This window comes from Nycticebus coucang, chromosome 10 (assembly GCF_027406575.1).
Source record: "Nycticebus coucang isolate mNycCou1 chromosome 10, mNycCou1.pri, whole genome shotgun sequence".
In the NCBI taxonomy this organism is placed as follows: Eukaryota; Metazoa; Chordata; class Mammalia; order Primates; family Lorisidae; genus Nycticebus; species Nycticebus coucang.
The window spans coordinates 96,623,379-96,767,557 of NC_069789.1; the positions used below are offsets into that span (position 1 = coordinate 96,623,379).

Below are 144,179 nucleotides of genomic sequence, written 5' to 3' on the forward strand. Positions count from 1 at the left end.
ACCACAAATGATATCTTATCTTAAATTCTAAAATTTTCCATCATCTTTGATATCTTCCTTTCTTTAGGCTTCTTAATACATTTAGATTCCAATTCTTGCCCACTTCACCTCCACAATATCTCACACCTGGCTTCGTTCCAGTCTGCTCTACCATCTTATTCCTGGCTCCTCGTGTTCACTCCTTCTTGGACTATTACCATAGCTCCCCTCCTGTCTGGGGCCATTAAACTGATTCTCTAGCCTCGCTTCCTACTTATCTGTTATTTCATCTTTCAGTGCATTTTATACACCACCAATTAAACTCTCCACATTTGCACTTATTATTCTCATGCTATGCCGAAACTCTGCTCTTTTAAGGCTAACACAAATAGTCTGTGTTTTAGTTTTAGCTTTTGATCATCTATTTTTGTGAAATTTATTATTCAAACACTATCATCACACCATTTTTCTTCAATGCTAATCTTATAAAAAATTCTGATTCTTTTATTAGAGAGGGTGATGTATCTGGAAATGAAGTTACATACAGACCAGTTTTCTACTTTTAGAAACTACATTTTTCATAGACAAACACTTTTAAATTGAGTAGACCTGGTAGATGATTCCTTTGGGAAGGTCATTAGCCAAACATTTGTCATCTGAGGATCTAGTGTTTTTTTTCATCATGTAGAAACAGCCCTTGTCTTCTTATTTAGCTTTAACCACCTGCTAAGTTTGAGATGCATTTCACAGATGCATCTGTTATATTTCTTTGTAACACCGATAAACCCATAATCAATAAATTCAGGAATACCTGTCAATGTATCTTCTTCTAATAATCTGCTGTTTCTCAGTTACGTCACTTAAACATCTGAGTTTTGATTTTCAAGCCCACTTACTGGTCTCCTCTTTGGCCCAGAGCTTAGTGCCCTAGAAGTAATTTAGGTGGAGTTAAAATCCAATTAACTTGGAATTTCCATGAACTGTAGCATCATTGTAACAGAGGATTTGAGTTTTAGAAAACTCAGATCATTGCTTGCTTTCTGCAATAGCAAAGAGAAATCAAACACACACACACACACACACACACACACACACACACAAAAGTGGAGGGAGAAAAGGTAGTGATTTCAAGCATCTATTTGGCTAGGTATTAGACAGAATATTGGATAAGACAGCTGGGGACTGACATAGTCTTTAAGACATCATATGATTTCTATCCATTTGTTTTCCCGTCTCCAAAAGTGGAGAACAATAATAGATAACATGCCTATGTGTCCTTGGTGAGTTTTAATGAGATCTCATTCTTCAAAATGAAGACAACATTGACTTTTTATTATGCCATTGTCTAATATTATGATGCATTTTAGAATAAAATTTATTTTTCTATTATTTTATTTACTTGGATAATTGTATCAACCATATCTTGAACCAGTAAATCATTTAGAAATATATCTTGATACATCTGAGTCCAGTTCCTTATTTATATATTTGTTCTTTGTGTGTTTGTGTGTATAAATACAGGCATGTGTGTGATGTTGCATAAATAAATACGTGTGTGTGTGTATCTTGCAATAGTTTTTCTAGGAGGGCTAGATTTTCCAAACAATTTTATAAACAATTGCATTGTGTTCATGTGGTATAATGTGAAATGTGCTTGGTCTTTGTCCCTTTTTTGGTCACAGAGCTTAAAGTCTTGGAGTTTCCTGAGTGATAGGGGTGTCTTCTGTTACTTATAGTGATTGTCTTTGATAACACCTGAGTTCCTGATAATGAGGTGACTTAGGGTAGTGCTGCTAGACAGCTTTAGGACAGGACCAATCACCAGGAAGACCAATAAGGGTTAAAGGGTTAAAAGTTTGGCACTTTCAGCCCCACCCATCAACCTCCAGGAAAGTGGTTGTGGGGGAAACATTGGAAATCAAGTTCTGTAACCACGTTCTTTGTTGATGAACTTCTGGATTGCTGAGTATATATCTGGAGGTGCTGGGAGAGCGGCCTACCTGGAGGGGTCATGGAAGTTCTGTACCCTCTTCCCCACACAAACACCTTGCCCTATGCCCCCTGTGCCCTCCGTGTCTCTTCCTCTGGCTGTTTCTCTGTATTCTTTGTAATATCCTTTATAAGAAATGGGTAAACATGATTCCCTGAGTTCTGTGAGACACTCTAGCAAATTAATTGAACATAAGGTGGGAGGAGTGGGGCTCCCAACTTATAGCCATTTGAATTATAGTTCTCAAACATTGTTTTTGAAGTGGGGCGCAGTCTTGTGGGATGGAGTCTGTAACCTGTGGGATCTGGTGCTATCTCCAGGTAGGGAGTGGCAGAATTGAATTGAATTGTAGGATACTCAGTGTCCACTGGAGATTTGCTTGGTGTGTAAGGGGGAAACCTCCATGCATCTGGTCCTAGAAATGTTCTACGTATATAGAAGGAGAAAAACTGTTTTTTTCCTATCAGTGTATGGCTCTCATTAGACTCAAAACAATTCTAAGATTTCACTCCTAAACAGTGCAAACAACAACAACAACAAAATTAGTCTGATATCAATGGTAGTTCTAAAACATAACCCCCGGCAATACTTTTTGGCAGGACTTTAAAAAAATCTGCCAAAATAATTTATTTGGGAATAAAATACTTTTAAATTAAGTGATTTCCTTGGCCTTGTATCATTTGATTTTTAGCTACAATGGGCTATTTAAGTTTTTAAAGTCTAGATACCTAGTTTCCTTTTCCACATGAAACTCTGAGCTCATTGAACCTACCTTATTTTATTTTTTTAACAGTATGATTATGGCAGAATTTCAGCATAATATAGCGATATCAAGATACTTAAAGAGAAAGGATTCCAAATAACATTTTAATTAAAAAAAACTTAAGACTGGCTCAGCATCTGTAGCTCAGCCGCTATGGTGCCAGCAATATACACCAGAGCTGGTGGGTTTGAACCAAACCTGGGCCTGCCAGCTTGCCAAATAACAATGACAACTACAATAACAACAACAACAACAACAACAAAAATAGCCAGGTGTTGTGGCAGGCGCCTGTAGTCCCAGCTACTCAGGTGGCTGAGGCAAGAGAATTGCTTAAGTCCGGGTGGCGCCTGTGGCTCAAGGAGTAGGGCGCTGGTCCCATATGCCGGAGGTGGTGGGTTCAAACCCAGCCCTGCCAAAAAAAAAAAAAAAAAAAAAAAAAAAAGAATTGCTTAAGTCCCAGAGTTTGAGGTTGCTGTGAGCTGTGACACCCCAGCACTCTACCAAGGGTGACATAGTGAGACTCTGTCTCAAACAAAAAAAAAAATCTTAAGAAAAAGAATTTATTTATTTATTTTTTGAGACAGTTTCACTCTGTCACACTCAGTAGAGTGCTGTGGTGTCCTGGTTCTCAGCAACCTCAAACTTTTGGGCTTAAGAGATCCTCCTGCCTCAGCCTCCTCAGTAGTTGGGTCTACAGACACCTGCTACCACGCCCAGCTAGTCTTTCTATTTTTAAGTAAGAGATGGAGCCTCATTCTTGCTCAGGCTGGTCTTAAAGTCCTGAGCTCAAGCAATCCACCTGCCTTGGCCTCCCAGAGTGCTAGGAATATAGCTGTAAGCCACTGCACCCAGCCTAAGAGAAAGAATTTAATTTTGTGATAAATTATACAGTGAGAGAGAACTAACACTTGGAAATGAGATAGGGATGTTTTTCACTTAAAGCCAAAGAGAGGGACAGCACTGGGAATGACACAGTAGGTGCCAGCAGGAAGGTCATGTGTGACCCTGATACATTACTTTTCAGAATGTTGCATCATATAACAAGTTTGTGATTTGGGCAGAATCGTATAAAGTGAATTTTTCTTTAATAGGAACTACCAATGCTCACTTAATATAAATAATGTGGAAATAGTCACTGTATGTTTTTCAGATCTGCAGCGCATATTTAGATGGCTAAGATTAAATCATATTTAGTGAGTCTGCATATGTAGATGTCAGCCACCTTGTTTTTCTTCTCATTATTATTATTATTATTATTATTATTGAGATATAGTCTTGCTCTGTTGCCCTGGCTGGAGTACAGTGGCACCATCATAGCTCACTGCAGTCTCAAATTTCTGGGCTTAAGAGATCCTCCTGCCTCAGCTTCCTGAGTAGCTGGGACTATAGGCTCGTGCCACCATGACCAGCTAATTTTTTTCTATTTTTTTTTAAAGATGGGGTCTTACTATATTGCCCAAGCTGCTCTTGATGTCCTGGCCTTGAGCAATCCTCCCATCTTGACCTCTCAAAGTACAAGGATTATAGGCGAGAAGCACAGTGCCTGGCCTCTTATCACACTCAATTCTCAAGACTATTCTATGAAATGGACATGCTAGCTCATTCTCCCTGCTGGTTGCTGCCTTGACTCTGCACTTTTTCCTCTCTCCTCCACTAGTACTGCCTGACTTCCCTTCAGCAGCCCTAGATTGCCAGGTGAATCCTGATCTCATGCACAGGAGCATTAAGGTGCTCTCGTCCTGTTCAGCATGGGCCTATAGCATATGTGTGTGTGTGTGTGTGTGTGTGTATATGTGTATATATATATATATATTTTATTTATTTTTTTTTTTGAGACAGAATCTCAAGCTGTCACCCTGGGTAGAGTGCTGTGGCATCACAGCTCACGGCAACCTCCAACTCTTGGGTTTAAGTGATTCTCTTGCCTCAGCCTCCTAAGTACCTGGGATTACAGGCACCTGCCACAGTGCCCAGCTATTTTTTGGTTGTAGTTGTTGTTTGGTGGGCCCTGGCTAGATTCGAACCTGCCAGCTCTGGTGTATGTGGCTGGCACCTTAGCTGCTTGAGCTACAGGCGCTGAGCCATCATCTAGCATATTTTTTTATACGCCTTAGTCCAGCTTCCCAAACTCCAAATTCCCACCTGGCCTGTATGAAAACCAGCTCTGCTGCTCGTACCAAAGAATGGCTCCTTCCTACCGAGTCTTAACCCCACTTCCTCTGGACCTTGCTCCACATTCCTAGTAAGGAGTAAACAAAGACTTCTGCATTTCTCAGTCGAAACATGCGATGGGTGTTTCTAAAGAAATACATTAAAAGGCAAACTCGTAAGTAAGTGAGGCAATGGTTATATTAATCAGTTTTACTTAAGCATTTCATATTGCATGTCAAATCATCACATTGTACCCCATAAATAGATAGTTATGATTTAATAAAAGAAATTTTAAAAAAGACAAACTCATTATTTTTTCTAGGCTCTCTTAACTCCCCAAAATTACCTATAGAAATTGCTTTTCCTTTTTGGATTCCTTAATCTCTGATGCTGTTACCCCTTACCCAGAGATCCAAGCTAGCTATACAAGCATTCTCTTGGACCACCTTCTCTTCATAGCTATGTGTAACTAGAATCAACACATTTTATTTCTGAAATGTCTCGTTGAGAATATTGACATAACCCCTGACTCTAATTCCACCCCCTAAATTCACCCATTCTTCATAGTGCAGCTAGGATGATCTTTCTATACATGCGTTATAATATAATTCTTACACTATTCCCTTGGAGAAAAGTCTTTTTTATTGGTTTTAGAACAGAGTAAGATAAGATGAATCTTCATACTCCACTGATAACGTTTTTTCCTTGTTGCTTAGGGCTATTTGCTGCATCTTCTGTGCTTTGACCATGGGCCTTGTTCTTTCAAACTCCCCACCTTTGGACCCTTTTGCCAAAAGCAAAGGATGCTGGTCCATCCTTCTGGATTCAAATGCCACTTCCTCTGTGAAGCATCCATGAGTTCTATGTTCTTTCTCTAAAGCAAAATGAATTTCTGCCTCCTTTGTTTCCAGAGCAGATTTGAAATCACTATTGCTATATTTGTGAAGCTTCACAGAAATTAGATGGGTCTTGCCTATGGATTGGGAGCTCCTTGAGTTCAGGGACTATGCTTTATTAACCTTTGCAGTATCTCATTCAGGGCCTGGTAGTTTGTTGTTTGATATACAAATAAATGGTTACAGACTCAAAACAGGGATTTTATTCCATCATAAAAAACAAGACAGAGGCGGTGAGGATGACATTGTAGGTGTTCCTTAAACTCACTCCAAAAGCAAATGACACTGAAACTCTGTTGCAAGGCACAACAGTGATGTTCTTTTCCTTCACACTGAACAAATAGATACTTTAGGAGATAATTGTCCTTATTATTCTTCTGCAAGGATTAATTTTGTTTATTTTACTTTATTAGAAGATGGGACACGGGGTTTATTTAATCAAGTGGTTTTCCCTCTGCATCTAAAACCAAGTATAATTTTCTCTTTAAGGTCAAATGAACCACAGTACTCTAGACAAACGTATAAAGCACTGGTGCCATCTGAGGCATAGAGTGGGTGTTGAACAATGAGGTTTCGAGCCATGAAAGGAGGAGAGGGAGAGAGACACACAGCCCCACCCAGCAAGAACACTAAATGTTGCTACCTAGTGAAGATTAGTCAGAACCTGAGACAACTGGGAAACGTGGATTTATTTTAGAAATAACTTGCCAGGGATTCTATTCTAAAAAGTGGAGTATGTCCTGCAAATGTGTGTAGGTCTTTATGACCAAGTTTCATTATTTTTACAGAAACACAGAGTGTCAGCACTGGCCTACAGTCTTGTCTGGTCCGGTAATGTTGTGGGCGGTGCTCAGAGGAACCCACGAGCTCCCTGGCAGGAGTGGCCTGTGGAGTGTTTGTGGAGCAGGCTGTCAGGCACACGGCCCTCTCTGTCCTCTGCCAAAGAACCTCTAGGTTTCCTGTTTTGTAAAGGAGGTTTCTGTGTCCAAGTTTGTTTGAAGAGTTTTCTGACTTTAGAAAGTTATTAAATCCCCCAAGCTAGTGTTTCTGTCTTTTTTGAGGAAAATGAGGCCTAGAAACCTCAAGTGAGTTGTCCCAGGCCAAACAACCATCAGTGCACTAGTTGACAAATTAGCTGGATCCCCATTTTTGTTGCTGCTGTTATTGATTTGGTTTGGACTCGGAATTTTTTATTTTATTTATTTTTTGAGACAGAGTCCCATTTTGTCATCTTCAGTAGAGTGCCATAGTGTCATAGCTCATGGTAACCTCAAACTCTTAGGCTCAATAGATCCTCTTGGCTCTATCCTTGAGTAGCTGGGACTGCAGGCGCTCGCCACAACGCCTGTTTTAGAGGTGGGATCTCACTCTTGCTCGGGCTGTCTCCAACCCCTGAGCTCAAGACATCCACCTGCTTTGACCTCCCAGAGTGCTGTGATTACAGGCATGAGGCACCAAGAGAGCCCTGGACTCAGATTTAGAAAGTGATGAGCAGTAGGGGAACCGAAAGAGGCGAGAGTGATAGGTTAAGAACTAAATGATGGAAATGTGACAAGGGATTGTGCTTTTTGTGCAAAACAAAAAAACAAACTGGAGCTTTCCCTCCCCCCACTTCTATCTTAGAATGCTTCTCATATGCAAATGACTACAATAGCTTTTGCTTTCTAGAATGTTCACAAGGACTCAAATTGAAGTAACTGCTTATTATATATTTTATATGTCTGATATATCTTACAAACATATGTATTATATACAGATATATTATGTGCATTATATAGGGATACATGTATATTGATAGGGATATATATATATATGGTATATATATACCATTTTGATGGTAAACTTGGATGGCATGCAAAATGTGATTATAGAATTCAGAGAAGACTCTTTGTTTGCAGAGAAGCTTCAAAGATTCATGGAACATTTGCTTTAAAATAGATTGGATTTGCCAGAGGAAAAGAGCTCTTTACAAGTCAATTAGCTGGAGGACAGGGTGTGGTCAATAGCACAATAGCTGGAGAGAGTGTGTAGAGAAAAGAACGAAAGATCATTAAATCACTTGATTACGAAGTGAAAATGAGGAAATTAGTTTCAGGTGCACGTAACAGATGCTGAGGGACACTGCAGTGATAATGCCCAAGTGGGAAGAGAGGGTGACACTTTAGAAGCAGGGTCAGAGACTCCGGGACATCTTCAGTAATGGGAAGAGGAGATGAGTCCATGAACAAAGAGACAATGGACAAAGAGGTGCAAAATAACTAATCTGACATTTGGGAATTAAAAATAAATTACAAAATGAACGTGTAGGATTCAGGCAAAAGAGAGAACATTAAAGAAGGAAGACTAAATACTACAATGAGAAAAAGAAGATGACTGATAGACCAAACAAGGGTAAGGGGACACAATCTGTGCTGAAGGAACTTCCAAAAATGTTAAGAGGAAAAAATTATTCCAAAGGAATTGGTATTGAAAAAACAAAAGGATAAAACTCATTGATACCGTGTTGAAAATTAACACACAGGAATAGAATCGGCAGAAGAGATACCCGAAGACGTTCTAGGCAGCTCACCAGGTAATAGCAGAGGAGTAAATAATGCAGTCATTAATATTGCAAGATTAAGCTTCTTTCTTGTTTTGGGGAGAATTAGAACGAGTTCATGCAGAATAAAGCAATTACCACACATGAGCTACAGCGAAGGTTTCCTGCCTCCCCATGGCATGCACGGCTTGGTGCCATGAAATCAGGGTAGACAAGACTCAGACGTGTCATTGGAATTCAGCAAGTCTGGAACTATGCATTTCAGGGTAGAATCATGGTTTCTCAACTTCAGGAATGAATTCAGGAAGGCTTGGATTTAGCATAATGGAGAGTTTTACATTAAAAAAGACCAAATTGGAAATTACTAGCACAGATGAAAAATGGACAATTTGTATGTGTGTGTGTGTGTGTGTGTGTGTGTGCATGTGCCACGGTGAAATAAAAATGGACTGGGGCATGGAAAGTAATTTAACCGTTTAAAGACACAATTGTTTCATTAATATTTACTTATATCTGATTAAATATTCATGACGCCTTGCCTTCCACCCCCCCGACCCCCGTGTCTAACAGTGTTGCATTCATGGCCATCTGCACCAGCTCAGCACACGGGAGGTCTCAATTAGCCATTCAGGCTGACAGTGGACACTCAGCCAAGGGGCCCTTACCCTGCAATGGGCTGAAAAGAAATGATGAGTTTGTCTCTAGGCACAAGCAACACTGAAACAGACTTGCTCTGGGCTGAGATTATCACCGGGCAGAAGCTTCAGGATCACAGTCCTCTCCAGACACAGAGAAGATGGTTTCAGGAATGTTTAAGTAAATTTGGGCAAGTGAAAAATGTTTGTGGAAGGTACATGGTGTCCTATAGGGAGCAGTACTCAAGGTGGGAACAAAACTAGAATTGGAGTCCTTGACACCTACTACCATGTTCCTATCTGCCAAGAGGCTAGGTAGCAGATGCTCTGGTTTATAATCTTATTTAGTAACGCATAAAACAGGACTGAAAGTAGCTTCCTCTAAAAGAGGTGCCGGGGAAGTTGGCTCCACTCTCCAGCACTGCTACTTGCTGAAGTCTCTGGCTCTTTTAATCAAACTACAATGGCACCAGGGGTTCCCTGTCTATTGGAATTACCTGCCCCATGTTTATTTCTTTTTTAAATTGAACTTCTGAAGAACCCAGATGATGCTTTGCTCACGGGAATATTCTCAGAGTCTAGCTAGCACAAGAGCTAGTAAAAATAATAACTTATCCATTAGGGAGGCTAAGATTTGATATTAGAATATGGTATGAAAAGTGGTTGGACAGTATTATTCATTGTGCGAACATACTTTCATTATGGATGTGCTCACGCACAATGCAAGAATAACGTTGCTGCTCATTATTAAAAATCAAATGCTAGTATGTTTGTTTGTTTAGTTTCTGCTAAACTCTCCTGAAACTCAGTTGAAAGTAGCATAGAAATGTGACATCTGTGGTAGGCAGAAAAATGCCTTCCCCTGCACCAAGCATGCCTGCATCCTAATCCCTAGAAACTGGGATTATGCTACCTTACACAGCAAAAGGGACTTTTTGGACCTGGTTAAAGTTAAGGTTGACATAGACGCTACATGCTAGCTTTGAAAATGGAGAAAGAGGTACAAACCAAGGAATGAGTAGCTTCCCAAAGCTGAGATCACAGTCCTACAACCACAAGGAACTGAATTATGCTAATAATCTGCATGAGCAGGGAATAGATTCCCCTCTAGAACATCCAGAAAGGAACAAAGATTGCTGATACCTTAAATTTAGTCCAGTGAGACTCACACTGGCCTTCTGAATTGCCAAGCTATAAAATAAATTTGTGTTGCTTTTATATCACTAAGCTTGTGACTTTTTTTTTTTTTAGGGAAACACAAGAGAACTAATATAGCATCTCTGACTAGCAGACTACACTTCTCATTAAGCTTTCAGATCCTCTAAGGATTTCAACAACATTGGGGCTGTACTTAGACACTCACCAGTGGTTAGAATGAAATCAAAGTGCAAAAAACTGTCCTTTCCTCTCCCCACAAAAAGGCACCATGCTTTTCTTTGGTTGCCCTCTTAATGGGAAGATCTTTGGACTCCTATTTGGTTTAAGTGGGAGAGCAAGAAATAAAATCCAATTTTTAATTTGTATTATTTAGTTTGTTTCAGAAAATGTCTCCAGACCTGTGTCATGTGCAAAGTGAAATCACCTATATGCTGTGTCTTTAAAAGCCGGGAAAGTGCAGGGAGCAGCAGCAGCAGTCAATACCAATTTCCACATCTGGATCAATACCATCAGATGGCTCTGTAGCTGCAAAGATTGTTTCACACACATACTCAAGGAGAGGGAGGGCTGGGGAGAGAAAGGGAATTGGTTTTAATGATTTCATGGCTGTGAGTATTCCCTCTCTCCCTTTTTTCCTTTAAAAGAAATAAATACATAAAATTAGAAACCAAATTTATGAACCTGCCAGGCCACATCAAGCCCAGCTTCTTTCCCTGACCTGTCACCAAAAGTGGCATCCAATCTAGCAGATAGCCTCTTTCTGTGTAGGGGGTTATATGTATTGAAGAAAAGAAGTGATAATACTGACTATAGTGATGCAATAATAAAAATGCTTTTTATTTACAATAAGCTTCTCCTCAAGGACTTTATAGGGAATTGCCTTACTCTAAAAGTAGAAAAACAAGGACCAGCAACTAGTTTACCATCATCCACAGAGCAAAAGCAGGTGTATTAACATCTGTGCATCTATTTGGGCAACCTGGAAGGAAAATTTTCTCTTAGGTTTTTTCCATAGTAGCCTGACTTGGAAGTTCTGAGTGACAGTACCCCCCTCAGGGGGACTGGGTAGTTGACTTTGTTTTTTGGTAGACCAGCAAGTAAAGGATAGAGGTAGCTGTTTTGAAGAGGCATAGTTGGACCTGTCAAGGGAAGGCAGCTGTGATTAAATCAGCAAGGGGAAGGCAGAGACTTGCTGCCATTAGCTTTGCTGGAAGCTTTCCCAGTAGGTCAGGGTCCTAACCGTTCCTCCTCCTGTGAGTGGGCACAGCTCTGATAGTCTTCAGCGCCTCTGTGAGGCCCCAGCAAACACGGGCTGCTGCTACACAGCCCATTAGCTCACCTCCAAAGAAGGCTGCTCCTCGCTCAGCACAGGCAAACTCATCGTCAGGATGAGCCAAACAAAGGAATAAATATGTCCCCTCTGGGACCTGACATAATGGGGAAGCTTAATCCTCAGCTTGGTAAATGCCACGGCCACAACCGTGACCAGTTCAACCTTCAAGGCAGATCAAATGACTTTCAGGAATGCTTATGTACAACCCCCAGCTGGAGGGCCAAAGGTTTCCTGAAAGGCTGACTTTTCTGGATAGCAATTATAAAAATTCCCTTCCTCATCATCGCTCTTACATTTTATTCTACTTTTTGGTTTTCTAAAGCATTGTGTAGATGTGATCTCGTGCATATACCACTCACAGCAAGTCTGTGCATTGGACCACTTTTCCCCAGCCAAGGAAAAAGAAAAAGCCTTGTGATTAGGGAAGGTAATTGCTAAAGTGGCTTTGGAGAACTGTGAAGCTGGGACAGAATATTCCAGATGGCTCCTTGACTCAGAGGTGGGACAAGACCAGGGCAGCAAAGTCTCATATACTCTTTCACTCCGATGAAGTATATTTCCACAAATAGAATTCAAATCATGGACTCTTCAGATCCTAGCTGCCTGATTAAAAATAGGCTGGCTGTGTACATGGACTTCAGCCATCTGTGCCTGGGTTCACTTTGTTCTTATCTGGGATCCCAACCTTTATTGTCCCGGAAAACAGGCTCGAAGAACTTACTCAGCAGGGAGAGTCCTGGAAGGCAACACATTTCTGAAATTATTATGGCTTTCCGTTAAGAGCCAGTAAATCCCCACTAAATTAATCTTCCCTGAGCAAGATTTGAAAAGAGCACAAAACGCTAAACAACCATTGAAAACACCACTGTTATTTTGCAAAGTCTCCCTGCTTCATTCACGTTCTCCAATTGCCCACACTGTATTTAATTCTTCCTGATGCTTGCTTTATGTTCACCCCAATACATCCTAAATCAATTAACATTAATTAGTTTGATTATAAAACTATAAAACCAGATATAAAAAGCCCCCATAAATCTTCCAATAAAGCATTCAACAAAACAAAATCTTCTGGCTAACAGCAAATTAAATGGGTGATTTTTTATTTATTTTAATTATTATTATGTGGCTTCCACTTAAGCCTGATGAGAAGTATTTGTTATAAAATGGTCACCAGAACACAGGTGATTAGCAGGTAGATCTCAAACATTTCTGGACAGGGAAGAACAAGCCAAATGCTTTTCTCCCCGTGAATTTTCACTGAACTTTCTTTAGTTTTCCAGACGGCTCTATACCTTCTTTCATTGTAGGTAATGATGATCACCCTCTCACAGTGTAAGGTAATTTTCTCTTCAGGAGGAATTATTTTTGGTCAACCACTCCAGGTCTGGTTGAGAAAATTATCATGGTTTTATGTTACAAGGTAGAAGTTACAAGGGACTGCTTTTTCTGTAAACAAAGAACCAAAAAAAAAAAAAAACAACAAAAAACCCAAAATGAAGGTGGCTCATATCCTACCGGTTAAATGTTCAAAGGGGGGTTTCCAAAATGTTCGCTTAGAGAATGTCATTGGATGGTCGTCAAATTTAATGCTATAGCCAAGGGGTATTTATGGGCATCTGGCATATATCAACACCGAAGACCCCCAGGAGAGGTCCGCATGGGATATATTGTTATCAGTCTGTCCCTCAAGGAACTTAGGATTTTTTATTTTATATAACTGATAATAATGGCTAATATAATTTAAGGCAGCCAGTAAAACACCAAACACTAAACTGACCATTAAAAAGTGTAAGACATGGTATGTTTATAATACTGGAGTTAAGAATGACTGTTTCCTGGTGGTCTCTGGTCTTCCTCCTGCTCCCCTAAAGTTTCAGGAGAAAGAGGTAGCCAAGCCCTAACATAAAAAAGCTCACTCCTGGAAGTTTGCTTAATAACTGGAAGAAGAGGAATCTGCTTGGATTGATGGGCGATCTGATCCTGCCCCAGGAAAGGAAACAGAGCTGACAGGAGATATAGATCATAGCCCTCTAGGTTTTTTCTGTGTATGCCAGTTCTAACACTCTTTCTTTGAGGCCTCAGCCTGGCACACTTGGCTGGGATCATAGTGTAACTTATTATTTTGTTTGTTTGTTTTCACTTATTCCATGAAATTTATTGAGCGCCTACTAAACACTCAGTACCATGTGCATAGGCGTTTATTTAATTACATCTCGCATCATTTGGCAGATTGATTTCATAACCACAGATCAGTTGGCTGGGATTCTGATTCTAATTTTGCCCACAATTTGCTGTGTGGCTGTGAGATAGGAACCCTACCTCTGTAAGATACCTCCATTTCTTTCTCTGAAGAGTGGAAATAATAGTAACTGACAGCTGCTTCGAGATGTGCTGGGCTGATTCATGTCCAAGTTCAAGGTAAGGCTTGTGAAGTGCAATTATTTCATCCTCAGAAATGCACCTTTGAGATTGGTGGAAATGAAGATTTGTTTTTAATTTATATTGCAATAGTTACAAGTTCCTCTGGATATTTTCTTTTTTTCTTTGTTACTGTTTTCTGATTTAATGACTTCTAGCTGGATTCTAGGGTTTCAATATCAAAGTCATTAACTTGGATTGATTGGCCAAACTTGAGTTTGTTCCTAAAAGATTTTCAGTAGCAAAGCAGAAGTAAAAAAGTTAATATATGGCCAAAAAGTGCATGAGAACAAATTTGTGCAAGATTTTTAAGGAAACTATATGTGGGTCTAAGCTCGAATCGGGCTTCCTGAACTTGTTATATAGTACAAGGACAGTTTCATTTCCTTTTATTTGTGTGGGAGTTAACTTGGTCTGTTCTAATGGTCATTGACTGCCTGTTAGCCTCAGACATCACTCTTTTTCCTTGTACTCTGAATTGGCAAGAAATGCACAGATATGTTTGCCATCAAATCGGCAGGATCGCCACCACAGCTTTCTATACTGTCATGATTTCAAAATAGCCAGTTTATTTTTAAAAAGTTATTAGGTGTGATAGATGCCTAGCTCTCAACACCTCTGGGGCTGAACATGGATGGGGTAGGTCTGAGGGACTGAGGCCTGCTGGTAAAACCTAAGGTAGCTTGTGAGAACAAACCAGAGAAGACCCTAAAGTCTGATCTTGATGGCAGCTATTTTGAAGTCATGAAGGTCCCAGATTAAATGGGAAGCAAGATAGTGATCTTGAAAATGGTAACTTGTGAAGGCTAAAAACCCTAGGCACTTCTGCAATTACCTTCCCTAACCACAAGACTTTCTCTGTCCAAGCATCAGCTGTGGAAAAGTCCAATGCACAGACTTGCTGTGAGTGGTATATGCACAAGATCACATCTACACAATGCTTTACAAAACCATCAAGTAGAATAAAATGTAAGAGCTGATGGTGAGGAAGGGAATTTTTATAATTGCTATCCAGAAAAGTCAGTCTTTCAGGAAACCTCTTGGCCCTCCAGCTGGGGGTTGTACATAAGTATCCCCGAAAGTCATTTGATCTGCCTTGAAGATTGAGCTGATCACGGTTGTGGCCGTGGCACTTACCAAGCTGAGGATTAAGCTTCCCCATTATGTCGAGACCCCCAGGGGACATATTTATTCCTGTGTTTTGTTTATTCCTGGTGATGAGTTTGTCTGTGCTGAGTGAGGAGTAGCCTTCTTTGGAGGTGAGCTAATGGGCTGTGTGGCAGCAGAGCATGTTTGCTGGGCTGTCACAAGTTCAGAGTGAAGGAGAAGAGGAAAAGTTTAAGCCCAAGAGAGGACTTTGTAGGTCATCACAAGGATTTTCAATGTTTTTCTCCTTTTGATTTGGAACCCACTGGAAGGTTTTGATTATTGTGAGAGAGAAGGGGCAGATGTGGAAGACAGAACAGTTTGGAAAGTGTTGCACTAATCCAAGGTAGGGCTGTTATCAAGGAAGGTGGTGAGAAGTCGCTGTATCTTAGATATATTTTGAAGTTCAAATAAGAAATATTTACAGATGGAATGGATGTAGGAGAGAGTAGGGAGAGAGAGAGGAAATTAAGAATGACTCTGAGGATTTTGGCTTTAGCCACTCGATGCCATCTACAAATGAGTGAAGAATTGTATTTGGGGGAGGGGTGTGATCAAGAGTTTAGTTTTGGACCTATTAAGTTACAGAAGTCATATACATATTCAAATAGAGATGTCAAGTGGGCAAGTAGATATGTAAGTCTATTGATTGAAGAAGAGTTTGGAGCTGGAGGTATAAATTTGTCCGGTATAAACATACAGAAGATTCATGCCTGTGGTACTAGGTGAGACTACATTGGGGGTGATTGTAGCTAGAAAAGAACAAGAAGGCTGAGGGGAGAGTCTTGGAGCATTCCTGCAGTTAGGATTCCTGAGGAGGAGCCAGGAAAGGAGACTGACAAGAATGGTATGTGAGGTAAGAAGCAAAGCAAAAATGTGGGATTGCAGAGACTAAGTGAAATGTTTTTTTTTCATAAAACATGATATGCTGAAATACCTCCAATGCTACTTATAGGTAAAATAAAGTGAGACTGAGAAATGACCAATGGAATTGAAGCCTGAAGGCCATCGGTTACTATGATAATTAACTGTCAACTCAACTTGATTAAAGGATGCCCAGATATCTGGTAAACCATTATTTCTGGTTGTGTCTATGTGGGCATTTCTGGAAGAGTCTGGCATTTGACTCTTGAGTGAACTGAGTGAGGAAGACCTATTCTTGCTCCATGTGGCTGGCGGGTACCATGTAATTGGCTGTGGGCACAGATAGAACAAAAAGGCAGAGGAAAGGTGCATTTTTTTCCCTCTCTCTGGAACTGGGACAACTTTCTCCTACCTCTGAACGTCAGAACTCCAGGTTCATCAGTCTGTGGAGTCCGGGCCTTTCACTTGTGGTCCCCCAAATTCTCGGGGCTTTAGCCTCAGACTGAGAGTTACACTTTCCTGGTTCTCAGGCCTTTGGACAAGGACTAAAGGACTGAACCATGATACTGGCTTCCCTGGGTCTCCAGCCTGCAGACAGCCTATCATGGGACTTCTCAGCTCCCACAGTTACGTGAGCCATTCCCCTAATAAACACCCTCATCTCTCTCACTTTCTCTTTCTCTCATCTTTCTCCCTCTCTACCTCTACCTCTCTATTTCTATCTCTATCCTATTGGTTCTGCTTTTCTGTAAAACCCCGACTAAGATTTTGGTACCAGAACTGGTTCTAGAGGAACCAAATTTTAAGGACAAGTCTCCCCAACTGGTCTTGGGGTTTCAAGAATTTGATTGGTCATCTGATTTGACTTAAAAATGTTGAGGATTCTATTTCCAATGGTGGCGAGAGCACTGACAGTCCATCCTACCAGCTGTTCACAGATCCATATTCTGCACTGGATACTCTTATCAACCACTTAGAAGAGGAACTTAGTGACTCTGTGTGTAACACTTTTGAACATTTGTAGAGGAAAACTAAGGCTGTAATGACACCGATGGGTTGCCCTTTATGTAGCTGGACAAAATGGTGAAAGAAAAAGTGTGCTGGGTTTCACATTCCCAGCTTTATCTTCACTTAAAAAAACTAAGAGCTTCTATTGTGCCCTGAAGGAGAATCTTCTTTCCTGTAGCCAATGGCTGAAAATCAAACACAGGCCCTCATCGGGCAATTGGCTGAATTACAACAAATTTGAACTCTCAGCCGTGTAGTGTGTTTACTGTTAGAGTGAGGGCATTGATTGGGATTTTGTAAGTGGGGATGAAGTGGTGTGAGAAGGTACTAATGAAGCTGAGGCCAGGGAGCTCTTACATTTGAGTGAATTCTTGTCAGTGGAAGTGCCCTTCTCACACTCAGTGGTCTCTTGGCCTTTTTACCTCCGTTTGAGGGCATTAACACTGTGTTGCCTGAGAAAACAATACTGGTCTCCCCCAGACAGTTGTCATATTGCTGATATGCTGATTCTCCTCAAAACCCGCCCTGCCAACCCCCTTGGCTTCTAGACCTATAACTGGACTCAAGTCCCAGAAGGCCTCTAAAGGTGAGGTACAGAGTGTGAACCACGAGGAGGTGCACTACACTCCCAAGAACTATTAGTTTTCTAACTTACACAAGAAAAATTAGTGGAATATGTGTGGCGATAGATATTGAAGGTGTGGGAAAGAGGAATATGAAGTTGGATTAGGCTAAAGTCACTGATATGGGACCCCTAAGCAAAGATACTGCATTTCATGTTGCAGCTCGGGGGTTAGGAAGGGCCATGGCAGGGGTTTCTTTGGCTGAACCATGAACCCAAAGATAGCCCACCTGGAATTCACTTTCTTTGGAGAATCCTGCCCATTACAGTAATTTTGATGAGAGCAGTTTCTGCGGAGTGGATTTGAGAGGGAATGGAGGATGAGGAAGTAAGGCAGAATCATGGGCAATTCTTTTGAAGAGTTTTGTTGTGAAAGGAAGAAGAGAAGAGAGATGAGATCAAAGGAAGATTCCTTTTTCATTTTAAAAGATGTTTATATGTTGATGGAACAATTCTGTTAATGGCAGGGACAGAGACCCTGCATGGCAGGGAGGGGACCTGACCCAGGTAGCAGGTGGAGGGCTTGGTATAGTCACACAGGCAGTAAGTGGTAAGAGTGAGATTTGAACCCATCCCGCCTGGCAGTAGAGCAACAACTATAACCACTGTGCATACGATACAGGTCCATGGTCTAAAAGGTTTTTTAAATGTAGAAATCATTTTTTACTATTTTTATTATAAAAATAGTTTTATAATTCATGAATAAGGGACAAACCATCATGGTTCTAGCTATTATAACAAAATGCCATAAACTAGGTAGATTAAAAATAACAGAAATTTCCTTCTCATAATTCTAGAGGCTGGAAGTCTGAGATGAGGGCACCATGGGGGTGATCTGTCGAGGGCCCCTCGGGGATGTAGACTGCCTGGTCTTCCCGTCTTCACCCGGCGATACCCTCATGATCTGATTACCTCCCACAGGCCCCACCTCTTTTCAAAAACCATCCCATCGAAGGTTAGATTTCAACATAAGGATTACTTTGAGAGAGACGCATTCTATCTATACCACCCACCCTCCCCAAACCCCCTTAAGCAACTTCTCAGAACTCTGAAGACCCCAGGGAAGATAGTCTGAAAAGCTGTGGATGAGATAATCTTTATACGAATCCATAATTGTGCAACTGACAGTCCTTACATTGCCTCCCTGTTTAGGACACTGGCTGTGTCCATGTACTCCAGCTCTGTAACAACAGTGAAAATGGACCGGAAGAAATGACTACAAATATTTGCCTCATTTGGACTCTGACTCTACTCCCTTCATCCCCCCTAAAAACAAAAACCTAGGAAATCATTTACAAAACAAGGCCTCCTCAGGCAATCTTATTAACAGTTTAGGCTTGTCTGCAAGAACATCTGTTTTAATGGTACATCTGTATGGGTGTAGTACTTAGCAGGGTGACCTAGGTTTTGTCTTAGATAGTTTAATGGATTTTCCCTTTTTTTGTTTTAAAGCCCTTTTCCCGCACAATTAGTCAGTTGAAAGTGAAATTGTTCTGCTGGGTCCTGAAACAGAAGATCAATACTGTCGGGCGATGCAGTGTGTGGAATCCAGGTAGCAGTCATAGCGAATGAAACAGCAGATAAGTGATTTCACTCGTGTCTGAGCTCTGACGCCAAAAGGAAGCTCAGGAATGCTGCCCACAGGGCCACTCTGACATGGAGGAATAATGAGGGTGGGTCTGGGCTGAGACAGAGGTGGATGTAAAGCTCGGTGTGGGGGAGGAGGGCACAGCCACTCTGGAAAGGAAGAGGACATCCGGAGAGCAGGGGGTAGAGGATCAGAGGATCATACAGTCCTGGCATCTGGGAACCAGCAGGGGCACACAGACAATGGCTCTGTCTCCAGCAAAACATTCCTTGTGGCCACTTGCTCATTCATTTATTCAATGAACACTTATTGAGCACCTATTATGTGTCAAGCAACTGGTTATGTCCTGGGAAGGTAAACAGGATATAATTCTTGTCCTGAAAAAGCAAATAGTCTAGTGGGTCAGATGGAAATAAAATTGAACTTGGTTATTATAAAAAATTGGGGCACATCTGGTGGTAGAGAGATGTACGTGGGCTATTTATATATCTATATTGTAATATTTTAATCTCATCTTTTCTTAGATTAAATCCCTAAGGGGAGAGATACCGTTGGCTCAGTAGAAATTCTTTTCATGCCCTTGGCATACAGCAGGTATCCCATAAGTGTTGCAATAGAAATTAGATAGCACTTTTCACTTAATTGTTTTCATAAACATTATTTCATATTTTCCTCAGAATAACCCATCAAAATAGATAGGACTGATTATTGTCATCCTTATGTTCTAAGTTGAGATAATGCCACATCAGAAATGATGTTTATCAATTAATTCATATTGTGTATCAATAACTAGTAAGGGCATAGTGGGTAGCCAATCTCAACATCTATGTATATATATATATATATATATATTTTGAGACAGAGTCTCATTCTGTTGCTCCAGGCTAGAGTACTATGGCATCATAGCTCACAGCAACTTCAAAATCCTGGCTCACACAATCCTCCTACCTCAGCCTTCCAAGTAGCTGGGATTATAGGTGCTCACCACAATGCCTGGCTAATTTTTCTATTTTTAGTGAGACGCCAACATCTCTGCATTTTGATGTGGGTCAGTCTCCTTACTCAGAGAACTGACTCAGATCTGAATTTCAGATGAGGCATCAATCCCAACCTAACATTTGTGAGTGTTGGGGGATTGTGTGGCATTTCTCACACTGTACAACAAAGCCCGATTGCCATGGACAGTACAGGCGTGTGTGTACCACACAACGGTGTTTTGGTTTGCAGCAAACCACACATCTAACAGTGATCCTATGAAATTACAAGGGAGCTGAAAAATTCCTACAGTTTAGCAACACTGTAGCCATTATAACATTGTAGTGCAATGCACTAGTCACAAGTTGGTGGTGATGCTTGTGCAAACAAACCTACTGAGTGGCCAGTCCCAAAAAAGTATAGCGCATCCAATATCATATAGTTCATAACACTGGATAATGATAAATAATGACTCCATTACTGGTTTATGTATTTATTATACTACACCTTTTATTATTATTTTAGAGTATAATTCTAATTTTATAGAAAGTTAACTGTAAAACAGCTTTAGGCAAGTCCTTCAGGAGGTATTCCAGAAGACAGCATTGTTATTACAGGAGATGACAGCTCCACGTGTGTTACTGACCCCAAAGATCTTCCATTGTGACAAGATATGGAGGTAGAAGACAGTGATATGATGCCCCTGACCCTGTGTAAGTCTAGGCTACTGTGAATGCTCTTGTCTTAGTTATTTATTTATTTATTTTAAGATAGAGTCTCACTTTGTCCCCCTTGGTACAGTGCAGTGGCATAAGGCTCACAGAAACCTCAAACTCTTGGGCTCAAGCAATTCTCTTGTCTCAGCCTCCCGAGTAGCTGGGACTACAGGCACCTGCCACAATGCCCAGTTATTTTTAGAGGTGGGGTCTCACTCTTGCTCAGGCTGGTCTCAAACCTGTGAGCTCAGGCAATCCACCCACCTCAGCCTCCTAGAATGCTAGGATTATAGGCATGAGCCCCACACTTGGCCATGTCTTAGTTCTTAACAAAAAAACGTTAAATAGTAAAAAATAATTAAAATTTTAAAAATAGAAAAAAGTTCATAGACGAAGGACAGAAAGGAAATATTTTTGTATAGCTGTACAATGCTGTTTGTGTTTTAAGCTAAATGTTATTTAAAAAGAGTCAACGACTTAAAGAAAATTGAAAAGTTTATAAAGTAAACGCATTACAGTATGTTAAGATTAATTTATTATGCAAAAAGAATACATTTCATGTAGCCTAAAAGCACAATGTTTATAAAGTCTGCAGTAGAGTATGGTAACGTCCTAGGTCTCGTGTTCACCCATCACTCACCTAAATTCTAGTCCTACAAGTGGAATCATGGCAAGTGTCTCACACAGCTGTATCACTTTTATACCACATGTTTACTGTACTTTTTCTATGACTTGATACATTTATACTCACAAATACTTACCATTTTGTTACAGTGGCCTACAGTATTCAGTACAGTACATGCTGTACAGGTTTGTAGCCTGGGAGCAATAGCCTGCACCATGTAGCCCAGGTGTGTAGGAGGCTGTAATAGGTTTGTGTAAGTGCACTCTGTGATGGTAGCACAATGAAGAAATTGCCTAACAATGCATTTCCTAGAACATATCCCCTTTGTTACGGGATATGTGACTGTGCTTAATAAGCTTAAAGAAATTTTCACAAGGCTATGTGAGAACCAGAATCTCTCTTTGCTTTAAAGACATCATCATCTTGATGAGGAACAAGAAGTCTAACCCCAGGAATGATGCTTGCTCTCTAACCTGGATGGAATGTAAAAAAAGCTAATTAGATCCCCTCTGGGGATTAGATTGTGTGGGCCTTCTGGGTCTGACTACCTCATGGTGGAAAACCCTTTGATGGCTCAGGTATGACTGAGAAGGCAAAATCAAAGTCACCCATGAGAATCCAGCTCCTCTGGTGATGCTGGGCCCCAAGCTCTGGTGTCAGGATGTGGCATTACTTCTAGAGCCAGGGGATCCAAGTGCAAATCTCAGTTCTGGTTCCCAACAGCTGACAACCTTGGGAGAGTTACCTTATGTCTGTGTGCTCCTTAATTCCAAATAAGAATAGCACACCTGCCTCCACAAAGAGTTATTTGGAGTAGTAAATGATTTCATACAGAAAATGTTTAGAGAAGTGTTTTATACAGAGTAGATGTTATGTAAGGGTTATTATTATCATTATCTTTCTGTACAATTTCCCTTTTTCTCTCATCTAGAACCTACACAAATATTCTCAGGGACTGCTTAGACATAAATATTTACATAAATATTTAAAATGACCAGGAGTTACAGCTAGAGATCCAGATGCAGAGCTGTCCTCTCTGTCTGTGTCTCCAAAACCAGCCAGCAATGGGCAGAACTTCAGGAGGCAAACCCACCTACCTGCCTCTCTGCAAACACCTTCATGTTGTACAGCCAGAAGCATGCTAGGCTAGCCAGTGCCTTTGAGTGGCTGCCACTACCCAGTTTCCCTTAGGCAATGATCTTATCACTTTTAGTCTCCCTGGTAGTTCCAGGATTCCATGACGTAAATCATCTAGCATTTTATTTTATCTCCTAAAATCTATTTTATCTCCTAGAACCTCTTCTAGCTATAGGGAGATTCTCCTGCTCTCCTGTCACTTCTCCCTGTTGGCCATTAATGGCTCAAATTCTTTACAGAGAAAGGCAGATAAGCCGTGAAACATTGTCCATGGGTAAGGCACTGTTCCAGCCACCTAATGTACCTGATCTCATTATGTGTTTACCATAACCCTATGGAATGGATATTCTTATCACTGATTTACTGTAAGGAAATTGCAGCTCAAGTTATATAATGTTCTCAGTCACCACAGTCACAAGGCAAGTAAGTAGGTGAGCTGGGATAAGAAATGACATTGATCTAACTCTATGTATAAGGTGCTCACTCTACTTTTATGGACAGAATTTTATTTTATTACACAATTAGGCCTAAACTGAAAATGCAAATGTCACTGGGAGAGATAACATTGATATGTTGTCATATTAAGGGACAAGATTGCTATCAGACCTTTCTTTGGTAACAGGCTTTGATAGGAGAGAGTGCTGAGGAGAGAATATGCATGACAATAGGTGACAGAAGAAAAGTGAATGGGGAAGGGAAGGAGGAGCAAAGCATGGAGAGCTGTATTAGCTTCCCCTTGCTGCTGTAACAAATTACCCCAAATTGGGCGGCGCCTGTGGCTCAAGGAGTAGGGCGCTGGTCCCATATGCCGGAGGTGGTGGGTTCAAACCCAGCCCCGGCCAAAAACCACACACACACACACACACACACAAAAAAAAAACAAATTACCCCAAACCTAGTGGCTGAGCCAAGACTTGTTACCTTACAGTTCTGCAGGCCGGAAGTACAACATGAGGCCCACTGGAGAGGTTCTCCAATTTTCGGGGCTCATGTGATCAGATTGGACCCATCCAAATAACCCAGGATAATCTCCCCATCTCAAAGTGCTGCAAAGTCTCTTTTTCTAGGTAAGGTAATGTATTCCACGTTCTGAATATTAAGGTGCAGAAATCTTTGTGGGAGAAGTTATACTGCTGCTATAAGTGGAGAACCTAGGGGTCAACCCCGAACTATGGCTGCCTCAGAGCATTGTCCTGGGTTTTCTGGTCATGGGTGATGGAGCTTTGCTAATTACCCTATATTGTTTTTTGAATGCATCGGATAGGTCAGGATGAAGACAAGGGTGAAGGAAGTTCTGAACTGCTAATAGGCAGATCCTGACCTACCTTCAAAGGGTTTTTGGCCTACCAGCCTTCCCAGTGTCCCTTTAAAGCAATTTGTAGTCTGTTATTCTGTATCATTAACCTAATTAGTGTAATTGTACACAATTACGTAATCAGTGTAAATACATGAAAAAATCCCATAATTCGACTATGTAATTAGGTAATTAATAGATGACGTGGGAAAAATCCATAGAAAACCTTCTGAAATGGACATGGTGCTTGCAATTTGCTAACTCCAGGATCTCAGCCAACTCCCTCTATTTGGGAAGAGAAATCCACAAATTAAGTAGAACCCAGACATAAAACTCTGATTCTAAGAACTCGTGCTATTTTGTATCATGTCTTTTAACCCCAAATTTTATAAATAGATGGCCAGATTCTCTCTCTACACTTCTCCTGGGGAGAGGAGAAACTTCTCCCAAGGAGCTGAGTAGAACGAAAAAATGTGGTCCAGTGTAAACCAGATTTGACACTGTGTCTATGTATAGAAAGAGACACTTATTAAGGCCATGCCTGACTGACTAAAATAACCAGACTGTGCCCCAGACAGAGTTGAGCTGCTTAGTTGACAGTCTTACTGACTGATCTGCATAGACACAGAGTCAGTCTGAACCTAGACTCATATTCTTTGAAGGGAACTTGCAAATCTGGGAGTCCATGGAGAAAGAGGGCCATGTGTTTTGCTAATGCCATCTCTAAACAGATCTTCAGTTTACTTTCACACGCTTACTTCTGCTTCTATGGCCACCCCTCTATGTCCAGCCTGGTAGATCTTACGCCAGCATTGCCCTGATGGAACTCCTGGCGTCAAGCCTACTCTTTCTCCAAGCTACTCTCCTCAATCAGCCAGAGAGAGCCTAAGATCACTTCAATTGTTACATAAAACTTTTCAGTGAGAAAACCCACCTCTTTAACATGGCCTACAAAGTCCCATGTGATTGAATGTCTGCCCACGTCTTAAGCTTTTCACCTTCCTTTCATATCTGTGTCCTTCCATGTTGTCAAATTACTGAGACCTACCTACCCTACCTTAGCCCCCTCCCACTAGCTCTTTCCTTAACTTGGAGAACTTACCCCTTGTCTTTTACCCGGTTTCCCCAAAAATAAGACAGTGTCCTATTTTAAGGTGTTTTCAAAGATGCGCTAGGTCTTATTTTCAGGGGACGTCTTATCTTTCCTGTAAGTAGGTCTTATTTTTGGAGGATGTCTTATTTTCGGGGAAACAGGGTACTTCCCAAACCCATTCATTGCCTAGGCCTTTTACTGCTTTTAGAGAAGTTTTCTATCACCCCTTCATTTAAACCTTTTCCTCATTACAACCTTCCATAACACATTATAACTTTTCTTCCTGGCATTCATCATAACTGTAATTCTGCATTTATTATCTGAAATATTATTTTATGATCTATGCCATTCACTAGATTGTAAAATTCATGAAAGCAACAGCCATATTTGTTTTACTTACCATTGAGTCTCCAGTAACTTGAACATAGTAGAAACTCAATAAATATTTGCAGAATGAATAGTGTGTTGAAAGTGGGAGCTCTGAGAAACAAGAAGCTGTTCTGAGATCAGTGGTGGGACTGATCCAGACCAGCAAGGGGGAAGCCAAACAGGCCGCTTGGGGCTGCACAGACACACATAGGCAGTGACTGCACGGGAGGCTGATCCATGGGGCAATGACTACCGTATCCTTCTCACAAATGCAGTCACCATGATTGGCTGTTCACAGGTATTCCTTAAAGAACGGCGCTTTGGAGAGAGGTCAGCTCCCTCATCCTCCTCTTAATTTGGTGATGGAGTAATGACTTGATGATGACTGAAATTTATATATTGGCCATAATAAGTGGTTAACATGGATTAGCTTAGTAAATGCTACCTATGGCTATCTCTGAAAGAGCAATTAACACAGAGCTGGTCAACAGCTTTTAGAGTACCTGTTGTCTGGGCTCTGAGCCTATTAAAGGGCCTACTGAAATCAGAAAAAGAGATCAAACTTTTCCTCATTTACATTTGTAATCACATTTTGTCTTTTTCTTCTTTTATTTTTTATTTTTTTGAGATAGAATTTCACTTGATTGTCCTGGGTAGAATGCTGTGGCCTTATAGCTTACAGCAATCTGAAACTCTTGGGCTCAAGTGATTTTTTTGCCTCAGCTTCCCAAGTAGCTAGGACTACAGGTACCCACCACAACACCCAGACAGTTTTTCTATTGTTAGTAGAGATGGGGGGTGGGGAGGTCTTCACCTTGCTCAGGCTAGTTTCGAACTCCTGGGCTCTGGTGGGGGATTCACCCGCCTCACCCTCCCAGAGTGCTAGGATTTCAGGTGTGAGCCACTGCACCCTGCTCTCTCCTTCTTTTAATTTTAGCCTTCCTTAAGGAGAAACTTGTACAGCTTTTGCTGTTGACCAAATGCAGATACCTTGTGGTAAACTGGTTTTCACTTTCTGCCTTACGTTGTCCATCCTAGAGAAAGTTAGTGGGGGAGGTTGAGGCAGCACACTCATTTGGTGAGACACACTCAGTGTCCAGCCTGTGGCCTGCAGACCTTCCTGCTGATTTTGTGAGGACTTATTTTTTGCTTATTTGTGGTGTCGGATATCACAAAAAGTACGTATGGACTTTTTTTGCTAATAAGCTTTTGTTAGTATTTGTGTATTTAATGTGTGGCCCAAGACAACTCATTTTCTTCCCACATGTGGCAGAGGAAAAAAGGTTGGACACCTCTGAGCCATTATGAGCAAATGGCAAGTTGAAAAAAAAAGATGGATGATCTTTGAGACAAGACTGTTCAATTGACAAAACGTAGACAACTGCTATGTTTCTAAGCACTGAATCAATGTGATGAAGAGCAACCTCAGGTTGGATTTTCTGTTTTTATTAGTTGGGTGCTGTTGCATTGATAGTCACTTCTCTGATAAGTGCTTGATTATTCTGCTGTAATATCATTCATTCATTCACTGGCTTATTCTTTAGTAAATATTAAATATCTCCTATGTCCTCGAGACTCTACTAGTAAGTTGAAAGGCATAAAATTCTCATCGTAGCAACCTGTCTTCTCCCAACAAAAGCGGGGCTGTGGGGCAGCCCTCCAAGGCCATTACGAATAAAGACCACTTTCAGGAAGATAGACGATTGCATCTGAATTTACGACCCATGCCAGAGGACCCAGATGGTAAGTCTGCTGGGTTGGTATGAACATGACAGACACAGTGCCCTCTCTCACAGGACTTACAGTCTAGTCCACAAAACAGGTGACAAGCACTTCTAGCCGAATGTGGTGAGTATTCTGCTAGGGGAAGGAGGAGGTGCATGGTCATGCATTTTAGGGACATAAGTCCTAGTCTGAGGCTCCAAAGAGGTATCCTGAATGAACCACTTTAGCTGAAATTTATAAGAATCATAGGACTGCAAGGTAAGGGGCTGCCTGGTATAATAGTAAAATTTTGTAAACTATTTACAAAATATTCTCTATGCATTGGCCACCTCTTTGTAGAATTTTGTAACAAATAGTTTGTAAATAAAGGTCCGTTCATTTTCAGTTTCCCATTTTCCCTGTGTTTGGCAACTGTAGGGGAAACTTTTGGGACATGCTGCATATGGAGTGATAGTGGCTGCAGACATTGGGAAGGTTGTTCAAAGACCTGAAGGTGAGAGGATACAGGACATATTTATTGGATTGAGTCAAAGAAGATAAATATGACTAAATTGTGAAATTTTAGGGAAAGAGTGTCTTTCTCCTGCCCCCACCAGGAAGGAGCTCCTGGAAGACAGGGAAGTTTCTATTTTACATTTGATATATAAAATATGAGAGATAAGTTTAGAATACCTTTTAGTGAGTGTTCAAATGACCCAGAGGTATTCTGTATGGTTCTTTAAAGAGAGTGAATTACGTAAGTATGAGGTCGTAAGAAATTTCAAATGAGAATTATCGAGGGAAGCTTGTTATAGTCTGCTTTCTTCTACCAACTGCCTTCTTCCCGCAAATCCATACCTCTGGGTCAGCCCCTCAAGGGCTGAAGTAACCAGCCCCAATTCAGGGAGATAGATAGCTACATCTGGGTTTATTGCCTACACCAACAGGTTACAGATAGTATGTTTGTTGGATTGGGCTGACCAACCTCCACAGTGTGAGTCAGCGTCAATGGCTCCAGTGGGATACCAGAAGGCACATATATCGATCGTAAATAATATCTTAATGTCCTACAGTAGGTAATACATCAAAGAGGTTTCAAAATATCTTTCTCTCTGCTTTGTTCCAATGGACTGCATTCTGGCTCAGAACTTTCCTTTTTAGGGTTAGAGCATGACCTGGGTCCTCTTGCACACTGAAGTTCAAATCCTTTTCTTAACCTTTGCTTCCATAGGGCCCAGAGAGCTTATTATGACCATCTCTGTCTCTGCACACATATCACTGGAATAACCAAAGAGTTACAGAGCTTCCGTGCTCTGCCCTCTATCAATAGTCAGTAAATACTCTGGTGACTCTTTGATGAACTGGGCTATTGTTTGACCGTAAAGTATTCCCCTCAGTTTTAACATTTAGTATTACATAGATTTACAGAGTTAGAAAGAACCTTATAGTTTACTAAGTTCAAGCTTTTCTTTGACCAACGGAAGCTGGAGAGAGAAAATGATTTGCTCAAGCACATCCAGGCCTTTGAGACAGAGGAGTGACCCACCTGCTTGGAATTTGGGAGAAGGAAATAGTTATTCTTGGTTCACTTCCTACTGGGTGGGTGGATTCTGGTTGACTTTCTTATCATAGAGTGGATTTTCTGGGGCAAGTTTTGCTTCTGCAGGATATGGAAAGGGGCCTGAAGTTGCTCATCTACCTGTGATTCAGCAGGGAGGTTTAATTCTGGTATAAAATATTATACAGCCTATTCTTGCCCTGTGGACCAACATGTGCCCTCTAATCCAGCCTTCCATACAATTTCCATCTCCATCTGTCTAAATCCTGGCTGTATCTCTCCTTGGTTCCAAACTCAGAAGGGAAGGGGGGATGTTATTTTCTGGATATTCCTAAAACTCCCCAAAGTGTTTATCTTAACACTGATGATCACAATATCATGCTGATCTCTACAACTTACCTTGCCCTGGCTTCAGCCACTTTCCTTTCTTTGCCTCTGACCCGGGCCCAAACATCATGCTATCGGAGTCAGAGCTGCAATAGAGACAGTTCCCCTTCTGCAAAGTTTGATGACTTTCCAAAGGCTCTAGAGCAGTGGTTCTCAACCTTCCTAATGCCGTGGCCGTTTAATACAGTTCCTGTGGGTCGCGACCCATAGGTTGAGAACTGCTGCTCTAGGGTGTATGGCATCCCTGATCCTCCAGAAGTCCTGAAATTCTGCTATTGGTGATTTATCATCTAAATCTAACATTTATTTTGGGAAGGAGTCTTGCTTAATGCATATATCTTACCTGGCAACCTTATGTGAAGTAGTATAGAGGAAGATACATGAGTTTTGGATTCAGATAGAAAGAATTTCAAATTTGAATCTCGGGTTCCTCAACTAAAAAACAGAGGTGTGTCAACCAAAATAGGCAAGGCTATGCTACAGTCAAAAGCAACCCCAGCATCTCTGTGGCATGTTCATTTCTAATTCACACATAGTCTGTGCTTGGACTAGTCAAAAATTCTCTATGCTGCATCATTTTATAGCAATGTCATTTGGAAGAATGGCCCTTAGGTCACTGTAACAAGGGAAGAAGGCATTGAACACTGAAAGTTCAGTATAGATGTGAGAGACATCACTGTTGCTCACATTTCTTTGTCCATAATTAGTAACAAGCCTATGCAAGGGAATGAGGAATTTTAGGCCTTTGTGTGCAAGAACTAAAGAGAGTTGCTCAATTTCTTTGATCCTCATCGACTCTGTAACTCTATGCATTTGTATATTGCACCTCCATTTTACAGAGGAAATTAAGGAGCAGATGATTTTAAGGAGTTTACAAAGGTTTCAAAGCCAGGGAAGTCAGGACTGGGCCCAAATGCAGGCCACTAGGCCATCAACTGTTATGTTTTTAGGAGGGGAAACAAATATTGGAGAAAATTGAGAATGCCATAAGAAAACAATTTGACTTAGCCTACAAGATTGTCATGAGAGTTAAATGGGATAATACTGTGTATATGTACATCTGGTGGGCACCCTTTGAGTGTTACCTGAAGTTTAGGTGGCAGGAAAGAGCAGAAGCAGAACTTCCAACACCTTGGAAGTTCTGAGAATCCAGAAAGGGTAGCACAAGCCTTGTGAGGGGGGCGTGTTGGAAAGAGAGAGGTAGGTAATCTTCACGTTGTTCATCTTGTCAATCCCAATGTCCTCTACAGGTGACACATCGCATTGTGTCACGTGATGTCTCCACCCTCTGTAGATGGAGGGGGCAGTGGAGGGCAAAACAATCTGCTCATACGCTCTCTGTACCCAGCACCCTTCTCACTGCATCAGTCATTTTCTTATCGAATCCTTCTAATGACACTGAAAGAAAAAAGTTATGTTTACCTTCATTTTGCAGGTGAGGGAGTTGCCTCACACAGCTAAGCTGCCTTCCCATGTTCTGACTCTGGACAGCATAGGTGTCAGAGCTGGGTTTCAGCTCAGGCATGTATGACTCCAAAGCTTTTTATCTTCCTACTTCCCCAGGCTGGGCTGTCTCCTTCCTGTGCCATCCTTAGCCTGGTATCTGCCACATACCAGTCAACACTTATCAAAGGGAGGTGGCACACTCAAACTCTGCCCACCTGAATTCCGCAAGGAGTGAACTTCTTAGCTCTTCCCACCCCAAAAGGAGACACTCATGGATGTGTTTAGTTTGGTCACAAAACCTGACTGGGTCATGGGGTTCGTTAGCCAGAGGTTTGCATGTATTTTAATAATTATTTTTCTCAGATCAGAAAACAGGAGCTCCAGGAAGAAGTGTGCAAAAGTCCAGAATAAAACCCAGAATCCTAGTCTGATATCTGAAGCTACTTTTACTAAACCATTTTGTTCCACAGCATCCCTCATGGAGCTCAGAGTCAGTGCTTACTAATTGCCACCCCTGTCCCCAATAAGTAACTTATTTTATCATTGGCACCAGAGATATCTGTGGCTTCCTCTTTCTCAGTCTTCAGGTCTCGGTCTAAACATTGTTTTGACAGTGAGGCCTTTCCTTTGTTTTATTTATCACTATGTCCTCAGTAACTGGTGAAACACTTCACCTAGTATGTGTTGAGTAAATGTTTGTTGAATGAATAAATGAATAACATATGCAAGAAGCCAATGAAGGGCAGTTGTAAAGAAGATTTAGACCTTGTCCTTGCTCTTTAGAAATGCACAGTTTCGTGAGGAAGTCAGATAAGAGAGACTGGACTTCTCACTTAGAAAGATTACAAATAGGGTGCGTCGTGTAGCTGTGATCAAGCATGTCCAGGAGAAACACAGTTCCACTTTACTCTGGATAAGGAGAGCCCGTCTCTACACTCACAGGTTAGCTGCTTTGATTCTTACCACAGTTGGAATCCATTTTTCTTGTCCACAGTCTGATGTCCTTGGGACTGTCTACTTCCTTTATGTCCTGCAGCTCTTGGGCCCATTTTTATCTGAATGTTTACTTTATCCTCCAAAATTATGAATAAGGTAGACATTTAGAACCATACATCTGTTTTTGGGAAAACAAACAAACAAAACTAGCTTCATTTTCTGAGGTTCCTTGGCTGGTTGTTTTCCGAAACATAGGGCTTCATGTATGACTAATCCCAAATCTCCAGAATGATTAAAAATAACAGATATTTTTAAAGGCTGCTAGACTTGAGAAACTCTTAGGGGACTCTAAATTCTTTGTAGGTCTATAAAGAGTCCCCAGGTGTACAGAACGATGGGTCTGTGACTTTCACTGTATCCTGCTGTCTGCATCCGGGACCAGAGCTGGGATGGTTGCTAGACAAGAGAGGGCACAGTTGGCAGGTAAAGGTGGGGACACCCAGTGAGGCTGATGCTGTTTGGTTTTTGGTCCTTTCTTTACTCTGTTGCCTTGACAACTGCCATGGAAAGTGAAATTTGGAACATGTAAAGCTTAGAAACCTCTCATCGAGACTGCTCATGGTTTTCTGGCTAAGCCTCTTCTTTTAAAATATTGGCTTCATTTTTCTTTGCGATAGTGTGGAGATGTCCTAAGTCTGTCCCAGTGCAAAAATCATCTTTTTTTCCCGCAGCAGGTGGGGCAGAATTTCCATCCTGCTAAGAGTTCTCTAGAGGGAGCGCATACCCCAGGGAGTCTCTGAAATCACAAGCATTTAGAGGAAAATTGAAGCTCTGTGGAATTTCAATCTGCCTTCCCTAAAAAGGCCCATAGTTTTAAATCATTGCTCCATTAAGTCTTTTGTATTCCCCAGTTAGTACTTTCTGTGTTTACCTTTTCTTTTCTTCTTTTTTTTCTTTAGCTTCTCTGCTATTCTGCTACAACGCTGTTCTCATGTGTTTCTATGACTGATGAGGAGCCTACAGAGTTTCTTTCTTTGACTGTGCAGAGAATAACTCCCACCTACCAGCAGGTGTGGCCTGCCTCTCTCAAGGAGATCTGCTGAAGGGAATAGGGGAACCTTTGCTACTTAGGACTCTTGGCTGGAAGATGCTTCCTTCCTAGAGCAAGTCCCTACTATCATAGAGCAGCTACTCAGCATTCTGAGCCCCTAACTTCTATACCTGTGCAATTTATATGAAAGTGGCATGAAAGCATTTCCTACGAAAGTGAAATGCTGGGATGAAAAGGGATAGCAGAACTCTGGAGGAAGAGCCAAGGCTCCAGGGTCACGTTCTTCCAGGATTTCAGGTAAAGGCAGGTGACTTACACAGACCTTTGAATTTGAGTTGAATGTCTGGTGTTGGTAGACAGCATTGCTAAGCATACAGAAGGCATTCTAGGTGATATTTAGTACAATTATTTCACATATATAGAAACTAAGTGCTGGAGCAAGGAAAAACACCCAAAGCCACGTAGCCAAATGGCATATCCAAGAATAACCTCAATTTCCCCAAATTCCAGCCAGTGTTGATCATTCTGAACATGAATGTATTTCTCTGAAAAGAAGATCACTGTGTTAATGAAACAATTTAAATGGACATTATAGAAGTGTTTTGGTAGGATCGGCATCATTAAACATTCTTGATTAAAGAAAAAGAGCTTACAAAGTCTTTGGAAAAGGACAATGTATTGAGTAACAATTCTTGTGAACCTCATTCTTTATGGAAAAACATTCATTCATTCATTTTTTTCCCTCCTAATGTTCAATAAATACCATAAGTGTGCAAGGCCCCGGGAAATTGAAGAACAGGATAATGGCTTCAGTATTCCAGATGCTTATAAGAATTTTGTATAGGGAGATAACTAACACCTGACTTGGATATTGAAAAAGGGGTTCTGAGGAGAGATAGTCTCAGTAAATATTGGGAAGAAGAAAAGGCACAAGGACTGGTTTTTTTTTTGGAGACAGAATCTCATTTATAGTCCTGAGTAGAGTCCTATTGTGTTATAGCTCACAGAAACCTCAGTCTTTTGGGCTCAAGCAATCCTCTTGTCTCAGCCTTCCATGTACCTGGACTATAGGCACGCCCCATACTGCCTAGCTATTTTTAGATGGGGTCTTGCTCTAGCTCAGGCTGGTCTCCAACTCCTGAGCTCAGGCAATCCACCCACGGCAGTCTCCCAGAGTGCTAGGATTACAGGCATCAGCTACCACTCCCGGCCTTCAAGGACTATCTGGGGATAGCATGTATCTAGTCTTTTTGGGACACAAGCTTCTTACAGGGAAGCATATAAAGCTGGATTTTGGTGGTTTCATGTTCTTCTATTAGGAAGTTCGTGGGCCTGGTTAATTAAGCAAGCATAATAGATATAACTTAACCTAACTTTTACAAGACCTTTTAAATCATCCTTTAGATATTTCTTAGCCATAAATTGCAAAACAAATTCTAGGCCAAGTGACTACTAGGTGAGCAAGGAATAAACTATAGGATTAAGTTGATCACTCACTGCTTATCAATGTAAGTTTAATAAGCATTAACTTCTGGAGAATAAAAAAAGAGAAGATTAGCAAACTTTACCCTGAGGGCCAAATCTAGCCCATCCCCATTTTTTTTGTAGGTAATGTTTTATAGAGCCTGATGATTAAGTTTACAGTGCAGTCTGGCTTACTGCCTGGTTGCCACAATAAAAAGTCTTGGTAAACTGGAAAAATACCCCCAGCAAATAAATGAAATTCAATAAAGACAAGAGAAGGGTATTATATCTAGGGGGAAAAAGAGTAACCGTACAAGCGAACATCAAAAGGACTAATTTTTTATCTAAGTGATGCAGAAAAAGTTGAAGTCATTGCTGAAGTTAGCCAGCTGACCATGTGTCCGCACTGTAAAGCAAGGCTGTCTTACACATAAGCAAGAACTATCAAATTGTAATAACAATTACAATAACATTAGTTAACATTTATTAACAACTTACTTGGACCTGGTATTACTTGAAATACTTCAAGTGGGTTACCTGTAAATTCTGACAAAAATGTGACTATTTAGCATAGTGTAGATGTGAAGATAGTGAGACTGAGATGATGTCTGAGGTCACGTAGCAACAAGGTGATAGCTCCAAGTCTTGAACTTGGCCAGGATAAGCATGTCCAGAGGACATGCTTTAAACCAATATGCAGTGTTGCTGCTCTGTCCTAAGCCCCTACTGTTTATCAAGCAAGGCATGGCCTTATGAGAAGAATTATAAGTATATAATACAAGCAAGGAGAGTAATTAATCTGCCAGTAGAGGCAAACTGCGTAGGATAACCTGCATGTCTTTAGATAACTTACTAAATTCTTAAAAATAAGAAGCTTAGCATTTTGAATTTTGGGGATTGGTGGAGGGGAAGAGAAAACTCTAACTACAGTAGTTATGAAAATCCCCCACTTACTCAACAAGGTGATAGCCTGATGGAGGATGCAGAAAGGAACTCAATCTATTTTCCGCAAAACTTCAGGGCCACAGAGAATACTTACTGCTGAAGCATTCCTTAACCATGCCTTCCACTCTTTCCTCAAGAAGAAAATGGTGTGGGATTCATCTGGAGATTGTTCAAGTGGGGGTAAATGGGTCTCTCTTTCTGTCTTGGGTTGGCTTCCCTGGGAAGCAGAGTCCTCAGAGAGGAAGATTTGCTTGAAGTAGATTTACTGGGAGTGCTGTCAAGTTCAACAGCTGTAAGAGAGGGAGGGAGGAAGGGGTGGGCAAATGGAGAAGCTTCAACCCATCTTGCAGGGAACCGGCACTGAGAGGACCCTTCAGAGTAGTCCTGAATCAAGGCAAGGAGGCTGGACCTCTGTACTCCCACTCTGATCCGACTGTAGATACACTCTGTTCCCAGGGAGAGGAGTAACATTGGCCAAGGAGAATTCCCAGAGTGGGGCTGGCTGTCAGTTATACACAGCTGGCTCTCCTTGCGCCTGGGGGAATGAGTACCTTGCCTGAGGAGAATTGAAGAGACCTGTCACAGTATCCACCACAGCATCGTACCCATTTTATTTTCCCCCGCAAACCCTAGGTTGAAAACTTCAGTGAAGAGTTAATTTACCTTATCAATACTCTGTTTCACAGTTCCATTTAAATCAAAGACCATAAAAGTTTGTGATTCTACATCCTCAAGAGCTGCCTGTGGCCTCGCCTGGTTTTCCATCTTTCAGCGTGTTCTTCTGGCTTTTGTTCTTGGGGTGTGAACATAGCATGTCAAAGGAGTGGTTGAGGGATAAAAAGAGGTGAGAGGATTTAATGGTGTTACGTGTTCCAAGGTTCCTGTGTTGGGTGTGAAACTGAAGTCAATCTCCAAAGTCCCTTTACCCTTCTTAGATTTGGATTTGAAGTTTCCCCAGAAATGCATTTTACACTGAAATGGGCTAATTGCCATCTCTGCCTGGGAGGATTCCGTGTGGGTGTATAAGAGGCTGCTGTTGGTGGAACTGAACTTAGTGGATTTTCAAAATTTCTGGATTTTTATCATTCTCAAAATTTTTCTTAAGTCTAACTCTTGGACGTAATTTTAAAAAATCAACTTTCTTCCCTGTACTTTTCCCTTCACGATTTCCTCCCTCAGTTTGGCCTGTGCTGAGTCTGACTCACTGGAATATACAGCTTGTTTTACTTGGGTAGCCCATCAAATCTGCAGAGTTAATGTGTGTCACCTGCGTGGTGCACGTGCTGGGAAGGGCATTCACCTGCACCAAGTTCACGACAGAAGAACGCCGTGTCTTATAGACTTTGGACAATGAAAGAGCAGTATCTGTGAGTACGATCAAGTGGTGCTAATGCCGGGTATACATTCTGAGAAACGTGTCATTAGGAAATTTTGCCGTCGTGGAAATGTCATAGTGGGCACTTACATACACCTAGATGGTATAGCCTGCTGCACACCTGGGCTACACGGTATAGTTTATTACTCCAAGGCTACAAAACTGCACAGAGTGTGATTGTATCAAATATTACAGGTAATTGTAACACAATGGTATTTTTTTGGGATCTATTACAGGTTAATTGTAACATAATGGTAATTTTTTTTTGATCTAAGCACGTCTTCACATAGAAAAAGCACGGTAAAAGTATGTGATCAAAGATAAAAAGTGTGGCTCAGTGAGTAGGGCGCCGGCCCCATATACCGAGGGTGGCGGCTTCAAACCCAGCCCCGGCCGAACTGCAACAAAAAAATAGCTGGGCGTTGTGGCGGGTCCCTGTAGTCCCAGCTGCTCGGGAGGCTGAGGCAGGAGAATGGTGGAAGCCCAAGAGCTGGAGGTTGCTGTGAGTCCTGTGACATCATGGCACTCTACTGAGGGCGGTAAAATGAGACTCTGTCTCTACAAAAAAAAAAAAAAGATAAAAAGTGTTACACCTGTACAGGGCACTTACCATATATGGGACCTGCTGGACTAGAGGTTGCTCTGGGTAAGTCAGTGAGTGAGTTGTGAATAAATGTAAAAGCCTAGGATGTTATTATTCACTATTATTATTCATTTTACACTTTATAAACACTACACAGAGGCTATACTAAATTTATACATTTTGTCTTTAATAAACGAACTTAGCTCATTGTAACATTTTTTACCTTATAATTTTTCCTCTTTAATACTTTTTCAATAACCCTTATCTTAAAATGCAAACCGATTGTTCAGCTGCACAAAAATATTTTCTTTCTATCCTTATTCTATAAGCTTTTCTCTGTTTTTCAAATTTTTATTTTTTTACTTTTCAAAGTTGTTTTTTGTTGTTGAGAGCTAACACACACCTACAGGATTGGGATCATCATATCACTGTCTTCTGCCTCCACAGCTTGTCCCCCTGGAAGGCCTTCAGGGGCAGTAACAGGCATGGAGCTGTCATATCCTAGGATAACAATGCCTTCTTCTGGACTACCTCCTGAAGGAGCTGCCTGAGGCCGTTTTATAGTAAACTTTTTTTTTTTTTTTAAATAGTCAGGAGTATACTTTAAAATAATAATAAAAAGTATAATACGTAGTAAATACAGAAACCAATAATATAGTATTGTGACCTACACCTAATTTTATGTGTTGTGCTTTTATAGCATGGGCTTGTTTACACCCGCATCACCACAAACATGTAATGCTCTGTGCTGTGATGTTAGGACCTCTACAACATGATGAGGCAATGGGAATTTTTCGGCTCCATTATCATCTTATGGGACCACCGTGGTACACAACAGCCCTGTGTTGACTGCAATGATGTGTTATGCGGCACATGACTGGACTCAGATTCTCTCAAGGGAGGGTTTGGGGAGTTATTTAAAAGGATTCACAGATAAGGCAAACAGATTAGGGACAGGACATATCGAATCCAACTGTAATGTAGCTAGAAAAGAGAATTAGGCAGAGGATATTGGCTAGAATTTTGGAGCCAACCTTTCATTTTCTCAGGAAAAAGACTTCAGGTTAGCTGTGCAACATCCTATTTAGAATCAACCATTTTTGTTGTTGCTATGCTAGACGATTTCGTGTGCATGAACTCAGTTAACTATCAGCAAATTTTCAAGTTTTAGATACTGTGTACCTTATTCATATATGAGGAAACTGAGACTCACAAAGGTTTTGAGTGATTTGTCCAGAAAAAGCCTGGATTTTGGGTAAGTCCAGGCTCTGCATAGTCACTGAGTAAGGATTATATTGATCTCAGTTCCACAGAAGGCCACAGAAGAAACCAGAGATTTACAAAAAGCAAGTACATGCTTAAGGTATTTATTCACGATTAACATGGCATTCCTTGCCCATTAAAGTCTTGATCATTTACTGTCTAGATCATGGTAGAAATTTCACTTCATGAGTTACCTTACTTTAAAGATTGTTTTAAATTTACACGCAGGTCTTTGGAAAAGACTAGGTCCAAGTAAAAAGTATAATTTAAACATAAATGGTGATGAATAGAATTATTTTTTTCATGGTTGTAGTAATGGAAATGATTAGATTTTGGGGGCAGAAGACTGATTTAGAACCCTTTCAATATATGATAGAAGGTAACAGGACGAGTGGTGGCCTAAATCTCCATGAATTCCACTGTCTTCAATAGTTTTGAAGAGTAGATTTTTGGGGGCAGAAGACTCTAATTTAGAACCCTTTCAATATATGATAGAAGGTAATAGAAGGAGTAGTGGCCTAAGTCTGCACTAATTCCACTGTCTTCGATCTCTTTAAAGTTCTAGGTTCCATTTGTCTTAGCTTGATAATTTCTTTTTTTTTTTTAATGACAGAAAGGTCACTATATCTGAAGTGGAGAGTAATGTCTTCTAGCCCAGTTCTCAACTTTATTACATTGGTGAATGTTGGCAAGGTATATAACTTCCACAGGTTTTGGTTTTCTCATCTTATTATATTGACCTTGCCTACATCCCTGGTAATTGAAAGCCCCAAGTGACATAGATAAAAAAAAAATTTCATTGAAAGCTTAAACTACTATGCAAATATAAATGTATTGTTAAAGTGTCTTCAACCTAATGGAACGTATGATGCTACTTCATTCATAATGACACCCTGGAAATATTATATTCACTTTTGCTCAGCGATTAGCTCTAATTCTTGGCAAGTTTCATAAGATAAAACCTGTAAAATTGCCAGTGTCCAGAAATAAATCAGTCTTAGAGGAGGCGTCAGTTATTCATGTGATAGATATTTCACATCTCGTGGGGCTATGAGTCATCTTTCTATGATCTCACGGTAAACAGGAACCATGTAGCCCAGCCTCTGTGCAGTCATGTGACACAGAGGCACAACTCCTCCTTCTGAAGCTTTAAAGAATGATGCCAATTTTTATTAAATACTGTAATCCTAGCACTGTGGGAGGCTGAGGTGGGTGGATTGCTTGAGCTCATGAGTTCGAGACTAACGTTAGCAAGAGTGATACTCCCATCTCTAAAAATAGCTGCACATTGTGGCACATGCCTGTAGTCCCAGCTACTTGGGAGGCTGAGGCAAGAGGATCACTTGACCCCAAGAACTTAAGGTTCCTGTGAGCTATGATGCCATGGCACTTTACCAAGAGTGACAAAGTAAGACTCTTCCTCAAAAATAAAATTTTATTGAACATTTTCCTGAAAGTGCTTAACCCAAGATTTTATTCAAGCCAAACAGGAAGTACCTCAGAAAGCCTCTCTAGGCTTGTACATGCTTAAGATATTTATTCATAAAAAAGATATTTATTCATGATTGAAAATAATACTAGGTATTATTGTCTCCCCAATGTCCCACACTCAAGACAGTCACTGAAAACCCCTCTTGGTGTCTTTTGTCAATCTGGCATCTTCTTAGCAAAAAAGTACCACTCTGATTTCCCCATCTACTATAAACCTGTCTCATGTAGCTCCTTCTATTCACGAGGGGAGCTTCAGACTTCTGCCCTTGCCCACTGGACAAGTCGCACTACTCTTTGCCAGCACTGTGCTTGACAGTTCTCTATTGCTTGAAAAAGAAATGTACATCTTCTGTCATCCTACTTTTCTTGTGAAAAATTCTCATGCAAATTCCTAGAGGATAAAATTTGTCACCACAGTACATGTGTAACCAGTAGTTCCTTGGTGGGTTGACATCAGAGCCATATGTAAATTTTGTGGACTTGAATGGAGTCAGAAGCATTCTACCTCTTGCTTCCATCTTTCTTCCTCCTCAATACCTCATTTTGGTCTCTAAAGGATGACACATTTCCATAGTTTATTTACTTAAAGCCCAGGATATATGTAACTGATTTAAAAGTTAGCCACTATGAATACCAAGGGTCTATGGAAAATTAGCGGCCAAGGTCCAAACATAAAGAGTTACAAATATCATTTTGGAACATGACTCATGCATAAGCTGTTATATGCTTAAACAAATTGGGGCATCCAATCTCACTTTTTCCCCTGTAACTACGAGCAGTGGTTGTCCTTATTTGCTTAAGCCTCTGACAGCAGCTACACAGGTGACAACAGGCCCAGGTTACATGTTTTCCACCCTCAAGTTCCCGTATTTAACTCCGCTCCTTTCTTCCTATTTAAATATAACATAACAGGAGGAAACTGGGTAAGAACAAGAACTTTGTATCCACATTATTTTTTTTAAGTAAATGATTTGCAAATGCTTATGCCTTATTTTGAATAACAGACTATATTGAGTAAACTTCATAATAATCATGGTTACCCCAATTCTGTGACATTGTGGTGGGAGTGTCAATTTATAATGTTTTTCTGAACCTCCTTTTCCTCTTCCCCATACTCATGCTGGCTATGGAACTGAGAGCAATTACAAACTTCCCAGTGTTTGTAGGGATTGCAGCCATCTATATTTCCCTGCGAAGGGTATATGGAATAAAAGTGTGCGTTGCAGAGGCAGTTAAGTGAGCCAGATATAGCAAACTAAGGCAGATAACGACATGGCCTCAGGCCTAGCATGGCTGAAGTCATTCCTCCCTGACATGAGTAATGGCTCTTTTGCCCTTAAGGCCGTTGGTTCCATGGGGCTCGGGGCTGTCATCCTCCTCTCCACAGAATACGTGAGGTCATTAACAGAAATGCTGATGCCATGCTAGAGGCCATGATCTTCCCTGCCACCAGGTTGCAGTTGACACATGGATGACATTTCTTTGGTGTCAAACCCAGGCAGAGAGTTGTCTTACCTGTCCCAATATCTGTTGGAAATCAGTTCTTGGAAGGAATTTAATTGGTTCTACCTCAATTCAGATAACACTGAGAGGCAAGGATAAAGTTGCCACACAAGGCCAATCCTGGGCACCAAATAACTCTGGGAGACCCTGTGTACAAAGAACGCGGCAGGGAAGTCAGCACGAACTGCGCATGTCTCTGGTTAAATCATGGTATAAAGGCTTATGATACACCATATTCATGTGGATTTCATATGTATGTTTGCATCTCTGGGTACGTTAGTGACCTTGCCAGTGATGAGGATATGGTCATATTTGGTCATTAGAAATTTAATTTTCAAGCTTAGAAATAATGTAATGGGCCAAATAATGTATTGTTTCAGGACACACATATTTTTTTCATGCTTTGATGAAGTATTTCCTCTCTCTATCCTTTCTGACTCATCACAGGGCAGCATATGAGTCATTGTACACCTTTGGTGCATTTATTCCTCCCTTTCTCCAGATGATTCTTCCCCTGGAAGTGGATATGAAAAACAGAGGAAGACCAGGGAGGACTAGTTCCTCACACTGCCTGTGTAACGCTGCACTGAGAAAGTGCTTTCCTGAGCCTGCATGTTCATAAATCAGCAGAGGCCAGTACCCAGATAGGTGCTATTCACCACCACCGCCTCCACCTTCCCACAACTACCACTGCCATCCCACTGCCACCATCCCTGGGAACATCACTACCACAACCGCTATTCCCGCTGGAGCAATTCCCAAGATCTCCTAGCGGAAATTTGTTGAAAGGCACTTTTTTCTTTGGAAATCAAAGTAGGTAGAATGCTTTTTTAGGTTTCAAGGCATAGAGACACACTCAGTTAACCTCCGTTGACAGCAACTTCCTGTAAGAATGCACAGGGAAATAAAATGAACAACAAAAAAAATGTCGCCACAATTTTGACAATTGATTGACCAGCACAGTTAAACTTCCCGGAATTGGAATGTGGTTCATCCATTACATAATAATGGATGGATCTAAGGTTTAAGATCCAAGGTTATCACTGGTATTTGTCCCCTCCTGGTCAGGTCTTTGATTCTTGGCACTGCGTCATCCCAAGGACTTAGCTTCCACCTGTCCCTGCTTAGACACACATATTTCTACTTTTACTTTGAGCTGACTGCTTCCCTATCTCTCCTCTGATTTCTGTCATTCAGCTTATGCTTATTGGTGTCTTCTGTACCTCTGTGCCTTCTGTTGTCTATCATGTTTGTATTTCCCTGCTCACCATGTGATTGTATGTTTTGCAAATTCTTTGAAAGGGATAGCAATGTTACTGATTCGTTTACAGTATAAAGTCCAATTGTTGGCAGAGGTCTCACACTAGACCACCTCATAGACATTGAATAGGTTATAAATGACTCTCTCTGGCATAGTCACCAATGGTCCAGTGGTGTGTACCAGGTAATGGTAATATGGATGCAAAGCTTGTGTTCTATAAGCAAGGAACTGCTTGGCCTATTTATCCTGAATGTGCCTCGAGGAGTGGAAGACTCTTCCCATAGAAGCCATCATTGAAGTCTCTGTGTGTGTACACCAGTGTTGCCAAATGTAGCAAATCAAAGTATAGGCCTCCCAGTCGAGTTTAAATTTCAAATGAGCAATAAATACTTTTTTGGTATAAGTATGTCCCAAATACTGCACAGGGCCAGTACCTAAATCAGGGATGTGACACTATCCCCACTACCACCACCCCACATAAAATATGGGGTTTCTCAAAAATATCAGCAGAAACAAAAACAACAAACAAACAACTCAAACAAGCAACCCAATCAAGAAATGAACAAAAGAAATGAATAAGATTTTTAAAATAAGATAGACCAATGGCAAACAAACATACGGAAAAAAGTTCAATGGCAGATCAGGGAATTGTAAATTAAAAACACAGTGGGATACCGCCTTATCCCTGTCAGAATGGCCATTACAAAAAAGTAAAACAAGCAACAAAACTAAACAAAGCCCAGATGCTGGTGTGAATGCAGAGAAAAGGAACACTTATACATTGTTAGTGGGGTTGCAAACAAGTACAACCCCTGTGGGAAACAGAATGGGTATTCCTTAAAGAACTAAACGTAGACCTACCATTTGATCCAGTAATCCCACTACTGGGCGTATATCTGAAAGAAAAGAAGTCATATCGAAAATTCACTCAACTATTTATTGTAGCACAACTCACAATTGCAAAGACATGGTTAAAGAAAATGCTAAAAACACAAGACACACACACACTATGGAATAATACTCAGCCATAAAAAGGAAGGAAAGAATGTCTTTTGCAGCATCTTGGGTGGAACTGGAAATCATTATCTCAGGAATGGCAAAACAAACACCAAATGTTCTCTCTAACGGGGAGGAGCCAAACAATGGATGCACACAGGGATAAAGAGATGTCAAGAACATTAGACGGGGGGGGGGGGGAATAAGAAGTGGGGGGTGACTGAAAACTTATCCATCAAGTACAATGAACATGCCTGGGTGATGGGCACATGGAAAGCCCCGACTTTAGCAATATACAATGTATCCATGTAACAAAAGCATTTGCATCTCCTTAATGTACTGATACAAAACAAATTTTCAAATGCATGAGAATTTTTCTAGACTTAAGTCTAGGCTTGATTGCATCATAGTCAGATAACATATACTGTTATCATGATTTGTTTTACTTATGGCCTACTGTATAGCCCATTTTTGTAAATGTTCCCTGTGAGCCTGAAAGAATATGTATCTGCAATTACTTGGTACAAGGTTCTGTACAACTCTATTAGGCCAAGTTTGCCAGTTGTGTGTTTTAGATTATCTTTCTTCTTACCAATCTATAAAACATTTTTTTCTAATTGTATCAATGAATAATAGTTACAAATTAAAATTTAAAAAATACTGGGTTCTTTCTCATAACACACTATACTGAAGATAAAAATAAGCGAGGCAAGGATGCTTTTTCCCCCTACTTCAAGGTCCTAAAGCCAAGCATTGTCCTAACCTTCTAATTAGCTTCTCTGAGTCTTACCACACCCTACATTAACTATTCACAAATATCTTCAATCAAAGGAAGAGTCATTATCAAGTCTACAGAAGGAAAAGGTACAAACCCAGGTGAAGGGAAGCGATACTCAAGATACATATTATAAGTTTAGCTCTGGCCATTGTATAAGTGCCCTAGATAGGGAGTTTATGAGTGATGGACCTGGGATGTGAGCAGGTGTATTAAATTAAATCATTCTTTCCTATACAGTTATGTGGCACCATGCTAGACACAAGTAAATATGAGTAAATAACTTGCACAGAAATACTAATATCTCACATGTATGTTATTTATGAGGTCCTATCTCAGGTTTTGTCTGAGGTAATGCTTCCCTCAAAAAAACCAAACAGGCTTGACGCCTGTAGCTCCGTGACTAGGGCACCGGCCACATACACCAAAGCTGGCGAGTTCGAGCCCGACCCAGGCCTGCTAAACAACAATGACAACAACAACAACAACAACAACAACAAAATAATAGCCAGGCCTTGTGGTGGGTGCCTGTAGTCCCAGCTACTTAGGAGGCTGAGGCAAGAGAATTGTTTAAGCCTAAGAGTTGGAGGTTGCTGTGAGCTGTGACACCATAGCACTCTACTAAGGGTGACATAGCGAGACTCTGTCTTAAAAAAAAAAAAGAACAAACTTTTCAGATGTTATAATGTCAATTTTATAGATGGAGGAAAAACAAATTCAGAGATGTTAAATAAATTGTCCACTGTTAAACACTAATATTGCAAAGATATATAACATATAAGTAGACTCTTTTAATCCAAATTCTTTTTTTCCCCACTGGCGCCTGTGGCTCAGTGAGTAGGGCGCCGGCCCCATATGCCAAGGGTGGCAGGTTCAAACCCAGCCCCGGCCAATCTGCAACCAAAAAATAGCCGGGCGTTGTGGCGGGCGTCTGTAGTCCCAGCTGCTCTGGAGGCTGAGGCAAGAGAATCGCGTAAGCCCAAGAGTTAAGAGGTTGCTGTGAGCCGTGTGAGGCCACGGCACTCTACCCGAGGGCGGTACAGTGAGACTCTGTCTCTACAAAAAAAAAAAAAAAAAAAGGTTACTGAAGTTCCTTCACAAACAAATCGTAACTATTATCATTTACTGAATATTTATACCATGGGTCAGAGGCATCTCTTAATTCCTACGAAGTCCCTATGAGGTAAGTACAGTATCATTATTTCCACTTTGCATATGTAAATGAGACTCAGAACAGCTGTAGGGCATTATGATTAAGAGGAATCACTAGGCAGCCTCCCTGGGTTCAAATTCCAAGCTCACCTGTTACCTGCTCCTAGACCTCAGTTACCTCATTTGTAAAATGCAGATAACAAGACTAGCTACCTCTTAGGGTTGTTGTGAATATTCTATTAGTAAATATGTGTAAAGTTTAGAAAGCAGATCCAGGCACATAGGAGACCCTTAACAAATGTTAACTATTTTGATTACTGTTATTGCATAAAATTCAAAAGAAAGTAATTTGGAAGATACTAGAATAAAATTTTATGACTGAAAAGTCTGTGTTTTTATCAGCTATACAATTCTGCCCCTTCAAAAGTCCTGTCTGATTTTGGTGCCTGTAGCTCAGCGTCTAGGGTGCCAGCCACATACACCAGGGCTGGCAGGTTTGAACCCAGCCAGGGTTTGCCAAACAACAATGGCAACTACAACAAAAAAATAGCGGGCTTTGTGGTGGGCACCTGCAGTCCCAGCTACTTGGGAGGCTTAAGAGAATTGCTTAAGCCCAAGAATTTGAGGTTGCCGTGAGCTGTGATGCAACTGCACTCTACCAAGGGTGACATAGTGAGACTCTGTCTCAAAAAAAAAAAAAAGTCCTGTCTGAATAAATTTATAATCTTAATTCTTTTATGTATATCTCTATATCTCTTAGTCTTTGGATTTAGGGACTATCAACCCAAACCTAGATCTCCCTTACAAGGCTTCTCTGAACCTTCCAGCCTTCACTGAGTCTAAATTCATATATTCGACTTCTTACAATTTAGTAAATGTTATGGCTTTTTAAAGGGTTGTTTCCTGTGTAAGGATATTTCTCTAATTAGACTGTTCTTGAAAGATGAGAATATTTCTGCCCCTCTCATAATAACTTCAGAGATAAGTAGAAAGTTGAAATCTAATAATTATACTAATGTTGGGGGCCGTTATCTTCCATGTTCTCATCCCTCTTTGGTGAACTCCTCTTTGTATATTCTTAGTCTATGTGGTTCATCCAGGGGTGGACTCCATCTTCTGTCTCAATCTCATTTCCATCAGGGGATGGGCATGTGACCCAGGCCAGGCCTCTCAAGTATCAAGCACTTCGTTTCTCTGGCCACTATGACTGGTTCAGGTGCAGGTGGTCAAAGCTCAGCCCATCTGATGCCTTCTTGAGATTTGCTGGAACTATCCGAAGAGACACATACTTTCTTCTTTGAAAAAGAGTACCAAGGACAATATAATTCTTCTTTGCCGCTAGGTAGAAAGATTGGGCCTCAAAAGCAAACCCATGCAGAGGAAGGCAGGTGGCAGGGGGCGGGGGAGGAAAGATTGCTGAGTTCCATAATTCAATTATGCCTGACACCAGTATCCTTTGATTTCTCTTCTTAAATTTCAGAGTATGAATTTTATCACTTGTAATCCAAACAATTATGAAGAATATACTAGTATATTAACACACAGATTCTTTAGAAACAGATTCTTTCTTCTTATTAGAGATTGAGTCTCACTTTGTATCTCTAGGCTAGTTGCAGTGGTATGACCATAGTTCATGGCAGCCTCCAACTCCAGGGCTCAAGCAATCCTCCTGCCTCAGCCTCCAGAGTAGATGGAGCTGCAGTGTGTGCCACTGTGTCTGGCTAATTCAAAGTTATTTTTGTAGAGTTGAGAGACTTGCTATGATGCCCAGGCTGGTTTCAAACTCCTGAGCTCAAGTGATTCTTCCACTTTGACCTCACAAAATGCTGGAATCACAGGCATGCGCCTCTGTGCCCAGCCAGTAACTGGATTTTAAATACGGACTCTTTATGGTGTCTATTGCCTCATAGGAGTGAGGTTGCCATCTTCTGCTCACTCCTTCACTGCACAAACTGACTCTGAGCTTCCTCCAATGGATTTTAGTTTAAGGAGGTCATTAACACCTGGTTAATATCAGGGTTGCCTGATGTTATTGTGGAGTAAGGCATGATTTTTCCTTCTCTGAGAATGAGAAGTGCCCACAAAGGCCAGCACCTTGCGAACCTGGGATGTAGAATAGTGATGGAACAGACATTAATTTTCAGTGGAAGCAGAATAAATGTAAAATAAATCTTCTTGGTGTGATTGCCTTTTGGTCTCTATTTGAGGGAAACCAGTAAAGATTCACTGAGTAAAGAAAAGTGGTTGGGGGACTGCTATGCCTGTATTTAAATTTTAGAAGCAGGACTGTGCCTGGGGAAGACTGCTGATGATGGCCTGTAGTAGACACAGTTTCTGCTCCTGACATGGCACTGACAGGTGTGGTGACTAGAAGGATAGGGCTGTGTTGAGTACCCCTTGACATTTCCCCCGATGACCAAACCAGACAGCTCTGGTGGACAGCCCTCTGATGTCATCCTGCAGTGCTAATTGTCTACATGGTCCTGGCAGCTGTACTCCCCACAACATTCCCTCTGGCTTGGCTAAATGGCCCAGAGCTTTGACAAAATGCTCAGAGGCACTTGGATGAACTCTGTCATTTTATTCTTTTATATAAATCCAGCACTGGCTTTTTAAATGTCATGTGTGCATGAGTTAGGTATATAACTTACAGTAGTGTAATGTTTTATAAAATGATCTCTCAAGTAAAAACAATTGGTTGCAGTTCTATGAGTATTTTAATGGTACTGCAATGGATTTACAGGAAAGAGAGGTACAGCCTCATGGCAGCCTTGGAAATGCCCTCCTCAGGCCTCCCTTTAAAATAACTGACTGCAGGGATTATAGTTGACTGACTTGCTTCAAGGTGCTGCTCCTTGGGACCCACTGGAGGTTCACTCTGAAGCTGTGCTTCCCCGCAGTGGCTGAGCAAGGTGGTGGAGCTTGAACCAGGCAATTCCTTCCTGACACAGGCTTCCTCTTGGGGACAGCTTTGGTCAGTGACTGCCTTTCATGACCCCCTGAGACCTTCTTTACCATATGAGGTCCTTCTTACCTAATTCCTCCTCTCTCTCTGCATTCACAGGTGTCAGTCTTGTGTCAGATATATGTGTCCCGTCCCCCTTTACCCTTCATTGAAATTTCCCCTGATACATAGTTTACATGTCTGATTTCGTTTTGGCTTCTGCCTCTTAGAGGACCCATATGATGAAAGCAGTGCTGAGTGCTCTAGCATATGGCAGTAGGATGGGGTTAAGGAGGGGCCTACTCACTGCCGACTGGCAAGGAGGATCCCATCCTGAGTAGTATGTGGGAAAAAGATAGTCCTAGGCCAAGGTGGCAGCCTAATTTGTAAATATTTCTCCTGTGTTTATTTAAGAAAAAAACCCCAATAGAGAGAAATGCCTTGTAAGCTGTGTCTTCAAAGGACAGTGGAGCTGGCTGGTTGTTGTGCTGATGACTTGAAAAGGGATAATGAAATAGTGTGGGCTATTTGCAGAGGTTCTTATCTCATAGTAAGAGGGGGGAACTCAGGATCTAATAGTTGAGGACATAGAACTCCAGAGGTATTTATAGGTTTAGCAAAGATAGGTCTGTTATGTTGAAGTCAGGACCTTGGAGGGAAATCCTGGGGCACCAAAACATAGGATGAGGAAGCCTTGGTTGATGTGTGTTGATTTTGCTCTCGCAGAGAGGGGTACCCTGATCCCCTGGAGTAAGAAGTAACATATCCCCTCACCCCATGAGAAGTTACTGCACAGATAGTTCCCTTAAAAGACAATCCTATTTCTTCTCTTGGCTGCTGTGCTGATAACTGGATTAACGGCCAGTGTGAACTAGCTGCACCTAATAAATGAGGAAAGAGATTGCAACCCAAAGGATCTGTGATAATTGTCCGGCATGTACTGGCAGGAGACAGGGGAATGTCTTAGAACTAAATTTTGAGGGATTTTGATCAACGTGACTGGAACATCAGATTGCATAGATAGAAATCTGTTGGGTTGGGTGTGCTGTCCCATGACGTGGGATTTAACACCTGACAAAGATCCCAGGGAAGGGCAAACTTGATACTGGAGGGGCTCTGTGTAAGCCTGGAGAAGACAGTGGGACACGCAAAGCAAAGTGGAAATGCCTGTGTTGCCCTGGTGAACAGCAGAGGAAGGAATAAGATGCTGAGGACATAGGGGTACTGAATGGATGTATTATGTAAAGGCAGGAGACCCAACAGAGGATTATGCTCTGTGGCAATGCCGCCTCACTCTTCAAGTTCATTGGGACTGGGCTGATAAGCAGGGCACCAGCGTCACTAAGATCAGTGTTGGTTCTCTTCTGTGATCAGAGTTGACGGTAGAAAATGCAGGCACAGATCCAGACTTATTAATGATCCTGAGATATTCTGGTAATAGAGGTAAGGTGAAGGTGCTTCACTGCTAGAAAACCACAATGATGTGGACGATTGGAGGGGCAGCCAAGGGGGCTTAATCTGCATGGGCTTGTGGAGATGGTTAATAAAGCATAGCCTCCCTATGGACAAAAACTGATGGGAAGTCAGTAAGTTTACTGCTCAACAACATCCACAGTGAGAAGAGAGCAAGAATGGAGGGACAGGAAAATGAGAGTGGTTGACTCAATAAAAACTCACAATCTCTTGTTCAGATCCGGCCTATGGTGTAAGTGTCATGCTGCAGGGAAGCAGCAGCAGAAGCTATGGTGCTGGGAGTATAGAGCTTCTAGTCAGTCTCGGCGGAAGAACCATTGTCCTGGGGTTCTGGGGCAAAATCATGCCATCTGCACTGGGGAATTTTATACCTTTGGAGAAACATCTCCATGTATGTCACTGAGTCTTCGTATAGATAGAAGACTTGACCATGGAGCATCAGGTAACCATATGTCTGCAATTCCTCCTTGTGAAATGGATTATATTAGACTTGCCAAGTCATTGAGATATATCTAGCAGTATTCCATCATCAAATGGAAATGATGAAGTTAGAATTGAGCCCAAGCTGGATCAAAGCTGCATGAACAGGTGTTCCAGACTGCCACATCACTGCCATGTTTATACCAATAAAAATATGCCTCCCAAGCACACCTTATGGCCATGTGTAATGCCCCATATGACCAGCAAAGGGAGGAGGAAAGAGGCTAAGCTTAGGTTATAGGTAGGCCAGCTCAGTGTGTGAGTATGAGCCATGAACAGACAGACAGTAGATACATTATAGCCGCAATCAAGGATGGTTTTGAAAGTCGTGGAGAGAGGAAAAGTCTTCCCAGTGACGGGATTTCCGGTGATGCACCTGGTTATACACTTTCTTTGTATGAACAAATAGATTGAAGTGAGAATATATACAGAATCCTGGGTAGCGGTCAACAGGCTGGGAGTCATAGCAATAAGAATCTGGAAGTATGAGGATCACACTTCAAAAAGGGGAAGGATGGATCCTCTTCATGCCTGGTATTACAGGGCACCTACACCACTTTTTTCTGAGGTAACCAGCTAAAGCAGCGGTTCTCAACCTGTGGGTCGCAACCCCTTTTAACTGTATTAAAGGTTTGCAGTATTAGGAAGGTTGAGAACCACTGAGCTAAAGGATCACTGCAGCTAAATACAGACAGAGAACCAACATGGGTAGAGGTCTGAAATGAAAAGGACTGGAAGGTCAAAGGTGAGGAGGCCGAAATGTGAGTGTGAAGTGTGAAGCTTTTTGTCTTACATATTAACACACACTAAAAAGTGTCCACCAGAGAAGAGGCACTGAATCACCAAAGGAGTAAAACGGGTCACCTGGTGTATACTTGGCAGCCTTCGTCTATGACAGACACACACACAGCACACAGTGGCAGAGACGGAGACTGGATGTGGACTCAACAGCAGGACTCCAACTTAACAAGGCCAATGTCCAAGGTCAGACAATTAAGTTTGTGAACTCATTCATACCTCATTGCTGAATATCACTACGGTCACCTTTGAGGTACTCTCCTCAGGAAGCGCTATGCACCGATGCCAATACTTAGTCCACTCTTCAAAATGGTTTTTCTAGAATGAGCTTGCAAACTTGTCAGACCTCATAGCTATGGCTGTCTCTGAATGCTGAAGCCACCACCAGCAGAGACCATCACTGAGTCCCTGATATGGTCCTATTCCTTGAGAAGACAAAGAAGCCACATGGAGGAAAGCTTTTTACATTGGGTCCTTTCTGATCTGAATCCCATGACTCGTTTCCAAAGGAGTTACAAACTGGCGGGGACACAGTGAGTGTCCTAAGATATGCTGCCTTCTAGGCATTTGGGACTCTATGTCGGAAAACAGCAGGAAGTGAGTCACCATCTTTGTAGGGGGTAATTGACCCTAATTAACAGGAGGAGGTAGGGGTGCCTTTACACAATGGGACAGGGAAAAATAGGTATGAACCCCAGATGACCCACTTGTGTGCATCTTGATTCTCTCTTGTAAGTTAATTTCCTTGATTTTCATTTGTACTTGCCAATAGACACAATGACTTTGGGAAGAGAAAAGTATAATTACCAAGGACTCAGACCTCTGAGGAGTAAAGTCTTGGGTCACGTCTGTAGATGAGTCAGGACCTGCAGAGATGTGGTTAAAGATGAAGATTTTAGAGTAAAAGAGGAGGGAGAAAACCATAACAGCTGTGGCCCCAAGACTGACCACAGAGAGCAAGATGATGATTTCCAACATTTCAAAAAGAAACCCTATAATTCTAGCTATCACTCCCTATTCTTCCATCTTCCCTTCTACTCCCAACCCCCCATGCAGTCACCAGGCTACTTTCTGTCTGTCCATTTTTGCCTAATCTGGATACCTAATATAAATGGAATCACATAGTATATGCCTGACTCCCTTCACATAGCACAATGTTATCATGGTTCATTCTCATTGTAGCAAATATTAGTGCTTCATTTGTTTTTTATGGCTAAATAATATTCTATTGTATGGATTAGCATATTTCTTTATCCATTTATCAATTTAGGGACATTTTGATTGTTTCCATCTATTGGCAATTATGAATAATACTGCTATAAACATTTGTGTATTTTTTTTTTTTTTGTGGCTTGTGAGGATTCTGCTGAGAAGTCTGTTGTCCTGAAGGGTTTTTTCTGGTAGGTCATTTGTTGCTTTTATGTAGCTGCTTGTAGAATTTGCTCTTTCAATTTGATTTTGGCCAGGTTGACCACTATGTACCTTGGAGATATCTTCCCTGTGTTTGATGACTATCTTAATCTGGATAGTCAGAATCTTAGTGATAATGGGAAAGTTTTCCACAGTAATTCCTTCAAATAGATTTTTCATGCTGTTTAGCTCTTTTCTTCTTCAGAGATACCTAGCATTCATATGCTTGTTTACTTCACACAGGACCACACATCACTAAGCAATTGCTCTACCCTTGTTCTCGTCTCTGCCTCTGTAAGTGATGGGGTTAGCTTGAGAGCCTTGTCTTCCAACTCTGAGATTCTTTCTTCTTGGTTTAGTCTGTTGCTGAAACTTTCTGCTGTGTTTTGGAAATCCCTGAATGACTCTTTCATTTCCTTAAGTTCTATTATATCTTTACTAAATTGGTCAAGTTCATTAGTCTATTGGTCAAGTTCATTAGTCTATTATATCTTTACTAAATTGGTCAAATTCATGACTTTTTCATGAATTTCCTGAAATATTTTTTGGGCTTTGTTTTATTGGTCTTCAACTTTCTCTTCATTCCATTCATCTAATTTGCCATCCATATTCTGAGTTTTATTTCTGTCATTTAAGCAATGTCCTTGTAGTTGGAATCAGCTGCTGTAGGTCCATGTGATCCCTTTGAGATGTTAATATTTTTTCTTATTTTTAAATATTTTAAAATATGTTTTGATTTTTCAAGTTGCCAGAGTACTTTTGCTTATTTCTTCTCTTCTGAAATCTCTTTTCTTAATTCCTGGTTAATAGGTTTGCGGATTCCTTCTCCTTGCTGGGAACTCTTTTTGGGAGCTGGATGATACTCTTTTCACTGAGACTTGTGTTGGGGGGATTGCTCTCCCCGGAGTCTCCCCACAGAGGTAACTGCAATATCTGGGTAAGGGTTCATAGGTTCCTGGATTGTGAGCATTTGCTTAAACCAGGTTGCAGTGTGCTGGCTGCTTGAGGCTGGGAGCTTTGGAGCAGTTCTTCCAGCTCTGCTTTGGTGGTGGAGGCTCTGGAGTGGGGGTCTTGGGGATCTGGGTGCACTTCTGGAGACGTGGCCTAGTGTCTCAGGCCTGCCAGTAATTCTGGAGGCACAGAGGCAGAGCCTCAGAGCTGGGACTGTGGAGGAACCATAAGCAGACTTCTGAGCAAGGGCTCTGACTCTAAAGCAGGGCTGTGCAGATGGCCAGCTGATTCAATCTGGAGGATGGGGTCAGGGCCAAGCAGGCAGGAGACAGTCATGGCTTGGAGCATGGAGTCAGGGTGAACCAGCACTAGGTTGCTCCTCAGACACTCGGATCTCACAAAACCCAGGTCAGGCATGCAGGGGTCACAGCTTTCCACCCCCATTCCCCCACCCAGGAGCCATCTATGTGGTTGCCTGAGGCATCTCAGGTTGGTGTCTGCTGCACCAGTGTATAAGCTTCCCAGCCAGTTCTGGGATAGAGCCACAAGCAAGGCCTCTGAACAGGGCCTCTGAGCCAGAAGTGGAGCCATGCAGAGGGCCGGCAGATCCAACCTAGAGGGCAGGGTCAGGGCCAAATAGGCAGGAGGTGGAGGATAGAATTGGGGTGAGCAAATAGCAGGCTGCTTTGAAGGCTCTGAGATCCTGTGAAAATAAGTCAGGTGGGCTGATGCTGGCTCCTTCAGACATCTCAATAGCAGCATTGAGTAGTGGCTGTGAAGGTTTGGTAAGTTCAAAATCTGTGGAGTAGGCCAACAAGCTGGAAACCCAGGGATGAGCTGCCGTTTGGGTTCAAAGAGCCTGCTGGCAGAATTCCCCAGGCCTCAGAATTCTGTTACATTAACAAGTCTGTTATTGTTATCTTAGTACCATGCTTGTGATGATTGTTGCCTTCTGGTAAGTTTAAGAATTGTGAATCCTCCAGTTTTGTTCTTCTTTTTTAAGATTGTTTTGTCTATTTTGAATCCCTCTCAATTCCAAAGGAGTTCTGGAATCAGCTTGTTAATGTCTACAAGGCAGCCAGCTAGGATTCTGGTAGAGATTGCATTTGTCTGTGGATAAAATGAGAGAGTATCGCCGTTTTAAAAATAACACCTTATAAACCATTAACACGAAATGCTTTTTATTTAGTTTTTAATTTCTTTCAACTGTGTTTTATAGTTTTCAGAGTATAAGCTTTACACTTTGCTAATTATTTCAAAGCACTTTACTATTTTTTTGATGTTATTGTAAACAGAATTATTCTCCTAGCTTCATTTTTGAGTTGCTTATTGCAATATATAGAAATAAAATGGATTTTTAGATATTGATTTTTGTATTCTGCAACCTTGCTGAATTCATTTATCAGTTGTAATAGTTACTTTGTGACTGCCTTAGAATTTTCTGTATGTAAAATCATATTTTCTTTTCTTTTCTTTTTTTTTTCTTTTGAGACAGAGTCTTAAGCTGTTACCTTGGGTAGAGTGCCATGAAGTCATAGCTCATAGCAATCTCCAACTCTTGGGTTGAAGTGATCCTCTTGGCTCAGTTTCTCTATTTTTTAGTAGAGATTAGGTCTTGCTTTTACTCAAGCTGGTTTTGAACTTGTGAGCACAAGCAATCCAACTGCGTCAGCCTCCCAGAATGCTAGAATTACAGGCATGAGCCACTGTGCCTGACCTCAAGATCATATTTTCTGTAGATAGGATTTTACTTCTTTATTTTCAGTATGAATGCCTTTATTTCTCTTTCTTGCCTAATTTCCCTGGTTAAAACTTCTAGTACAAGCGCCTGTGGCTTAAGGAGTAGGGCACTGGCCCCATATACCGGGGGTGGTGGGTTCAAACCCAGCCCTGGCCAAAAAAAAAAAATAAAAATAAAAATAACTTCTAGTACAATGTAGATGAGAGTGGAGATCTTTGACTTTTTTCTGACCTTAGGGAAAAGCAATCAGTCTTCATTAAGTATGATGTCAGCTGTGGGTTTTTATGGAGTCCCTTTCTTAGGTTCAGGAAGTCCACCTTTGTTTTTATTTTATTGACTGTTTTTCTTATGAAAGAATGTTCGATTTGTCTAACAGTTTTTCTGTGTCTATTGAGATGATCATTTTTTTTTTTTTTTTTTGTAGAGATGGAGTCTCACCTTATTGCCCTTGGTAGAGTGCCGTGGCATCACACAGCTCACAGCAACCTCCAAATCCTTGGACTTAGGCAATTCTCTTGACTCAGCCTCCCAAGTAGCTGGGACTACAGGCGCCCGCCACAACGCCTGGCTATTTTTTTGTTGCAGTTTGGCCGGGGCTGGGTTTGAACCCACCACCCTCGGCATATGGGGCCGGCACCCTACCCGCTGAGCCACAGGTGCCACCCAATCATTTTTTAATTTTAGTGATGTGTTATATTTATTGATTTTCAGATGTTAGACCAAATACGCATTCCTGGAATGAATCCCACTGGGTCATGATGTATACCTCTTTTCATATTTTGCTTGATTTGGTTTGCTTATGTTTTGTTGAAAATTTTCCTGACAATTTTCATTAGATACGGTTTATAATTTTCTTGTGATACTTTGACTGATTTTGGTGTCAGGCAATATTGGCCTCACAGAACGAGGTGGGTACTGTTCTCTCTCCTAATTTTTTTTAAGAGTTGGTAAATAATTAGTATCATTTATTTTTAAATACAAATTTGATAGAAATTGTGAAATCTTCTAAATCTGGGCATTCTTTTATAGTTTTTTGATTATTCATTCAATCTTTCTACTTCTTATAGATTTATGTTTACTATTTTTGAGTTAGTTTTGGTAGTTTGTATCTTTTTAAGGAATTTATCAGTAAACCATCGTATATAGTATGACTTTATAATCCTTTTTATTTCTATATGTTAGTATTATGTTTTGTCTTTCATTTGATTCTAGTAATTTGAGTCTTTTCTTTTTTTTCAATGTCAGTCTAGCTAAAGATTTGTCAATTTCTTTGATCTGTTCAAACAACCAGCTTTTGTTTATTGATTTTTTTCACTCCTGTTTTTCTTCTTTTTCTTTGTGTTTACCCTCCTTTGAGTGTGCTGAGCTTCCTGCACATGCAGATTCATATTTTCCATTAAATTTGGGAACATTGTAGTCATTATTTCTTTGAACATTTTTTCTGGCTCCTTTCTCTGTCTCTTCTCCTTCTGGTAATCTAATTTATGCATATATTAGCATGTTTAACTGTGTCTAACTTTTCTCTGGGGCTCTATTTTCTTTTCTTCTTTCTTCTCTATTTAAATTGCATAGTTTCTAGCCATCTATCATCCAGTTCAAAAATTCCTTCTATTGCAGTTCTAACCTACTGTTGAGCTCCTCTAGTGAACTTTTAATATTTATTATATTTTTCAACTCCAGAATTTTCTTTGTATTTCCTTTCATAATTTATATCTTTTTATTAATACTGTCTACTTGATGTGACATTGTCATCATGTTTCATTTAATTCTTTGAACATATTTATTATGGCTACTTTAAGATCTTTGTATATTAAAACAAATATCTTATTGCTGTCACAGTTACTCTTGCATGCTTCATATTTGGTATAGGGGTCTTAATTTCCTTTTTCTTTGCATGTCTCATATATTTTTGTTGAAAACTGTACATTATAGATAATATATATAAAAACCCTAGATACCTGTTTCCACACTAGGGCTTATCATTTTCATTGCTTTTTCATTTGTTTAGTGAGTAGCAAAATTTTTTAGATCCCTCTATTTCCCCTCCACAATGTGAAGCCTTTAATGAGGCTAAGTTATGAGTGATCATGGTAGAGGTCACGGCCTTGGATACTCCCACAGTCAGTCTGAGATGATAGCAATGTTTTCTTGGCCCTTTTTTTTTTTTTATTAAATCATAACTGTATACATTGATATGATCATGGGGCATCATATACTCGCTTCATAGACCATTTGACACATTTTCATCACAATGGTTAACATAGCCTTCCTGGCATTATTTCAGTTACTGTGCCAAAACATTTATATTCTACATTTACCAAGTTTCACAAATACCCCTGTAAGGTGCACCACAGGTATGATCCCACCGATCCCCCTCCCTCTACCCACGACCACCCTCCCTCCCCTCCCTTTCCCACTTCCCCCTATTGTTAGGTTTAACTGGGTTATAGCCTTCATGTGTGAGCCCCAAATTAATTTCATAGTAGGGCTGAGTACATTGGGTACTTTTTCTTCCATTCTTGAGATACTTTACTAAGAAGAATATGTTCCAGCTCCATCCATGTAAACATGAAAGAGGTAAAGTCTCCATCTTTCTTTAAGGCTGCATAATATTCCATGGTGTACATATAATTTATTAATCCATTCGTGGATCGATGGGCACTTGGGCTTTTTCCATGACTTAGCAATTATGAATTGGGCTGCAATAAACATTGTGGTACAAATATCTTTGTTATGTTGTGATTTTTGGTCTTCTGGGTATATGCCCAGCAGAGGAATTATAGGATTGAATGGCAGATCTATTTTTATTTCTCTGAGTGTTCTCCATATATCTTTCCAAAGGGAATGTATTAATTTGCATTCCCACCAGCAGTGCAGAAGTGTTCCCTTTGCTCCACACCCACGCCAACATCTCTGGTCTTGAGATTTTGTGATATAGTCTAGTCTCACTGGAGTTAGATGATATCTCAAAGTAGTTTTGATTTGCATTTCTCTGATGATTAAAGATGATGAGCATTTTTTCATATGTCTGAAGGCCGTGTGCCTGTCTTCTTCAGAGAAGTTTCTCTTCAAATCCCTTGCCCGGCCTGCGATGGGATCCCTTGTTTTTTTCTTGCTGATGCATTTGAGTTCTCTGTGGATTCTGGTTATTAAACCTTTGTCAGAGATATACCCTGCAAATATCTTCTCCCATTCTGAGGGCTGTCTGCTTGATTTACTTAATGTGTTCTTGGCTGTACAGAAGCTTTTTAGTTGGATCAAGTCCCAGTAGTGTATTTTTGAAGCTGCTTCAATTGCCCGGGGGGTTCTCTTCATAAAAGACTCGCCCAGACCAATTTCTTCAAGGGTTTTCCCTGCACTCTCCTCTAGTATTGTTATAGTTTCATGACTAAAGTTTAAATCTTTAATCCAATGAGAGTCTATCTTAGTTAATGGTGATAGGTGTGGGTCCAATTTCAGTCTTCTGCAGGTTGCCAGCCAGTTCACCCAGCACCATTTGTTAAATAGGGAAACTTTTCCCCACTGAATGTTTTTAATTGGCTTGTCAAAGACCAAATAGCAGTACGTAGCTGGGTTCATCTCTTGCTTCTCTATTCTGTTCCAGATACCTACTTCTCTGTTTTTGTGCCAATACCATGCTGTTTTGATCACTATCGTTTTGTAGTAAAGTCTGAGGTCTGGTAGTGTGATTCCTCCTGTTTTTTTCTTTTTTTTTTTTTTGTTGGGGATTCATTGAGGGTACAATAAGCCAGGTTACACTGATTGCAATTGTTAGGTAAAGTCCCTCTTGCAATCATGTCTTGCCCCCATAAAGTGTGACACACACCAAGGCCCCACGCCCCTCCCTCCGTCCCTCTTTCTGCTTCCCCCCCATAACCTTAATTGTCATTAATTGTCCTCATATCAAAATTGAGTACATAGGATTCATGCTTCTCCATTCTTGTGATGTTTTACTAAGAATAATGTCTTCTACTTCCATCCAGGTTAATACGAAGGATGTAAAGTCTCCATTTTTTTTTAATGGCTGAATAGTATTCCATGGTATACATATACCAGAGCTTGTTAATCCATTCCTGGGTTGGTGGGCATTTAGGCTGTTTCCACATTTTGGTGATTGTAAATTGAGCTGCAATAAACAGTCTAGTATAAGTGTCCTTATGATAAAAGGATTTTTTTCCTTCTGGGTAGATGCCCAGCAATGGGATTGTAGGATCAAATGGGAGGTCTAGCTTGAGTGCTTTGAAGTTTCTCCATACTTCCTTCCAGAAAGGCTGTACTAGGTTGCAGTCCCACCAGCAGTGTAAAAGTGTTCCCTTCTCTCCACATCCACGCCAGTATCTGCAGTTTTGAGATATTGTGATGTGGGCCATTCTCACTGGGGTTAGATGATATCTCAGGGTTGTTTTGATTTGCATTTCTCTAATAAATAGAGATGATGAACATTTTTTCATGTGTTTGTTAGCCATTCGTCTGTCATCTTTAGAGAAAGTTCTATTCATGTCTCTTGCCCATTGATATATGGGATTGTTGGCTTTTTTCATGTGGATTAATTTGAGTTCTCTATAGATCCTAGTTATCAAGCTTTTGTCTGATTGAAAATATGCAAATATCCTTTCCCATTGTGTAGGTTGTCTCTTTGCTTTGGTTATTGTCTCCTTAGCTGTACAGAAGCTTTTCAGTTTAATGAAGTCCCATTTGTTTATTTTTGTTGTTGTTGCAATTGCCATGGCAGTCTTCTTCATGAAGTCTTTCCCCAGGCCAATATCTTCCAGTGTTTTTCCTATGCTTTCTTGGAGGATTTTTATTGTTTCATGCCTTAAATTTAAGTCCTTTATCCATCTTGAATCAATTTTTGTGAGTGGGGAAAGGTGTGGGTCCAGTTTCAGTCTTTTACATGTAGACATCCAGTTCTCCCAACACCATTTATTGAATAGGGAGTCTTTCCCCCAAGGTATGTTCTTGTTTGCTTTATTGAAGATAAGGTGGTTATAAGATGTTATTTTCATTTCTTGGTTTTCAATTCGATTCTAAGTGTCTATGTCTGTGTTTTTGTGCCAGTACCATGCTGTCTTGAGCACTATGGCTTTGTAGTACAGACTAAAATCTGGTATGCTGATGCCCCCAGCTTTATTTTTATTACTAAGAACTGCCTTAGCTATACGGGTTTGTTTCCGGTTCCATACAAAACTCAGAATCATTTTTTCCAAATCTTGAAAGTACGATGTTGGTATTTTGCTAGGAATGGCATTGAATAGGTAGATTGCTTTGGGAAGTATAGACATTTTAACAATGTTGACTCTTCCCATCCATGAGCATGGTATGTTCTTCCATTTGTTAATATCCTCTGCTATTTCCTTTCTGAGGATTTCATAGTTTTCTTTATAGAGGTAGGTCTTTCACCTCTTTCATTAGGTATATTCCTAGGTATTTCATTTTCTTTGAAACTATGGTGAAGGGAGTTGTGTCCTTAATTAGCTTCTCATCTTGACTGTTATTGGTGTATACAAAGGCTACTGACTTGTGGACATTGATTTTTATATCCTGAAACACTGTATTTTTTGATGACTTCTAGGAGTCTTGTGGTTGAGTCTTTGGGGTTCTCTAAGTATAAGATCATGTCGTCAGCAAAGAGGGAGAGTTTGACCTCCTCTGCTCCCATTTGGATTCCCTTTATTTCCTTGTCTTGCCTAATTTGTATTGGCTAGAACATCCAGCACTACGTTGAATAGTAAAGGTGACAGAGGACAACCTTGTCTGGTTCCAGTTCTAAGAGGAAAAGCTTTCAGTTTTACTCCATTCAGTAAAATATTGGCTGTGGGTTTGTCATAGATAGCTTCAATCAGTTTTAGAAATGTGCCACCTATGCCTATACTCTTCAGTGTTCTAATTAGAAAAGGATGCTGGATTTTATCAAATGCTTTTTCTGCATCTATTGAGAGGACCATGTAATCTTTATTTTTGCCTCTGTTAATATGGTGGATAATGTTTATGGACTTGCGTATGTTAAACCAGCCTTGCATCCCTGGGATGAAGCCTACTTGACCATGATGAATGACTTTTTTGATGATAAGCTGTAATCTATTGGCTAGGATTTTGTTGAGAATTTTTGCGTCTATATTTATGCGTGAGATTGGTCTGAAATTCTCCTTTTTGTTTGGGTCTTTTCCTGGTTTTGGTATCAGGTTGATGTTTGCTTCATAGAATGTGTTGGGGAAGATTCCTTCTTCCTCAATTTTTTGGAATAATTTCTGCAGTACAGGAATAAGCTCTTCCTTGAAGGTTTGATAGAATTCTGGAGTGAAGCCATCTGGACCAGGGCATTTTTTGGTTGGAAGATATTTTATTGTTTCTTTGATCTCAGTGCTTGAAATTGGTCTGTTCAGGAGCTCCATTTCTTCCTGGCTAAGTCTAGGGAGAGGGTGTGATTCCAAATATTGATCCATTTCCTTCACATTGTCAAATTTCTGGGCATAGAGTTTCTGGTAGTATTCAGAGATGATCTCTTGTATCTCTGTGGGATCAGTTGTTATTTCCCCTTTATCATTTCTGATTGAGGTTACTAGAGATTTTACTTGTCTATTCCTAGTTAGTCTGGCAATGGTTTATTTTATTTATTTTTTCAAAAAACCAACTTCTTGTTTCATTAATTTTCTGAATGATTCTTTTGTTTTCAATTTCATTGATCTCTGATTTGATTTTGGATATTTCTTTTCTTCTTCTGAGTTTAGGCTTAGATTGTTTTTCTTTTTCCAAATCCATAAGATCTCTTGTGAGATTGTTTGATGCGCTCTCTTTCTGTTTTTCGAATGTAGGCATCTAAAGTGATGAATTTTCCTCTCAAAACTGCTTTTGCAGTATCCCACAGGTTTTGGTAGCTTGTGTCTTCATTGTTGTTATGCTCAAGGAAGTTAATGATTTCCTGTTTTATTTCTTCCTGCACCCATCTGTTATTCAACAGAAGATTGTTTAGTTTCCATGCCTTTGGGTGGGGTCGAGCATTTTTGTTAGAGTTGAGTTCCACCTTTAGTGCCTTATGGTCTGAGAAGATACAAGGTAAAATTTCAATTCTTTTGATTCTGTTGATATTTGTTTTGTGTCCCAGGATATGATCAATTTTGGAGAATGTTCCATGGGGTGATGAGAAGAATGTATATTCTTTATCTTTGGGGTGGAGTGTTCTATATGCGTCTGTCAAGCACAGTTGTTCTAGGGTCTCATTTAAATCTCTTATATCTTTGTTTAATTTCTGTTTAGAGGATCTTTCCAGCTCTGTAAGAGGAGTGTTAAAGTCCCCTGTTATGATGGTATTATCAGCTATCATATTGCTAAGACTGAGTAAGGTCTGTGTCAAGAATCTGGGAGCATTTAAATTGGGTGCATAAATATTTAGAATTGAAATGTCTTCTTGTTGTATTTTTCCCTTGACCAATATAAAGTGACCATCTTTGTCTTTTTTGACTTTAGTTGCTTTAAATCCACATGTATCTGAAAATAAGATTGCAACTCCTCTTTTCTTCTGAATGCCGTTTGCCTGAAAAATTGTCTTCCGACCCTTCACTTGGAGCTTTAATTTGTCTTTTGAAGCCAGGTGTGTTTCTTATAGACAGCAAATAGATGGCTTGTGTTTTTTAATCCAGTCAGCCAATCTATGTCTCTTCAGTGGGGAATTCAAGCCATTAACATTTATTGAGATAATTGACAAGTATGGTAGTGTTGTATTCGTCTTATTTTGTGAGAGTCCATTGCTTAGTTTTCTCTCTCTCTTTTTTTTTTTTTTTTTTTTTTAGAGACAGAGTCTCACTTTATGGCCCTTGGTAGAGTGCCGTGGCATCACACTGCTCACAGCAACCTCCAACACCTGGGCTTAAGCGATTCTCTTGCCTCAGCCTTCCGAGTAGCTGGGACTACAGGCGCCCGCCACAACGCCCGGCTATTTTTTGGTTGTAGTTTAGCCGGGGCCGGGTTTGAACGCGCCACCCTCAGTATGTGGGGCCGGCGCCTTACTGACTGAGCCACAGGCGCCGCCCTAGTTTTATCTTTTGCATCATTGTGGAGGTTAGGTTCTGTCCTTTAATTTCTGAGTTCTTACTTTGCTGCTGATCCATTGTGGTGGTCAGTGTGCAGAACAGGTTGAAGTATTTCCTGTAGAGCTGGTCCTCTTGTGGCGAATTTCCTCCATGTTTGTATATCCGTAAATGATTTAATTTCTCCGTAATTTTTAAGCTTAGCTTAGCAGGGTATAGAATTCTGAGCTGGAAATTGTTCTGTTTAAGTAGATTAAAGGTGAATGACCATTGTCTTCTTGCTTGGAAAGTTTCATTAGAGAAGTCTGCGGTCACTCTGATGGATTTGCCCCTGTAGGTCAACTGGCGCTTACTCCTGGCAGCTTGCAGAATCTTTTCTTTTGTCTTGACTTTGGACAGTTCATCACAATGTGTCTTGGAGAAGCTCGGTTAGAGTTGAGGTGACCTGGGGTCCGATATCCCTCTGAAAGCAGTGTGTCAGAATCTTTGGTGATATTTGGGAAATTTTCTTTTATAATATTCTGTAGTATGGCTTTCATTCCTCTGTGGCATTCTTCTTCCCCTTCTGGGATACCTATAACTCGTATGTTGGAACGCTTCATAAAGTCCCATAATTCTGACAGTGAATGTTCTGCTTTTTCTCTCTTCTTTTCTGCCTCTTTTACTATCTGAGTTATCGCAAGAACTTTGTCTTCTACCTCTGAAATTCTTTCTTCTGCATGGTCTAACCTGTTGCTGATACTTTCCATTGCATCTTTAAGTTCCCTAATTGACTGTTTCAGTTCCTTCAGCTCTGCTATATCCTGTTTATAGTCTTCATATCATTCATCTCTTATTTGATTCTGTTTTTGGATTTCCTTTTGGTTATTTTCCACTTTATTAGCAGTTTCCTTCATTATTTCCATCATTTCTTTCATTGTTTTCAACATGTGTAGTCTCAATTTCCTTTCTAACATTTTTCACCCAATTTTATCCCGTAAAGTTTTCGGTTTGTTCATTCCTAACATTTCTTTATAGGTGGAATCATCTGTAGCAGGTACCTCATGGTCCCTTGGCGGGGTTGTTCTGGACTGGTTCTTCATGTTGCCTGGAGTTTTCTGCTGATTCTTCCTCATGGGTGATTTCTTTTATCTGTTTCCTTGCCCTAATTTTCCTTTCACTTCCTCTTGCTCTTTAAGTTCTCGTGCCTGTGGACTAAGGGTTACAGGACCAGAAGGGTGAGAAGGATGAAGAGCAAAAAAGGGATGAAAGAAAGGAGGACCGAGTGATAAGAAAAAAAAAAGAAAAATGGAGAAAGGAGAATGAGTGGGTAAAAGGAATATTGACAAAAAGAAGAGAGGCACAGAAAGACGGAGACAGAGCAATATAGGTGTACAGTAGGGTACTTTGTCACAACCTTAAAAAAAAACCCTGCCTTCTGGCGGTGCCCAGTTGGGTGGTTCCCTTGAGGTCAGCAGCTCTTTGCTAACCTGATCAGACACAGTACCCCACCTCCACCAATTAGAGAGGAAAGACAAAAATGCTATAAATCAAACCAAAACAAGCAAACCGAAAACTTTACGGGATAAAATTGGGTGAAAAACCAAATAATAGCGGTAGAAACACTAGCAAAAATGAAGTTCTAGTTATTGAAAAGGGCCGCAATGGGAAATTATAATTAAACTAGAAAAATTGAGAAAGAAAAATGATCTGTATGGAAAAGGTTGAAATTAAAAAACAAAACAACATCAACAACATCAAAATAAACAAAAAAAGACAACCAAACCAAAAAAATAACCAAAAAAAACAAAAAATACACAACCAAAAGCAAAGCAGTATGTATATGTTATTGAACATTGTCTGGGCAACATTTGGTATTCTGGCGTATGAGATGTTAATCACAGTTCTGATACGACTGGAGGCTGCTGATTTCTCAAACCCAGCAGGTAGACACCCTAAATCTCTCTTCAGCCCACTTAAAGGCACTTTGAACTTGTAAACTTGCTGAGCAGAAGCTTTCCCAGGAAAGTGCTTGTCGCTGGAATCAGTGCTGAAGTGGCTATCCACTTATCCAGTGTGCCAAAACCGGTCTCACTCTGCCCCTGAGGGTTAGGGCTACCAGGCGGCTCAGACCCCACCCTTAGGCTACTTGGTCGCTGGGTTACCAGCTCCCACCCGATTCTAGCTCTGCGACCCTGAGGGCGGAGCTTGCCAGGGCAGATGGCTCACAATGGCTCCCTGTGATCCACAGCCAAACACTATTAGCTCCGTCTGGCTCAGCGGCTCAGACTGGGGTCCTAGACAACGGCCAAAGTTCTCTGCACTCCCACTCAGGCTCTCCCCAAGGCAGTTCAACTGAGTGCCAAGTCCAAAAACACCAAAACAGTTCACAGGTAAGGCCTTTCTGGTTTGCAGTCTCGCTGCTACTGAACTTACAGTTGCGGGCAGGTTTAGACGGATTGAACACATGCGACCACTTGCCGTTTTTCCACTGTTGTAGTCCTCCTCTTGGGGTCCAGAAGTCTCTGGCTGACTCCCTGTATCCTCACAGGGGTGATGATAGGCAGATCCCACCAGCCAGAAATGCCTGGAGTCCTATCTCCCCAGACTCACGGTGCCCAGATGCAAAGAAGCTGTTACTCGGCTGCCATCTTGCTCTGCCTCCCCCCCTTTTTTTTTTTTTTTGTCCAGGGCTGGGTTTGAACTCTCCACCTCCAGCATATGGGACCTGCACTCTACTCCTTGAGCCACAGGTGCCACCCGGCCCTTTTTGTTTTCTGATTATACCCAGTTGATAAGCATAAGTAATTGCTGGTTTATTGCTATGCTGCTTTTTTTTTTTTTTTTGCAGTTTTTGGCCAGACTGGGTTTGAACCCACCACCTCCGGTACATGGGGCCGGCGCTCTACTCCTTGAGCCACAGGTGCTGCTATATTGCTTTTAACAACGTCCTACAATGCCAAATTTGTGTTCCTAAGGTCAGTGATTAAAATTTGTTCTGAGCCCAAGAAGGCTCCTTCTGTCTGTTTCTTATTCCAGTTCTGTCCAGTAAATTTGCTTACCATGTAGTCTGTACTTTCAGTGAATCTACCAAAATTCTACTAGCTGCTTTTTACCAAAACCGCCACTGTTTTTGAGATTGTCCATAGGCTTGAATTTCTTCGCATCTGCTGCAAATGAAATCAATTTCTTTGGAAAAATAGTAGGAGAGATCTTCATGCCCTGCTTCTTCCCCCAGACAAATTCTCTGGGCTATGGCTCTGTAATTGGGGGTGAAAATCATGGCACAATTTCTTTCTGAGTGATTCTCTTGCTTTAGTTGCTGAGCAATTGGTGGTAAGACAGCTCTTCAACTGTGGTCTGGATGGGAGGAAGCGGTTCCTTCTTGGCTGTGAAATAGTTTCCATTTGACCAAATTGGGAGAGAAAGAAGAAACATCTTAGTTCAGATATCACAAACTCTTGCTGTTCTTGCCAAATTTCAGTAAATTTTCTTGAATAAATGTTACTTCATTTGCTGTATGCCCTTAGATTCATTTCCAGATACTTAAAATGTTGAATTAAAAAAAAAATTAATTGTGCCAGGTTTATAGCCATGGAACTCCTAAGGCTGTTTTGGCAGAAGTGGAACTCTCAAATAAAAATTTTTCTTAACAACTTCTATTCTAATTGGCTGTTGATTTATCCATGTGCCTTTCTGAATTTTAAGCTAATTGACAGAAGAGACTATTTTATTACTTTCCAATTTCTGGTATCTACCAAAATGCAATGCCTGTATTAGTGACTAAATTAATATTTGTTAAATGTATTTTGCCAAAAACTTTCAACTATCTAATTGTATTTTGCCTAACCTTCACCTAAATAATATATAAACTTGTAAAACAAATTGTAAACATAAAATTCAATAAACACAAATTCACATTTTAGTCAACTTCTTACCAACTTGACTGTGGTAGAGGTTATGAGCTATATATTCAGTACCCTATATATTTTTTTCTTAATAACAGCATTCAGATTTACTTAGGATGAAAAAGAACCCCACCAAAACATGGTATCTCCCAGCTTCTCTTGTAGCTAGGTGTACCCTCGCATGATTAAGTTCTGACCAGTGAACTTGTAAGTGGAAGACATTACTGTTCCCGAGATAGCTCCTGAAAGGCAGGATGCACAGCTGGCTGAAACTTGTTTGTATTTTCTCTTCTTTCTGTCTTTCTTGCTTTGAATAATGAGAATAATGGCTATCATTCCAGCAGTCACTTTTGTGTAGGGGGCACTGTTCCAAATGGACGCTGAATGCTAAGATGGTGGTACAGAATGATTGAACGCACCTGGGTTCTTAACGATGACTCTAGAGTTTGAAGTCTATACATTGGCCTAGACAGATAGACATGGAATAAACTTTTATCTTATTTAACCATAGTTATTTCTAATTTCTGTTAATAGTAGGTGAGAATAATTTCTAATTGATATGTCATCTATTCTACATTTTGAAGTATTAAGTTTTATTTACCTGCTACATTTGTATAATGCTTATAGTTGTGAATATCATGTCCCATTTATCATATTTGTTCTGAAAATTACAACTTTCAGGACACTCTTCTCCTCATATTATGTAAAGTGCATTCATAAGTGGTATAAATTTAGTAAATAAATTATAAATATACTTAACCAGTTTGTTTCAACTTATCTCTATCTAACCTCAGACAACTATAGTAGAACCTCCATAGCTGACCCCCTCCCTACATTGACTATTTTTCTTATGTAGATATTCAAAGAACAGACATACATTACATGTGCTAAGGCCTTGTTCTTTATGTTTACCTCCTCTGTATATTGAACAGTTTGTTACAATCCCTCAGGTGGCCAATTTACAGAAGTTCTGCTGTCTGTATTTAACCAGAGTTGTTCTTTGATTATAAATGGAGAATAAATTTAAGAAAGACAACTGTAATCTTCAGCTTTCATTTTTTTTTTTTCATGTTTCCATTTCAGTACAGAAGTCACCATTTGTAGGTGTTTGAGATCTTCAAATAAAATTTTGGAAGATATGAAATTCTACCAACATCATCTATGGTAATAAAAGTAGTCCACATTTACTGAATGCTTACTAAATATAAAGCAGTGTTACAAGTGCTTTCCTTGTAATCTCTGCAACAAATTTGTAAGGTGTGTACTATTATTATCCTCAGGTACAGGAAAGGGAGGCACAGAACATTGAATAAATTGACCAATATTATACAACTGATAAGTAAAAGAAATTGCCATACCTTGGCAATCTGCTCCAGAGTTTATGTTCATGTCAATAACATCATATCATATCTCTAACATGACTTTGCTTGTTAGTCTTGGAACAGTTTAAAGTCATGAATGCCTATATTATAGCTGCACATGCAGACAATACCAGTTACTGTTTTCTTTTTCAGACAGAGTCTCACTGTGTTGCCCTGGGTCCCAGCTCACAGCAACCTCAAACTCTTGGGATTAAGCGATTTTTTTTTGCCTCAGCCTCCCAAATAGCTGGGAAAACAGGTGCTTGCCAAAATGCCTGGCTAGTTTTTTTGTTGCAGTTGTCATTGTTGTTTAGCTGGCCCGGGCCAGGTTCGAACCCGACAGCCTCAGTGTATGTGGCCAATGCCCTATCCACTGAGTATGGGTGCCACCCAACCAGAAATTTTTGACAACATGTTTTGTTATGGTATATTGTGAAGTATATCAAATCTAGCTGTAACTACTCATAAAGGGACAAAGCATGTGGTTAATTTAAAAAAAAAAAAACACACATAAATTAGATTAGACCCAATGTTATAGTTACTCTGATCATCTACATTCCCATAAATTCTCATGAGTTTGAGAGAAAAGGAAACACTCTTAACCCATATTTTGTATCAACTGCATTAAGTATTTGAACATATTAGGGAAAAGAAGTTAAGAACCATGGGTCTGACTAATCAACCATTAGAGGAATGTTAGCTGAATTAAGAGGTATGATAGCCAATTTAATGTTGTAAGAACTACACAGGGCTAGGTTGGTGTGGACTTAAGGGTGGGACTCACCTCATGAATACTTTTAAATACATTTTAAAATTATTGGCCTTTTCCTTGACAGGGCTTGGATGTTAAATTGGCCATTAGTTAGGCACAAGTATTGTTTAACAGGTGTCCTACAAGACACATTGGATGGGTTGGTCCTCCCAGCACACCGTTTCAATAGCCTGAGTCAGTCTTGAACATGTGAAAATGAATGCAGGAACTACTAGAAAGGGGTTCCTTCCATTGGGTTTCAGAAAGTATTGGAGACCTGGGAAAGTGCCTCTGATGAAAAGTGCTCTGAGAATGTGAGGTATTATTATGTAATATGGGAAACAAAACAATGCAGAATAAATAGCATTCACCTGCAGGCAATCAATACTATTGACTTTATTATATTCAACTCAATACCATGCTGTTTGAGTTGGAGAGGTGGTGAGGGAGTGGAAAATTACCAGGTGTTTAAAAACAAAAAAAGAAAAGAAAAGAAACAACAACAAAAAAATCCTGCACCAAGCACTGACTCACGATTTCTGGGCTGAGAGTAGATGTCATTAATGACCCTTTTTATTCATGCAGAAGTTCCCGAAGAGTAGAGTAATGTTCCATTAGTAATAATTGAAAAAGTCTCTCTTCGGAATTATGTCAAAACCTAAAGATGATGCTCCTGCCAAAACATTTTGGTGACAAATGCGGGAAATATTTGACAGAAGGTGCCACTGCAGGTTGAAGAGGCTTCTTGAGGAGATGCTAAGAGGATCTGGAGGAAACAGGCTAGCATGAGACTGTGAGCACCAGCAGGAAATTCCCGCCTGAGGTCGGTATTTGAGACAACAGGGCTCCTCATTTTTTGATAGTTTGACCTTATCTGTATGTTCCAGTTTTGACCAATGTTTGTGGAAACATAAAACTAAGACATTGGATAGGAAGCCCTTGCCACTATATAATTTTGACTTTTATTTTTTCTATATAATGGGTGTCCAAATGAGCTCTTGAGAGAGAGAGTAGTGATAGCATGGACCATCAGAGTCCATCACCCAGTCCCTTGGACAGTCAACTTACAGAGGTTCTACTGTAAGTATGTGTATGTGTGTATATCTGTGTGTGTGTATGTGTATGACAAAGGATTTGTGCACATAATATGTTAAGAACTCTTACATAATAAAAAAACTCTTAATAATAAAAAAGCACTCAATCTCATAAATATGAGCAAATGATTTAAACAAATACATAGGGGCAGCTGATGATGATGAGTCAGAAAAAGAATTGGAGGAAAAGACCCATAAGAGAGGGAGACAGAGTAAGAAAGGGATGAGGGGGGCAGGGAGAGAGCATTTCATATGTTAGATTTCTCAGGGAAAAGATAAGGTGGACAAGCTCTGAATTAATAGTTAACTTTATAATGCAGGATACTAAAGCTGAGTTATATTCCCAGCTATGCAGCATGTACCTTATGTAACTTCTGTGGCTGGTTTTGTTTTGCTTTCTGTTCAATTCTTTTTTTTTTTGCTTTTATTCCAATGGTATATAATCATCAGGTCATGTCAAAACCACTGTTTTCCATTTGCCATGGGAAGCTGAACTAGCATGCCCGGGGCACAAATCCTTGAGGACAAGAATAAGCAACGTAGGTCCCAGATGACACTGAATGGGAGTGAGAGTTGCCTCTGGAATCTTCCACCTACTCTCTCCTGAGCTCTTCCCACACACCTTGCCTGATTGCTTCATCCCCCATGAAGTGTCCTGTGACCTGATGTTTTATCCTTCTCACCACGCTGCCTTCATTTCCCACTGTACGTCTTTTCTCAGGGAGAGATTAAAATGTTTTTGATTCTTTATAGATATTTCATTCTTAGAATTTTGTCCATGAGCTCCTTAGGGCATTTTAGGCCAGCAAGAGATAGACCATGAACCTCCCTACATCTCTAAAATGGGACTACTGAGGCACAGGCTTAGCTCTGCTAACATGTCATATCGTTCCCAAGAACTGAATGTACATGTACAGCATGAATTAATAGGTAACGAGCAGTGTACAGAGAACAGCAGGTCCTTTCTGCACTTTAACACCCCCTGCCTTACAAAGGCCCCTAACAGCTATCAGTCTAACTCTCTCTCTCTTTCTCTTTGCTTCTCCAAATATTTTGAAACAACTTGCACTACATTAGAGTGTGTTTTCTAGTCCTATTGCTTCTGTATCTTGCCTGCTTTGACCAAGCTATACTAAGGAAAGTTCCCATTAATGACAAGTTCCCATTTGTCAGTGAAAGGATAAATTATTACTCCTTCACCTTCACGTACAAGCTTCTTGCGCTCAGGCACGTGCCATCTGGCAGTAGTAACAGCTGTTTCAGCAAAGGCGTGCACCTTCAGGATGCTCGTTCCACTGCACTCAGCCAGGATGGCCCGGCAAGTTGGATGCCTCCTAGTTGTTTACCTTCCCGGAATCTTCAGTCTTCACTTGTGGCCATTCCTTCCTTCTCGCACTAGTTTTTTACTTCTCTACCTCTTACACTCCAATAGCATACCTCCGACCATAACCTCTTTCCCTTCATGTTTCTCTCACTCCTATTATATTACTATCTACTCTGTTCTTCAACCATTTCATTTTTTTCAAATCTTTGTGTCAATTCAAGTCTTTCACTTCCTTTCAAATCTGTGCTATATCACACAATCCATCATTTCACCCAGTTTTTTTTTTGGCCAATACTATTAGCTCCTTTGCTTCTTCATCTTTCTAATACATCCTGCTAACACAAAAAGACTCAGGCTCAGGACAGGTGTGGTGGCTCAAGCCTGTATTCCTAACACTCTGGGAGGCCAAGGTAGGTGGATTGCCTGAGCTCAGGAGTTTGAGACTAACCTGAGCAAGAGCCAGACCCCATCTCTACTAAAAATAGAAAAACAAGCTGGGCATGGTGATGGGCATCTGTAGTCTCAGCTACTCAGGAGGCTGAGGCAAGAGGATTGCTTGAGCCCAAGAGTGTGACATTGCTGTAAGCTATGATGCCATGGCACTCTACCCAAGTGACAGAGTGAGACTCTGTTTCAAAAAAAAAAAAAAAAAAGACTTTGGCTCAGTTCAATCAATCCGATTATCTGCTTTCTTTGCTTTATATTTCAAGTACTATGGCTATTCCAGAAAATTGCACGCTATGTAAATTATGGCTTCCATAAATGAATAGTTCATATATTTAACAAATGTTAATGGAACACATACTATGTGCTATATACTATACCAGATGCGAAGCATGCAAATACTCAGGACTGTGGTCGGCCTTACGGACAGGAGGAAAGAGAATTGCGATGGAGAGAAAGAGAGAGCACACATGAACTGGTGGCCAATGGTTTATAGTCCTTCCCTATTTCATCAGATGAGCAGGATAGCAGAGCAGTGGGAAGGCCGTGTAGTGAAAGGAAAAAATAAGCTTGAAGTTAGATAGACCAAGATTTGAATCAGGAAGAAGGTCAAAGTTGAGGACAGATAGAAGGCTGTCGCAGCAAACTGGCAGTAATGAGAACATGAACCAGGGTAGTGACAAGGACACTTGAGAAGGAAGTTTTATCTGCTCTCACCTGACACTTTAATTTAAAAGTGAATGCCATACCAAAGGTAGGAAATATTTTGACTGTTAGAAATGCTATGTTTACAAGATGGCAGATTTTCAGATAAAAACAGAACATGTTCTTTAAAAATTTGCTGGACAACAGCTCTGAAAATCAAAGGCAATTGAGAAAGTACAGAGTCTCTGGTTTTTCAGAGAGTGAAACAATCTGCCATTATATGGTAGATAACTAGTCCAGAACTATAATTTAACTTATTACCATCTCGGCACAAACCACATACTACCTTCATTAAATGTGTCGTGCAGAAAGCTGGGAAAGCCAGCTAAGGCTCGTTTTAGTCAGCCTGGTAGCGCCTGCTGGCAGTTTGGAACCTCTTTCAAAAGGTCACCAAGTTAGGGACTGTGTTGTTCTCTGTGTTCAGTGCCGCACTGTTGGGAGTCTCTGTGAACATTAGCTGGCCTGTGCTGACAAGAGAGGATAGTGAATGCCTGCGGGGCACAGATTGGGGCTGGATATTTCCACACTGTCCCTTCTCGCCCCGCTCAATTTCAAAATGCTTTTCAACAAGGGAAATGTCTGGTAGAAGGGAGAATAGATATGACAGAGGAAGCTGGTGCTCTCGGACTGTCTGCCAGGAGGTGTCTTTTTTGGTCAAAGAATAGTGATGATTTTTTTTTTTTTTGGTTGGCGGTGGGAGAAATACTAAAGATTGTAACAACTTGGAAAGAAATTTTATACATTAATGTTTGGGTTATACTCTCCCTTATATATCCTCTTTCTATAGCCTAAACACAGTCAGCCAGCCTTTCTTCCTTCCTTCCTTCCTTTTATACCCATGCATCTATATATCTGTCTGCAATTTATAAAATGAGACTTTTATATTACTTGAGCATTGGCTTTGGACCAGAACTTTCTGGCAGAAAGGAAGTGGGCTAGAATCAATCAAACAATTCCAAAAAACAAGCACTCTCTCTCTCTCTTACACACATACAAGACTAAACAAAAAACAGAGAAAGCATAAAAAACCCACAAAAATGAAATTAACCTAAAATGACAGAAAACAGAAAAGAAGGTAATAGCAGGTAGGATAGAATTCAACACATTTTTGGAAGAAGGAAGTAGAGAGACGAGTGTTAATTTTCCTAGAAGACAGGATGAAGTTGTAACTCAGTGCCTGTAGTTATGGACATTGATGTGGAATGAATTCATTCCCTCTGTAAAATCCTGAGAGGTTTGGCATCCGGAGCATATGTGGAAGAGGATGGGACTGAAAGTGGGGTTAAGCGAAAGTCTGTATGCAGAGTAGCTGGGCTCACAGAAACTCTTTCCTGCCCAAAAAGGTAGCGGGCCAGGTGGTAGCCTCTGTTCTCTCCTGTTAGAACAGAGGTTTACATTGTGGAGTCTTTTTCTTTTTTCTTTTCTTTCTTTTTTTTGTTTTGCTGTGTACATCAATGCAATCATGGGGTACAATGTGGTAGTTTTACATACAATTTAAAGTATTTTCATCAAACTGATTAAAATAGCCTTCATGGCATTTTCTTAGTTATTGTGTTAAGACATTTTTATTCTACATTTAGTAAATTTCACATGTACCCTTGTAAGATCCACCGTAGGTTACCTCTTTCATGTTTACATGGATGGAGCTGGAACATATTCTTCTTAGCAAAGTATCTCAAGAATGGAAGAAAAAGTATCCAAAGTACTCAGCCCTACTATGAAACCAATTTATAGCTTTCATGTGAAAGCTATAACCCAATTATAGCCCATTGTGGAGATTTTTTATAGCAGATATACCAGCCCTTGGAACAGCAGTGGAAGGTAAAGTGCAGAGCTGAGAGTGGAACTAAAAATAAAGGGATTACATGAATATCAACATAATAAACTATGAGAGACCTTTACTGCCTTCTCATGTTCAGATTCTAGAATACCAGCAGCCCAAAATGTCCACTCTGTTCTTTCCTCTATTTCATAGTAAAATGGAAGATTTCTCTATGGAGAAAGGACTTTCAGACATTGGAATTTTTGGCTCCCTTGAAGAACTGTAGTTTCCTATCTTTTCCCTCTGAGGGAAAATCCTACCTTTGCACATAGAACTATGCTCAGTCTTAAATACAAAAGCCAAAGATTGTCACATGGTTGGAGAATGCCTCCAAAATAAAAGAGGGTAACTGAAAGCAAAATAGAAAAGGAAACTCAGGGCGGCGCCTGTGGCTCAAGGAGTAGGGCGCCGGTCCCATATGCCGGAGGTGGTGGGTTCAAACCCAGCCCCGGACAAAAAAAAAAAAAAAAAGGAAACTCAGAAAAACACAAACATTGTTAAGTAGGGAAAAAATAAATCTTCAAAAATTATAATTAACATCCTCAAAGAAACAAGAAAAGCCCAGGATAGGAATGATTCCATAAGAGAATATCCAAGAAAAAAAGTTTTGGAAAAAATAGTAGAAATAAAATATTTAATACTATATTTGGAGAAAATGTTTTATGAGATCTACTAAAAAATAGAACAAATTAAAGTGATGGAGAATTAGAGAGAAAAAGATAAGAAAATTAGAGGATTGTCTCAGTAACTGAGCAATAGTATTTCCACAAAGAAAGTAGAAAAAATGGAGAGTAGGGAATGCCAAAGAAATAAAACGAGAAAATTTCTAAATGGGGAAGAACATACACTTCTAAGTTGAAAAGGCTAAGGAAGTATTTAGCATGTAAAACCAATACACTCAGAACCATGAAATGTCAAAACAGACGTATACAACTTAAAAAAAATTGTTTCATTGTTGGGGATTCATTGAGGGTACAAGAAACCAGGGTACACTGATTGCATTTGTTAGGTAAAGTCCCTCTTACAATTGTGTCTTGCCACTGAGAATCCCCTACCCCACTCCCTCTTTCCTCTCTCTGCTCTCCCCTTCCCCACCATGTACTAGGTTATTAATTGTCCTCATATCAAAATTGAGTACATAGGATTCATGCTTCTCCATTCTTGTGATGTTTTACTAAGAATAATGTGTTCCACTTCCAACCAGATTAATACAAAGGCTGTAAAGTCTCCATTTTTTAAAATGGCTGAAAAGTATTCTATGGTGTACATATACCTCAGCTTGTTAATCCATTCCTGGGTTGGTGGGCATTTAGACTGTTTCCACATTTTGGTGATTGTAAATTGAGCTGCTGTGAACAGTCTAGTGCAAGTGTCCTTATGGTAAAAGGCTTTTTTTCCTTTTTGGGTAGATGTCCAGTAATGGGATTGCAGGATCAAATGGGAGGTCTAGCTTGAGTTTTTTGCGGCTTCGCCATACTTCCTTCCAAAAAGGTTATACTAGTTTGCAGTCCCACCAGCAGTGTAAAAGCGTTTCTTTCTCTCCATATTCACACCAGCATCTGTAGTTTTGAGATTTTGTGATGTGGGCCATTCTTGCTAGGGTTAGATGGTATCTCAGGTGGTTTTGATTTGCATTTCTCTAATAATTAGGGATGATGAGCATTTTTTCATATGTTTGTTAGCCATTCGTCTGTCTTCTTTAGAGAAGATTCTATTCATGTCTCTTGCCCATTGATATATGGGATTGTTGGCTTTTTTTCATGTGGATTAATTTGAGTTCTCTATAGATAACTAGTTATCAGGCTTTTGTCTGATTCAAAATATGCAAATATCCTTTCCCATTGTGTAGGTTGTCTATTTGCTTTGGTTGTTATCTCCTTAGCTGTACAGAAGCTTTTCAGTTTAATGAAGTCCCATTTGTTTATTTTTTTTTGTTGTTGCAATTGCCACAGAAGTCTTCTTCATAAAGAGTCTTTCCCCAGGCTGATATCTTCAAGTGTTTTTGCTATGCTTTCTTTGAGGATTCTTATTGTTTCATGCCTTAAAATAGAAAATTTTTGTGCAAAATTTCAGAACTACAAAGATAAAAAGAAGATACTCAAAGTTAACAGAGACAGGGGAGGAGGGGAAGGAAGGGAAGAAGGAAGAAGAGGGAGGAGAAAGAAACCAAGTGACATTAAAAACCTAGGAATGTGAATGACATGGACTGTCTCAAGGGCAACACTCTGTGCTAGAAGATGCTGGGTGCTAAAAAGTCAGAAGAATTGATTTTCAAACTAGAATTATATCCTAATGGTGAGTCAGAGTTTTCTAGATATGAAGCCAAAAGGATAGATAGATAGATGGACGGATGAAAGGGGATTTATTAGTAGAACTGGCTCGCGCAATTATGAAGGCTGAGAAGTCTCATGACCCTGAGATACTGCTAGTAGGGCTCAGACCATGTCTGAGATTCTTGGACTCAGAGAAGCTGATGGTATAATTCTCAGATTGAGGCCAAAGGTCTGAGATCCTAGAAACCCACTCATGCAAGTGCCAGAGTCCACAGGCCAGAGAACCTGGAGTTTTAATGTCCAAGGTAAGGAGGAGCTTTTCCGAACTTTAAGAGAGAGATACTGAATTTCCCACTCATCCCTCTGTCTTTTTGTTCTATCCATAGCTTTAGACTGGACCGCATTTGGTCACATCAAAGGCAGAGATTCCTCACTCGTCCACCAACTCACACACCAGTCCCCTCTGTAAACTCTCAGTTACATCCAGAAATAATGTGTTACCAGCTTATCACAGTATCCCTTATTCCAATCGAGTTGATGCCTAAATCAACGTGGTTGATATTAAGAGCTTGACGCCAATTGTGATGGTTTATTTTAAGTGTCAGCCCGACTGGGGCACAGGTGTCCAATGTTTTTGATCAAACATTATTTATACTTGTGTCTGTGAGGGATGAGAATAACATTTGAATCAGTAGACCAAATAAAGCAGATTGCCTTCTCCAATGTGGGTGGGCATATTCCAATCTATTGAGTGCCTTAGTAGAATAAAACAGTAGAAGAGGAAAGAATTTGCTCTTTCTCTGCTTGATGGTTTGAGTTGGAAAATTTGTCTTCTCCTGCCCTGGAGCTGGGGCTTACACCATTGGCTCTCTCACATCTCCAGCTTAATCACTGCAGGTCATGTATATTTTTAGCCTCCATCATTGCGGAGCCTATTTCTTATTTTATATATATATATACACACATACACACTATATATATTATATATATATAATATATATTTTATATATGGCGTCTTTTCCAACCTCTTCTACAATCACTGCCCTAGATAACAATATTTAAAAGAAATAATGAAAGGTTAGCCTTTATTATATTTCATAATTCATAAGTAACATCCTCTATATGTATGAGTATAAGGCGAGTTACCTTCTAATTATCTCTTAGAAAAAAAGCAGTGGCCTTGCCTTAGAGCTTATAATCTCTCACATAATCACATGCTCTCTCAAATATTTTCTTAACCAATGAAGTACTTTTTAAAAGAAAGCAAATTATCCTTAAATCATTTCAATCAATGCTGACTTTTGTTGCTTAGAAAGCTCATCTGATAAAATTATTAAAATAAAAAGGAGGCAAAAATATTAGTAATTTAGTCATTATTTTAGGGGCATAATTTCACAATTATAAGTGTTGATGTCATTGTGAATAAATTTGAAAAGCAGTTCAGATAAGTGGTTAAGTTGTGGAAAGACTATAAAATATAGTGTTAGAATTATCTTAATTATAATTGTAGGATGAATGAAATGTCCCTTTGTCCAACTTATATGTGAATGGGTACCTATGGGTTGAAATACAATTTCTTGTGCGGCCTGGTACAAAGATTCAGAAATATTGCATCTCAAATGATATTGATGACAGTGAAGAGGGGGCGCTTTGTAAAAGTGAATTACATGACCCAAAATATGAACTTAGTGATGAAAAAAATATTTATACTATAGGTGCATGAAGAGTTTGAATACAATTATTTCATTAAAAGTTAGAGTTAGAAGAAGTGTTATTTCTAAAATAACATTTTACTTTATTCAATCTGAGACTTTAAATATGTATGCATAACTAAATTAAGAAATGTTATTAAATATTATATGGGGTACTAATGGCAGAGAATTGCTTTTTCATAATTGTAGTGTAATTTAAATCTTTTTAGGCTCTTCTCCAGTGATTACCATGTTCCATGCTCAAAGCCATTAAATTTTTCTCCTTCAGATTTGTTCTAATTCCTCAGTCAGTTTTGAGAGTTTGTAGCACTGTGAAGAGCATTGCAAGTTGGGAGCACACTGGTTTTGTTTTCTGGGTAAATGCTGAATGTGTTCTGGTTTGTGTTTTATAACACCCTTTTGGATAATACTTATCATTTTATTGACCTTTGAGGCCACACACATTGGGCTGATGTCCTTGGCCTTTGACAATAAATTCTCGAATCCATTTTTCAGACCCCAAGTAAGAGTTCACAGCTCCTGTCTGCAGTTGTGGTTTGGATATTTTCTACCTGCTTGTATTGCTCTGCATTGTACTTGCCTGCAGTGAAGTTCACCTATAGTTTCTGTTAACTCACACAGGACCTAACACATATTTAATTTAATACCTTTGTTTCATGTACGAAAATATAAAAAGAAAGACCAGGAAAGTTGAGCGATTCATTAAAAATCACAGCAGCTTGGTGAAAATGTTGATGTTATTTTTTTTTTGCTCCCGCCCCCAATACACTGAGGATTTGATGGACATTGTTAGCCTCAGGTGCAAGACTTTCCACAGAGGCGAAGAGGAACTTCACATGGTATGATTCCAAGAAGGAAGGCACCTACCTGGATTAAACCTACCTGGAAGCCCAGCATGCTGGTGTTATTCCTTATCTGCTTAAGGTTTATCCCAGATACATTTCCGAAAATAGCATTTTTAGGTGCAAAAAGCAAAGGCTTTCCATCCAAAGACCTGATCCAAAGTTTAGTTTAGCAGCCATGTGAACTGGGGCATGTTAACTAAACTCTCTAAGCCATGCTTTACTTTCTTTATCTTGAAAGCTAGAAATCCTTTCCAACATGTTGATGAGAACAAGGCAAAAGAGAGAATGCAGGTGACCTCCAGGAGGTGGGACAGCAATTCTCATGAAGTCAGTTCCCAGAGAGGAGCACCAGTAGGTTTGATGACTTATCTCCCTCCACACCGGTGCCTCAGATGGGGTGTGGTTTGAGTAGCTCCAGCTTGCTGGGTAGGCATCATCTTACTTTCTTGGGAAGCCACACCAAATACTTTTTCGCTGAGGCATCTTTCTTAGAACTGGGTGTGGAAGGATACATTTTGAAGGGGACCGGATTGCTGTGTTCTCTATTTCTTTTTCTGTCTGCCAGTGGGTAAGTAGATTTTAACTTGTCATCAGGCATCTTAGAGAAGCGCTGTCATGTTCTACAGTGGTAAGCAATGGACCCTGTGTCACTACAGATGGCCTCACACTCATGGCGGGGGCAGTTTTCATTCAGGGCTCCCTTTCTGAGTAAATCAAGAAAGATTTCCATTCCTTCATTCACTTACTAATTTATCGATTCAAGCATATTTTAATACCTGTATATTGCAGAAACTAGTGCCTGCTTGTGGAGATACAAAACAAGAGTGTAGTTCTTTTTCCACCCTTAAAGAGCTTCACAAAGTGGCAAAAGAGAGCAAGTAAAAGGCTTCTGATTCATGTCCTTTACAAATTTATTTTATTTATTTATTTCTTAAATAAATAAAGGACATGTATTGTTTTATGTTTTTATCTACATTTTTATTTATTTTTCTGAGCTTTTGATTATTTTATTACTTTTTTTTAATTGTTTGGGATTCATTGAAAGGTACAAAGAATTAGATTACACTGATTGCATTGTTAGATAAAGTCCATCTTATAATTGTGTCCCACTCCTAAAAGGTGCACCAGACACCGTGACCCCCATTCTCCTCCTTACTACCCTCTCCCCACTTGCTCATTCCCCTATCCCCCTTATATTAGCTCATCAACTGCCTTCATATTAGAATTGAGTACATTGGATTCTTGCTTCTCTATTCTTGTGATACTTCACTAAAAAGAATGTGTTCAACCTCCATCCAGGTTAATACAAAAGATGTAAAGTCTCCATTATTTTTTTTTTAATGGCTGAATAGTATTCCATGGTATACATATACCACAGCTTGTTAATCCATTCCTGGGTTGGTGGGTATGTAGGCTGTTTCCACATTTTGGTAATTGTAAGTTGTGCTGTGATAAATAGTGCAAATGTCCTTATGATAAAAGGATTCTTTTTTCTTCTGGGTAGATGCCTAGGTAATGGGATTGCAGGATCAAATGGGAGGTCTAATTTGAGTTCTTTGAGGATTCTCCATACTTCTTTCCAAAAAGGTTGTATTAGTTTGCAGTCCCACCAGCAGTGTAAAGGTGTTCCCTACTCTCCACATCCACGCCGGCATCTACAGCTTTGAGACTTTGTGATGTGGGCCATTCTCATTGGGGTTAGGTGATACCTCAGGGTGGTTTTGGTTTGCATTTCTGTGATGATTAGGGACGATGAGCATTTTTTTTTTTTCAAATGTTTTTTAGCCATTTGTCTGTCTTCTTTAGAGAAGGTTCTATTCATGTGTCTTGCCCAGTGGTATATGGGATTGTTGGCTCTTTGTTGATTAATTTGAGTTCTCTGTAGATCCTAGTTACCAATTTTTTGTTTGATTTATAATATTGGGTTCATATCCTTTTGCAACTCTTACTGGTTGGTGACTTCAGGCAAGTAAAAAGACTTTATTGTCTCCAGTTTCCTCATCTGCAAAATGAGGATAGCAGTAAACCCTGCCTGTGGAGTGGTCATGAAGGTTGAATAAGTTAACATTTGCAAAATGCTTATAATAATGCTTCCACCTAGGAAGGGTTTTAGGAGTTTTAAATAAGTTAGTAAATAACAATATAATGAATTAGAGGAGAAGATTTACAAGCAGGTAGGAAAGTCATGGGCAATGATGGGCCTTTCAGCTCCTTCACTTCCTTTATCTCTTCCAATCCAGCTGTTCACTTCATCTCAAACACCTTCCCCATAGGGAGATGTCTTTTAACGTAACGATTTCTCAAGCTACATTCTTATAGTATAAATATCAGCAAGTTTGAGATTCATTGTCTTGTTGCTGCTCCATTCTGAGTATGTTGTGTTTGTTTTACTTGAGGCAAGGCGTGAAGAATGAGTAAGTTGAAGCTTTGTTTTGTCTGTGCAGAGTGGAAATAATAGAAAAGAAGTAAGCAAGGGAACTGTATGTGATCTCCAGGCACAGAGTGGACTGAGGTATGACCCGAGGGAAAGGGGAGGTAGAAGGACACATTTGCTTGATTCTCTGGACTGCAGGGGGTTCTGTGATCAGGGCCACCTAACAGCACAACCTTTTGTACTATAATGGGAATGTTGTTCCCTGGACTTGTGTAAACCATGGCTCTTTGTGTCTTTAACTAATATTAGATGGGCTTCTTGCCAGCGATAAAGTTGGCCCAGTTGCTTTTATAGCTTTAATGGTGGATTACAATTATAATATGATGTAGAAAATGTTAAAAGGAAAAAAGTGTGAGCTACTGTACCAATACAGCAGAGACAGAAAATAACTTGTTCTGGATAAATTTAAGAATGCATTCAAAGGAGGTGACAACTCAACTTCAAAATCAGGTAAAGCTTTCACAAGATGGTATTCATCACTCCCCTTGCAACTCTGATGCATTCTCTGCCCAGAATTGCATCAGACATTTCTAAAGGAGGAGGGACTTATGATCATATTTCATTCTTTTGTTATAATCATTAGTCTATAACAAAGATAGGCCATGATATGAGATTGGGGCAGACATAATTCACTTGAAAGAGGTGCTTCATCAGTTCAGTGTGAGCTCAAAAGGCACATGAGGACTGATTTGAGATAATAGAAAAAAAAATCTGCTCAATGTAATGAAAAGCTTTTTAACAGCCCAATTCAAATATGGAATGGTCGGCCTATGAAGGTGTAAGTCTTGTTACTGTGTCTGAATGGAGGGAAGGAGCTTATGGGGAGATTTTTATCTTTTGGGATAATGCTAACTATTTGAAAAAAGTAGATCTCTAATGTCCATACCTTTATACATGTACAAGATTATTTCTTGTTCTTGTGGTGTACAAGTGAGTGTTCCTGTAGTCACAGTGAAAATTGTGAGTATTCCTGTTGGCAGACGACTTTCTTCCTTGTGGTGATTCAGGGCACCAGGTCCCTCTGCCTTTGGCTCTACTATCTCCTTGGGCTTCAGTGTCCTCTGAGTCAGGGAAACAGAACACTGAGAAGGAGTAAGAACTATTCCTTACCTGTCTGGACTCAGAAGTGACATACATCATTTTTCTTTACATTCTATCAGTGTTAACTGATTGTGCGACCCTAGCCAGACACAGGAGAGACCGGCCAATGTGGTCCCTCAGATTCTAATTCTATACAATGGAAAGAAAGTTCCCACTGTGAATGGATGACTAGCCACCACTGTCACAGGGTTGAAGCCTTAGTGGAGAGGTTTCATTATATCACCTTTAAGATCCCTAGGAACGGGCAGCGCCTGTGGCTCAGTGAGTAGGGCGCCGGCCCCATATGCCGAGGGTGGCAGGTTCAAGCCCAGCCCCGGCCAAACTGCAACCAAAAATAGCCGGGCGTTGTGGCGGGCGCCTGTAGTCCCAGCTTCTTGGGAGGCTGAGGCAAGAGAATCGCGTAAGCCCAAGAGTTAGAGGTTGCTGTGAGCTGTGTGACGCCACGGCACTCTACCGAGGGCGGTACAGTGAAACTCTGTCTCTACAAAAAAAAAAAAAAAAAAGATCCCTAGGAACGTTGAATTTTATAATGCTATTTGGTCCTGATTTCTTCTCTACTCAACTTATCGTAAGTCACTTATCTTCTCTGAACCTCAGTTAATTTATCTGTAAAATGAGGTAAACAATTCTACTTCAGTTAATAATGACTAGAGGTCATTGTGAGAGTCAGATGAAATAATGTGTGTCAAAGTGTTCTTTAAACTTAAAAGTGCTCTAAGTATATAATGCATTATTTTTAGACAGTCCATTCAAACCTAGCTTTGACTTGGGCCTATAGTTGAGCCTGGAGATCTCTTCCATGTGCCCTTGCAAGTGTAGTACAATGCTCTGATATAGCAACATACTGAATGACTCACGTTTCTACAGTTTCATTTTTCATTTTGAATGACCTTCAAGTATACATAAATTGTACAAAACAGAATCTTTTTACCTGTTACATAATTGCACCAATTTCTTCAATATCATCCACTTAATAGGGCACTGGAACATAGACCATATGTTAATTTTGAATAACATTTTGAAGTTAATATAAGCGTGTAGATGGATGTGAAAATGTTTATGAAGTTTGACTGTATATAGATAAAAGATGTAACTGTCATTATTAAAGCAGAACTTAAATATAATGTAAGGGAATGAATTTTCCAGTTAATTTAGTATTATATTTTACTGAGATATCACTTAAAATATTTTAGTCTTTAAATCGCACACCTAAAAAGACACGGAGAAATCACCCACTTCACTTTCTCAGTTAACCGTCAGAAAACTGAGGCCTGGAGTGATTGTCCAAGATTATAAAGTGAGCTTCCATGAGTTTTCAGTAGCCTTCCACTCAACATACTAGATAACAGATACATCTCTATCTGGAATATCTAAAGTTTAGTGTAGTTTTTCTCAATATGCCATAATACTTGCCAAATATTTTGAAAATTGTATTGTTATAGAGCAGCCAAAAATATGAAAGGCACAGCAGACTGGGTAGAGTGGAGATGTTCTTCACACATCCTGAAAGTTTCCTCTTTTGGATATTTCTTTTATACAAAGTTGTTTTCTATAGTTTTATGTTTTCTTCTCTAATTTCTGATATACTGGGGGGAGGTATAGCCAGATGAGTTATGGCTAGTTAATAGTTCATTGTGTCATTAGCAGTGATGATATTGTTAAGCATAGCATCCTCACATGAAAGGGTGAATTAGTCTGTAGCAGAATAAAGACTCCGAAAATAACTATGCACTGATAATGAGCACCGTAAAGGAGAGAGATAAGCAGATGGTGATAGATGGAGAGACAGGAAGAATTAGAACTCGTCTGGGACTCTGGAGTTCTCACCCTTCCCCTCACGTTCTATATTTAACTTCAAATGGCAGAACAAGGTCGCTAAGAGTAGGAAACTGGAGCCCGTCCAATCCACCAGCATCAAAGCTGTGCACTTTGCAACTCTTCTTCTCCAGGCTGTTCATGTGAGGAGGATGGATGACAACAGGATTCCAAAGAAATTACTGTGCCCTGGGTTGAGAGGACAACCATCAGCAAACCTTCTTTAGTAGGTCAGGGGACGCCCTCCAAGGATACATAAATGTTCATAGCAGTAGTGGAGCACAGTCACCAGGTGTCACAATAGCTGTGGGTGAAGAACACTGATCATGTTAGATGCTATTACAATTTTGGTTTAGATCGTGCTGGGGGTATAGTTCTGTGTGTGTTTGTGCGTCTGCACATGTGTGCATGTTTGTGGACATGCGCACCCTGGTCTGTGTGAGGGTAGGCATCTGATACAGACAGATACCACTTTTCTCCTGTGTTATACACAATCGGATGTCTTGGTCCTATCCCATTTTTTAAAATTTACGACTAAATACTTCTTATTACCAAAAGTCCCAACACCTCTCCTTGAAGGCTTTTCTTATTTAAGTTTTGGATAACACTTACTAGCTTTACAGCATTGCATTAAACTATGTCTGTGACCTTGATCATATCCTTTCCCACCTCTAGCCTCACGTTACACACATTGGAGCAGATGATGTCTCGTGGAGAACGGGAAGAGCTTTACATAATGCCTTTTGCTGCTCCTTCGTGGCTCTGTGTGTACGTGTTTTAGAACTCAGCTGAAGGCACACATCACACGTGATGCTATCACTAGGTCCTTAACATAGTCTGCACATATGGATAATCATGACTCTATCATCTATTATTCACAGAGCAATGGAAAGAATCCTTGAAACTCAGAAACCAGACTCTCAATACCATGCTGCTCAAAGCCCTCCAGTGACCTCCACTCTCTGAGTCAAATGCAGCTGCCTTTCTCCAGCCCAGAAGGTCCCCTGTGATTTGGCTTCATCCACTTCTCTTATATCAACCTCTGCCCCTTCATCACCTCATTCAAGTCTTTGTAGAGTAGCCTTTCTTCATTTCTTGAATATATCTTCATTCCCACTTCAGGGCTTGAGCATTTGCTGTTTGTTCTGCCTTAATGCTCTTTCCCCTGATCGTTGCACAACTCACCCCCTTGCTTCATTCAGGTTTCTGCCCTTTCTCTGTGTGCTGTTTCTCCTACCGTCCTAACTGCAATTGTCCCTATAACTCACCTCTGTGGCACTGTCTGTCCTTTGCTTTGTCTTTATTGTTTCTCATAATACTTGTTACTAAGGGAAATTATATTATGTGTGTTACAGGTTGTATAATGAAAGTTTTTTTGTGTCTTAGATTATTCTCAGGCTGCAAAACTAAAGCAAAGGGTGTTAATTGCTTATACATTATATAAAAAAAGAGCCTGATACCTTCTATGAGAGGAGACCAAAAATTGTACAGTGGCTATTTGTCCTTCACCCAGCTCAAGGATATGTAAGTGGAAGTGACATGATTGATGGGAGGAAGATTAGAGAACAGATATTTCTACGAAGAGAGTTGCCAATGTCTGTACTGTTCAGTGATTCTCTCTCCTTGAGGGGAGGGGAACTTCTCTGACACAAAGCAAGTAAACGGTTTACAGGAAAACTGTGACCTGTGTCTTCAGATTTTTATGGGGGTGAATGTTTGGTGAATAGAGGGATTAATGTCAAATTCCTGTTGGTAGAGACTTAAAGGTGGGAGTCATCTGGAGTCTCTCTGAAGGCAGAGTGACTAGAAAGGGGTACAGAAAGAGCAAGCCTCATTCACTGATCGTAGAGCAAAGATCCTCTTGTTCTTCAGAGGATCAGGTAGACCTGGACAATGTAGCCAAACCTTAAGCTCCTTGAAGAGAACCTTATCCAGAAGAATTTTCCCAGAAGTTTGCCTGTCAGAGCAGGGCTGTAGGTTGGGAGGATAAGTGGGTGGGAGATGGGGTTATAAGTAACCTGACTAGGAGTCAAGACTCTTGCCAAGAAATGCCTGTAAGAGAGACCTGCAGTGAGCAGAGATCACCAAAGGACCTACGATGTTCCCCATAAAGGGAAGGCCATGTTACAGTTCTACTGAATTAAAACCTCTTGTGCATCTTACCTGTCCTCCTGATCCCACAACCCTGCAGGAATTATAGAGAACAAAATGAAAAGTGAAGACATCTAAAGAAAGACTCTAAGAATATTTTCTACCCCTTTCCAGTTGCAGATTTCTTAGCCCAAGCTGAAAGATAATAAAAAACCTAAAGGTTGATGAGTGTTAGTTTCACATTAAGTTGAATTGGAGTTTAAAATTCTTTAAAACAAGGCAGTTCAATTACACCTGAAAATGATGAGAATACACTAATCTAGGTGCCCTATATTTCATCCAGAGGTCAGGAAGAAAGTTTCAGCAGAATATATATACATATATAAAAGGTTAGTGATGATCTAACGTAAAATTGTTTCACACTCCACTGAATCAAGCTTGTTAAGGAAACTTGTCATACACACACATGCACCCACACATTTATTATGTATTTTCTGTCTCTTACTCCAGAAGATAAACTCCCTGAGGGCAAGGCCTCTGTCTACCTCTATTCACTTTTGTATCCCAGGGAAATGATGATAATGACATTTACCAATTATTAAGAATTTATTTTACACCTGAAAATGTGCTAGGAACTCTCTGTTTTTTTCTTAAGGAATGAATTTCGGCAGGTTGTAATAAGGTATTTTTATCCAGATGTTATAATTCCTTACCATAGAGCTATTCCGGCTCACAACTCCAACAGGAAACTCATTCCTGTGGAATCAGTCTGCTGAGTTGTCTGGAGGGAAAGAGTGAGATAAGCTTTGGTGCAAACTCACTTACTCGCTCTGTCTAGTGGGTCGCTTGACTGTCCTATGCCTCACTTTCCTTATCTGTCAAGTAAGAATCCTGTCTCTTATAAGGCCACGGTGAGGATTGCATTCACAATGTATACTCAGTTTCTAGTTCATTGTGTCTGCTGACTGCCCATTCTCTTCTCTCCTGCAGAAAGACTAATGCTTGTTCAGCCTTGCCGAGGTTTTTCTGGTAGACAGAGCCATTGAACTTTTGAATTCAAAAGGGTGATGGTGATTTGCAGCAGGAGCGGTGTTTTCTCTGGGAGTTCTCTGGCCTCAAAGGTGATGGATGGGCACCTCTCAGGCATAGTTCCTTGATCAATAAGCCATAAAGTCTCAAATTATTTTGTTAGATCCATGGATCAAATCCATCAAATTTGTCCCAACTCTATTGTGAAGGCGCAGGGTGGCAATGTTGAGTTTTTCTCTCCTTGCTACATTCTTCCTTCCATTTGACTTTAGGGTCCTATACAGCAGGGTGGGAAAGGCTAGAAGTGGAAAATGAAAGTTACTCCTTCTACATGTGGACAGAAAAATGCTTATTTTTGTTGTCTGTTTCAGAATGAAATATTGTGGATTCCCCTTTTGGTCTTCTAAGAGGTTCCTCAATACACTGATTTGGAGCACCTCTGTCTTTCTTATACATATCCAGCTACCCATCCATCCATTTATCCACGTGTGTGATTATTTAGTAAATATTTAACATGCACCAAGTACCATGGGCGGGTTATATTTGCATGACTTTTTTTCTGTAAGGTCCAAGTTCATTCCCAGAAAGCTTCAGGGTTTGCTGGGTAAATTTTTATTGTTGGCAGCACCTGTGGCTCAGTGAGTAGGGCGCCGGCCCCATATGCCGAGGGTGGCGGGTTCAAACCCAGCCCTGGCCAAAAACTGCAACAAAAAAAATAGCCGGGCGTTGTGGCAGGCGCCTGTAGTCCCAGCTACTCGGGAGGCTGAGGCAAGAGAATCACGTAAACCCAAGAGTTAGAGGTTGCTGTGAGCCGTGTGATGCCACGGCACTCTACCGAGGGCAGTACAGTGAGACTCTGTCTCTACAAAAAAAAAATATATATTTTTATTGTTGGATGGGTGAATTGAATTGTTTCCAGAGTAATTTGCTAGGTGGAAAATTTATTTGCTAATTTAGTGAACATTTACCAAGTACTTTCTAATGCAAATAATAATGCCTAACTTTGTTGGCATGAGGATAAAAAAACAGACAGTCCCTAGCACGTTTTCAGGTACAAGACAAAGTCTTAGTAACTGGTAAATACAATATCGTTATCATTATTGTTTCCTGATAGATGTGAGTGATGATAAGAGAGTGACACTTCCTATATATTTTTTTATTTATTGGTTTATTTTAGAAAATTCTATTGCAGAGAATCTCTGGCCTTTACACAATAAATGAAAGGTTGAGACTAATTCTTATTAGCTTACCTAACCTTCTCTTCTGCCCTGTCCCCTGATGTACATACAGTTATTTACTTATCTAAATCAAGAAGGACACTACTATCATAGGAAAGGAACAGTATAATCAACTCATATCTTAGCAAGTAAAATACACTCATCTTTGGAAATAAAGAATTTAGCTCCCTGTATAAGGCAAGGTACCTCAAGTACCTAAATGATGTTTTTCTTTTTTTTTTCCAATGAGAATTTTATTCACTCTCCTTAAAGGTGAGCATAATATTTAGTAAGTTGTTGTTTATAGTTTCCCAGGAGATTTGCAACAAAAGCTTTAAAATCATGCACACTTTTTAATATATTGTATTAAAAATAAAAACAACCTGAAATTCCTTTTATCACCTTTCTCCTTTATTTTCTTCTTCCTTCTCTGTTCATTTTATTTCAACTAACAATTTATTTACAGAAGCCTTTTGTCAATATCCTTCTGTGCTTTCTACATTTTCTCTGGGGTTTGTTAATAATCTTCCTTTTACTTGGAATGAATTCCCTACATTTCCTATCCTCAAAACCTTCCACAATGACTCTGTTCCAGTTTACAGGTCTTTGTATGTACTTCCGTATCCCCTGGCGCTGACTTTCATCACTTTGTACTGTAAGCACATAAATGCATTAAACTATGTGACTTGAGGGTGGGGCACTGACTTATGACACTGGTGCCCAGTACAGTGTCTTACATATGCTAGGTACTCATCAAATATCTGTCAAATGAATGCATGGTTGCATAAATGAATGAGAGGCTACTGGTGTGCACATGCGTGCATGTGTGTGTGTGTGTGCGTGTGTGTGTGTATGTTATGAAGGAAATTAAGATATAGGATACACTCCATACTTGAAGAAATGAGGAGTAATTGTGGGAAAAAGAAAGCCACACATAAGAATATTAGCGAGCTGGACACAGTGGCACACACCTGTAACCCAGCACTCTGGGAGGCCTAGGAGAATGGATTACTTGAGCTCAGGAATTTGAGACCAGCCTGAGCAAGAGTGAGACCCCCACCTCTATTAAAAATAGAAAAACTGGGTACATGTGATAATTTTTTTTCCATTCTTTAGATACTTTACTAAGAAGGATATGTTCCAGTTCTATCCATGATAGGAAGTGGGAGGAGGTCATATCAAGGGAGGGGGAATGGTCGGATCACACCAATGGTGCATAGTGCAAGGGTACATGTCGGATCTATTAGTATAGAGAATGAATGTTTTAACACAATAACTAAGTAAACGAGATGAGATATATATTAACCAGTGTGACGTAAGCACTCCTAATTCTATATGAAATCAGCATATTGTACCCCATAAATGATTTAATGGATACATGATCTATGTGTTTATGATTTAATAAAAAAAGAAAAAGGAAATAAAAATCGTATTTGTCTCTAAAAAAGAAAAATAAATAAAAATAGAAAAACTACCCAGATGTGGTTGCAGGTGCCTATACTTCCAGTTACCCAGGAGGCTGAGGCAAGAAGCATGCTCAAGCCCAAGAGTTTGAGGTTGCTGTGAGCTATGCTACCACTGCAATCTACCCATGCAATACAGTGAGACTCTGTCTCAAAAAAAAAAAAAAGTATTTGCAACATTTTACTCCATGACACAGTATATTTCAAATGTAAAATTAGTGGTAAATATGCCAAATGCTCTTTGTTCACAAAAGGGAGTGTCTGTGTGAGTTGGGATGGTGACTGGCTTCATGGAAGAGGTAGCATTTAAGATAAGCCTTAAAAGATGAGTCAGAGGCCCAGACCTCCGTGAGAGCTACACCATGATCAGCAATCTGCACCTGCCCAGACCCTGGTAAGAGCTGTGTCTGCTGGATCTCTGCACGCCCTGACCAGGAACTCCGGGAGCCTCGCAACCCCACGTCCTCCCTGCTGTACCCTCCCTGCCCCCATACCGGCCTGCTTGTCTGGCCAGGGACTCTGGTAGCCGCGTGCCCTCCAGAGCCCTCCTGCCTCTGTACAGAGCTCTTCTCCTGGCCAGAGACTGCTGGAGCCTTGGGCTCTCTGAGCCAAAGTCACTGGGCACCAGGCACTCTCAGAACTGTGTGCACCCCCCACCCTGTTGCTGGATTCGGGTGTGTCACACTCCGGAACTGCTCCCACAACCAGAACTCCCTGGCTGGGCAGCCCCAGAGGAGCTACAAAGGGTTATTCCGTACAAAGATCCAGCAACAATAGAGTGATCCCGTTGGGGTCTAATCTTGGAGAGGCACCTCCCCAAATCTGAGGACAGCTAGAGGCAATGGTGAAAAAACAATCATGAGGCGAAATCAACGAATAAACTCTGGCAATATGAATAATCAGAGTAGATCAACTCCCCCAAGGATCAATAGGGCAGACACAGCACAAGATCCCATGCATAAACAAATAGCTGAGATGTCAGAAATCGAATTCAGAATCTGGATAGCAAATAAGATCAAATCAGAATTCCAAGCAGTAACCCAAAAAATATCTCAAGAATTCAATGAATTCAAAGACCAAATGACCAAAGATCTTGACACATTGAGACAAGAAGTTGCAGCCCTCAAAGATCTGAGAAACACCGTCGCATTCCTCAATAACAGAATGGAGCAAGCAGAAGAAAGGATTTCTGACATTAAAGACAAAACTTTTGAATGCTCCCAAACTCTTAAAGAGGAAGAGAAATGGAGGGCAAAAACAGATCACTCTCTCAGAGAGCTCTGGAATAATTCGAAGAAAAATAATATTCATCTTATAGGGATCCCTGAAAGCGACGAAGTGGCTTCACAAGGGACAGAATCTCTTCTCCATGAGATTATGAAAGATAACTTTCCAGACATGCCAAGATATTCTGAAATTCAGATAGCAGACAGTTTCAGAACCCCAGCACGACTCAACCCAAATAAGACATCCCCCAGACACATCATAATCAATTTCACTAAAGTTAATATGAAGGAGAAAATTCTGAAAGCAGCCAGATGAAAGAAAACCATCACCTACAAGGGGAAGAATATTAAAATAACTGCATATCTCTCTGCTGAAACCTTTCAAACTAGAAGAGGATGGTCATCGACTTTTAATCTCCTAAAACAAAATAACTTTCAACCCAGGATCCTGTACCCAGCTAAACTGAGTTTCATTTATGATGGCGAAATTAAATACTTTAACGACATTCACATGTTGAAGAAATTTGTCATAACTAAACCAGCTGTCCAAGATATTCTCAGACCTGTCCTCCATAAAGACCAGAGTAATCCTCCACCACAAAAGTAAACCCACCCAGAAAATTTTGATCAAATTCCAACTTCCACAGTCACAAAAAGATTAAAAATGTCCACTGGATCCTCAAAAGGCTTATCAATATTCTCAATTAATGTGAATGGTTTAAATTGTCCTCTAAAGAGGCACAGGTTGGCTGACTGGATACAAAACTCAAGCTTAATATCTGCTGCAAACAAGAATCTCATCTTACATTAAAAGACAAATATAGACTTAAGGTGAAGGGATGGTCATTGATACTCCAGGCAAATGGAAAGCAGAAAAAAGCAGGTGTTGCAATCCTATTCACAGATGCAATAGGCTTTAAACCAACCAAAATAAGGAAGGATAAGGATGGACACTTCGTATTTGTTAAAGGTAATGTTCAATATGATGAGATTTCAATTATTAATATTTATGCACCCAACAAGGATGCACCTCAATTTATAAGAGAAACTCTAACAGATGTGAGCAACTTGATTTCCTCTAGTTCCCTAGCAGTTGGAGATTTTAACACCCCTCTAGCAGTTCTGGATAGATCCTCCAAAAAGAAGCTAAGCAAAGAAATTTTAGATTTAAACTTAACCATTCAATGTCTGGACTTAACAGACATCTACAGAACATTTCATCCCTACAAAACTGAATACACATTTTTCTCATCAGCCCACGGAACATACTCCAAAATCAACCACATCCTGGGCCACAAATCCAACCTCAGCAAATTTAAAAAAATAGCAATTATTCCTTGCATCTTCTCAGACCATCATGGAATAAAAGTTGAACTCAATAACAACAGAAATCTGCATATCCATACAAAAACATGGAAGCTACATAACTTTATGCTGAAGGATAGATGGGTTATAGATGAGATTAAGAAGGAAATCACCAAATTTTTGGAACAAAACAAAAATGAAGACACAAATTATCAGAACCTCTGGGGTACTGCAAAGGCAGTCCTAAGAGGGAAATTTATATCACTGCAAGCCTTCACTGCAAGCCAAGAAAACAGAAAGAGAGGAAAGTAATAACTTTATGGGACATCTCAAGCAACTGGACAAGGAAGAACATTCCAACCCCAAACCCAGCAGAAGAACAGAAATAACTAAAATCAGAGCAGAATTAAATGAAATTGAAAACAAAAGAATTATACAATAGATCAATAAATCCAAAAGTTGGTTTTATGACAAGATCAATAAAATAGATAAACCTTTAGCCAACCTAACCAGGAAAAAAAGAGTAAAATCTCTAATCTCATCAATCGGAAATGAAAAAGACGAAATAACAACAAACTCCTCAGAAATTCAAAAAATCCTTAATGAATATTGCAAGAAACTCTACTCTCAGAAATAGGTAAATCTGAAAGAAATCCACCAATACTTGGATGAACGCCACCTACCAAGACTTAGCCAGAACTAAGTGGAAATGTTGAACAGGCCTATACCAAGTTCTGAAATAGCATCAACTATACAAAATCGCCCTGAAAAGAAAAGCCCAGGACCAGATGGCTTTACGTCAGAATTCTACCAAACCTTTAAAGAAAAACTAGTACCTATACTACTAAACCTCTTCCAAAATATAGAAAAAGAAGGAAGACTACCCAACACATTCTATGAAGCTAACATCACCTTGATCCTTAAAAAGGGGAAAGACCCAACAAGAAAAGAAAATTATAGACCAATATAACTAATGAATATTGATGCAAAAATATTCAATAAGATCCTAACAAACAGAATCCAACAACACATCAAAAAAATTATACACCATGACCAAGTGGGATTTATCCCCAGGTCTCAAGACTGGTTCAACATATATAAATCTATAAATGTAATTCAGCACATAAACAAATTAAAAAATAAAGACCATATGATTCTCTCAATTGATGCAGAAAAAGCTTTTGATAATATCCACCATTCCTTCATGATCAGAACACTTAAGAAAATCAGTATAGAAGGGACATTTCTTAAACTAATAGAGGCCATCTACAGCAAACCCATAGCCAATATCGTATTGAGTAGAGTTAAATTGAAATCATTTTCACTTAGATCAGGAACCAGGGAAGGGTGTCCATTGTCTCCATTGCTCTTTAACATTGTAATGGAAGTTTTAGCCATTGCAATTAAGGAAGAAAAGGCGACCAAGGGTATCCACATAGGGTCAGAAGAGATCAAATTTTCACTCTTCGCAGATGATATGATCGTATATCTGGAAAACACTAGGGATTCTACTTCAAAACTTTTAGAAGTGATCAAGGAATACAGCAATGTCTCAGGCTACAAAATCAACACCCATATATCTGTAGCCTTTTTATATACCAACAATAACCAAGCCGAAAAACCAGTCAAGGACTCTATTCCTTTCACAGTAGTACCAAAGAAGATGAACTATTTGGGAGTATACCTAACAAAGGACGTGAAAGATCTCTATAAAGAGAACTATGAAACTTTAAGAAAAGAAATAGCTGAAGATGTTAACAAATGGAAAAACATACCATGCTCATGGCTGGGAAGAATCAACATTGTTAAAATGTCTATACTACCCAAAGCAATATATAATTTTAATGCAATTCCTATTAAAGCTCCATTGTCATATTTTAAAGACCTTGAAAAAAATAATACTTCATTTTATATGGAATCAGAAAAAACCTTGAATAGCCAAAACATTACTCAGCAATAAAAACACAGCAGGAGGAATCATGCTATCAGACCTCAGACTGTACTATAAATCGATAGTGATCAAAACAGCATGGTACTGGCACAAAAACAGAGAAGCAGATGTCTGGAACAGAATAGAGAATCAAGAGATGAATTCAGCTACTTACCGTTATTTGATCTTTGACAAGCCAATTAAAAACATTCAGTGGGGAAGAGATTCCCTATTTAACAAATGGTGCTGGGTGAACTGGCTGGTGATCTGTAAAAGACTGAAACTGGACCCACACCTTTCACCATTAACTAAGATAGACTGTCACTGGATAAAAGATTTAAAATTAAGACATGGAACTATAAAAATACTTGAAGAAAGTGCAGGGAAAACTCTTGAAGGAATCGGCCTGGGTAAATACTTTGTGAGGAGGAATCCCCAGGCAAATGAAGCAGTATCAAAAATACATTACTGGGACTCATCAAACTAAAAAGCTTCTGCACAGCCAAGAACATAGTAAGTAAAGCAATCAGACAGCCCTCAGAATGGGAGAAAATATATGCAGGTTATACCTCCGATAAAGGTCTAATAAGCAGAATCCACAGAGAGCTCAAGTGTATTAGCAAGAAAAGAACATGTGATCCCATCTCCGGGTGGGCAAGGGACTTGAAGAGAAACTTCTCTAAAGAAGACAGACGCACAATCTGCAAACATATGAAAAAAAGCTCATCATCCTTAATCATCAGAGAAATGCAAATCAAAAGTACTTTGAGATATCACCTAACCCCAGTAAGAGTAGCCCACATAACAAAATCCCAAAAACAGAGATGTTGGCATGGATGTGGAGAAAAGGGCACACTCCTACACTGCTGGTGGGAATGCACACTAATATGTTCCTTTTGGAAGGATGTTTGGAGAATACTTAGAGATCTAAAAATAGATTTGCCATTCAATCCTATAATTCCTTTGCTAGGTATATACCCAGAAGACCAAATATCACAATATAACAAAGACATCTGTACCAGAATGTTTATTGCAGCCCAATTCATAATTGCTAAGTCATGGAAGAAGCCCAAGTGCCCATCGACCCACGAATGGACTAGCAAATTATGGTACATGTATACCATGGAATATTATGCAGCCTTAAAGAAAGATGGAGACTTTACCTCTTTCATGTTTACACGGATGGAGCTGGAACATATTCTTCTTAGCAAAGTATCTCAAGAATGGAAGAAAAAGTATCCAATGTACTCAGCCCTACTATGAAGCTAATTTATAGCTTTCATATGAAGGCTATAACCCAACTATAGCACAAGAATATGGAGAAAGGGCCAAGGGAGGGGAAGGAAGGGGGGAGGTCAGGGTGGAGGGAAGGTAATAGGTGGGGTCACACTTATGGTACGTCTTAGAATGGGTACAGGCAAAACTTACTAAATGCAGAATACAAATGTCTACATACAATAACTAAGAAAATGCCATGAAGGCTACATTGAAAAAAAAAAAAAACAAAACAAAAGATGAGTCAGAGTCAAATATAATCATGGAAATCTGGTAATTGGCACTGAAGAGGATGAATTACATAAATTTGGGTCATCCTATTTTTATTTCACTAAAATTATATGCCAAGCTGGAATATTATGAGGCATTGCTAATGAAAGCCCAATGGATATAAATAAGGCACATCAAATAATGTTTAAGTTATGGCAAATGCTTTTGCACTTAATGGGTACGATTAGAGTTACCACAGATATTAATTTAAAAATTTAATGGTGTCTACACAACCATATAGATATTTAATTACGTCAAGCTTGGTTGAAACAAAACCCCCAAATCCCCATTTCTTGCTACTTTTTCTTACACATTTCAATGTAGACAAAGAAGCAAAACTTTCCATACATATATTTGCATTGTTTCACAATTTCATACACTTGCTTGAAGGTGCATGCTTTTGGAAATTTTCAGAGGCAGAAAGGGTTCAAGGCTTTAAGCCCTTGACAAGTAAGCAGTGGATAACTGAAGGAATAAGTTGCTGAGGAAAGACATTGTTATGGGGTCAGAAATTGCGGACCTGTTGTTAAATGAGGCATGGCACAGCACTGTTGCCAAAGTTTTAAGTTAATTGCTGGCACTCCTCTGTGTGTACTTGATCAGACATGAGAGGGAGAAATTCTTCTTGCCCTTCATAAACTGTCAACAATCCAAATGAAATATGTGTGGAGAGTAAATGCAAACCTTTTCCACAGAAGAGTTTTCACATGATGCAATGATTTAGGCACCTGGAAAACCTCTTTTCCCATTATACTCATTTTTTATATATAAATAATGTACTGATTGTGTACTTGAAAGGATACATTTGGATGGTCTTTATAAGATTTTCTTCAACTTGACATAAAGCAATATATAGCCATCTCTGAATTGTTCATCTGTGGATTTTTCTCATTTGTGAGTTATCTGTGGCACATTTTCTAACTCTGATGGCTTAAGAACCCATCCTAGGACCATTCCTCCCTGCTCAGAACAGGAAGAAGTCATTTGAATATGAACCCAAATGAATGCAAGGCTGCAGGCCAATCTGTTGTGGGGGAAAAAAACTATCATGTGATACATTTTCAAATTCTTTAGCAGAATGAATGGATTCTTTTATATTCCTATAGCAATTGTTACCAATTTCTATTATAACATTTATGACATTTTATTATAGTTTTTCATTTGCTTGTCTGACCCCTTGGGCCTATAGGAGGCTTTACATTTATTTTTTTCTTTCCTTAACTCAAAATTCTGATATGGTATTTAATAATGTTAAGGAATTGTACAAATGAATGAATAAAAACCATTTCAGATGTATGGCTTCTATTAGGATATGAAGAATTGCCTATCAACAGCTTACCTTTCATAGCATTAAAAGCTGTAAATACTTTTTAGAAACATCCAGCACAATATGTTTTAAAGCTTTACTTTTCTTCTCAAAGCAAAAGAATTCTGAGTTTAATGAAATATTACTTTGAACTTTGTAATGTATGAGGCAGAGGGGTGTAAAACTGACCTACATGAAGATAGGATTCATAGCCCAGCATCCCGCCCCCTTAACTACACCACTGGCCAGACCAGAGCCCTCTCAGCAGAACCCACATCCCTATAGAAAGCAGTTTGGAAACAACCTCAGCAGTGCAATCTCATAATTTTACAAATGAAGCCCAGATGCTTATTGGAGTTCAACAAGGTTATTCTTCAAGCCAAGACTGAGACCCAGGTATTCTGACTGAACAACACTTTTTCAACCACACCATGTTTTTACCACATCATTATTTCTGTGGTTGTTTCAGGTTTCCCACATACCCACTCTCCTCCAACATGGCAAAGGAAAGGCAGCAGACTGCAACATCCATTAGTTTAAAAGGAGAAGACCCATGTGACTAAACTCTACTAGAAGTACTCTCTTGGTTTTGCTTCTAGCATAGCCCTCACCCTGAATGGTGTGCCCCTGTGGTGCGGCTGAGAGCTTATTGGACAGGATGCTTCATGAGCCAGATGTGATTTCCTAACCTGAGCATGCATTAACTCTCCCATGGGCAAGAGTGGTTGAACCAACTCTTGACTATGTGGTCAAGGGAAACTGGTATGAGAAAAATAACAGAAATCCATAGAGAATTCAAAACCTCACACAAGTTTCTTTCTTCTCTTCTAAGCTTTTATGCGGGTCTGCCCAAAGGTAGACTAAGTCACATTATCTTACCTGATGGAGATGCAAATTATTAGAATGGTGATGGTAATGCTTACAAGTTAAAGCACATATTTAAGCTTACAGAGAGCGCAGAAAGGCTGTATTCCATGGTATCCTTAAAACAGTGAGCAAAGAGCAAGCATACAAAAAGGAGATGAAACTGAAGGCTAAAATGACTAGGTGACACAATGAAACTCAGTGCTTTTTCCTCTGTACAATGCAGCCACGTGATAGCATTGTAGTTACAGGAAGTGCCTAAATCTTTCCAAGCAATCCTCGTATTAGTTTCTGCAAAAGTGAGCTTTCTAATCCCTCCTACCTCTTTCTTTCTGTTCTCTCCACCCTTTCTTCCTCACTGTATCAATAAGAACTCACTTGGGAAAGCTAAACTAAGATGAGTGTAATGGAATAGGAGATTTGTCACAGGAATTAGTCCTTATGCATATGTGGGAGCAATGGGGGAAGTACAAGTCCAGCGAGAGGAATAGACGATCAGCCCTAAGATGAGCGCTGACCAGGTCAGAGCATGCAGGGAAACCTGAAGCCAGGCACACGGAGGAGGCACCAGAGCAGGACCACAAGTCTTCCTCCTAAATCTAACCTGTGCCCATGGCTCAATCCCTCGGCTGAATAGAAGCTGTAGGGCATTGTCTAATGATCGTTAACAGTCCCTGTCTTGAGTAAAATTATGACTTGGACAGTTTATCTCTGGTGTCTTCCTCATTAACAGGACCATAGCGTCTACTTTCATTATTTTTCTTTTAGGGAAAATTCTGAAAACCATGTTTCATGTTCCGCCTTAATTATTATTTTGGTTGGATTAATGGAAACCAGACGTGATATACCCTGGTTTAGTGTTCCTCATTTCTATTCTTTCTCTCTCCTCTTTAATTTCACTGCTGAGTCTTTTCTTTATTTTTACTTTTGAGTCTTAATAGCTCTGAACTTCACATTTTGTAGTTATCAGATGTGCATAATGCATCATGAGGCCGGTCCCAACGCCTGGATGAGGTTGCTTGCATAAAGCTCCCCGTTTAATGCCTTGAACACGAAAGAACCTGGTATTGTTCATTTCTCCTCTTCGACTTTCCTCTTCCCCGCTTTGAACTTATTTCTTCTTTTCTGTCTTGATGCTATTTTGACTCTAATTCTTTTGGTGCCTTTCTTTTTCCCTCCTTTTCTCTCTTTTCCCTTTATTATATTTCTGGTCTTTACTTTCCTTGTGCTTATTTATAATCCTTCCTTCATTCCATTCTGTCCTCCATTTCTTCTCTACTGTATAGTCAGGATTCGTACACAATCAAGGAACCTGAACTTCTGTAAGGAGAGTATTTGTCGTAGAAATCAGTCCTCAGATGACTGTTGGCGAAGGAAGTGGGAAAGGAAAGGTTCAAAGAAGGAAGTAAAATACCAGAGAGAAGCCACACCAACTCTCATGCAGCTGAGCAAGTTGGAGCTTGAGGGAAATCTGAAGTTGGGCACAGTTAGGTGCTATAGTGAGACCACGCAAGGGACTGACATAGAATCTGTAAAATGCTGTATTTTATTGGCAATTGCCTATAAAAGTTCATAGCAATGTATCTTATGAGGTTGGGGTGGGTGTTGGCCACAATGTACAGTAAGAAGAGCTGTACATTGAATAGGGAAGAAAGAGGAAAAATTCAAAACCGTCAACATCTTTGCCTCTAACCAGTGAACACCTCTAGAAAGGCATGACCACTGCTTAACTTCTGTCTCCCAAATTCATGCAACTTCATGTTTGGCCAACTCCAGTGAGAACCACAGAGGGTGTGGAGATACCTACTTCTCAGTGCAAACGAAGTAGCAACAGAACAGTCTTGCACACTCCTGGACCTCAGCATTTTATTGATCACACAATTTGTGAAAATGAAAGCTATGCCCCCTGAACAGAATAAACTATTAAAACCTCAAAACATCTAGAAAAAAATAGGAGTATGTCTTTGCAAAATTGGGGTAGGCAAGTATTTTTTATTCAACACACAGAAAGCAATAACTTCAAAGGCAAAATGGAAACATTAGAAATTATTAAAATTAAAATTTCTCTCTAGAGAACACTACACAAATAATTGAATAAATATAATTTATTGCAATATAGCACAAATGAACAAGTCCATAGAGAAGCAAAAGACCAGGAGAAAATATTTGTAGTACGTCTATCTATGACAAAGGACTTTGTTCAGAATATACAAAGAATGTCTACAAAACAATAAAAAAAACTCAAAGAAAAATGGTCAAAGGATATAAACAGACACCCCACAGAAGACGACATGTAAGTGACTAATAAACACATGAAAAATACTCATATTTTTAGCCATCAGGGAAATTCGAATTAAACCCATGATGAGATACTGTTACAAACCACCAAAATGGTTAAAATTGCAAAGACTAACAAAGTAAAACGATGGGAAGTATGTAGAACAACTGAAATTCTAAAGCATTATTGTAATGTGAATTAGTACAACTACTTTGGAAATCAGGTTGAAGGTTTTGTGTGATGTCAAACGTGTGCCTCTCCTGTGACACAGAAATTTCGTGTCTAGGTAGTTAGTAAAAGAAATGAAAATACATATGTAAGAAAAGACTTGTATAGAATGATTATAGTAGTTTTACTTATAATCACCAACTGGACACACCCAACCTTCATCAACAGGAGAATAGATACTGTGGTATATGAATATTCATCCAATGAAATACTGTTTGGTTAAAAAGTGGTACCGACTACTGATGTAAGAATGTGACCGATGCCCCAAATTGTAACCATCAGCAGGAGCTAGATACAAAAAAGTGCATGCTGAATGATTCCATTTTTATAAAATTCTAAAATAGGTAAAAATCATGTATGATAAAAGAAATTTGAAGGATGATTGCCTCTAGGGGCTTGTGAGGATCAACAGGGAAGGCATCAAAGGAAACTTACTGTGATATTAGAAAATTGTTATTTGGATAGGATTCAGGTGATTTGAATTTATGTATTTATGAAAACTTGGGCTATGATGTAAAACTTTTGAGATATACATTTTACTTTACATGCATTATACGTTATGCCTCAGTGTAGGTATTTAGTAATAATAATAATATCAAAAGAAAAACTTTAGACAAACTCAATTTAGCAGCATTTATTTGAGCAAAGAATGATGCATGCATTGGGCAACACCCTTAACCAGGAAAGGTTCAGAGAGCTCCATTCAGCAACGTGGGCAAGCAGCATTCATATACAGAAAGAGGAAGCGGCATACAAAACCAGCTTAATTGGTTATAGCCTGGCAATTGGCTTCTATAGACAGAGTCTGACCGCTTGGCAGCCTGTGATTGGCTGGAACTCAGCTATTTATTACCAGAGTATACTTTTATATTAGGTTGTGGTTTGTTTTACATATTACAGTTTGCTGCCTATGGAAGCAGCCTCAGACCACATTTAATTTAATTTAACAATAATAAAAAAATACATATTTTGCTTACATATCTGAGTACAATGTGACGAAATTTTTGACCTTGCTTCTATTTACTGTGTTCTACTCTTACGCTAGATTTTAAGAGCACAGACCCTGGCATTAAAACATGTAAGTTTAAAACCCAACTCAACTATTTTTAAGCTATGTAATTATAGGGAAGTCATTTATATTCAATTTTCTTATCTATAAGATGTAAATAATAATAATATCTACCTAGCAGAATTCCTGTAAGGATTAGATGAAATAATGCACGTGAGGAGTTTATCACAGGAGTCCAGAGTTACATTGCCCAATATGGCAGCTGTATGTAACTATTTAAATTTAAATTAATTAAAATTAGGTAAAATTAGCAATTCAATTATTCAGTCACACTACATTTCAAGTACTCAATAGCTACAAGTGGTTAGTGTCACCACATGTATACACAGAATATTTCATTATCGCAGAACATTCTAATGGGATAGTGCTGTCTTAGAGCATAACATGTTCAATAAATAAATATTAACTATTATTACCCTGTTTCCCCAAAAATAAGACCGTGTCTTATTTTAAGGTGTGCTCCCAAAGATGTGCTAAGTATTATTTTCAGGGGACGTCTTATCTTTCCTGTAAGTAGGTCTTATTTTCGGAGGATGTCTTATTTTCGGGGAAACAGGGTATTATTGTTATGACAGTTAAGAGAAAAACGCTCCTTTTAAAGATTTAGCAAAGTAGACAACAAAAATGTGAGAAAACAAAGTGACTAAAAGCTACAACTTTGAGGGACAGGATGAGAGGTAGAAGGACCTTGTAAGGAAAGGGTAGGTAAGCGTCCCTCACAGCAGCCCCGGAACTGTGTCTTAACTTGTCTGGGGGGCTGATGAAAAGAAGCACATATGATGGACGTCTCATACTAGAGCAAATTCTAGGAACGCTGGGCATACCCTGGCACGCAGCCTTCACCAGGAGCTGATATTTTAAAAGGCCAGAGCAGGCTGTGCTGGGGGTAGTGTGGTAGAGAGGAGAGTCAGAAAGTATTCTAAGCAGAAAAAGCTGTTCATAGGAAACAAGAGAAGATAAGACACTATTGTGAGTTTCAGCTCTCTAAAACCATCAGGCTTTGTGTGAGCAGTGGTTGGGGTGGAATGAAAGGACATGAGTCTAAAGAGGTAGGCAGGGCGCCAGTGAAGAAGAAGTCTCTATGTCATGCTAATGCATGATTTGACAAGTAAACTCATTGAAATATGTGAATATAAAATACATTCATATGGTCTAACGAAATATAAAGAGAAATGGGAATAGTACACATAGACAATAGGCAGCAACTCCTATTTTTTTCTGAGGTAACTTGCCAGAGGGATTTTATTACATTTAAGACAAAAAAATTGTACGTGGGAATGTGTGCATTTCTGTAAGACAAGTGGATTTGGTATTATTTTGCCTCTTACCTTCTTTCACATGTGATATATCTCTTGGAGATCTTTCAATTTAGGTGGATATAAAACTATTCTAAATTTTTTTCACTGTTACCTTTCTATTTTTTAACAGCTGCATAAAATTACAATATGTGGGTGTGTGATAGTTTATTTCATCAGTTTCTTATTCGAGAATATTTATGTGGCTCACCCTCTGCTATTACAAAAAAATGCTACAATCAGTAACTTTGTATGCAATTTTTAAAATGTGAGTGTGTTTCTGTTGGACACATTTTTAGAAACTGGGATTGTTAAGTCTATGTATTTGTGATTTTGAGAGATACTGCCACATCGATGTCCATGGGATTCTTCCAATTTATGTTCCCACTGTCAGTGTTTGAAGGTGCTTGTTCTTTACAGAGATTGCTATGAAACTTGGTGTTTTTGTATTGTTTTGGTCAATCTGACAGGTGAATCAGCTTTACTATGCATTTCTCTTACTATTCTCTTTTTACTTTTTGATTGTGAAGCAATTTGATTGGAATTTTATTCTCTTCTCCCTTCTTTGGCAGTTGAGAGTCTTTGAAGGGATGTTGATGAGATCAGATTTACATTTTACAAAGTTCTCTTTAGCATAGATCTTGAAGGGAGTGGGTTGAAGACAGAAGAGAGATCAGATAAAAACATCAAGGAGGAGGATAATAATTTATATGAAATGTTCAGTGAGTAATACTTAGGGCTAGAAAATATGGTATTTGAAATAGAGAGGAAAAAGTTAACTCCAGAGATAATTGGAAGGTAGAACAAATTGATGGGACTGGTTGTTTGCTTGGTGTACGGAAGAAGAAGGGGTCAAGGAGGATTCTCAGGGTTTCAATTTGTGGAACCGAGGGACAAGTAACTGTGGCGTTAAAGTAGGGACAAATTCTAGAGGGAAGCTGTGAAGCCCACAAAGGATATCTGCTTGGTTTATAATGTCTAGAATTTTAGGACAGAAGCAAAGCTTAGAGCTAAAGATTTGAGATTTATGCCTGATTTTATTAATCCCAGGTACTTACAGTAACACTGTTAACAGGCAAAGGGGAAGCAGGAAAATCTATGTTGGAAATTTTTGTAATTGCTTTAACAAGTGGATAAGATTCAGTTATAATTAGCATATTCTTTGTTTGAATGCAAATGCTCTTTCTAAAGCTCCTCATTCTTAACTAGGCTAATACTTCCCTTGTTTCCGCCAGTGATTTGCTTGGCAAATCCTTTCTGTACTATTACAGGCAAAATCCTATTAGAAATGTTCTATGAAATACTCTGTTGCCAAGTTTACTCTAGTCCAAAGCAGCAATGTTTATAACTGCTAGGTGGGCCCTCCTAGACCCAACTGGGCTCCCCAAATGTCTCAGGTACTTTGTATCTTTCTAACAAGCACACTTCTAGATGGATTGGCTAAATTTAACATATCTAAAAGATGCCTACTTGGCTTATAGAATGTCTTCCTTGGCTTTTTATTGCCAGAACACAGCATGGGGCTTGGCACATAGTAGATGCTCGAGAAATGGTTGTTAAAAGGCGGAAAACATCAACGTGGGATTTAACAAATGCCAGATCTCGAGGGAGAGCTGCTTTTCCTTCCATTTTCTCACCCGGTTTTATAGTTGACAAATCTCATAAATATTGTACAAAACCCTCCCACTTATCACTCCCCTGTGAATTCTCTGGCCCCTGCGCGCTGAATAATGATGTGCCGTCTGCATCGTAGATAGGGAAGAGGAGAGAATTGCCAACCTAAGGTAAGTTGTATCATTGCCAAGCTGTGTTTCAAGTGTTTACTCTTTCACAAAGCATAAAACAATCTTAAACCCTACCTAACCCTTCCAAACATTTTATCTGAAACTCTTTTTTTCTAAACTCACAAATTAAAGAAAAATTATCACCAATTATTTATCAGTTGGGGTGGGCTGTTCATGGGAAAGAGAGAGTAAGGAATGCATCGTAACCGCGTGGCATGTCCCCCCCCCCCCACTTGTTATTTTGCTACTGAGATGCTTGGCATCTTCACAAATTACTTCCCTTAACTTTTACCTTAAACCTTCAGTTAAGGTAGGCTTGACAGGCTCTTTGCATACATTGGGGTTTTCATCTCTTTGCTTGCTGTTTTTTTTTCTGTTTTTATTGCAGTATGCTACACATATACAGAAAGGAATGCCATGTATATACAGAAAGTGCATCAATATACTTAGTGAATTTCCGCAAAGCCAACACACCCAGGTGAACACCTAGTGCAGATGAAGAAATGGAACCCCACTGGTTCCGCCCCCTCCAGAAGCTCCCTTTGGTACCCCTCTCTCCCAGTCACTACCTCTTCTTCTCCCCAGGCTAACAATAGTCCCTATCTTGGTTCTGGCACCGTACATTTTGCCTTTTGGAAGGATATATAAATGGTTTGGTACAGGCTGTGTCCCACACATTCTCTTCTGTGTCTGGCTTCTTTTGCACAAAATTGGACATGTGAAATTCCTTTATGTTGTTGAATTTGTGGTAGTTCATTAATTTCACTGCTGTATGGTATTATGTTATAGGAATATACTACAATATATCATTTTTTCTGATAATAGACATTTGAATTGTTTGGAGTTCTTGACCATTATCAATTGTGCTGTTATGAACATGCATGTTTGTGTTATTGCTTATGGGATTCCCTTTTCTTGAACTTCCCTCCTCATCTTGACACCAAAACGCCTTAATTCCACCTTTCTACTCTCCCAAAGTACATGTCATATGTCACCAAATAGTTGCTTATATTAAAACCATTTATACAGGTGCATTATTTCTTCTTTAGATTGCAAACTCCTGAGGGCAGAAAATGTCTCATTCATCTTATTATTCCAAGTACAGTGTCTTGCTCATATTAGAAATTCAATAATGCTTCTGTGAGTGAATAAATGGATGACTTAGGAAAGCTTCTTCCTGATGTGTGAGATACTGCATCAATAATGGCTCTATTTTAGTTTGGTGCCATTTAGCAATAAGATCTCTAGTCAGACCGTTAAAACATATTTTTTTCCTATTTAATTGTAAGATTCATATGGCCAACACTTAAAATATCTAAAATTTAGTTTTTAAAAATCAGGAAATTTGGTGCTCTTGATGGAAAAATCCCTGAATAATCTCATATGCCACTCTGTAGATCCTTGACTGCATTGTTAAAAAATATTGCTAAAACTGGTATTATTTCAACAATTTTTTTAATACTGTGTGCCAGGCATCCTGCTAGACCTACAATATGCTCTTTATTTATTTCATATATGAAAATGGTTGGGAAATTCTTCTTAAGAATCTAGTTTGAATTCTTTGGTATGACCACGATTGAGCTTTGAGTATCTTCTTTCATACAAAGATGGTCAGGACATATGATGCTGCACAGGATTAATTAAGATCAAGAAGCAAAGAGATAGCAAAACAGCAGAAGAGGAAATGTTGGTGTTTGGGGTCTGCTAATCACTCAACAGACTCTGTTTTGGCTTCTAAGCAATTAAGATCAGATGAGGAGCCAAATAGAGATTGCAATATTAGTTTTTTAATTGGTTCGTTTGGATTGTTGAATGTGACAGAACCTTCTGTTTTTTGCTACAAATGAATGTATCTGCTCCAGTCACAGGCAGAGAACTGGAGATGAGCAGGCCTTCTCCACAGGCATGGGGTCCAGCCTCAGAGAGCTAAACACTTAGGGTCAGAGAGCAGAGAAAAACCAACTTTACTGCAGCCAGGTTGGTGTTGCAGGACCTAGAGCAAGATGGGGTGGAGCCTGTTCTATGTGCTTATGTTATTATCTTTTTGCTCTTGGGCTGTTAGGCACTCCCCAATTCTGCTAACTTGGCAATCATTTCCCTGATCGTCATGGAGATGAGAGATCAGGAGTGAGAGGATCAAGGTGTTCACTCAAGTGTTTCTCTTTTCTGGAGGAGATATCCCATCCTCTCTTTGGAAACAAGGAGAGAAGACATGGAAGAGAGATCACAAGTCAGAATAAGAATAGGAGGTTGAGAGAAAAGTTGGAGCATTGAAATCAAGACTGTTGAGAAGTATAGAAAGGCAGAACAGTAGGGGAAAATACTTTTAGTGGGAATTTTAGGCCAAGTTTTAAAAGTGGCAGGTGTTAATTTGTTGGTAAATGAGAAAAGAGAAAGTATAGGCTATCCCTATTATTATACTATTTTGATGGCCATCTACAGCCTATAAAATGTGAATTGGTAACTGAGGTGTTACTGAAAATGCCAGAGTTGCAAAGGACATCTGCCTAGGTTTGCAATGGGTTCAGGGAAGACGAAGATAGAATTACGTCACATTTAGTAGGAACATTTAGTCCATTCTTGAGCTATAAGAAAATACCTTAAGTGGGGTAATTTGTAAACAGCAGAAATTTATTTCACATAGTTCTAGATGCCAGAAGGTCCAAGAACAAGGAGCAGGCAGATTTAATGCCTGGTGAGGGCCTTTTCTCTTTTCTTAGATGGTGCTTCTAGCTTCATCCTCATAGAAAGAAGAGGACAAATCCCCCCACTCCCCTTTTTTTTGAGACAGAGACTCACTACATCACCCTTGGTAGAGTGCTATGGCATCACAGCTCACAGCAACCTCAAACTCTTGGGTTTAAGAAATTATCTTGCCTCAGCCTACCAAGTAGCTGGGACTCCACATGCCCGCTATAATGCCTGGCTGTTTTTTGTTGCAGTTGTCATTTTTGTTTAGTAGGCCTGGGCGGGGTTTAAACCTGCCAGCCCTGATGCATGTGGCCGGCACCCTAACCACTGAGCTCTGAGCACTAAGCCTACAAATCCCCTCAAGCTCCTTTATTAAGGCACTAATCCCATTCATGAGGACAAAGCCTTCATGACTTAATGACCCCCAGAGTCCCCACTTCTTAATCTGATCACATTGAAGATTAAGTTTTAATTTATAAATTTTGGGGAAACACTGATATTCAAACTATAGCATTCTGACCTGGACCCCCAAATTTCATATCCTTTTCGTATGTAAAATACATTAATTTCAACCCAATATACCCCTAACTTATTCCAGCATCAACTAAAAAGTATAAAGTTTAGAGTCTTATCTAATTCATATATGGGTGAGACCCAAGGAACGTTTCACAGAGCCAAATCCCTATCCATCTGTGAACTCATGAAACAAACAAATTATGTGCTACCAAAATATAATGGTGAGAAAGACTTGGGATTGACATTTCTCATTCCAAAAGGAAGAAATAGGAAAGAACGGAGTAATTGGTCCCAAGTAAGTCCAAAACCTAATAGGACAATCAACATTAAATCTTAGAGCTTGAGAATAATCTTTGGCTCTTAAATTCCCCCTTCTGGACACACTGGGTCACAGGCTGAGCCCCCAAAGCTCCAGGCAAACCTGCCTTCATGGCTTTGCTGGATAAAGGCCAAGCTGCAGCGCTCATTGGTTGTGCTTGGTATCTGTGGCTCTTGTTGGCTGGTAGTGCACTCTGTAGGTTCTGCTTGTCTGGGATCTCCAGGCAGTTCTGCCCCCATAGTCCCACTGGACATTGCTTTATCCTGGGGTTTCTGTGGTATCCTCATCCTTATGGCTGTGGTGGGCAATGTCCCAGTGAGGGCTGTCTATTGTGGCTCTGGCTGTAGAGGCATGCTGGGGATTGCCCTGGTAGAGGTTCTCTGCTCTCTGCAATGTCCTTATCCCTGTGGAAGTTCTCTGCGTTGACCCCGCAGGACTCTGGGGCATCCTTCTGGGCCATGCTCTCACATCTCTTGCACTCTGTGCACCTTCGGAGGTAGCACCACGTGGGAGCTGCCAAGGTGCACTATCCTTGCCCTCTGGAGGGACAGCCAGTGTGTCCGACATCACACTTGGGATGGCTGAGGAATGCTGCACTGGAACGTGGGACTCAAGAGACTTGATGAACCATTATTATCCTCTTTTGAAACCATTCTGCTCTCAATGTGTACTTATGATGGGTGGGGCAGCCCAGATCTCTGAACTGACTTTAGGGTCATCCTCCATTGGAATAGCATCTGATTCCCTTCTACTACTACTCCTCCTATCAGATTGTCAGTTGGCCACACCTTCAGTTGAGAATTTTCCAAGTCTTTAATATTCTGCTTTCTTTTTGATTATAAATTCTGCCTCTAGTTTGTTTTTCTCTTTTTGTATTTTACTATGAACAGTAAAGAAAAGCTATGTTATACCCTTAACACTTTCCTTAGATATTTCTTCTGCCAAATATTGTATTTCATTGTTCATAGATTTCTCCTTTCATAAAACACTGGGACAGAAGCACAATTAATTCATCCAAGTTCTTCGCTACTTTTTAACAAGAATGGTCTTTTATCCAGTTTCCGGTTACATATTCCTCAGTGCACCTGACACCTCATCAGAATCGTTCTTACTGTCTACATTTCTACCAACATCCTGATAATGCCCACTTTGTAATCTCTAAGAAAATGGAAACCTTCCATACAGCTATCTTCTGAATTGTCAGCAGAATCATTCTTTTTTGTTGATTTATAGAAATACAGACTTTTACTAGCTTGTTTCTCCCAACTCTTCCAGCCCCTGCTCATCACCAGTTTCAAACTTATAGGATGCAGTGAAAGCAGTGCTATGGGGAAAATTCATAGCTATAAACACATACATTAAAATGCAAGATAGAGCTCAAATCAACAATTGAACTCTACAACTTGAAGAACTTGAAAAAGAAGAAGAAACCAAACCAAAGCTGCAGAAGGAAGGAAATAACTCTGACTAGGGCAGAGACAATGAAATAGGGAATAGAAAAATAACACAGAAAATTAATGAAAGCAAGTCAGTCCTTTGAAAAGATAAAAAATTGACAAACCTTTAATTAGATGGACTAAGAAGAACAAAACTACTGAAGTCAGAAATAAAAGCAGAGACATACTGATTGTACAGAAATAAAAAAGATTATAGGAGAATACGAGGAACAACTGCACTCCAACAAATTGAGTAATCTGAATGAAATGGACACCTTTGTAGAAATGAAAAACCCACCAATAGGAAATAAGAAACAAAAACAAAACAACAAAAAAGAGAGTACTACTAAAAACAAAACAACAACAACATAAAAAACTGTTGTGTTTTTTTTTTTTTTCCTTCCCTCAAAATCACATCTTCTTCTAGTGGCCACTTTTATCTTTTTTAAAATAAACTTTGCTTATTTAAAAAAAATTATTGAATGGCTAATAGCTATATTATACTTTTAATTAATCTCTTGATTTTAATTATAATTAATTATTATAATACATACATTATGTATTATAATAATTAATAAAATATATTAAATATTATTAATATTTATACAACTAATAACATTAATAATATTAGATACCAAAATGATCTGAATTATAGTTCTTAAATATTTACCAATGCATCAAGAAATGTAACATTGTGATACATGAAGTCTGGATATTTTGCATGATAGCCAGCAGTAATAAGAACTCAGTTCCTTTTTCTCTTTTTCTCTTTTCTATGAACATGTTGATTGGATCTGCTGAGGCCAGGTTAGAGATGGATTGAAAGTCCTACAGGCCAGTTGCCTATTGTTTTTTTTTTTTTTTTTTGTGGTTTTTGGCCAGGGCTGGGTTTGAACCCGCCACCTCCGGCATATGGGACCGGCGCCCTACTCCTTGAGCCACAGGCGCCGCCCCAGTTGCCTATTGTTTAGACTTTTTATGCTTCCTCATAATGCCAAAGCCTTACTCTTAACTCTGTCTTGATTTTCACACTCCCTGGAATATGTTCATGGAAAATTCAGTCGTTATAGAGGCCATTAACATGAAGAAGGGGGATGTATATTTCCTTAATTTAGAGAGATACCTCAGTAGGAAAAGAGGAAATACTGCAAAGGAGAGCCAAAAACTATTTGGCAACAGTATCAATGATGAGGTAGCAGTTCATAGAAGGTTAGAGCAATCCATTAACCTAGGAGATGGACAGAATGGTGAATTGCTTTTAACCATCTCTGATAATTCTCAAGGCAAAATTTCTCAAGTCTGTTCAGTGCTCTGACCAACTTCAGTAAAATCTTGATTTTTGAAGAATATCTCTTTACTTTTTAAACAGACATTAAGCATTTATTTTAAGTGAAAGGAATAATAAAATGAGATACAATATTAAAGATGATTATATGTAAAAAATAAAATGTACTCATTATTGGTCAAATGATAAGAAATTGACACAAAAAATACAAATGTAATAGTAAAGCAATTTACAGTTCACAGAGTCACCTCATATAGTTGATCTTGCTTGTGGTTTATCACAGTCCTGGGAGAGAAATATGGTAGAGATTGCCATTGGATTTTTCCAGTTGTGGAAATAAATTTAGTAGGCTTTGGTGCCCTGTTTGAGAACATGTGTCTTGTGTTGGGCATAATCATGACCAGAACTTTGGTTTTGTACTCCAAATTTCTCTGATTCATACAAGTGTGTATAGTCTCTGCTTCGGGCTTTGGGCTAGACCACACCCAACTCTACCCAACATGACTATGGTCTCATTAATCCTATATTAGAGATTTTCAGGGGAAGGGACTCAATACCAGTCAGCTTTTTGTTTTTTTGTTCATTTCCTTTTGTTTCTTTTCTTATTTTAACTTTGGTGTAAAAGGCCTAAAGTTCTTTCTTGTACCTAACAGCTATTTCTTTTTTTCTGCTGCAATTTAAAATCACTTTCTCTTTTTCTGCCTTGATACATGAAGGCAATTTTGATCACACTCTTTTTGGTTTCTAAAAGGTGGTTAATATTTTAAATATTATTCCTAATTCTTGAATTATCTGGCTCTCCTATTTTGCCTCTGCGTCTAAGTTCTCTACATGTTTAGGCATCATATTGATCTTCTAATGATCACACAAGTAAAGTCCTATAGTAGCCAGTATCAGTATAACACACCATTTATGTTGTCCAAAAATATTAAATTGATGCAGCATCAGAACTTGGGCACAGTGGACTTGTCCCTTCTTTGAGCAAGTTATTTGAACACTTTTACCCTCCCCTTCCTCATCTAAGAGATAATCATGCATGAAATGCAAATGAATATGAAACAATTTATAAATTATATGAAGCTATGAAATGAAAAGTTTCCACTTAGCATAAGAAGTTCTTGCATATCTAGGAGAAAAGATGCTTTTTGAGGGCCTAAATTACAAAGCAGTCTTCTAAATTTTTGAGGTTAGCAAGAAGCAGGAAAGTGGAGGTGAAAGGATGTGAGCCCTGGACCAGAACTACCTGTGTGTCCCTGGCACTGACACTTCCTAATCTTCATGAGTTTACAGAAGTTAGAGTCTCTTTGATCCCCACTTTCTTCAGCTGTAGTATCAGGATAACATGGTTAGGACTCCTGCAAGGAAGCACTTAGCACTGAATAATTGCACGTATTATTATTATAGTGTGTATATAGTTTTTTTTTCTTGGTTTTCCCTTAGAATTTCACAAGCATTGCTTTTGTAGATCATGACAGATTCTTTAGGAGAGAAAAATATGTATAATATGCCAGTTCTGGATCTGGGCTTCAGAGTCCCTCTTCTGTATTCTCCCTATCCCACTGTTTTGAGTATACTGCAATTATGTAGAGGCAGCAACACCCCAGACAATAGAATGTGCTACCTGGGGCCCATCAACAGATATGTACAATGCAGCTGCTCATTTCTATGGTTCTGTAAAAAAACAAATATTTCTCTGCATTTTTGTTGCATCTCTTTGTTACAGACACTTAGATTTAGTCTAAATGGAAAAAAGAAAATTTCTTTCCCATTTTAAAGTTAGTATAAAAATGCTATCACTAGATAAAATTTTTATATAAAATCAACTTTTAAAAAACCTATTGCATAATAGTGAGAAACTGTTTACACATTTAATGTTTTATTAGCAAATGTTAGCATTTTTATGTACATAGCTCTAAAGCTCAATTTATGGCTTCCATCATGAAAACAAATTGGTCTGGATAACTTGAGGTGATAAAGGTTGAAAAAAAAGATAACAAAAATATAAATGATGCAGATTAAAACTCACATTTACATGGATGTTTTTTGGCATATGATACACTAATAATACAGTTTTTTTAGATGTTATTGTCAACTCTCTGAATTATCTATTATTATCACTCTCTTAAAAATTTTTTTTTAGGGCAGAGACAAGATGGCTGACTGAAGTCAGCTTTCCACAGAGGCTCCCATCCAGAAGGAGAGTTAAAGGATAGAAATTTAGCAAGTAACCTGGTGGATTAGAGCTGTGCCAAGAGAGAAGGTTGAAGAATGCACATCAACCCTGCTGAGGCGAGCTGAGACCCTAAGGATACAAACAAAAGGTACAAAATCCATCACCAAGTGGACAGGAGTCCCCTCCACCATGAGAACAGCTCGGAATACCCCATAAACAAACAAGCAGAGTTCAAAAGTCCTCCCATTATACTCCACGGGAGAGACTCTCTAAAAACTGGACCTACTTCCCCTTCTAGGGTGCCATGGTGCTCTCCTACCAGGCATAAAACTGTGTAAAACTGTATATATTATCTACCTGCAATTCTGAGCTCCCAGCACTCCCCTCCACTCTCACTCTGAGGTCTGGAGGCCTGTTCTCCAGGAGTCCAGATTCTTGGGTGATTTCTTGAGGGTTGTGGACAGGGCCTGGACTGCAGCTGGTCAGTGCTGATACTGTGGCACGGGAGTGACGAGAGGACAGTCGGCTGAGAGGGAACCATGCCAGAGCAGCAGTGCCCCAAGGCACAGAGCAGCAGCCATTTTTTGCAACAATAGTGCTCACCCCAGATATTCTGGAGTCATGCCCCCTGTTTCTCTGGGCAACCAAAGGAGGCCGGGCATCTTCTCAGGTGGCAACCACTGGTGGAACAGATATGGGATGGAAATGCAGGCCCCGTGAGTAAAGGGTTTGCCTGAGGTGGTACCAGCCTGTGTGGAGCACGGGGACTAGGAAACACATGTGCAGTGCCAGCTGACTCCCAGGGCAGAGCTGACCCAGAGGACCACTTTACTGAACCTAAGACACACCCGGCCCCCAGGGGATCATCAGCCTAGACAAAGGAGGGCAGGAGGCTAGAACTAACAGCTAACCATGCTGCGAATATAAGGTAGCAGCAAAGACAGGGCCTGAGGTGCAGGTTCTGTGAACTCAATACAGCTTTTCTTCTGCAGGAGAATTTAGCCAGAACAGAAACAAATTCCACAAAGTTGTTCTGTTCTGTCAGTAACATCAACCAGGGGTGGGGCTGGAAATGAGTGAACACCCCCTGCCAGCCTCCATCAAGCACCCAAGGTTGTCAGGCCTCACCTCCCCCTGCCAGATAGAGGCAGAGAGCAGTGGCCTGGCTGAGGAGACATAGATTTCCTTGTGATTCAGGCAGGTGCAAACCCCTGGAGTATCTGCTCATTGGAGGCAACTGGCTCAAAGCCCTGCGGGGTTATCAGTGACTGGGTGTGAGAGAAGTGCAAGGTGGGGAAGGAGGCATCAACCATCCCAGACCAATCTATTTGCTGGGTGGGTCCTCCTGACCCCACAGAGCAACGGAGCAGGTCATATCTGAGTTGTCAGAAGACCCCTGCAATCTAGTTGCCAGAGACATTTTAAACTCTTCCACCTGAGACAGGTCTGATTGAGACAATTGATTTGGACCTTTTGAACTGAGCCAATCACCCGAGGACTATCCAAGTGGTGCCCTGGGTATGTGGTTGTAGAAAGGTTTGATTTTCCTTTTCCAATTGTTGCCTATGGGAGGCGGGGTGACTTAATTGCTGGTATTTCTCCATAGCTGAGACTTCAACCCAGAGTAACTATTTCACTAGGGTCGGACAGAGACCAGCTGAAAATAAGACAGAGACACTTAGCCCCACCACACCAAACAGGTCCCCAGTTTCTCAGGCTATAGCACTGAATGGGTCCTCGGCAAAGCTCCAGGGGAAAAATCAAATGGTGTAAAATAATCATGGGGCAGAATCAGGAGAAAAACTCTGGTAACATGAATAATCAGAATAGATCAACCCTCCCAAGGAAAGATACGGCAGATGTAACTGAAGATCCCATTCATAAATAGCTGGCCGAGATGTCAGAAATCGATTTCAGAATTTGGATTGCAAACAAGATTCATAGAATGAAAGAAAATTTAGAATTAGAAATTTGAGGAGCAATTCAAAAGTTGGAATTAGAAATAGGGGAGAAATTCAAAAGTTGTCTCAAAAATTCAACAAATTTAAAGACAAAACCACCAAAGATTTTGACACATTGAAGCAAGAATTTGCAGTCCTCAAAGATCTGAAAAATACAATAGAATCCCTTAGTAACAGAGTGGAGCAAGCAGAAGAAAGGATTTCAGACATTATTGACAAAACTTTTGAACACTCTCAAACACTCAAAGAGGAAGAGAAATGCAGAGCAAAAATGGATCATTCTCTCAGAGAGCTCTGGGATAATTCAAAAAAGGTTAATATCCACCTCATTGGAATCCCTGAAAGTGATGAAGTGGTTTTGCAAGGCACAGAGGCCCTTCTTCATGAAATTATGAAAGAGAATTGTTCAGACATGCCAAGAGATTCTGAAATTCAGATACCAGACAGTTTGAGAACCCCTGCACAACTCAACCCGAACAAGACATCCCCCAGGGACATCATAATTAAATTTACTAAAGTTAATATGAAGGAGAAAATTCTGAAAGCAGCCATATGTAAGAAATCCATTACCTACAAAGGGAAGAATATTAGAATGACTGCAGATCTCTCTGCTGAAACTTTTCAAGACAGAAGAGGGTGGTCATTGACTTTTAATTTCCTAAAACAAAATAACTTTCAACCCCAGATCCTGTATCCAGCTAAACTGAGTTTCATTTATGATGGAGAAATTACATACTTAATGACATTCACATGTTGAAGAAATGTGCCACAAACAAACCAGCTCTTCAGAATATTCTCAGACCTATCATCTATAATGGCCAGCACAATCCTCTACCACAAAAGTAAACTCACTCAGAAACTTTTGATCAAACTCCAACTTCCACAGTGGAGAAAGGATTAAAAATGTCCACTGGACTTTCAAAAAACTCGATACCCAAAATTTTACCAGACTTATCTATATTCTCCATTAATGTGAACATCTTAAACTGTCCTTCAAAGAGGCACATGTTGAAAGACTAGATACAAAAACTCAGGCCAGATAGTGGCTGCATACAAGAATCACACCTTACCTTAAAAGATAAATATAGACTCAGGGTGAAAGGATGGTCGTCTGTATTTCAGGCAAATGGTAATCAGAAAAAAGCAAGTGAAACAATTCTATTTGCAGATACAATAGGCTTTAAACCAATAAAAGTAAGGAAGGCTAAGAACGGTTATTTCATATCTGTTAAGGGTAATACTCAATATGATGAGATTTCACTTATTAATATTTATGCACCCAACCAGAGTGTACCTCAATTTATAAGAGAAACTCTAATGGACATGAGCAACTTGATTCCTCCAGCTCCATAATATTCAGAGATTTCAACACTCCCTTGGCAGTGTTGGATAGATCCTCCAATAAGAAGCTGAGCAAAGAAATTTTAGATTTAAACCTAACCATCCAACATTTGGATTTAGCAGACATCTACAGAACATTTCATCCCAACAAAACTAAATACACATACTTCTCATCAGTGCACAGAACATACTCCAAAATCGATCATATCTTAGGTCACAAGTCTAACCTCAGTAAATTTAAAGGAATAGAATTTATTCATTGCATTTTCTTGCACCACCATGGAATAAAAGTTGAACTCAGTAACAACAGGAATCTGCATACTCATACAAAAACATGGAAGTTAAATCACCTTATGCTGAATGATAGCTGAATCATAGTTGAGATTTTGAAGGAAACTGCCAAATTTTTGGAACAAAATAACAATGAAGACACAAATTATCAGAACCTCTGGGATACTGCAAAGGCAGTCCTAACAGGGAAATTTATAGCATTGCAAGCCTTCCTCAAGAGAATGGAAAGAGAGGAAGTAAACAACTTAATGGGACATCTCACGCAACTGGAAAGGGAAGAACATACCAACCCCAAACTCAGTAGAAGAAAAGAAATAACCAAAATTAGAGCAGAATTAAATGAAATTGAAAACAAAACAATTATACAACAGATCAAGAAATCAGAAAGTTGGTTTTTTGAAAAGATCAATGAATAGATAAACCTCTGGCTAATCTAACCGGGAAAAAAAGAGTAAATTCTCTAATTTCATCAATCAATAATGACAAAGACGAAATAACAACAGACTCCTCAGAAATTAAAAAAAAATCCTTTATGAATATTACAAGAAACTTTAATCTCAGAAATATGAAAATCTGAAGGAAATTGACCAATACTTGGAAGCACGTCACCTTCCAAGACTTAGCCAGAATCAAGTGGAAATGTTGAACAGGCCTATATCAAGTTCTGAAATAGCAGCAACCATACAAAATCTCCCTAAATAGAAAAGCCCAGGAAGAGATGGCTTCACGTCAGAATTCTTCCAAACCTTTAAAGAAGAACTAGTACCTATATTACTTAAAATGTTCCAAAATATAGAAAGAGAAAGAAAGAGAAGGAAGACTACCCAAAACGTTCTATGAAGCAAACATCACCCTGATCCCCAAACCAGGAAAAGACCCAACAAGAAAAGAAAATTATAGACCAATATCACTAATGAATATAGATGAAAAAATATTCAACGAGATCCTAACAAACAGAATCCAGCAACATATCAAACAAATTATACATCATGACCAAGTTGATTTTATCCCTGGGTCTCAAGGCTGGTTCAATATCCGTAAATCTATAAGTATAATTCAGCACATAAACAAATTAAAAAACAAAGACCATACGATTCTCTCAATTGATGCAGAAAAAACTTTTGATAATATCCAGCATCCTTTCATGATCAGAACACTTAAGAAAATTGGTATAGGGCGGCGCCTGTGGCTCAGTGAGTAGGGCGTCGGCCCCATATGCCGAGGGTGGCGGGTTCAAACCCAGCCCCGGCCAAACTGCAACAAAAAAATAGCCGGGCGTTGTGGCAGGCGCCTGTGGTCCCAGCTGCTCGGGAGGCTGAGGCAAGAGAATCGCGTAAGCCCAAGAGTTAGAGGTTGCTGTGAGCTGTGTGACGCCACGGCACTCTACCTGAGGGCGGTACAGTGAGACTCTGTCTCTACAAAAAAAAAAAAAAAGAAAAAGAAAATTGGTATAGAAGGGACATTTCTTAAACTGATAGAGGCCATCTACAGCAAACCCACAGCCAATATCATATTGAATGGAATTAAATTAAAATCATTTCCACTCAGATCAGGAACCAGACAAGGCTGCCCATTGTCTCCACTGCTCTTTAACATTGTAATGGAATTTTTAGCCATTGCAATTAGGGAAAAAAAGGTGATAAAGGGTATCCATATAGGGTCAGAAGAGATCAAACTTTTGCTCTTCACAGATGATATGATTGTATATCTGGAAAACACCAGGGATTCTACTACGAAACTCTTAGAAGTGATTAAGGAATACAATAGCATCTCAGGTTACAAAATCAATATTCAGAAATCGGTAGCCTTTATATATATCAATAATAGTCAAGTTGAAAAAACAATTAAGAACCCTATTCCATTCACAGTAGTGCCAAAGAAGGTGAAATATTTGGGAGTTTCTCTAACAAAGGATGTGAAAGATCTCTATAAAGAGAACTATGAAACTGTAAGAAAAGAAACAGCTGAAAATGTTAACAAATGGAAAAACATACCATGCTCATGGCTGGGAAGAATCAACATTGTTAAAATGTCCATATTACCCTAAGCAATATACAATTTTTATGCAATCCCTATTAAAGCTCCACTGTCATACTTTAAAGATCTTGAAAAAAATAGTACTTTGTTTTATATGGAATCAGAAAAAAACTTGAATAGCCACGACATTACTCAGAAATAAAAACAAAGCTGGAGGAATCATGCTACCAGACCTCAGACTATACTAGAAATTGACAGTGATCAAAACAGCATGGTACTGGCACAAAAACAGAGAGGTATATGTATGGAACAGAAGAGAGACCAAGAGATGAACTCAGCTACTTCCCATTATTTGATCTTTGACAAGCCAATTAAAAACATTCAGTGGGGAAAAGATTCCCTATTTAACAAATGGTGCTGGGTGAACTGGCTGGCAACCTGTAGAAGACTGAAACTGGACCCACACCTTTCACCATTAACTAAGAAGACTCTCACTGGATTAAAGATTTAAACTTAAGACATGAAACTATAAAAATACTAGAAGAAAGTGCAGGGAAAACTCTTGAAAAAATCAATCTGGGTGAGTATTTTATGAGGAGGACTTTCCAGGCAATTGAAGCAGCTTGAAAAATACCCTACTGGGACCTGATCAAACTAAAAAGCTTCTGCACAGCTAAGGACACAGTAAGTAAAGCAAGCAGACAGCCCTCAGAAAGGGAGAAGTTATTTGCAGGTTATGTCTCCGACAAAGTTTTAATATCCAGAATCCACAGAGAACTCAAACATATAAGCAAGAAAAGAACAAGTGATCCCATCACAGGCTGGGCAAGGGACTTGAAGAGAAACTTCTCTGAAGAAGACAGGTGCATGGCCTACAGACATATGAAAAAATGTTCATCATCTTTAATCATCAGAGAAATGCAAATCAAAACTACTTTGAGATATCATCTAACTCTAGTAAGATTAGCCCATATCACAAAATCCCAAGACCAGAGATGTTGGCATGGATGTGGAGAAAAGGGAACACTTCTACACTGCCGGTGGGAATGCAAATTAATACATTCCTTTTGGAAAGATGTTTGGAGAACACTTAGAGATCTAAAAATAGATCTGCCATTCAATCCTATAATTCCTCTACTAGGTATATACACAGAAGACCAAAAATCACTTTATAACAAAGATATTTGTACCTGAATGTTTATTGCAGCCCAATTTATAATTGCTAAGTCATACAAAAAGCCCAAGTGCCCATCAATCCATGAATGGATTAATAAATTGTGGTATATGTACACCATGGAATATTATGCAGCCTTAAAGAAAGATGGAGACTTTACCTCTTTCATGTTTACATGGATGGAGCTGGAATATATTCTGCTTAGTAAAGTATCTCAAGAATGGAAGAAAAAGTATCCAATGTACTCAGCCCTACTATAAAAGGAAATTATGGCTTTCATATGAAAGCTATAACCCAGTTATAACCTGGGAAGGGGAAGAGGAATGGAAGGGAGAGGGATTGGTGGGATTACTCCTACCATGCATCTCACAAGGGTACATGTGAAACTTAGTAAATGTAGAATGTAAATGTCTTAACACAATAACTAAGAAAATGCCAGGAAGGCTATGTTAACCAGTGTGATGAAAATATGTCATATGGTCTATAAAACCAGTGTATGGTGCCCCATGATCGCATTAATGTACACAGCTATTATATAATAATAAAAAATAATTTTTTTATTTTACAGTATTAGTGGGGTACATAAATTTCCCAGTTATATATTTTGCATTTGTGCATTTTAAATTGATTTTATAAGTGTGTCCTTCACCCAGAATATGTGGATTGCACCCCTCAGGTGTGAGTTTACCCTATCCTTCCTTCCTCTTCCCCTGAACTAGACTTCCACTTAATTTTACTTCCATATGTTCACGTAAGTGTTAATTGACAAGTTGCAATTTAGTATTGAGCACATGTGTTTGTTTTTCTATTCATGTGCTATTTTGCTTATAAGAATGGTCTCTAATTCCACCCAGATACTATATTGTCATCTTTTATGGCTAAGTAGTACTCCATGTTATCCATATACCACATTTTATTAATCTACTCATGTTTTCATAGGCACTTGAGTTGTTTCCCCATCTTTGCTATTATGAATTATGCTGCTATAAACATTTGAGTGCAAGTGTCATTTTGGTAAAATGTCTTTTTTTTCTTTGGGTAAATACTCAGTAGTGAGATTACTGGATCAAAAGGTAGGTCTTTAAGGCCTACTTTTAGCTCTTCAAGATACCTTCATACTACTTTCTACAGAGGTTATACTGGCTTGCAGTCCCACCAATAATGAATGAGTTTTCTACTTTCTCTCCATATCTGCTCCAGCATCTGTTGCTTTAAGACTATTTTATATGAGCCATTGTCACTGGAGGTAGGTGTTATCTCATTGTGGTTTTGATTTGCATTCTCCTGATGATAACCACTAACAAAAATTAATTCATGATGGATAAAGAATTTAAGCCTAAGGCATGAAACCATAAGAATTCTAGAAGGAAATGTTGCAAAAAAACTCTTAATAGATATTGGCCTAGGGAAGAAATTTATGAAGAAAATCCTAATGCAAATCAGAGCAATAACAAAAATAAACAAATGAGACCTCATCAAATTAAAAAAATTCTATAGATTCTAATCATCAGACCTTTGTCAAAATCATAACATGCAAAAATCTTCTCCCATTCCAGAGACTGTCTGTTTGCTTTGGGTGTAGTACCCTTAGCTGTGCAGAAACTTTTTAGCTTGATCAGATTTTAGTTATTTATTTTTGGTGTTGCTGCAATTCCCAGGAGGTCTTTCATAAAATAGTTTCCCAGGCCAATATCTTCAAGAATTTTCCCTGCACTCTCTTCTACTATTTTTATAGATTCATGCCTTAAATTTAAATCTTTTATCCAGTTAGAATCAATTTTTGTTGGTGGTGAGAAGTGTGCATCCAGTTTCAGTCTTCTACAGGTGGCTAACCAGTTCTCCCAGCACCACTGTTAAATAGGGATTCTTTTCCCCAGTGTGTGTTTTTGTTAGGCTTATCAAAGATCAAATGATGATATATGCTTGGGTCATCTCTAGCTTCTCTATTCTATTGTATAGATCTACATTTCTATTTTTGTGCCAGTACCATGTTGTTGTGATCATTACAGATTTGTAGTATAATCTGAAGTCTGGTAATGTGATGCCTCCAGATTCGTTTTTATTTCTAAGAATTGTATTTGCTATTTGGGTTTTTTTTCTGATTCCATATAAAACTGAGTACTACTTTTTCAAGTTCTTTAAAGTATGACATTGGTGCTTTGATGGGGATTGCATTAAACATGTAGATTGTAAAAAGTTTAAAAGTTTACATTCCATTTGATCTTGCAATTCCATTAATAGGTATTTACTCAGAAGAACAAAACTCATTTTACTACAAAGATGTTTGTGTTAGAATGCTTATCGCAGCCCAATTCATTATTGCCAAGTCACAGAAGCAACTCAAATGCCCATCAACCCATGAATAGATTAACAAATTGTGGCATATGTACACCATGGAATACTATTCAGCCATAAAAAGATGGAGACTTTACATCTTTTATGTTTACCTGGATGAGAGTTGGAACACATTCTTCTTAACAAAGTATCTCAAGAATGGAAAAACATATCCAATGTATTCCATGCTATTATGAAATCAATGTATATAATACTTCACATTCATACGAATGCTAAAACACAAATATAGTCTAACAAGGGGGAAGAGAGGAGATGGGGGAAGAGGGGGGGGATTGGTGGAAGGAAGGAGGAGGGAGGGCATTTGGTGGCATCTCAGCTAATGTGCACAATGCAAGGATGTATTTCAAAATAACTAAGAATAGATTTTAAATGTCTTATCACAAAAAATAAGTGAGGCGATGGTTATGTTAATGAGTTTGACTTAAGCATTCTACATTGTATATCAAATCATCACATTGTACCCCATAAATGTATACAGTTATGATTTTAGTTAAAAATTAATAATAATAAAAAAACCAAAAAACAAAACAAAAATTTCTGCACAGCCAGGGACAAAATCAACAGAGTAAATGGATAACTTACAGAATGGGAAAAGATATTTGCATTCTATACATCCAATAAAAGGAGTGATAGCCAGAATCTACAAACAACTTAAGCAAATCAGCAGAAAAAATAATGAAACAATCCCATTAAAAAGTGGGCAAAAGACACAAACAGAAGCTTTGTAAGAGGAGATAGGCTAATGGCTAAAAAACACATGAAAAAGTTCTCAACATCTATTGTTTAAAAGAAGAAACTTAAGGTGAGAGTGGTGAGTGACCTGTTTATCACATCACAGCCTGTTTCCTGGTCCTCTACCGGTGGGATGGTAACAATCTTGGTTTGGCGTTGTAGAGCAAGTACAATTTCAGTATTCTTTGATTTCTTGTATTGTTACCCACTAAAAATTTTCTGAGAATTTGAGTTATATGAAATAGCTTCTTCAAAGTTGGTTCCATGCTGGAAAGAAAGAAAAAGTTCAAGGTTTTAAGCAATAGGCAAATTGCTAATTTTTAAAAATCGATTCAATTTTTCAGCAAATGTCTATTGGGTGCCAAGTGTACATCAGGTACTCTGCTAATGAGGATAAAAAGATGAATTAGATACCTTTCCTCTATGTAGCACAGCTTCACTCTAATGGAGATGTGCCTTACTAATTCTACCCCAAATATTTCCCAACATTTTGGAAGTTTCTGTATTTCACAGTGGCTTCCACATAGCAGATGTTCAATAAATATTTGGGAAGTAAATAGCGGAGAAACAAATAGAGAAGATAACATACTGAATGGACCTTTTATGTTGAAAATATATTATTTAATTATTCTAAAAATTCCATGAAATAAATCCTGCTCTTGACATTTTACAGATGAAAAAGCTGAGGTTCAGAAAGTTTAAGTCCTGAATTACACAGCTTCTCAGTGATAGATCCAAGATTTGAACCTGGGTCAAATAGCAGGGACCTGACTCTACCCCCATGCACCCCACTTCTCTAAGGCCTTCCTGGATTCAGGAATGAGCAACTGGAAAGTCCTTCCACTTTATAGGCAGAACAAGGCTGTTCTTCTTTTAAATCACTATTCTGTAATGTATGTCCTTAGATTACAAGAATACATCCATATTTGTTTCCTGTAGGGCACCTATGTTTCTCACCATGCTTATAATCAAAGGACTATTTAAAAAATAACTATGTGCTGTCTATTAGCAGTCCCTTCCTGGAGTTCTCTGCTCCACTCCTCTATTTTGCAAAGCTGGATTTCTTTAGTACTCTGCATGAACTATGACTAGATGTAGGAGCAGAAGACACAAGTCACACACTGGCTTAGAGTATGACTTAGAATTCAGATTCTCTCTTAGTAAGCCAGGGTCACTTTACATCTCCTTTCTCCTTACTTCAGGACTTTTTGCTGTGTATTCTCATCTTGTTAAAGGCATATATACGTGTGTCTGTGTGTGTGTGTGTGTGTATGTACATACATATCTAGATATAATTTCAATTATAGTTTTACTGATATATAATTCACATACTATAACATTTACCTTTTTATAGTGTTGGTTTAAATGATTTTTAGTGTTCATAGAGTTGTGAAACCATCCCTACTATTTAATTTTAGAATATTTTCATCAACATTTTCATCTCTTTGTTGAAGAGACCCCAGTAATCATTAGCAGTCACACTCCATTTTCACCTCCTGAACTCCTTGCCCTACCACCAGGAAAGCAACAAGTACCTATTCCTTTTTTTTTTTTTTTTGTCCCTTTTGCTGCTGTTAGAGTTAGATTCAATTTGCCCACCTGTGCACCCGTCTTCTTTCTCTCTGCCCTTCTCTGCCGTGAAGCCGTCTACCTTTTTTGCTTAGAAAGGTCTGGGAGAGGTGCTACTGATTGTAAGGGTCATTCATTCATTCATTGTGTATTTATTGAGAGCTTACTACATAATGTGCCAGTGCTTGTGAGAGGCACAGGGGAGCAACATTGCGGTGAGCAAGACTTCCTGTTCTTGGAACTTGTAATCTTCGGGGGGTTGGGGTGGATGAGAGTGTTGAGTCTGGGTTCAGAATCCTGGTTCTGCTACTTACCGGTGGTATGACTGCGGGCAAGTTACTCAACCTCTCTCTGCTGCAGTTTCTGTATCTGGGACCTACCTTATAAGGTGGTTGAGAGCTACAAACAAGTGGATATATGTTTTAGATTGGACACTATGAGATTTATCCATTTTTGAACTATAGACACTTTTAATGTACCTGTGCCTGGTACCATGTGTATTTGCCATTATTTTTGTTATTTAACACTTTAATATCAGAAATTTGAGGAAAGCAAAACCTGGTGATGTGATTGGTGTGTTTACTTTAGTGTTCAGGCTACTTTAAGTTGGGGGATATATGAGTTTGTGGCCTTTTGGCCCTTGTTTGCTGTCTGCAAGTGTATTAAGAAGTTGAGATTTGAGAGCTGAGTGGTAGGCTGGAGCCAGATGGAAAAGGGCCCTACCTATTTTCTGTCACTATGAATTTGCCCATTCTGACCATTTCAGTACTTTGGTGATTGTCTTCTTACACTTAGCATAATGTTCCTCAGGTTCAAGCATGTTGTAGCACGTGTCAGTACTTCATTCCCTTTTCATGACCAAACAATATTCCATTGTATGGGTATCAAACATTTTGTTTAATCCATTTATCAGTTAAGGGACATTTGGGTTATTTAATTTTTTTGGCTACCATGAATAATGCTGCTATAAATATTCACGTACAAGTTTTTATGTGGCTATATGTTTTCATTTCTCTTGGGCATATAGATACTACATGTCACCTACGTTAGGATTGTAATTGATGAGTCATGTGGTAACTCTATGTTTAAGATTTGAAGGAACTGCCAAACTGTTTTCCAAAGTGGCTGCTTCATTTACCATCCCATTAGCAGTGTTTCAGAGTTCCAAACAATTTCTTTATATTCTAGAAAGCACTTACTCATCTATGTCTTTTTTTATTGTGCATTAATTATGATATATTCCATTATAATCTTCTTTTATTAAAATTTAAGTTTAATATGAGGGTACAAATGCTAAAAAGCACAGAAAATGAGGGTGTTCATCACACCTTCTAGGTGAAGGGCTCAACTACAATTTTAACTTTACCTTAGAAATTAAAACAATGTATACGTCTTTTTGAATTTAATCATCTAGTGGGTGTGAAGTAGTATCTCATTGTGGTTTGGTTTGATTTTTCTCATGATTAATGTTGTCAAGCATCTTTTTATGTGCTTATTAGGCATTTGTTTATCTCCTTGGGAGAAATATCTGTTTGAATCCTTGGCTCATTTTTAAGTCAAGTTGTTTGCATTTATATTTTAAGTTGTAATTATTTTTTATATATTCTGCACATAAACCTTTACCTAGTACTTGATTTCCAAGTATTATCTCCCCTTCTGTGGCTTGTCTTCACTTTCCTGTTAGTGTTCTTTGAAGCATAAAAGTTTTTAGTTTTAATGAAGTCCAATTTACCTATTTTTTTTTCCTTTTCTTCACTTGTGCCTTTGGTAGATCCTTGTCTTTTATCTTTTTTCTCAACAGATACAAGCTGTCAGCTCTCTGTTTTATTTAGGTTAACAACTAACGGGCTTAGATACAGTCTGTAGGCTTACTTAAAATTTATTTCAAGTGAAGAGGTCTGTTTCCTCATTTTTTAAGAGTAAAAAGATGAGTCTGGGTCATAGTAAAGGATAAACTTTAAGAAACTATAAACTCTAACTCAGTATCAATTGTATTTTTTGCTGCTGTTAGAGTTAGATTCAAAGAACCTCTAATTTATATATTTATAATTCTAAATGAAAGCATAATTAAGTTAGGTATTTTGAAGGCCTGAGAAAATTGGATTTTGCATCACATGAATGGGCAGGCCTCCAAAAGCTGAAAGGTCTGGGGCTGACTAAGACAACAGGCTTGTGCTTATATTACAGAAGAGAAACAAATATAGAAAACAAGGAAATAAGACTTAGAATAGTAGATACAAACTTTACTGAGCCCTGCTACTGCTCAGATTCTTCACTTATTTTAATTCTTAATTTTTACAACATACTGAGTTGGACATTGTTGTTCCTATTATATGAATACAGAAAATGAGACTCGGAATCATTAAATATATTTAAAGTGAAATAGCTAGAAAGTGGTGAAAGCAAGTTTAGAACTCTGTTATCTTTGATGACGAGAGCCATGTTCTTTCCATATATCATGAAGTTTATCTTACCAAATGGCAACTTCCATTAGCATAGTCATTTATTTATGAACAGGAGCAGCTTTCTGTTTCAAAGGTAGTTAGATACTTAGCTGACCTCTAACTAGGGAAATCTGAGTGTTGGGAAATATGAATCCAAAGGCAGATAAAGGCAAATTGTGCAAATCATAGGGAACCTTCTCTAAAATGGACATGGATCAATGAGATAGTATATACAATTTTACTTTATAAATTAACCATATTGAAGTATAGTTTACATAAAACAAACCAATTTTAAAGGTATTTAATGGCATAATTCTTTGAGTTTTAGCAAATATATATACTTGTTAATCACCATCCTAATCAAGGTGTAGAATATTTACATCAACCCAAATAGATTCTTTGTGTCACTTAATAGTCAATTACATATGTCTGTTCCACACAATCATAATCTGATTTTGTCACTATTCATTAGTTTTCCCTGTTTTATTTATTTATTTTTGAGACAGTCTCACTTTCTCACCCTCAGTAGAGTGCTGTGGCATCATAGCTCACAGCAACCTCAAACTCTTGGGCTTAAATGATTCTCTTGCCTCAGCCTCCCAAGTGCTGGGACTACAGGCACCCTTCACAATGCACAGCTATTTTTTGAGATGAGGTCTTGTTCTGGCTCAGACTGGTCTTAAACCTATGAGCTCAGGTAATCTACCTGCCTTGGCCTCTCAAGTGCTAGGATTACAGGCATGAGCCACCATGCCCAGCCCTCTTTATTTATTCTTTTTGAGACAGAGTCTCAAGCTATTGCCCTAGGTAGCGTGCCATGGCGTTATGATAGTTCGCAGCAAATGCCAGCTCTTGGGCTCAAGTGATCTTTTTACCTCAACTTTTTTTCCATTTTTTTTTTTTTAAGTAGAAATAAGCTCTCACTCTTGCTCAGGTCAGTCTCAAACTCATAAGCTCAAGCAATCCATCAGGCTCGGCCTCCCAGAGTGCTATGATTACAGGCATGAGTCACTGCCCCCAGCTAGTTTTCCCTGTTTTAGAATTTCATATAAATGGAAATATAAATTAGGCAATCCTTTAAGTTTGGCTTTATGTTCAGCAAAATGTTTTCAAGATTCACACATGTTGTATGTTTCAGTAGTTCATTTTTTTAAATTACTAAGCATCATCCTATTATAAGAAATATCACATATTTGTTTATTCCTTCATGTTCTGTTGGACATTTGTTTTTCTTCTGGTTTTGATTATTGTCAATAAAGTGACTATGCTCATCCTGGTAGTTTCTTGTGGTCATATGTTTTAATTTCCCTTCAGTAAATACCTCTGAACAGGATTGCTGGGTCATAGGGTAAGCACACTTTATGTGAAACTGCCAAACTGTTTTCCAAAGCTGCCATATTTATACTCTGAAGAGCAATGTATGAAGGTTCCAGATGCTCCACATTCTTGCCAAAATTTACCATGGTTAATATTTGTACTTTTAGCCATTCAATTGGGAGTATATTACATCAAGATTTTAATTTGCAGTTTTAAACTTTTCTGTGCTATTGCTCATTCTATCTTTCTCATAGAATATTGCTCATTCTATCTAAGTATATTTTTCTACTCATTAAAAAAATCCCATTTTGTCACCCTCTCCCTGCCACCTTTCTCAGCCTCTGGTGACTATCATCCTACTCTCTATTTCCATGACATCAATTACATTTAATATTTAGCTCCCACATATGCATGAGAACATACAAGATTTTCACTGCTTAGCTTATTTAAGTTAACGTAATGTTCTCGATTTCCATCCATGTTCTTGGAAATGGTAGGATTTAATGTTTTGGTGGCTATATAATCCATTCTGTATTTGCACCACAATTTCTTTATTCATTAGTCTGTTCATGGACACTTAGATGGATTCTAGATCTTGCCAATTGTAAACAGTGCTTCAGTAAGCATGGGAGTGCAGATATCTTTTTGAGATACTGAATTCTTCTTTTGGGACTCTTTTCCCTACTGTATGATTTTGTTTGGTTTATCAAAGATCAGATGGCAAATAGAAACTGGGTTTATCTCTTGGTTTTCTATTCTGTTCCATATGTCTATGTTTCTATTTTTGTGTCAATATCGTGCTGTTCTGATCACTGTGGACTTGCAGTATAGCCTTAAGTCTGTCAGAGCGATGCCTCTGGCTTTGTTTTATTACTAAAAATTGGCTTGGCTATATAGATTTTTTTCTGGTTCCAATGTTAAATGAAGAGCTATTTTTTCCAGGTCTTCAATGTATGATGTTAGTATTTCAATGGGGATTTCTTTGAATCTGTACATTGCTTTGGGTAGTATTGACATTTTGACAAAGTTGATTCTTCCCAGCCACAAGCATGCTGTGTTCTTCCATTTGTTAATGTCTTCTGCAATTTCTTTTCTTGGGGTTTCACAATTCTCTTTGTAAAGGTCCTTCATCTTTTTTGTTAGGCATATTCCAAAGTATTTCATTTTCTCTGAAGCTTCTGTAAAGGGAATTTGATTAGCTTCTCAACTTAGCTGTTATTGACATATACAAACACTACCTATTTGTGAACATTGATTTTATAGGCTGTGATGTTATTGTATTTCTTCATCACTTCCAGGATTTTTGTGGTTGAGTCTCTGGGGTTTTCTAAGATCATATCATTAGCAAAGAGTGAGAGCTTGACCTTCTCTGCTCCCATTTGAACGCACTTTATATCCTTCTCTTGTTTGATTACATTGGTAGAACTTCCAGCACTATGTTGAATAGTAGTGGTGATAGAGGACATCCTTGTCTTGTTCCATTTCTAAGTAGAAAAGCTTTCAGTTTTACTGCCTTAAGTATGATGTTAGATATAGGTTTGTTGTCAAAGGCTTCAATCAGACTTAGAAAAGTGCCACTCATGTCTATATTCTTAAGTGTTCTTCTTAAGAAAGAATGCTGAATTTTATCAAATGCTTTTTCTGCATCTGTTGAGAGGATCATATAGTCTTTATTTTTGCTTCTATTGATGTGATGAATTGCATTTATGGATATTTATGGATTTGCATATGCTAAACCAGCCTTGTATTCCTGGGATGATGCCTACTTGATCATAATGTGTAACTTTTTAAATGTGTATCTGTAGTCCATTGGTTAAACTTTCATTAGTTTTGAATATACATTCATTAGTGAAACTGGTCTGTAGATCTCTTTTTTAAGTGGGTCCTTTCCTAGTTTTGGTATCAGGATGATGTTTGCTTCATACAATGTAATGATTTCTTTCTTTTCAACATTTTGAAATAGTTCCTGCAGTATAGGTACCAGAACTTTTCTGAAGGTTTGATAGAATTCTGTTATGAAGCCATCTGGTCCAGGGCTTTTTTTGTGTTGGAAGATTTTTTACTGTTTCTGCAATCTCAGTGCTTGCTATCAGTGTATTCGAGAGATCCGTCTCTTCTTGGTTAAGTCTAGGGAGAGGGTGTGATTCCAAGTATTGGTCTATTTCCTCTACATTGTCAAATTTCTGGGCATAGAGTTTCTCGTAGTAGTTAGAGATAATCTCTTATATCTCTATAACAACAGTGGTATCTGTTGTTATTTCCCCCTTTTCATCTTTTGATTGTGGTTATTAGGGATTTTACTTTTCTGTTTCCAGCTAATCTGGTCAAAGTTTTATCCACTTTGTTTATCTTTCCAAAGAACCAACTTTTTTCATTAATATTTTGAATGCTTCTTTTGTTTTCAATTTCATTTATTTCTGATTCAATTTTTGTTATTTCTTTTCCTCTAGTAGGTTTGGGATTAGATTGCTCTTCCTTTTCCATTTCCTTAAGATGATTTATTAGGTTGTTGTGCTTTCTATTTTTTGGATGTTGGCATCTAATGTGATAAACTTTCCTCTTAGGACTGATTCTGCAGTATACCACAGGTTTTTGTAAATTCCAGCTTCATTGTTGTTATCTTCAAGGAATTTAACTATTTCCTCCTTTATCTCTTCCTTGACCCAACTGTCATTCAGCATAAGGTTATTAATTTTCCATTCCTTTTCTGAGGATGAAAGTTTTTTTTTTTTTTGTAGTTGAGTTCCACCTTAAGTGACTTGTGGTCTGAGAAGATAAAAGATATAATTTCAATTCTTTTAATTTGGTTGAGGTTTGATTTGTGTCCTACAATATGATCTATTTTAGAGTATAATCCATGGGCTGATGAGAAGAAGGTGTATTCCTTAGTTTGGGGATGGTCTGTTCTTTATGTTTATTAAGCCCATTTGTTCTAGGGTCATATTTAAGTCCCTATATCTGTGTTTAGTTTCTGTTTGGAGGATCTGTCCAGTTCTGCCAAAGGAGTATTAAAGTTTTGTACTATTATGGTGTTATGAGATATCATATTGCTCAGACCAACATCAATATGAGATATCTCAGTAATATGAGATATCATATTGCTCAGATCAACATCAATATGAGATATCTCAGCAATATGAAATATCATATTGCTCAGACCATTTATGTTTTTCATAAATGTGGGAGCGTTTATGTTCGGTGAAGAAATATTTAGAATTGAAATAGTCCCTTGTTGTATTATTCCCTTGACCAGATTGAAGTGACCATCTTTGTTTTTCTTACTTTAATTGCTTTAAATCTACTTGTACCTGAAAATAAGATTGTGATCCCTCTTTTCTTCTGATTTTCATTTGCCTGAAATATTGTTTTCCATCTCTTCACTGAGCTTTTCTTTGTCCTTTATGGTTAGGTGTGTCTCCTAGAGGAAGCATGTGGATGGGTTGTGCTTTTTTTTTTTTTTTTTTTTTTTATGTAGAGACAGAGTCTCACTTTTTATGGCCCTCGGTAGAGTGCCATGGCCTCACACGGCTCACAGCAACCTCTAACTCTTGGGCTTACGCGATTCTCTTGCCTCAGCCTCCCGAGTAGCTGGGACTACAGGCACCCGCCACAACGCCCGGCTATTTTTTTTTTTTGGTTGCAGTTTGGCCGGGGCCGGGTTTGAACCCACCACCCTCGGTATATGGGGCCGGCACCTTACCGACTGAGCCACAGGCGCTGCCTGTGCTTTTTTATCCAATCAGCCAGCCTGTGCCTTCCTTGGGGAATTCAATCCATTAACATTTATTGAGAGAATTGGTAAGTGTGGTGGAGGTCTATTTATCTTATTTTGTGATTCCATTGCTTCATTTTACCCTTTGAACCACTATGGAAACTAGATTTTGTCCATTAGTTTCTGGATACTTATTTTGCTGGTGGTCTATTGTGATGGTCCGTGTTGAGAATAAGTCTAAGCATTTCTTGTAGGGCTGGTCTTAAAGTGGTACATTTCCTCAATATTTGCATATCAGCAAAATATTTGATTTCTTAATCAATTTTAAAGCTTAGTTAAACAGGTTACAGAATTCTGGGCTGAAAATGTTTTGTTTAAAAAGACTAAAGGTAGATGACCATTCTCTTCTGGCTTGGAAAGTTTCAGTTGAAAAGTCCACTGTCACCCTGATGGATCTGCCCCTGTAGGTCAATTGACACTTAACTTCTGGCTGCTTGCACAATTGTCTTTCTTGTCTTGACTTTGGATAGGTTCATAACAATGTATCTTGGAGATGCTCTATTTGTGTTAAAATGACCTGGGGTTTAATATCCCTCTAAAAGAAGTGTTTTGGAATCTTTAGTGAAACTTAGGAAATTTTCATTTATGTTATCCTCTATTAGGGCTTCCATTTCTTTGGGATGTTCTTCTTCCCTTTCACAGATCCCTATAATTTGTATGTTTGAACACTTTTTGAAGTCCATCCATCTGAATGAATGTTCTGCTTTCTATCTCTTCTTTTCTGTCTCTTTAACTACTTGGGTTAGTTCAAAAGCATTATCTTCTAGCTCTGAGATTCTTTCTTCTCCATGGTTTAATCTATTATTGATACTTTTTACTGTATCTTTAAGTTCCTTGATTGACTCCTTCAATCCTTTAAGCTCCTCTATATCCTTTCTATACTCTTCATATCTTTCATCCATTTGTTGGTTCTATTTTTGCACTTTCTCATCAATTCCCTTTATTGTCTTTGCCACCCATATTTTAAATTCCCTTTCTTTCATTTTCATTAAATATTTATAGTTGGAATCTTCTGTAGTAGCTTCCTCCTGGTCCCTTGGTGGGGTTGCCCTAATTTGTTTTTTCATGTTGCCAGAAATTTTCTGTTGGTGCTTTCTCATGTGTATTTTCTTCTTATTCACTTCCTTTCCCTAGTTTTTACTTCTCTCCATCTCTTTTTCTTTAAATTACTTTTCTCCAGAGTTTAGGTGTTGAAGTAGCCTTTTGTTATAATGCCAAAGGAAGATAAGAATAAAGCGTGAGAAAGGAGAAAGAAAAGAAAAAGATAATGAGAAGAAAAATAAAAGTGGGAGGGGATGTGAAAGAAAGGAATTAAGGGAAAGGAGAGAAGAAGGATGGAAAGAGATGGGCAGGAGAAATGGTGGTGATAGGTAGGGTACTAGAACCACACCACACATCTAGGTCTTTGGGAGGCTGGGATGAGCAGATCCCTTAATCTCAGGAGATCCTTTCCAGCTTGGGAAAAAGCAAGATACCTCCCCTCTGCCAAATATAGAAGAATAAGAAAAGGCCAAAGCTAGGAGGACACCCTTGTCTGTGAACTTGTGACCTCCTTGAGCCAGACCAATGCCATGACCTCTCATCCAGACCTCACAGCACTCAGAGAATAGGAGGAAAAAAAAATTAAAAAAGTATAAAGAAAATTAAAAAAAAAATACAATTATGAAAGAAAGAAAAAAAATCTTAGCTGTTATATGAGAAATTCATGTGAGAAAGATGGGAAAAGTAGAAAAATCTCTACCAAAGAGACAAAAAATGAGAGAAGCTAATGAGGAGGGAAAAATAAAAGGAACTGGAAAACTATAACAAAAATGGAGAAGGCCTTGATAGTTAAGAAAGTAAAAATGAAAAAATAAAAATACAACCAGACCCCCCCACCAAAAAAAGACAAAACCAAAAATAACAATAACCACAATAATAAAAGAGAGAGAGAGAGAGAGAGAGAGAGAGAGAGAGAGAGAGAGAGAGAGAGAACAACTAAGAACAAACTTGTGACAAGGAGAAAAAATGCATATAGTGTCTCTCTCTCTCTACACACACGCACACACACACACACACATATGTATATTGCTATATATTGTCTGGACACGAGGTGGCTGTGATATTAGGAGATGGAAAACACACTGCTTTTGCTATATACGAAATAGAAGCTGGAAGCCACTTTCTAGTTGTAGAGGAAATTGGATCCTGTCTTCCTAACTTATTTCCCCTCAGTCAGGGCCTGGTTGCTTCATCAACACTCAGTTCTTATGTGATGGGGGTCCTAAAGTTCTTGGCAGCTTCCTTAGCAGCATGTCAAACAGTGCCCCTTGACAACAACATGGCCTTCCTGGAGGTGCAGGGTCTTCTCAGCTCACCCTCCAGAGCCAGCTATTCACTGTTTCTCGTGCATAGCCTTCCCGCAATGGCACCACCCAGTTAGCATCCAAGCCAATGGAGTTCCACACTGCCTGGTATTCCGTCTCAGCCACTGGATGCTGTTCAAGTTCCCTCACTAGTATAAGCAGTTTAAACTGCTGGTTTTAGCTGTTTAGTAAAAAATCAATAAGCTGCAAGACAGCGTTTTCCTGTCCCCAGACCACATGAGGGCTGGTTGGTCGGTTTTTGCTTGTGTGCAAGCACTTGACTTCTGTTCTAGCTCTCTTCAGCACCAGACTGCTTTTTATGCTCCTGAAGTCTACCACTACTTCACTGTGCCCTCAGAGTGATGCCCCTGTGTAAGTTCCTCTAGCCAGAGGTGGCTGTAGTTATAGTTCCCCTGTCTCACTGCAAGTGGCTGGTAAGGAGCTGTTTCTAATTTGCCGTTATTTGTAGTTATTAATAATTTGTAGTTATTAATATTTTATTAACTAGTTATTAATCTGTTAGTTTACAAATATTTTCTTGCATTTTGTGGGTTGTCTTTTCATTTTGTTGTTTGTTTCCTTTATTGGAAACAAACTTGTTGCAGAAGCTTTTGAGCTTGGTATTATCACATTCATCCAGTTTTTCTTTGGTTGCCTGTATTTTAGTGGTATTACTCAAGAAGTTCTTGTACAGACCACTGTTCTGGAGCATTTCCTCAATGGTTTTTTTTTTTTTTTTTTTTTTTACTAGTTTCATAGTGTCAGGCCTTAAATTTAAGTCTCTAATCCATTTTATTTGATTTTTGTATATGGCAATATATGAGGGCTTATGATGTCATGCCTCGTAGAAGGAGTTTGGGACTATCTCCTACTCTGCAAGTTTTTGAATAGTTTATGTAGTATTAGTTCTTTGAATACTGGTAGAGTTGAGCAGTGAAGCCATAAGGTTCTGGGCTTTATTTCGATGGGAGTCTTTTTATTAATGCCTCATCTCATTACTTACTATTGGTTTATTTAGAATTTGGATTATTTTTTTCCGGTTCAATCTTAGTAGGTTGTATGTATCTAGAAATTTCTGCACTTCTAGGGATTCCAACTTACTGGCAAATAGTTGCTCATTGTAGTCTGAAGTATCAGTTTTAAAGTCTCCCTTTTCATCTCTGATTTCATTCATTTGAGGTTTTTCTCTTTCTCTTTTGTTAGTCTGGTCATAGGTGTGTTTATTTTGTTTACCTTTTCCAAAAAGCAATTTGAAAAAAATATAGTTTCAATTTCATTTATTTCTGCCCTGCTCTTTATTATTTCTTCTACTTATTTTGGGTTTTGCTCTTATTTTTCTACTTTTTTGATCTGCATTGCTAGGTTGTTCATTTGAAACTTTTCTATTTGTTTGATGTAAGCCTTTACTGCTATAACTTTCCTCTTATTATGGCTTTTACTGTCTTCCCCTTAGTCTATATATTGTGTTTTCATTTGTTTCAAGAAATTTTTCATTTCCTTTTAGCCTCTTCATTGACCCACTAATGATTTAGGAGCATATTAATGTCCATGAGCTTATATAGTTTTCAATGTCCCTTTGCCTTTTAAAGGCTATTTTCTAGATCATGTAAGTATACTTCATGCATTTTAATCTTTTTTCATTTTTTTCTTTTGACTGTGTAAAGCCCATCATCAAGCACAGTAATTCTTGATTCTTCTCAGTCATGTATACTGTAGAGAGACTCTGATATATCTTTCAGTTTGTCAATTGAATTCTTAAGCTCCGGAATGTCTGCTTGATTTTTTTTTTTTATTATTTCTATCTCTTTATTAGATTTCTCTGATAGGATTCTGAATTCCTTTCCTGTGTTGAAGTTCATTGAGCTTCTTCAGGACAACTATTTTGAAATGGTTTGAAAGGTTACACATCTCCATTACTTAGTTTGAAAGGTTACACATCTCCATTACTCCTGAATCAGTCACTGGTACCTTATTTAGTTTGGTGAGGTCATATCTTCCTGCTTGTTCTTGATGCTTGTGGATGTTCATTGATGTCTAGGCATTGAAGAGTTAGATGTTTATTTTAATCTTCGCAGTCTGCACTTGTTTGAATCAGTCCTTACTGAGAAGGCTTTCCAGATAATCAAAAGGAATTGAGTATTATGATGCATTAGCACTAGGGATACCCCTGGCCCAATAATGTCATGACTCTTGTGGCCACCTGGTAGTACTGCCTTGGTAGAATTGGGTAAGATATAGGAGAATTCCCTGAATTACCAGGCAAAGTCTCTCACTCTCTTCCTACACTCTCTGTGCTGGGCTGCTGGAGTTGGTGGATGTGTGGGGTGGGCACTCCATCATGGTCATCAGCACCAGGTCAATCTTGAGGATAGCCTTGTCTCACCCAAAGACCGTGTGGTTGTCTGGCTATCTCTGATGTTTATGCAAAGTCCAAGGGAACTTTATCAGCAGGTAGAGAATGCTGCAAGATTTGGGTCCTTCCCTTCAGGGTAACAAGTTTCCTTCTGGTCTAAGGTGAGTCCAGAAACACCGTCCAAGAACTAATGGCATTCAGAGGCTTCAGAAATTTTCTTGTTACTTTATTTTAGTGTGGCTGAGCTGGTACTCAAGTTGAAAAACAAAATCCTCTGAGCTCTTCCCTTTCTTATCCCCAAGTGGAAGAAGACTCCCCCTGAGCTGAACTCCCTATAGTTGGAGGAGTGGCTTGGCTACCCCTGCTGATGTCTCACCAGGTCATGTGCACCTCAAGGTGCACTGGCTCTGAACAAGCACATCTGTAGGAGTTGCCCAAGGACTGTAGCTTTTGTGGTTCAACTACTTTATGAATTTAGTCCAAGCCCTGGGCTCCTTTTTTTGTCAGCTGGTGTTAGCTCTAGCTAAAACTTGGATTTCAGGGTGAAGATCCCTCTGGACAGGCTAGTCATTTCCATGGGTGGGATAGGCAATATAAGATTACCTTTTCTGCTTTTTCCTGTACATTTTTCCTTTATATTAACATTTTATCAAGTTTTTAACATTAAACCAGGGTTTTAACATCAAATGTTTAACATTAAACATTAAAATATAATAGTTCACCCAATTTTTGCTTTTTCTGGAATAAAATTTTTTGCTTGAGTAGGTAGTTGCTGAATTTGGTGTTCATGTGGAGGGACGGTTGCTGAGCATTTATATTCTGCTATCTTTCTCTGCCCCCTCATTACATGCTTCATTTTGCCTTTAGGAAATTTGCTAACTTTTCCTGAAAGCTTATATGTTTGAGAAAACTATTTTTGGAAGTTAATTGGCATACCTGTGTTAAGAGAAGTCCCTGCCTTCCTGCCCATCTCTCTACCTGTCCTTCCATTTTCTTGAGGATTTTTGATGCCAAGTATAATTTTCAGTACTTTTGACCATATATATATATGGTCAAATTTATAAAATTTTGTAAATTTATAAATTTTATAAATATAAAATTTTGGGGGTAAATTTTATGTTCAAGTTTTTGCCAACTTATTTTTTAAATCTTGGTACACACACACACACACACATACATATATATTATTGTTGGGGATTCATTGTTTGCCAACTTATTTATTTATTTATTTTTTGCAGTTTTTGGCCAGGGCTGGGTTTGAACCCACCACTTCCGGTATATGGGGCCAGCGCCCTACTCCTTTGAGCCACAGGTGCCTCCGGTTTGCCAACTTATTTTTAACTGAGTTATTTGTCTTCTAATTTCTGAGACATAAAAATGAATTGTGGATTTTTATTACGGCAACTACTTTCTTAGAGTTACTTATGGCTAGACATTTTCTTCCAGTCTGTGGCTTGCCTTTCATTTTATTAATGCTGTTTGAAAATCAGAACAAAGATGAAAGCCTACATTATTGTCTCCATAGGTGCAAAAAATATTTTCCACAATCAAGCACTCACGTATCACAAAAACTCAATAAACTAGCTAGAGGTTTATCAATTTTATTGATCCTTTTCTTTTTCTATTATTTCTTATTTATTGTCTATTTCATTAATTGTCACTAGTATTTATTATCTTAGTCAGTTTGAACTGCTATGAAAAAAATACCCTAAACTGAATGGCTTATAAACAACAAAATTTTATTTCTCATAGTTCTGAAGGCTGAGAAGTCCAAGATCAAGGGAACATCAGATCTGGTGTCTGATGAAGGCCATCTTTCTTGTTTATGAATGCCTATCTTTTTGTTGTGTTCTGGCATGGTGAAAGGGATGAGCCAGCTCTCTGTATGCCTTGAAAGGACCTATGAGGTCCTTCCCTTTAGAAAGGACCTAATTCTCTGGCCTATTGAGTCAGATTTGGCCATGTGATTTATTTTGGTCAAGGGAATGTAAAGAGAAGTTACACCAGCCATTATTGAGAAACAGCTTCACAGGATTTTGTCATTACCACCCTCTTCACCTCCCCTCTTGTCATTATGGGTGCTGGTGTGTTGCTTTACCATGAAACTTAACGTGTTGTAGAAAGGGGCTGCTCCTTCAGTCCAGATTCCAGATTAGGGTGATAAATGGAGCAGAACAATAGATTACTAGCATCTGTCAATTCACACAAGCAAAAAATAGGCTTTTATAAGTCACTGAGATCTTAGGGTGATTTGTTATTATTATGTGAGCAAAACCGACTCACAGATAAAATGGTCGATATGGAATGAAGGAAATAATCTTTGAAAATGAAGTGATTAAGGATTTAATAGTCCAAAATTTCGAGAGGTCAAAGTCATTCAAATTAATATTCAATCTGCCAAATAACAATGATTGCAATTAGGTTGGAAAGGAATACTGTGTGGCAGGAGTTCAAAACTTCAGTGGATGAGGGCACAGTAATAGGATATTGATAGAAATAAGAAGGGAAGTGATTTCTTAGAGGAGGAGAGAGGGATTTTCATAAGAAGAACAGAAATGCAGTGGGCTACCAAGAATAAGGCGAACTAATTCTACCTCTTGGTCTGCTAATTACTGCATAATGTATAAGCTTACATTGGAATAAATTGTACAGGATGTGGGGACCTTGGACCATGATCACTTTTCAGTAAATGCCATTTTTTAAAGAGAATATGAAAGGATATTGGGTAATAGGAAAGACTTTTTTTTTTAATCAGATTGGGAGCTCCAGAAGCTGTGAATAAGGATTTGAGTGAGGAAGAGTGAAACATTGGGCCAGTTTAGCAAATATGTAGAGAATATGTGATTTGGAGTTAGGATGATAAATAGCCCTGGGGGGCTATGCCCAAGGTCATCAGAAATGGGAGGCTTTCCAGGGTAGTCATGGTGGGAGACTGGTTCCAGCACTGTGATCCTAAATGCTTTCCATGATGCTATCATGGTGTCCAGGGAAGATCCTCTTTCACACCCTAATCTGCTTTTAAGGATGCCTTATACAACTTTGTTTAGAAAACTTTTAATTTTCTTCTTTGCCTTTTGGTCTGTCTTCCATCTCACACTCCAAACTACAACTATTAGCACTTCTGGTCTCCCACAACTGAAGCTCTTCAGCGTTCACCCTCCCACATTACAACAAGTGGTTTAGAAACATTTTCTTCCTTTCACAAGTTTCCTTTAACAGTGGAACTTCAAAAATCATACTAGTCCTCCAAAATAAATGCATGTGATCATAGAGCCTCTGGTGCCCCTTAAGTTTATTCTGTCAGTTTCTATTTAACTTTTCCAACTCTGGTACTCCCTACTGATAAAGATGGTGTACTTTAGGACCTGAAGATATTATAAGCTAGGTGTTCATAATGGCAATAAAATGATCATTTAATATCATAATGTCATGTAACATTTTGTGGTTTCTTTTTCATTTCAACAAGAGTGCTTACTAAAGTTGGGAATATTAAACAAACCCCACATTAATAATTAAATCAAAATGGGGGTGATTGCCCTTTCATGAGCAATCACTAATTTATTAAATTGCTTACTCTCTGAATATTGTTCAGTGTTTAAACACACAGTAGCCATCATTGAGACTGCCAAATTGATAGTTTCTATTTATTTAGCACCTTCTATGCAATACTTCAAATAAGTAAATCAAATGTTGAATACTTTATAGAAATAAACATTGACCTTGAGATTTCTGAATGAATTTCAGCATTGATTATTGTACTCTGCTTATCTTATTAAGTGAGGAGGTCATTTTTGCATTGACAAGACTTTGGTTATGGTTGGCTTCCATTTTTAAACAAACAATTTGAATCTACAAATGTTAAGAGGAGTTCAATAGTAGAGTGAAGAAATCAACAAATCTACTATTTTCTTACATGAGGCTTTCTCTCAGTAAATCAAGAGCTTTGTAAGAAACACAAAGCTTCCACCAATGCTGCTGATGGGGAACAGATATCTTTCTTTACCACTGACATGGTTGAGATTTTCAGAAGGGAAAAAGTATAAATTAATGATGATGGTGATGAAGAAAATAGTTATGATAATAGCTGCCATCTTTATTGAATGTCCCTTTTGTGTCAAACAATTTACATTAATTTCTGTTCTTTGCATAAACACCCTCCAAAGTGGGCTTTAGTTCTCCTATTTTGCAGGTGGAGAACCCCAGACTTAATGAGGTGATATGACCAATTTCCAAATCATACAACTTGTAATGGACTAAATCAGGATCCAGATATAGGACTGTCTCACTATCATGCTCTTAGTCACACAAATATCTATCACCTTTCCAGTACTTTCCAGAAATTATCATTATTTCCTCACTCCTCTTTTTAAAAATCAGGGAAGTAAAAAGTTATTCCTTTTTGGCAAAACATGTCTACTTTCATAATAACAAACCATTTTCATAGTCATTATTTCTATTAATTGTTACCAAAGCCCATGAGATGAGTATTACTGCCAGCCCTAAAAGTGAAGTGCACAGAGTTTGTATAACTTGGTGAAGGCCACATAACTAGTAAGAAAGAGCTGGTAATTTTGCCCCACATCTTCTGATTTTGCATATGTATTTTCTATCATGGCATTGGGTCTCTCAAGTGAATTTTGTATAGCAAGTAACAGATTACGAATTACTTTTATGCATTTTATTTAATGTGAGTCTCCTGGTGCCATATAACAGAGTTTTGTTCTACATTTGGAATTTTATAAAATTTTGTTAGAATTTATTCAGAGGTTGATTGTTGATTCTTACAGAACAGTGTTAGATAATTTTTTAGAAGTCTACCAGTCTCTATTCAAAATCAGACAACTATAGGTCCAAAATGAGTGCCAGTAAATATATTTTTAAATTAAAATAACTATCAGTAAGCAAAAAGCCCCATCTTTCCTATCTCATGGAGGCATTAAGAGTATCAGATAGCTAATGTAGACACTGTTCGGTCCCTTCATTTTACTTTCTTTCCTAGAATAGGGTTGATGTTCCAATAGTTCCTTTCTCTTCTGAATTATAACCTGAGATGATTTAGGTGTTAATAAATAGAATTATGATTGGAGACCTCTGACTTCAAAGCCAGTGTCTCCACCCAGTATGCACCTCTCCTAAACGCTGTGGTGTGTTTGTCCTTCACGCTTTTGCCCACTGCCCTCTTTATGGGTGAACTGGTTTCCATCTCTTTATACTCTAGCTCCTCACATTCCTGATAAATATTTATTCTTGTTCAACAACTCACCTTAAATATTACTATGTTATTCAACACCATTTATTGGCCACTAACTATATGCTCTGGGACCATGCCAATGTTGAGGAAAAAATTAATTAGATAGTTTCTGGTCACAAAGAGCAGCATTGTAGGGGAGAAGACAGACAATTGAACCAATAGCAATGTGATAAATGGCAGAATTCTGTGCTAGCAGAGAGGGAAAGCTTGAAGCAGAGCAGCAGAACCTGTGGCCAAACAGATCCTCCAAAATTGTTTCTTGATCCCTAGTTGGGAACTGGGCATTTCAGATTTTAAGGAACTGTAAAGAGTCATACCTGCCAAAGTCGATTGTGTAGTGGAGATGATAAGACTCTGCAACGCAGATTCTAATCCTGCTGTATTAAGTTTCTTGGCACCCTTTCCACCATCTGTGGTCCCCATAGTGCATATCCACTTGTTACAGTGACAGAGGTCAGGACTTTGTTAGCTTCACTACCTATGGTGAAGACCCACTTGACAGCCTCACCTCACAGTTTTCAAACCTCTTATCACCAAGAACAGTATCTCCACTCCACTTGAAACATCCACCAGCAGGTCACCCTGCAGGCTGTCATGTCATCACCCAGCCCACATTTCTCACTACCAGAGTCTGCACATTAGAAGACTTCCCTTCTATGTCACGGACTATGCCACTGGTGAGCCAATCCTCCACTTTGTCAGACCCATATCTATTTTAGTCATGGAATATTAGATAGGTCACTTAAACCTTTAGACCCCCAGTATCCTTGTCTGTGTAGCAGAGGTCATAATATGGTCCCTACTTGAGAAGCCACTGTCAACATAGCATAAGCTGTGAAAGTGCTTCTGAGTTTTTTCTCCATTTGGTTTGCACTTCTGTGACAATCCCCATATACCACTTATGGAGGGATAATTTATGTAAATTTCTTCTGTCTCCTAATGGGTTCTACACTAAGAAGGAGTACATCTAATTTATTCCTCTCATGAACCTTAGAAATAATAGATAATAAGTAAAAGATTGTAAAGTTTTTAAATAAATAAAATAAAAATTTCAATGTCCTTAAATCATCCTTGATGCTCCATTTTTAATACATTTTCCTCTCTTTATTGAGAGGATTGTTTTAATGTATCTAGTCAGACGGAGAGAAGTTTCTCAGACCCTATTTCCCTGCTGTTTAGTGCTGGGCTTCTCTCTCATGCCTCTGACCTGGCCATCTAACAATAGCCTTTAAACAGAATGGGCGCTGCAGGTAATGCAGATGACTTGGGACTGGGCATTCACTAAGAGTGTCTCACGGCTACAGCGACCTTGACAAGCTTTTTATTTTTTCATGAAATCTTGTCCTCATTTTCTCCATCCTCTCCCTATTTAAGGACGTGAAGCGCTGGTCTGGTAGAAAGACTGCCAGGGATATGAAATTCTCTTGACAATTTTTCTAGGTGCCATGGCTTCATTCCCTTTGGCCAGACTGTTTAACATTTAATAAACAGTTACTGAGCACATATTACTTGCCAAGCACAGTGTCCATATAAGGGGAAAAAAGGAACCAGGAATTCAGAAGAGATACATATTTTATATATATATTTAGACCTGAGAAGAATTTCTCCTATGTGTGTCCTCATTAAGAAGTTAGTTTGCACAATAGAATCACAGGCTTACTTTTCTTAT

The 144,179-nt window shown here is 39.2% G+C and overlaps 1 long non-coding RNA gene across 1 annotated transcript; it reads left to right on the forward strand.

Moving 5' to 3' along the window:
• The first annotated feature begins 13,802 nt into the window (after positions 1–13,802).
• LOC128597257 (uncharacterized) lies at positions 13,803–113,867 on the forward strand. The gene is made up of 3 exons (XR_008383234.1): positions 13,803–13,862; positions 65,841–65,967; positions 113,596–113,867. It is a non-coding gene; the product is annotated as an uncharacterized LOC128597257 (long non-coding RNA).
• The last annotated feature ends 30,312 nt before the right edge of the window (positions 113,868–144,179 follow it).